Source organism: Lichenostomus cassidix, chromosome Z, assembly GCF_008360975.1.
Source record: "Lichenostomus cassidix isolate B80296 chromosome Z, HeHo_3.0, whole genome shotgun sequence".
Taxonomy (NCBI): domain Eukaryota; kingdom Metazoa; phylum Chordata; class Aves; order Passeriformes; family Meliphagidae; genus Lichenostomus; species Lichenostomus cassidix.
The window spans coordinates 61,710,878-61,855,056 of NC_139511.1; the positions used below are offsets into that span (position 1 = coordinate 61,710,878).

A 144,179-nucleotide genomic window follows, 5' to 3' on the forward strand; every position below is an offset into this window, starting at 1 on the left:
TGCAATACTGTTCCTTTTTCACTGCTCTGTGGTACAGAAAAGCCTGCAAAGGTACTACTTACTGTGTGGATCATTGCTTCTTGGGCAAAAAGAAACTCCCAGGGCTGGAGATTTGCTGTAGGTGGGACAAAATTTTCCAAATAGCCTGGTGGGATTGGTGTGGAAAGCTGGCACTGAGTTAGCTGTCCAGGGTGTGCATAGTAATAAACACCAGACACTAGTAAATCACTTGGTGTTACATAAAAACTACAGATTGATACCTTATGAATTTTACCCTACATTGTTACTGGCTTTCAAACGTACTTTAAGAAAATGATCATAAGATGCTGCTATGAAAATTTGAGGAATTGCAGGACTCACTGTGAGGGTTTAGAGGATTTTCAGATGCCTTGTAGAGACAATACCAAAAACTGAAAAACTTGTGTGGCTTTAAGCTTCTGAGGCTGTTCTTACTGCTTTTTAGTCTTGTCATGAACATCCAGAAGCAGCATATTCGTCACTATTGAATGATCAGCAGTTACTGTATCACCTTTGCAAAATCAAGAAATTTTCAGCTGGGTGTGAAATTGGAGTACCCTTGACTGCATTTTGTTATGCTTTAAATGAATTAGAGCTTTTGGATACTCCAGTGTATCAACTTGGGCTGTTTCTAAACTATAAGAGAAGTTTGCTGCTCTTCTTTAGCAGGTAACAAATTCTCACGCTAGTTTCCACTGGTCCATTTTAGAAAGTCAGAATGTAAGTGGTAGTGATGCTGTTAAAATATATCATGCACATGACCAGCCATGTATTCCCAGGGTTAAGGAGTACTTTAGAAATGTCGTTTTGGTGACTGAGAAATGCTTAGATGTAGGAGGAAGTAATAAATGTGTCATTCTCTAAGAATAAACTCAAGACCATTGTAAAAACAGGTCAGCAGGATTCCAAGAAAGGGTTTTTTGGGCGATGGCACAGTTGGACAGTGGTATGGCAGGTATTCTGACTGGGTGGGAGCGCAAGCCTTTGCCTGCTAAGTCTTAGGTGGTCTTTCTGTAGTGTGGGATTTTGCTCTGAACAGCCTGCTTGACCTGCAAACATAAAACATTGCAAAGGCAAGTGCTTAGCTACTTGCTTCTGTTATCTATTAGGTTCTCATGAATTCTGCTCCTGAAAAATGAACATTTGTTTAACGTGCAACATGCCATGGTAACAATGATTGAAACTTCAGTGACTTGAAGTAACTGAAACCCTTTATTTCACAGGGAATTTTATTTGCAGCAAGAACGAATTTTATGGACAAGAATTTTGACAGATACTGCACTCGCAGATGTTTCAAGGGTCTTTGTGAGGGGCAGGAAATCAGGTTTTTTGGGTTTTTCAGTCCAGAAAAGATTATGTAATTTATGTGTCAGTTACAGTTGTACTGGAAATAGATTTTGATACACTTTATAGATCCATTCTTTGTAGTGTGTTCTTGAATGTTGAAAGCTAGGCTGCCTTGGTGGTTGCTCAGTGTATAATCTTTTGTTGAGATCTTTTACAAGCATTTTAATTCAAGAGTTACCAATTGAACCTCTGCATATAGCTCACTGGCACTTTAGGTCAGCCTCTTTATGTATACAGAGGTATTATCATACACAGTCTGTAATGTGTGATTTTTGCAACCTTCAGACTGATAGATACGTCACAGTTAGATAGTGTAGTCTAAATTACATCAGAAATTACATTTCATACTGTTCAGTGCACAAGTCTAACTTTTTAGCCAGAAGTGTGTCCAATGAAGGTTTCTTAAAGACAGAGAGGTGTTTGAGTGACTACAGTGATGAAAGACCCTTATATGGTGATATATTACCCTGCCAACCACCTCCTCCTGCCCGCTTCTACCCTGAAAGTGCCCTTGAACAGAGACACTGTCCATACCAGGACCTTGGTTGCCTAACCAAGGAGGGTGACAAGAGATAATGAGTAATCCCCTGATAGCCTAGGAATGTTATTTGTCTGAAATAGCCAGAGTGGAGCAATATTATGGTCATAGACTTTAGAAAATTTCCAGTAATTACTGTCTTGGATTGCAGCCAGGATGGAGACAGGCTGACGACTGAAGTCAGTCATCTTGCGACCCTATAAACAGTGGTCCTAAGTGAAGCTCTTGGAGCTCCCCTGCACAACAGCAGGCTGCATCAGCGTCTCCCTGCAGGAGGAACACCTCTCACAGTTCAGCAATTCTCAGGTTGATGGAGCTATTCAATGAGACCCACTGCCCTCAGAGTGGGAGTGGAACAGAGCTGGCAGATCTTAAAGTGTGCATTCCCCAGAGCGCAAGAGCTCTCAATCGCCATCTTTAAGAAACCAGGAAAGGAAAGCCAAAAACATGGCTGAGTCAAGACCTGCTCTCCAAACTGAAGGGCAAGAAGGAAATACACAGGCAGGGAAGCAGGAACAGGTATCCTGGAAAGAGCATGGGGAGATCAGCTGTGATGGGATAGGGCTGGGAAGGCCAAGATGTGGCTAAGGCTGAACCTGGCAAAAGACGCAAAGAAAAAAAAGGCTGGGCTGTGGGCATGTGTCAGAGACTGAAATAGTTCATGCCTCAAACATTGATATAAAGTTTTGCTCATTATAGCAAAAACTGTATAAAGAAGCTACAATCGAAGCCTCCCTGAAGATACCTGACTGACTTTGGACTGTGAGTCAAACTGCTGAGATCAGGTTAAGGGAAACCTGATCAGTCAGGTTGTTCAGTCATCTCAGGCTGAGGGAAAGGAATGCATACACAAAGGCCAAAGCCACCAGCTGCACTGAGAATCATCTCTGGCTGAGTTTGGGGTGAGGGGAGAGCACAGCGTACAGAAGCTAGGTTTACACAAACTGGCCCAGCTGTGGAATCCCCAGCCCCACAAGCCACATCCATGGGACTTTCACATGAGAGGCAGCTGAGGGGGAGTCATAATCCATCAAAGACCCCCCCCAAAGTGCTCCCCAGAGGCCTTGCACTACAGGAGTGCATATGATGCAAGCAGAGTCTGCTGCTGGAGGCTGCCCACTCTCCCAGGGGGACATGCCTGGACATTGCCCCTGGCCTGAGTGTATATTAACCCATAGCATTCTGTGCTTTTGGAGGGACCATCACCACCAAGAAGACCAGCTGGAGAGGATCAACATGACATCGCTGGGATCCACATATGGTTATAATTTCTTTATTCTCCATCTGTCACCCTCCTGTCCCCCCCTCTCTTTTCCTATTTCTCCTTTTCTCTCTTCTCTCTCTCTCATATTTACTATCAAAACACATAGTATTGACTGGCATATGGTCTAGTTTGCACCTTAATTCAGGCAGAAGTATTTCCAAAGAACCATAATATTTGGATCATAACAGCATGTGAGCCATAAAGGGAAGGTCAAAGTCTAACTTTACCACAATGAACAGGACATCAGTGTCATTGTGGGATTGAGTGCACCCTCAGAGAATTTGCAGGTGACACCAACGTGGTATGGTTGACGTCCAAGGGACAGGATGCCATCCAAATGTGTACAAGACCAAGCGGGCTCCTGTGAATTTAAAGATGCTCAGTGACACGAAGTGTAAGGTCCTGCACCTGTGTCAAAGTAAATCTCAACTGAGAGATGAAGGGATTGAGAGATCTATGAAGAAGGACTGAATGTAATGAATGGTACGTGAAAAGCTAGACACAAGCTTGCAGTGTGCACTTGCAGCCCAGAAACCAGAAAGCCAACCACATCCAGGGCTGTGTCCAGAGCAGCGTGTCCAGAGCAGCATGGCCAGCAGGTCAAAGGAGGTGATTCTGCCCCTCTGTTCTTCCCTCTACAGAGAGACTTCACCCAGTGCACTGGATCCAGCTCTAGGGTCCCTAGAAGAGGAAAGACCATGTTGGACCATGTCCTGAGAGGGGCTGAGAAAAAAAATCAGAGTACTACAGCATCTCTTCTGTGAACCCAGAGAGCTGGGATCGTCCAGCCTGGAGAACAGAAGGCTCAAGAGAGCCATTCAATACTTGTAGAAGGCTTGTAAGAAATATAGAGACAGACCTATTAGTAGGGCCCACAGTGATAGGACAAGAAATAATGGTTTTAAACTAGAGAATAGTAGATCCAGGCTACATAAAATTTTTTGAAAGAAATTTTTTTGAAAGAAATTTTTTACTGTGAGGCTGCTGAGATGGTGGAACAGGTTGCCCAGAGAAGCTGTAAGCTGTCAGGTCCCTGGGAGTGTTCCAGGACAGGTTGGACGAGGCTCTGAGCAAACTGGTCTAGTTGAAGATGCCCTGGCTGATTGCAGGGGCTGTTGGATTAGAGGATCTGTACAGGTGCCTTCCAACCCAAACCATTCTGTGATTTCTGCAGAGTCCTCAACTTCAAAGCTAAAAACAGCAGAGATACAAGACAGGAGCTGGGCAAAACATGTGCTTTCAGGGGGAGCAAAGGGAAAGTTGTAATAGTACCTGGTGCTTGCTGAAGAAACATGCTGCATATTCAGCGGTAATGTGGAGTCAGAAGTCACAAGGGCAAGAAGCTGGTGCCTGTTTGCAAATCGCACCAATGATGCCAAGGAAGACCTAAAGCCAGCAAGCAGAAACCACCCACATTAACATTCCCCTTTTAATACTGTTAGTAAAGCCGAGAATGTTTTCCCTTTTGTCTTCAATCTTTTGTTTTGTTGTGCTGCCTAATAATTAGATCAGCTACTACTCCCGGTCTCCTAGCTGGCCCTGAACTGTGCAGCAGCCTGATAGCATTGCAGTGTCTGGGCAGACAGGCAGTGGGAGAGCCTTGCTGTGTCCCTGAACCACAGCGCTGGCTCCCTGTGTGTCACAAGGGCCATGCATACCGGGGCTCTGTGCACACAGGTGGCACTTGTAACACCCCGGGGAACACTGGGCTGGTGGTGTTTCCACAAAAAAGCAGCTCTACTTATACCAGAGTGCCCTGAGTCTTCCCACATACAGGAATAAATTACTGAAAATATAGAAACAATTTACAGTTAAAAGAAATAAACTGTACAAGGGGAATTTGAAAGCAATTTTCTGTCTCAAAATCAGATGACAAGAGATAATTGACAGAAATAATTAAGTCAGTTCTGAGTTAATTTTTTTGTTTTAAAATTCTGTCTTAAAGTAGCGGCATTCCCAGTGTGAATAAACAAACAGAGAAAGTGGCTTTAAAGTAGTGCATGGGCTTTTCAAGGTAAATATTGTAATGGAGAGGTTATCAGAAAGTAAATCAGCTTGAAAGACTCATGGAGTAATTCATCTGGTAGGTTTTATTCCTACAGCTATGCTAAGAGGGCGACCTGCACCCCACCCCCTAACAAGACATTACTCCAAGTTGCACTATGGGCCAAGTTGGGCCAAAAAACCTCAATCTCCTAATATAGCCCTTACATGCAAAAGATGAGGGAGGAGCCAGTACTGCTGATTAGTATTGTAAAGTGTTTATCATTACCTTCCACACTGAGTAAAGTTCAAGTAGCTGTGTAGGATCAGATGTATTGTACATAACCATCAAATATTAAAATATGAACCCACTGTTATCTTACTATAAAGATTGGCCTAGGTTATGCTTGATTTGATTCAGCTTTGGACACTTTACCTATTGTAGGTTTTATGCCTTTTTTTTAAAGCAGCTTAATGCTCAAGGTATGACAAAGAACTTTCAGTAAAACTGAGCGTAGTGATACAAGCACAAAAGTCCCTACACAAATGAACAAACTATTCTGGTAATACTCACTCTGCAAATATAAAGGTAATGAAAGGCTTCTATAATCTAGTTCCCATCTGACTTCAACAGTTCATTTATTTTCATTTTCTAAAATGCTCTGGTATCTAAGTGATTAAGAGATTACTTAGTAATTCATTAAATGACATAATTTTCTAGTGTAAACCTGTACAGCTTTTTGAATTCTCATTATGTTGCCATGATCAGAACAACAGCTTGAATTAAAGCCAAAAATTGCTTTTAATCATTTGGTATCAAGGCACTAATGAGCTCTGCAGACATTCCAAATACAATTTTTCCCTCTTCAGCTACGTATGGCTTAATCCATTCTACTTTTCCCAGTATGGTGTTCAATATGTATTTTTCTTCTCATTGCAGAAAGAATGTTTCCAAGATGTTAAAGTAATGCTTTTTGCATCACAAAAGAGACCTTGCCAATTTTTAATTTCCTGATGTTAGATTACTATCCAATCCCACCCTGAAATTTGATAGCCTGACAGTATTTTTCCCTAAAATTTCAGGTCATGAACTATGCTAGTTTGTGTGTGTTTCCTACTTGTGGTGTCCAAGACTTTTAGAGTCAAAGATCTAGCATCAGGCTGAATAATCTTCATAATTACACTTCAAAACGTGTGCAATTCTATTGTATTGTAGTGTAATGTTACTAATTTAGTGTAGCAGGAGGCTCTGAGTGGGGTAAAACAGCTCGAACTTTGTCCTGTTAACCAAAGTTATCAGAGGTGGATGGAGGAGGCTGCTTTTGGTGTTGAAGAATGCTGAGACCAGTCTGACACAACAATTCCAAGTTAAACATACTGAGGATGTGAAGAACAATGTTTCCTGACAGAAACTGGCACTTTTGAGGATGTAGCTACGTTCCTGAGAAAGAAATGCACAAGTTATAGTACTGATAACTTAAGTAAAGCTGCTGAGCTAAAGGCTGCTGAGCTGACACAGCTCACCTACAAACATCTGCCTGCCAATCACTTTATATGTAAGTGATTGATATATTGTAAGAGCTCAGTACCACTTTTTAACAGATGCACTTCTGACACACCCTTTTCCTTTCCAGAGCGAGTATATAAAGATTTCTGCCTTGAATGGAAACACCCGTCAAGGTTACTGCTTTATGACTTTTTACACCATTAGCATAGATTAATTTCTTAAAACATAACATTTTTCCAAAGACCAGGATTTCTGTTTACCAACTGTTAAATTAGTAACTGTAACATAAGTAAAACTGAAGGCTCTCTAAATTGGATTTAAGGCCATAAGTAGAAAAAAATTATTAATTTCTTGCTGTCTGATGTATTTATCTACATACACACACATCGGGGCTGTGTGCAGCGTAGGCAAAAGAAACCATTTTAGATTGAATAATTCACTTAGTATGGAGTAGTGGGGAAAGGAAGTGAAGGCCTAAGGATTTCCCATAACCTTCCTCTCCATTCGAAAATACCTATCTAATAGTCACTCTTTCTCCGGGTTCATGTGTTTCTTTGAATTCGGGGTTGGAATGTGATTTAAAAAAAAAAAAAAAAGTAATCCAGTTTTAGTTAATAAAACAAGAGTGGTTTTCGTTGTGTGGAAATGCTCCCGACGGACGAAATGGAAAGCAGGTTACCGGGTTAAATACCATGTGAATGGGTGGCGTGAGGGGCTGGCAAGGCAAAACCAGAGAGCAGGTTAGTGTCAATGCAGGGGGAGTTAGGGCAGTCCTACTTCTCTTCCTATTCCCGTGATACGTCTGGATTTGGGAAGACGAGCTGAGGAGAACAAACAGCTTTAATTCACAAGGTTATTGGGAATACAGACTTCGGAGGCCTGTTTTGTGAGGGAGGCCTCACTGCTACAGCTCCTCTCCTGACAAGGAGCCCCGCGCCCCGCCATCTCCCGCGCCCCGCCATCTCCCGCGCTGGGGCCCAGCAGGGCCGCTCCCCCCGGGCACCCGTGGGACAGCCCGACCTCCCCCGAGGAGCGCAATGGTTCGTCCCGGCGCGGGCGGGCGGGCGGTCCGTGCGCGGTTCGCTTCCGGGTTGCGGTGCGGGCGGGCGCTCTGTGTTTGCTCCTCCCCGCCGGCGCTCCGGCCCGGCGCGGGCGGGCGCTATGCGCAGGCTCGGCCCTTGCCTCAAGATGGCGGCGGTGGCGGATAAACAGAAGCACGAGCACGGGCGGGTGAAGATCGGGCACTACATCCTGGGGGACACGCTGGGCGTCGGCACCTTCGGCAAGGTCAAGGGTGAGCGGCGGAGCGGACCGCGGGCCGTCTGGCGGCCGCCGGGAGCGGGCAGTGCGCGGGCTGAGGTGCCGGGTGGGACTGGCGGTCCCGCGGCGGGAAGCACTCTGGGGCACAAACAGCTTCCTCGTCTGTGCTTGCGGAAATAACCGCTGGGAGCTAAATGCTGCGTTTGTTTGGAGCAGCACTGGGCATGTAGCGAATAAATTATCGAGCTGTCGTATATTGCCTTGGGATGCTCAAGTACGAACTCTCGATGCCCTTGTAAGGAAGGCAAGATTTCTTTCTCTGCAAGAGGAGAAATAAGCGTAAAAAGATGGGTCTGGGATTGTTGGGTTAATTGGTAACACAGCTGGTGCGCAGATACGGAAAAGCTTCATGCTTAATCTGCTTGACCAGAGGTTAGCAAAGTATTTTTCAACTCAGATTTTAAAAAACTTTTCACTCTAGGGCTGGGGATGCCATACTGCTTATTTGAAGGCTAGTAGAAATAAAATACAAGTTAAACTTACCCTTGGTGCCATTCACCACAGGGGGAAGAGGCACATTAGTTTACACTGTTCCTGCAGTGTTGTTGGTGAGAACTTTAAATATTCGGGCGAGCGAATCAAAACCATCCTTTCTCAAATAAGTAGAGCTAGGACCAAGCTGTATTCTTCATAGGGTTTTATGTTTGTTTGTTTGTTTCTTTCTTTCTTTTAGGATTTTTTTTTCTTAGTAGTTGCATAAACCCCCCAGCTTTTGTTTTCAGTGTAGATAATCCATTGTATGTGCTCTGCTCGAGCTCTTTCAACTATTGACACGTTCTGAACAAATTACTAATGTATAGGAAATAGGATGGTATTTTGCTCTAGGAAAGCAGTGAAAAATATTTAAAGAGCAGGGCCCTCTGAGTCTCTTTTGTAAGGCAAGCTAGTAAAGGGACAGCCCCGGGCACTTGGGAACAGTGACTCCTCAGCTGGCAGCTTGGGTTCCATTATTTTCTTGGGGAACTTAAAACTTCCTTAAATAGAGAAAAAAAAATATAATGCAGAGGACAAGCATTAGGTTCTCTTTCCTCATGGGGGGACACTGTGGGTGAGGGGAGGGGTCGAAGATGTGTTTGGTTTGTGGTTTTTTACCCAGCACACTGCACAAAACTAAGATTGCCATACCATCAATGTTCTAATATAATCCTAAATGTAGGAAAGCACTGTTGGCACTGCAGCTTTGCTTTTCCCTATACGATGTACTTAGTTACTTTTGCCTTGCTTCAGCTTTGCTTAATAAAGAACATTTTTTCTGTGATGCACTGAGGTGGTTTTCCACTCAACTGGTTTTCCACTTGAGCACACAATTTCTTCATTTAATACCAGATCTGCAGTTGTTTTCCTGTAATCCTCACCATTTCCTTACCTGGTGATACGGTTTCATCAATTGACATAAAGTGAAAAATGGTAATAAGAAAAATGGTGATAAGTGTGTTCACTCCTTAAAATTCAGTTAGGGTTTTCACTGAGTTGACACGATGTAGGAGGTCATGTATATGGCTCCTTGAAAGTGAATGTTTAATTTTAACAGTGGTGGCAGTCTGAAAAAATCAAACTGGAAGATCAGTGCTTCGCTTGGTAATTGTGAAAGGTGTCCTACTGTAGCTGTCAGATGAACTCGCACTGCTGGTAGCTGTCGCTGGAGTGATTCTGTCAAGTGTAACTGTTCTCCGTGTTGTGCCAGTCTGAGTAACTGCTGAGTGACTTGGTTCACCTGACTGTGCCTCAGACGGGCAGTCACAGAGATGGCTGTTCCTAGCCAGCAGCTAGGCGAAGCTTCAATGCCACAGAAGTGAAAAGATGAGGTGGAAGAATATCTAAACCAATTGTGAGACACATTCATGTTCAGACTTTTTTAAGCACTGCTGGTGTTTTCTGCTGAAATGAGATGCAAACTTTTATTGTTGGATAATTTTTTTACGTTATCTTTCATAAAGAGAACAGTACTCAGGCTTCCACCGGTCCATACTGAGAATATGAGGGATATTACTTAAGGCTCTAAATATACAATAGCTGTTCCAGATCTCTAGATCTAGCTTATCAACACTGGTCTGTATAGACTGCAAACCAGGTGATCTAGGTCAAGGCAACAATAAGAGACCTGGAAATGAACAAAGCAGATCAGTATGGCATCTAATGTTGTGCAGTAATATGGCTTTGCACAGCATGAAGTGTTGTTTGGGGTTTTTTTTCCATGTTAGCTCATACTCTTCAAGACTGCTTTCCTCTGAACTTTGGATTGGCTTTTTGGCCTGCTGCAGAATTGTTTCATTAAATACAGCATCGACTTCTTCGGATTTTTTTTTTCCTCCACAAACTTAAAGACTGATACCTGTATTTCGTGAGAATGTTGTATTTGGTCTGCATGGCCTCATAATCAGTTTTTTTCCCAATTGAAGAACTGTTGAACAATGTTACAGACTGTTTCTCCTGCACTTCTGCCGTCAAAAACAAGTCGCTGCTGCTTTAACACTGCCGCTGTCATGAAAATCTTGGTGCTGTGTAAAGCCACAGTGAACCCTGAAGGCAATTGATGTAATCAGAATATAAAGAGATACAGGGATATACTAGGTCTATTAAATGAATTTCCTTTTTTTTTGCAGTGATTATTTTGAAGGACTGATAGCTACTTGAGGAGTAAGGTGCATTCCCCTTTATAGGTAAAACTTCTGTCAGGTGGTAATGCAAAGTAGCTTTCAGAAAGATAACACTGGCTGCTTACGTTTCTACATGATGTTATCGTCTGGGGTGACGCTTTCACTTCTGTCCTAATGTTGAATTCAAAAGTGTCAGCAGTCTGTTACCAGTTAGTATCTGCTGTTTTACTGGTAACAGATACCTTGAACTGTATCCAGGAAAACAGTTGTATTTCACGATGTGGATGGTTATTGGAAACTTGTATCTTAAAAGGCTAGAATTGCTAATTTCAAATTGAATTAAAGGATGGCAAAAATCACCGAAGGAAATACAGATTGAATTTGAAATGTCTTAAACAAGAGAGCAGGCTTTTTGGGAAATTTCTGCACCTGCACTGAAACACAGTATGTTTTCATTACAATAATTTATTCAAAGCTGGTAGAGTTGAAGTAGAAAATTTGTTTTCTCCCAGTCAATGAATAAAATTAAGGTTTGAGGCTCACAGCCTTGCTCACGACCTTAAAGGCTGTGACAACTAGAGTTGGTTTCAGTCAACTGCAAATGTTACTGTTTTTTACTTTGAATTACTTTGAATGAAAAATTTGTTTTGAAAAGCTCTTTTGTTATATGCCTTGCATACTGAACATAGTTAGTAACTAATGAATTACTTTCTAATGTTTTTCTCAGTGCTGATGAAATTTCAGTCTAAGGTAGACTGACAAATCAGAAGTGAAACAAATCGGCTTAAAGAGATTTTTATAACCCAATGCATACCAGAACTGTGTATTTATATGCTACGCTGTAGACGTGGTAAAAGATATGTGCTATTTACTAAATTAAACAGCTTCTTAAATGTACTTTGTACAGAAAAAGAGGTTGCAGATTCATGTGTCTGACCTATTTTTGCTTGGTTTCTAAAAGGCTGTTCCTTGCTAACAAAAACAAACCTTATATTTTAACTTAGTGGTTAAAGTTGTTTGGTTTTTTTTCTTTTCAAATACTTCTGGTATACTTCAGCTCCCACTATTGATGTGCAAAGACTTTACAATTAGTATAGTTACTTTTCTAATTTTTATCATTTTTAGGATGGATCTTTACTCCTGAGGGTTTGAACATAGGTGATATAATTTGTTTGGTTCCTTTAAAACTTCAGTCACATTTGAAGAAAACAAAGGGAAAGTGATTGCTTTAATTGTAGATCTGGTACAAAGCAAATACATCTCTGGGCACTCACCTGTCACTGCTTTGTGGTCTCTCTAGAACTTGCTATGGATGTGAGCTTTGTCCTGCATTCCTGAGTAGCTCAGATGTGCCTGCCCAGCACTTTGTTAATTGTGGCCATTGTTAGGTAATGGTCCCTCTGAATGAGGGGATGTCTTGCCATTCTAGTCAGAGCTCATCTGTATTTTCGGGCACTCGATGTATCTCAGTGCAGCATTGTGATGGTTCAGGGTCTTGGGTAATCCACTGTTCAGTTCTCTACAGGAATGTTTTGGAAGAATAATCACTCAGATGCTTATCATTGTCTTTGCCTCTCTGTTAAGAACTTCTCATTTGCATTGGTTTTTAGCTCCACATAGAGGCAAAAGGCAGCAGGAAGGTCTTTGGTCTTGTGAATGAGATTTACAGATTGATGGGTGTTTATTTATTCTATCCAGATTATCTGTTGAACACAGAAAGATTTTTGTGGATCACTGCTGTTTAATCACAGCTTCCCATGGATATGTTTAAACAAAGCTTGAAGCTTGGGGCTTAATTAAATACTTCAGTGAGGGTAGGCACCCAGATAAGCGTGTATGGTGTACAGCACAGATCTGATACGAATGTCTCTTCATGTGGATGTCCCTAGAATCTGGTCTGTCTTCAGAAGGTAGGAATCAGGGTGGCAAATGAATGGTACTATACCTACTGCATGCAGCAGCCATACAGATAATGAAGCCTACTAGTAAAAGAGATAGTTAGCTTCTCAGTGTTCCATCTGTAATCCTGTTTTGGGTTTAAGAAAAATATTCTGATGAATTTCACTGTGACTGCTCCCAGTAGCACTTGCAAAGTTAAGGGCTTTAAGAGGGCTAACTGACTGTGAAATAGTTTACACTTCTGTGTTCTTCTGTTTAAAGAACAGTGAAACTGTCCTCACAGTATTTTCCTCTTCTAGGAATGGGTTAGGTTGCATATTTGCATTGCTTTTTGTAATTTCTATTCTGTTCTATTTTTGTGCATTTCTAGTAGTATTTGCCACTTTTAAAAATGGAATAAATCTCTGACGTTAACTGCACAGATTGTGGAGCTGTCAGACTGCTCTAAGGAGAGACACATTTTTATAAGTAAACTGATGAGATACTCATACTGGTAATTCAGAGCAGTTGCTGAAACAGGCTTCTTGAGGGAGGAATAGGAGTGATTTTTTTGGGAACAGTGATCCTTGCAGATAAAGTAGTAGAAGAAATACAGGAAAACATGTTTGAGTGGGTTACCAAGTGAGCCAAAAGCTTGGAGTGACTTAGACAGGGAGAAAAAAATACTTTCTAATTATCAAGGATGAGAGGGTTTTGGATATGCTTTGCTTCCGCCCCCCGCCCCAGCCTGCAAAAAATGTTGTGCTTCAAGACTTCTGCAGGTTAGATTTAAGGTGTTTCTTACATAGTTACATCTTCTAATGATAGAATTGTGGGAGAAATTGGAGTAGGATTGAAGAAATTCCATACCATCTGGTTTTCAATATGCCCAAAGATTGCGGTGTGTGGGATGCTAATGTCTTAACTTGGCTACGTTCAAAAACTGGAAATAATGTCTTAAATGAGCAATTGAGAATATTGACTAAATACTTCCTTGTTTCTTGCAGTTGGAAAACATGAGCTAACTGGGCATAAAGTTGCCGTGAAGATCCTGAATCGACAGAAGATTCGCAGCCTTGATGTTGTAGGAAAAATCCGCAGGGAGATTCAGAACCTCAAGCTCTTCAGGCATCCTCATATAATTAAGCTGTAAGTTTTACTGACTGTAATCAAACTTACTTAGGCAGTAATCTCTTTTTGCTTTCACTGATATGAAGTATGTTTAAAGGGCAACACTACAAACAGTATCTTGTCAGAAAAGTAACCAGCTTCAAAGTATGCAGCTGTGCCCTCTGAAATGTGTTCTCACAAAGCTGATCTTTACTGCAGGCTGGATAGCTTTCATTAGATCTTTGCTTAGAAATTCTTTTGACAGGTATGTAAAAAGTAATGTCATGACAGATATTTCTGGTGGCAGTCATCTCCAGGTTTTGTGTCTACTTCATTTTTCTTTTTCTGTTTATATTTGGTCTTTCTTTTCCTGCTCAGAAAATGAGTTACTAAGAACAGGAGTGTAAAGGTCATTTCTATTGTAAGTTTATTGCATTCTCCCAAAATGTTTTTAGTGATGTGCTGGTCAGTGACATACATTTTTTCAGTGTAGGTAGTGCTCTGCATGATTTTTCTGAATTAAGGATGTACAATTTGATAAATGTGATTGCTATTTCAGAAATTTTCAATATAGTGTCTACCCTTTGTCTAAATGTGGTTTATAAAATGTATTTGATTACATCTCTTAGCTGATCAATGGTTCATCAGTGGATTTCAGAGTACAACTACCTGTGTCCCAGACCCCTCATATCTGGTCTGTGGAAATAAATTATAAGTGGTATTGATTTTCTTTTGCCTCTAATTTCCTGTTAAGATAACCTGCACCTCCAGAGTGCAGGTGACTTCCACTGTCTTAGTCATGATGTGGATGTTTTTTTATTTGGTAGAATCTTAAGACCCCATTGCCACTGGCAGATACCATGTCTATGCCCTCCCTTTAATTTTGCAGCAACTGTTACACTGAAGCTAAATTATGTTGTGTGAGATCAACTTGCTTACTTTTTCAGTGGGTTAGTTTTCAGAAGGCTGTTGAGTTGATACGTCAACAAAATTGCTTGTGCTTTCAGTTTGTCTATGAATGAGTCCAAAGGTCATACCTATAGCCAGAAAAGAAAAGTGTTGGTGTACCAAATGACATATCAGGATGAAAGAGGAACGTGTGCTTGTGTTGTTGTTGAACTGAAGACAGTTCAGCAGATTTCGGATGAGAGTTTCTTTCTCAGGGAATTACAGGGAGATTTTTTTCACTTGCATGTGGACTGCTATAAAGGGAACAAATTAAACAATTTTTAGGTAAGGATATGTAGAAAAAGTCAAAATCTCTTAAATTGTAAGTTTGTCCATAAACTAGTTATTTCAAAGCTTCAAAGATAGGGTTTTTAAAATTTAATTGAAGTAGAAAAAAAAAATAACCAGGTACCGATACTCTTAAATACTATTACTCATCATTTTTAGGAGGAATTTTTTTCTTAGTCTGAAAGTACTCTTTATTTATGGCAAGTGATTTTTTTTGTATGTTGAAAAGCGCGTATTTTTGCAATGCTAGCAAAGTCCTTTTGAAGTCCTTTTTCACTGCACCAGGCTGTTGGTGAGGCAGCACTGTAAATAGTCTTTAGAAATCAGTTGTGCCTCTGAAAGAACAAGGACCGATATTCCTGATAGGGATTATAAATTTTCTGCTAGTCTTGGCAATGGTGGCATCACACAGTGAAAGGAGAGGAAATAACTTCTGAAAAATATTTTCATTCCAGTAGCTGTATATTGGTTGGTAACTATTTTAATCTATATCTTTTTTTCTGATTATTTGTATGACTTTAGTTTTAACTAAATGTAACTAGTGTTTTACTGAGTGTGTAGACTAATAGATACTTTTTCTTATCAGGTACCAGGTCATCAGTACACCCACTGACATTTTCATGGTGATGGAATATGTTTCAGGAGGAGAACTGTTTGATTATATCTGTAAAAATGGAAGGGTAAGAAGTAGTCCCAGTGTACATATCAGTGGCTTGCATCTGTTATTGCATTTGCAACATTACTGTGTCACCCCACACTGAGGGGATATACAGGTTCTTTCTGAGTATCCATGTCAGAATGATACAATTAAAGGTTTATTTTTCTGAAAAAAATACTATGATTAGTGTAGCACAGGATTTATGATTAGAGGGTCACAGGTTTTCTATGAGTACAATCAATGTAGTACAATTTATAAGTGGTGTAGTACAGAATTTTTAACACAACCTAACATAGGATATCTATTCACCTAGACCCTCATAAGATCTGGTCATATCTTAATACATATTTTATTGTATCAATATAACAATCACACTGAAAATCATAGAGAAGAATACAAGTCACTCCGTCCTCAGAGGAAGCAGAGCATGGTAGAAGCATATGTGGCCACTGCAAAGTCCCACATTTCGTTTCTATTTAGGACTTGTAACTGTTTGATGTTAAAAACACTGCTCTGGCTGCTCTTTCCGTTCCGTATGCCATTATAGAGTCGTCCGTGGTTGTGTGCCTGGGAACTAAAGGCTGGTAAGGAAGCAGATAATCAGCCTGGCACCCAGGAATCTTGAGGCTGGTAGGGAGGGGAAGAAGAAAACTGGTTTGTCTACTTGTTTCACAGGATCTCCAGGGCCTGATAATGAGGGAGAAGGCATGAACACATAACTTGCATGGTCACAGAATGGCTGATTGTCTCATAAAACTGATTTTATTAAGCTAACCACATTATCAGGGGCTAGGAGCAAAGGGTACTGCCCACTGCTAAATGTAGGTGTGTTTCCTTGTATTTGGTTAATCAATTAAAATATATTTTATGACTGTGCTTTTTTCTGAAAGTACATATGGTTATATGTTAACATGTTTCAAATCTTTATGTATAACTTTGTCATAGCATTTTTCTTCTCTACTAATCTGTTAATTTACAATGGCTGGGGGTAAACCAGATGGATATGTACCCAGTTGGAGTAGCTGAAAACTGTTTTTTCAGTATCAACCATTATGGGAAAGCTGCCCTTATTACTGTCTTCTACTATTAGAACAGCTTCTGTGAAAGATCTGAAGTCCCTTTTTATGGACCATTTAGATATATAGGATGCTTCAGTTAGGACAAACTGATGTGGATTAGGGATGTTTGTAGGAGATGCCCTGCTAAATCTGCTATTTGGGACTAGCTGCTCATAGCATAAATAGCGTCTGAAATTTATAATTTCTCTGCTGCATTTCAGCAGCTTTTGCCAGCTTAAATCTTGCACTGTGCTTAAATGTCAAAGTTCATTGATATTCCAATTAGACAAAGTTAATGTTTGAGTGCTGATGTTTCTAGTTACATAGTTAGTATGTAACATCTGCCAAACCCAGTTTCAAAAGTGTGACTTTCTGAGTGTGTTTAGTCATTTTAGAACTGTGATGTAAACAAAATGATGTAAGATATGAAGCTTCCTGCTAGAAGTTCTGGTAATCTGCTGTATAAAGTATCAAATGATAAGTATAAATGATAAAATCAGCCAATGAGAAAATTTTCTCTAGCTAGTAAAAATGAAAAACAAGTGAACTTCCCCTGTTTCTTAATTATTTAAAATCTTTGTCTGTTTTAGCTTGATGAGAAGGAAAGTAGACGTCTGTTCCAGCAAATCCTTTCTGGTGTGGATTACTGTCACAGGCACATGGTGGTACATAGAGATCTGAAGCCTGAAAATGTGCTGCTTGATGCACACATGAATGCCAAGATAGCTGACTTCGGTAAGTACTGCTTTGTTTTTTTAATATCTGATTGCATTTCTGGTGTTACGTCCTGTTAATTACTGTAGGATATATGAAATAAAATATGTATAGTTGAATATCTGGTGGTGGGATACAAGACAAGAACATGAAGAGTACAAATGTAAAGCAAAATAATGTTCTTGCATATTTATTGAACTTGTTTTCCTCTCAAGCTTGCTTTTGGTATTTTCTGTGACTGGCTGAAACTGTGAACTGATTAGTTTGGTTTTGCTTAACAATATTTTATCTAAAATGCTAAATAGTCTTAGTTTCTGACCTTTCCACTTCAGAACTTACTCCCTCTCTGTTTCACGATCCATAAAATGTAGATGCTTTGCTCTCTTGGAAGGACAGGGCAATTCATCATCTTTAAGAAGCTACAGTGCTGTAGAAAAGTACACTAGTCCTCCTGTTAAATTGCTCTGAATTCACTTTGAAGATGTGAAGAAGATTTGTTTGTGCTAGCTGTTTGTGACACAGCTGCAGAGAAGCCTTGCAGCTAGTTCTTGGAACCGTCTGAGTCAGGAAACCTCACCACATAAACATAGAAAGGTACCCATACTGCTGTGTCATGATAGATCTCTTGCAGACGTAGTGGATAATACCTCCTCTTGCAAATCTACTATTAAAGGTGTTAGGTAATGCTAAGTATTGTAAGTATGTTTTAAAAGTATGGTGTCCAACTGTGTGGGCCCTGGGAATCGTATTGATTTCTCATGTATAGAAAATGCTTTGGGTGAAATGGCTCACATGGTGAAGAAATGAACTACAGTACCTTACAAAAATATCTTCCTGTAACTTCGTGTCAGCAAAACTGTAGCACTCAGTTAATCATGTCTGGTCTGTTAAACACGAGCTTAATAAAAACTTTTGTTTGTTAGAATATGAAAGCTGGCCAGGCTTTACTCTTTATTCTCCCTGCTGACGTGTAAAAGGGCGTAGCTCCCTCTTGGAGACTGAGTTCTTTGGTTTGTGGTAGTCTTGACCATGCAGCCTCCACTGAGGAAACTAGGAGATATTTTCCACAGCTGTTAGACTATACTGAGTGCTGGTAAATGCAGGTGGCCTAGTTTTAAAGCACACTTCTGTTTACAGAGTATCTGAAAAACAAAGTACTGAACTGCAGTGATGCAGGAACCATGTGTATAGTATAGGGTGTAAATTGTGGTAGTTGTGTTTAGTCTTCAGTTTCTTTATTCTGTGTAACCTCTAACAGAATTTTAGGGAATTCTGTGGTAGCTTTTTCCACTTTTGCATTTTAGAAGCAAATGAGGTTTTTAGTACTTTGTTTCTAATGACCAAAATCCTATCTTGCTATACTGCTTCATCTCCCTTAGAGCAGCTTTGTTCTCTGTCATGCCTGTGTCATCCAAATTTAACTGTTTTAGTCTAGGAATGAATATGTTCTCAAATATTTCTAGGCTTTGGATTGATGTTGCTCAGATTTCTGGTAAAATAAATGGAAGATTATGTGACATGCTCATATAAAAATTCTGTAATTCCAAATGTTTTTTCTTAACTGGAATAAATTTGTTAATTTTCTAATTTGAATCACTAGTGGTTTGTTCTAGGTGGCATATGCAGTGTGAAATCATTTTGCTCCGTGAATTTTTAGTAGTTACTCTTATACACTTTCAGGTCTATCAAATATGATGTCAGATGGAGAATTTTTAAGAACAAGCTGTGGTTCCCCTAACTATGCTGCACCAGAAGTAATTTCAGGAAGGTAGTTTCTTTTATATTGGATACATGTGTGCATGTACTTCACTCATTTTGCTGCTTGATTCTAAAGGCTACAAAACTAGTTCAGTTGACAAGCTTGATGCTGAGAAATGGTGGGCTGTTGTATTATAATTTTTCATGAGTGTTTAAAGCTTTTGTGAACTAGCTTTGAATAGTTTCTGTAAGGTCTAATGCCCCAAATCCATTGGGTACACTCTGCCTGCATTGATTTAAAAATTTCATGTACAGCTCAGATCTTGGAAGTAGAGGTGCAGAGTTACAGGCAAAGTCTGCTGTGAAGTTGAGTAGCAGTGAAATATCTGCTGTAGAGTAGATACTCAGGCTGAAGGTAACTTCCCTTATTGTGAACTATGATTGGCAAATCTGCTGTCAGCTACCTACCCTTATAGTGCCTCTTGTTGACAGGAGGTCACATGTCTGTTTTACTCAGGCAGTGGAGCACAATATGTGACATGTTCTGCTATATGGACTTGTCTTAAACTTTCAGCTATGAGGGGATAGCTGACTGCACAGAATCCTCTAAAACATTGATAACAATATATAACGTGGACTTTCTTAGTAGTAGATGCATGTTTCTTTCAGTTTGCCGTTGTGTGAAATTGCATTGTGGATTGTTGTTACACAGTAGAGAGGAAAAACTTTGTACTTGTGCACTGTTACATGCTAGAAAGGGAAGGGCACTGAAGTTCAAGGGAGGCGTGGCACAGAACTGAAATGGTATAGTGCCTGCAAATCAGTTGTCCCAAGTTCATGTGCTTTTAATTACTGTGATGCAATGCAAAAATGAGAGAAAAAAAATTTAAATGTATTAAACACAAATAATTAATAGGTAATTTTTTCACAGGTTATATGCAGGTCCGGAAGTAGATATTTGGAGCAGTGGGGTTATTCTCTATGCTTTGTTATGTGGAACGCTTCCATTTGATGATGATCACGTGCCAACCCTTTTCAAGAAGATATGTGATGGTATCTTTTATACCCCTCAGTACCTGAATCCGTCTGTAATTAGTCTTTTGAAGCACATGCTGCAAGTGGATCCAATGAAGAGAGCAACAATCAGAGACATTAGGTAAAACACTAGCTGATGTCTGATCACAAGATGCTGCAATTACAATAGCATAAATGTGCAGAACAAAGATATTATGCATACAGTTTGTCCATGTTTTTTAAACTGAGATGAAAAATTCAGCTTCTGATGGCTTGGTTTTCGTTCTGATAGTGTTGATCTCCAGTTGACAATGAAATATCTATTGGATACCACAGTAAAACAAATTATATTTAGGTTTAAGACTGCAGTAGCAAAGATGTTGACTTGCATAATGGTTTCCAAAAATTACAGTATATACACTCTGCTAGGGGAAGAAAAATTGTCTTTGCTGTTAGGAACCAGTGCTCTATACTGTAAAGATCTGAGGAAGCTCATTAATGTGATTACTACTTTCATTTGTATTTCTTCAGAAGGCTTTGAAAAGTCATTTGTTAAGATTGTGAATATTCCACATGTAAGATAGCAATTTTTAATTTTAAAACACTGGCATGAATTTGTGTCTGAATGGTTATTACTTCACCAAATACCCATAAGTTAAAGTTTATAGGTAGAGATAGGCATCACAGGCTCCAGATTCCAAGAGAAGATTCTGGAGAAGTTGATTATGTTGACAAATGTGCAATGGGTCAAATAAAAAGAATGGTAGCAAAGAGAACTGGACTTTAGCAGCAGCTTAATTTTCTTTGCAAGAAGCTCTAAGGAAAGAATGTTGCTATACTACCATAGTGAAAGTGCTGCTTCTTTTAGGGTTGGTAGTCAGGAAATAAGCAGTACTGATGTTTTCTCAGTAGAACAAAAAACGTGGCACACCTATCCCTTACTGCTTTATTACAATGGGAAATACTTTCTCTTAGAGATCAAAGCACTGCAAGAACTAAGCCTTGTAAAACTTGAGTGGGTGGGAGCTTACCTTACCTTTGTTATGTTACCTAAGTCTGGAAAAGAAGTAGCGTGAAACAGGTGTTGAAAAATGTTGGTTACATGTTGCGGCCCCTCTGCGATAGTTACAGAACACGGATGGATTTTGAATCCGAAACAGTTCTGTCCTAGTAGCCATATGACATGTCACCTCACAGTCTAAAGGGCAATGTGAGTTTAATTGAATACCCTAATTCTTTTAGGGGTTGCTTGTATGTGCCTGCAAAGGCAAAGGCCTGGTGCCATGAACAGTAAAAAAGTATTCCTCTGGGTTTGGTCATCCCAGCTAGGACTGAGCCTTGCAATGGTATGAGGAAACATTTTTATGCCTCCAAGTTAACTGTTTTTCTGATTAAAATATATTTTGCTTAGCACCTTTTTGCTGAGGCACAGTGTTCCCAAGGTCACACTGAATAGAGATTAGTGCACTGTACTTGTTGGGCTGGAATAGAATTGAATTTTTTCACAGTATCTTGTGTAGGGCTGTGTTTTGGATTTGTACTGAAAACAGTCTTGGTAACAGGTGGATGTTGTAGTTACTGCTGAGCAGGCTTTGCACAGAGCCAAAACTTTTTCTGCTCTGTCCCCTCAGAGCAGGCTGGGGGGGTGCATGAGTAATTGTGAGGGTTCACTGCTGGGGCAGCTGACCCTAACTTACCACAGGCTTATTCCATACATATGGGGTTATACTCTGTAATAAAAATTAAAAATAATAAAAATTGGAGGAAGGCTAATCGGGGTGGTCTGCTGGTCATCAATCAGTTGATGATGGGCAGTTTTTTGTATTTGTATTACTTGTCTTCCTTGGGTTTCATTGTCCCCTCTTTGTGTTTTTGGATTTTTTTTCTCAGAATTTTTTAAAACAAATTTCTAATTATTAAACTGTTCTTATTTCAATCCACAAGTTTGCACTTCTACTCTTCTGAGTCTGCCCCTCATTGCCACTGGAGAGGATTAAGCTAGTGGCTGTGTGGTGCTTAGTTGCTGGCTGGGGTTAAACCATAACAGTCATATATTTGCCACCCAGTGCGGGGCATGAAGGTGTTGAGATAATAATAGATTTAAACAGAGCATATTGGATAGAATTTATAATTATTTTATCTGTATAATGATTGTTGGTCAGAATACTGATTTATCTGTTCTCAAGATTGATTTATCTGATCTCTTCAGGTTCCATTTTTTTGATGTACATGTTAGAGATTTGGGTTGTTTTTTGCAATTTGCTATGCTATGCTTTGTAGTGCTTAGGGTTTTGTTGTTTTTGGTTGGTTTTTTTTTTTTTTTGGGTTGTTCTTTTTTTGTATTAGAACATTGGCCTTGAGCTTAGCCTGCTATTTGGGCTCTGTACTGAAGCTGTTACTCTGCTTTGGGTACCATCCCATGAAGACACTTAAAAACGATACATTTTTGTGCAAGATTTTTTTCAGTGGAGTAAATACAGAACGGCACCTTCATCACACTCTTCTGTGATGTATTCTCCTCATTGCCATAACTTCAGTATCTTGAACAACCCCAGGCAGTTAAAATATTTCCACTGGTATTTCTTAGGAGTATAGTTTATGCTTTTTGTACAAGTTATTTTGGAATATTTCCCAGGCCTCACAGCCAGTGTGGTTACGTGTGGCAAGGCATGTGGGAGAAAATGGGCAGGTAGGACATGATAGAAATGGCATTCTATCCTGAAGCGACAGAATGTTTGAAAGAAAGGTGCCCTTGATATCCCAAAGAGCCCAACTTACTACACTGTGGTGGGGCCTGGCCTGTTCCTGTTGAACACTCAATACTAACCAGCACCCTCAAGGAGATGAGGGGATTTCTGTGTGTGTGAAAACGTACCAATCAACACTTTGGCTAAGCCAGAAACCCAGCTTTCAACTATATAACTTGCTTCTATAACTAAATAACCAAAGTAAGAGTTGTCTTGTTTGGTCAGGAATGAAGCAGCTCCTAGGGGGGAACAGGAGAGGGAATCAGAAGTGTCAGTGCTTTCTGCAGCAGAACAGTCACAAGAACAGGTGGAGGAAGAAATAATAAATGACAAAGTAACCACCTGATTCCTATCGCTAGGTGATTTGTGAGATAGCAAAAAATTTTTTTTTCAGTTTCCTGTAAAATGTGTAGTAAAATCTTGTGCAGGCAGGGTTACTTCATGTACTGTTTTATTGTCTGTGCTAAAAGTTGTCTTGGACTGGCAACCATGATTCTTTCTGCACAGGTTAAAATTAATTTTATATTTTTAAAGAATTTGCTGTTAAAATATTTTCTTTATTTAAATATACTCAGATCTCAGATTTTTTTATTTTATTTTTCAATCTAGGGAGCATGAATGGTTTAAGCAAGACCTTCCAAAATACTTGTTTCCTGAAGACCCATCATACAGCTCTACCATGATTGATGATGAAGCCTTAAAAGAAGTGTGTGAGAAATTTGAATGCACTGAAGAGGAAGTGCTAAGTTGTCTGTACAGCCGAAATCATCAGGACCCCTTAGCTGTTGCTTATCACCTCATTATAGATAACAGAAGAATAATGAATGAGGCCAAAGACTTCTACTTGGCTACAAGTCCACCAGATTCTTTTCTGGATGATCACCACCTGTCTCGACCTCACCCTGAACGAGTGCCATTCTTGGTAGCTGAAGCACCGCGTCCTCGCCATACTCTTGATGAGCTGAACCCACAGAAGTCCAAACACCAAGGTGTGAGAAGGGCTAAATGGCACCTGGGAATACGGAGTCAGAGTCGACCAAATGATATCATGGCTGAAGTTTGTCGAGCAATTAAACAATTGGATTATGAATGGAAGGTAACAAAACAGAGTACCTCTACACTGGACAGCAATGCATTTTTGTTTGAGCTGTGTTGTTACATAGCCCAGAGGTCTGAAACTGCTTTCATGTTCTTAAATTATTCTCCTGTGCCGTCTGTGTTTGCTGTGCCAGAAGGGTTTTGGGGGAGACCGTACATGCTGACAGAAGAAAACGTCCTGCAAAAGTTTTCTATTGGGGCTGTAGGAATATTTTTCTGTTGGCTGAAAAACCCCCTAACAACCCTCAAATTCAACCTATCAGTCTGAAATCACTTTATAAATACTAGTGAGTTGAAATGACAAAAACCATATGCAGTGATTTTCAAGCAGTTCTGGTTAACTAACTGAAATCTCTTTCATACTAGGTTGTAAATCCATATTATCTGCGTGTTCGGAGGAAGAATCCAGTAACAAGTGCATATTCCAAAATGAGTCTGCAGTTGTATCAGGTGGACAGCAGAACATACTTACTGGACTTCCGTAGTATTGATGGTATGTGAAGCATTACTGAAGTTAATTAAATTATATGGGAAATAATTCTAAAAGCAAACATGTCTTTATTTAGTTATTTAGAAGTGAAATAAGTGTTGTCCTTTCTTATTTTAAACCAATCTAATATGTATTAGTGTTTCCTTATTCCTTCCTGGTCTAGTGTACCTGTGATAGATGCTTAGCTGCTGAATCACTTAAATAATTGCTTTTTACCTGTATCAGCTCCTGAAGAGCTCCATTTTGTGTCTGCATTAGAGCTAATAATGGTAGTGCAAAAGGGGACAGGACTGTTGGAGGTGAGATTAGAATCAATTTAAGATGCGTTTGTAGCCTCATCCCAAATTTAAACACTATTTTAGGTCTGAAGTAAGCATGAACAATGTTTTCTAGTGAAGATAAAACTTGACATCTAGGCATTTAAATTTGAGTTGGACTGTACCTTGCTGTATTGGGTCTGTCTGAGATGGGGTTAATTTTCTTCATAGCAGCCTACATAGTGCTGTTTTGAATCTGTGACTAAAGCAGTATTGGTAACACACGAGTGTTGCTGAGCAGCACTGGCATAGTATCTAGCCTTTCTTTTTCCACACTGCTGTGTTGGGAGGGAAGCAACAGCTCTGCAGAGCTGAGCCAGATGGAACAAAGAGACATTCAATGCCATATTATGTTATGCTTAGCAAGGAAAGGGGTTTTGGGGAAGGTAACCTTAAGACTCACTGGGCATCAGTCTGCTCTGGAGATAGTGAGTGGTTGCATTTGCATCACTTTCCCCTCCCTTACTTAAAGTAGTATATTTATTTCTACCCATGAGTTTTCTCACTTTTGCCCTTCCAATTTTCTTCCCCATTGCACTGAGGTAGGTATGAGCTGCAATGCAGAGTCAACCCGCCAGTTCTCGTAGTAGCTAAAATTTGAGGTAGGAATTGTATGCTTGCAGTAACTAAGGTCTTCAAAGCATTTACTTTAAACTGTAGAAAGATATTATAGGTCAGTAACACAGTATACAAAATCTGGTTGGATGAAATGAACAGAGAAGCTAATAGAGATTGACCATGGTGCTTGTTTATGGGCATAGCAGACTAAAGCAAAATTACCTACAGCCAGTGGTGTAGATGACATGTCCAGGAAAACATTGCATGAAAAAAGGACTTTTTTTTTTTTTTTTTGACTGCTTAGAGCCATGCAAATGGGGGAGGGCAGCCTACTACAATCCTGGTTTCAACTTTTGAGGAAATGGAACCCAAGGGCACAGATTTGTCGTATCTCTTCCAACAGTCAAACTGATTTGACACTCCTTCTCTCCACCATGGTTGACAGTTCTCTGTTTCTCTTAACACTTTGTAATTTAAAGTAGCTTTGTGTAAACAGGAGAGATTGCCTTTTCATTCATTTCTCCTGAAATAACTTTTCAGGAGCCAGCTTAGAGCCAAGTTAATGTTCAGTATTTAAAATAAGAACAGAGATGCTTCAGCAGAACACAACTATTAAGATGAAACTATTTTCTCCTTACACTGAAGGTAAACATAAGCTGTTGCCTCCAAGATGTTCAACATTCTATGGTGAAAAGTTTTCAAAAGAGAAGAATAAATTAATGCAGATACTAACAATTATAATGTACTAAAAATTTTTCATAAAAATACAAATAATAACAATGTATAAACACCCAAAACAGAACAAAAAGAGAATAAAAATAAAGTAAATGCAAGAAAAAAATCTACAAACTGCTATTGAACTTAATCTTATGATGCTGACCTGTTTTTGTTTTGAATAATCTAAATTGAACAATTAGCTGCTGAAATCAGTTCATGAAAAAGACAGTGCTGGTCTAAACTACATGTACATAGTTTTGGAGTACAGTTCAAACTACAGAAAGGATTAGCATAAGAACATCTGCTTTTGTGCTACTATGTATACAAGCTTTGGTTTTGTATCAAATACAGTTCGCAAAAGCTATTTATTTATTAATAAATATTTTAAAACACAGGATTTTGAAGTGTGGGAAGGGAGAAAATATTTGCTCTTCCTATAAATGATTTGATACCGATACCCAATTTTCCTCCTCTCTTCCCTTGTCTCCAGATGAAATCACTGAAGCGAAGTCTGGGACTGCAACTCCACAGAGATCAGGTTCTGTGAGCAACTATAGGTCTTGTCAAAAAGATTCAGATGCTGATGCTCAAGGAAAATCTGCAGATACATCCCTTACCTCGTCAGTGAACTCTTCACTTGACTCTTCTACAGCTGATGTAACTCCAAGACCAGGGAGTCATACAATAGAATTTTTTGAGATGTGTGCAAATCTTATTAAAATACTTGCACAATAATTCTGAAAATGGGCTTATTTGTTTTACAGCAATAAGCATGCCTAAATCATAGTCAGATGCTTCCAATTATAATCAAGTTAAATTAACTAAGGCGCTGAAAAGCTAGCCACAGAATGCAATTTTCACGGGGATTAAAATTACTATGGGCAGTTAACATATATTATTTTGAAGCTGGAGTGAATTCTAATTGCCTGCTGTCCAATAGCATAACACAGGTACAGGAAATAATACAGCCTTTTTGGGTAGTGTTTGTAACATTCTACCTTGAGTGCAAAATAGGCTGCCTATAACATTTAAACTAGATGGGCCTCCTTGGTTTTTTTTCTGGTTATACATATATCTGGTGCACTGTAAGTAAACCTACACGTACTAGTTCAGTGATCTCAGTATGACTTGTTGGTCATCCTCTGCAGCTATTACTCAGAACTATCAACATCTCTTAATGGTAATCTGTTAAAACTGCTTTGTTTCTTCCCCCTTTCTTGACAGTAAATAATAACAAATACTTTGATGCGTTACAATATACTACTTTTAACAGAAAACATAATTAAATGCATGCAAATCCAGTCAGTTGGAAATGTGTGTAGGTGCTCTGTAATGCATTGAGGGTGAAAATTCTGTGGGCAGTAAGTAAAACAATTGAGTCCATAACAATGGCAAGAGAGCCTTAAATGCTGAGAAGACTTGGCAATCCCACGGGCTAAACCAAAATGTTGCTTTGTGGAGAAAATGTGAGGAAGTTCCTCTCCTATGCATGCATCTTAGTGTGGTAGCAGCACAGCAGCTCCCCACTGCTACTGTAGGCTGAGAATCCTTTTCCTTAGAAACATGTCCCTGTACTTAAGAGCATAGCCTGAGGGCTGTTTCTTGCTATTCCAGAGTCTGAGATTGACAGGTTTTTAATACACATGTTAATACTTTGATACAGCTGGTTATACTATACAGTATTTGCTATGAAGTGAAAACTACATACATAGGTTTCTAGTTTTTTCCCGGGCCACCTTTATAGAAGACTTTGCTATTTACAGTAACTCGGAATTAAACAGTCTAATTTTTCAGTTAAGCACTGAAATCTGATCATGACAACTTGAGTGCTAATATTCAAACGGTTTTCAGTAGTAGATTGCAATTACTCATAATAAAAATCCTTCTGCATGTATGGTTTTTGCAGCATTTCAGGAAAAAACAACCTTTTATGTTAAAGTCACACGTAGTACTTGCATGAAAATCTTTAGTCTCTTCTAAATTGGACATAATTAGCCATGGTTCCATTTTCAGCTAGCAGTTAGTAGACATAAACAGTCATAAAATATTTAGTTTTCCATTCAAGACTTAGTGTTTGCTTCAGAATGATCTTCATGACCTATATAGTTGCAAAGGTTGCTCCTCCAGGAAAAGGCTGGAAATCCAGGCATCACTACGAACAATGAAACCTGGACTCTTCACATGGATGGAAATTTTTGCCAATGGCTGAGATTTTATCCATGGGAAACTGCTAGCTACAGATACAAGAATAGTTTAAATCCTGGCTAGCTGGCTTCAGTCCAAAAATTCACATGTACAGAATCTGAAGAAACGTACAGCTGCTCTAAAGCCCCAGAAATGCTGTAACTGTGTTCTGAAGTGGGTGATTGTGAGGTCTGTCTAGCGGGTATGTACAAGTTATGACTTCATTTCTTTATCCTCAAGTGGCACAGATGGTCCCTGTAGGGACATTGGCTGTATCACTGTACCTTGAAGTGGAAGATTTTCCAAAGTGGAAGTTAGTATCGGAAGTTTAAACCCCAGACTTCAAGATGCCAACGTGAGGGACCAGCTGCAAATCCTACAACAATGTCCTGTCTTTAGTCTTTTAAGAATTGGTTCTGATGTACTGAATAAATCAATGTGTTCATTTTTGTTACCCTTTATTTTGAAATTATTAAGTATTGCACTTGTATAAACACTACAAACGCACAGGTTTTTAAAATGTAGTAATTCTTCATCTGGAATTGGTTTGGGATCACTTGCATATATTAAACTACTTATAAATGCTGTCTGCTCCTTGCAATGCTGACAATGCGTGCAAGGTGTAAAGATGCAAAATAGTTTTTAATTTTTATATACCTTTTCAGCCCTTTTGTGCATTAAAACAACCCTGGTTTGTCCTTGGTTTTGGTATCAGGAGGTTAAAGCAAGTTTCTGGCAGAAGTGTACAATATGTGTAGTTTTAAATGGAAGTACATTTTTATTGTTACAGTAGCTCTGTTTTGACGGCCAAAGGTTTTCTGATTGAACTGAGATTTTTATAGGGAGTGGGAGGGGTAGAAAGGGGCACTAACAACCTATTTGAACCCTGTTGCCTGTTGTGTGACTTTCCTATGCTTTGTAGATCTTGCTGTTGAAGTTGCTTTCTTCACGTGTTCCTACTGATCTTGCTGACCTTTCCTTCGCATTGCACTAGAAGCTGCCAGTAGGCTGTGAAATGAAGCTTCACTAAGAGCTGCCAGAGTTGTAAGGCAGCTTACGCAGATAGACAAACTGGTAAAGTGTATTACTCTCTATTCCCAAGCTTACTCCTGTTGGAGTCCAATGAGTTTCCATGTCTTTGTATTGTAATTTTTTCAGTAACATGGATGAACCTGGGCTGTCCATGTGCAATATAAGTCATTAGGTAATGGATGAAAATTAATCCTGGTGGTGCAATATGAAAAAAAAAACCAACCCTTTCATGTTTGTCTCTTGATATGATTGTTTAACACAAACTTTGAGCTAAATTTTATTTTACCAGTTGATTATCATTGTAAGATATGAAGTCCTGTTCTTTAACAAAGATGTGCCTACTTCCTGTTAATTTCTTTTGACAAAGCTGAATGGCAAAAGTGCTTGTTTATAACTGTATAACTTTTTAAACTTTCAAAACTAAAAACTGAGTAAACATGAAATAATGAACCATCTTGTTTGAACCTGTGTCTATGCTGTTTTCTAGTGTTAAATATATTAGAAGTGGAAAAGAACTGTTAAACTCGTTTTAAATGCAGCAATTACAATTTCAGAAAACATAGCAACATGACAAATTACAGCACAGTTCCCAGCTCGGCAGGCTGGTGTACCAGCTGTGGTTGCCTGATCTGACTGACCCTTTTCCCTAGATCCTGTAAACCGTTTTGCTGAAGAAAAAAAGACTTCGAGACGGACCAGACAGCGAGCACGCTGTGAAAGCCGTCTTTTGGCCCCTGTGGTGATGATGCGCCTCGTGTCGCATCTTCGCTCAGCCTTGGCCTCGCACCACGAATGGAGCTTTTCTCCTTGTGTTGGGCCCTGTGAGGAGGGAGCAGGTTTAAGCCCTGGAGCCTCTCTTCTCTTTTTGTTGAGGTTTTTTGTGTGGGTGGGTGTTTTGTTTTGTTTTTTTTTTTTTTTTTTAATTTGTTTTTTTGGTGTATGTGTGCGTGTATTTTTTCCCATTTAGAGAAAAACCTCGTCCATGTGACTGGGTCACTTCTGATGGCACTTCCCGCCCGGAGTGCCTCCCCGCGGTGGGGGGCGGCTGTCCCAGGGCGCAGTCGGTCCATGCAGGGGACATTGCTGCCGTCCCGGACCTCTCCCCGGGCGGCACTCGATCCCCACGGCCCCCACAGGTGGCACCCACAGGTACCGGTGTTTAGTCCCCCACGCCCTCGCTCCGCCGCCGCCTCAGCCCTCACGGCGCATCCCGCGGGCAGCGCGGGGCGTGCCGGCCGCCTCACGGCGTTCAGGCAGCACTGCCAACCCGAGCCGGCGAACCACAGCTCCCGGCTGAACTACAGCTCCCGGCTGAACCGCAGCTCCCGGCTGAACTACAGCTCCCGGCTGTCCCTGCCACCGCCCCTCCCGCTCCTCGTTCCTTCCTGCTCTGCCCGGTTGCTGCGGTGCCGCCCCGCCTTTCCGCTTCCTGCGGCGGGCCGGGGCTGGCGGGGCGCTTCCAGCCGGGAGAGGCGGCCGGGACAGCGGCAGGTAGCGCCGCGGGGTGAGGGCTCTGCGTGCCGCGCTGACAGCTCAGAGCAGCCGATGGGCAGGGTTTTCTGTGGGGGAGTGCCCCTCTGTGCTGCTCCTGTAGCTTCGCGATGGGCGAGGTGTGGTTTTCCTGCTGTGTACTTAAATGCCTTATTACCTAACTACTGAAAATGCATTTTCTCCTAGTTCTCCAGATGGCTTCTTTTGGGTGGAAGAGAAAGATTGGTGAGAAGGTCTCAAAAGCTACTTCTCAGCAGTTTGAAGCAGAAGCTGCGGATGACAAGGATCGGGGTGACGATGACGATGCTAACTGGGTGCATGCAGCTAAAAGAAGAAAGGAAATTCTCTTAGAAGATTGTGTAAGGAAAAGTAAGGAGCTCAAGGACGAAGGTGCAAATTTGGCTGAAAACAGAAGGTACTAATGTTGTCTTATTCTCTTTTTATTGACTGAATAGGTGCTGTAGGATATTTTAATCCCTTCTCTAAACACGGGTAATTTGCTAGTATCATATTTGCATTGAAATTTTTCGTAATTTAAAAAGGAATGATTTCCTTCATTCTGCTTTTACTGTCTGGTATTGGGTGTTTGCCTTTGGTGGTGCTGTCAGCTGTGAAACAAAGTCTATATTCCACCTTATTTTTGTGTGTTCTCATAACAACAACAACAACAACAACAAGATGGTAGAAGTCAAGAGATGAAAAACTGGTTGGATATGAAAGCTGAACAGGTAAATAAGATGCAGTGTGATAAGACATACCCTAAGTAATGCTTTAGCTACTCTTGAAAATGTGTCTTTTTTCTCTTGCTGAAAGTAAGCCTGTTTGCCTGCACACAGTGCCCAGGCAAACACCACTAAGCAGCTAATGCGCTGTTCATCTGCCTAATGCTTTGTAAAGTCAGGTCCAGGGAGCTGCTCTGAGTGCAGAAAGGTAGATCCGTTCTGTCCTTTTTGGAGTGCAGAGATTTCTAAATGTTTTCATTCTAATCTTTCATCACTAATAAATACTTTACTTACATGTATTAAACAGAGATTGATTTTCTGTCTTCTGTTATACCTATGCCTTCTTTCTATTTTGCTTTGGATGTTGTATATCTTTATGTTTTGGTGGATTTTTTGTCTATTAATTAAAGTGCAGTAAGTCTCTTGAACAGCAGCCAGTACTAATTTGTTGTAAATGTTGTTTAGGGCAGGGACATAGTGAACAGCAGGTAGTTTTTGGTGCTTTTACTATCTTCGCTCGGTCTTAGAAATTCACTTCTCCATTACCTGTCAGTTAGAAAACAACACGAAAGCTTAACCCATCCATAATTAGCAATATAAGCATTTTTTGTGAATTTAGTGAGAACTGTTTACCATCAGAAGTGCTTGTAAGAGCTACTGAGAAACTCAATGGCTTATAACAGGTATGAGAAAGAAGTTGATGTTCACGTCTGAGGCTCAGCAGTTCTCACGTGAAACAAGTTTCCATCAGTTGCTCCAGCACACTCCATACACTTCAGGCAGTCACGGTGATACGGTGCTGTTGGGGTATATAACTTTCAGACAGATTTTTCTCTTAAAAAAAAAAATCACATAGGTTGGAAGCTAAACTGGCAGTGTGAGGCTTTTCTCACTTAAACAGGTGGAATAGTTGGTGTACCATTGCAGGGAACTTGAGGAAGCAGACTGAAAGGCATGTTTATTCTCTCTGGTGGAAAATGGTTGCTGTAATTGTGTTTGGGCTTACATGGTCTATTTCTTGAATATACATTTGTACAGCATAAGCAGACTCATGTAAAAAAATTAAATATTTAAGGTGGATTGTTCCTGAAATATCAAAAGTGTGGTAACAGTTAAAGAAAGATTTGAGTTGGATTGTGTAGCATTCTAGAAGAAAAGCAAAGACTGAGCATTGGTGAGTAACAAAGGTTGACTCTTAGTTGGTGTTACTTCTGGAGTGAAGGGGATCCTAAAAGAAAACAAACTTGTGAAGAAGCAGTGCGGCTAGATAAGGGAAAGAATGGGAAGTAATAAATTCAACTTCATTTCTTATGGTAGGGAGACTCTGAGGTAATGTCCATGGCAAAAATTAATACGATGAATTTAAGTGGGCCCATTATTACTTAGCTGAAATAGTCATTACTGTGTTTATGCTTTATTTGTCTGCTTAGCTTATTTTTCTGGTAATGGAAGGCAGTGGTGGTGTTACAAGCCCCACCATGGTTTTGTTAGTCTCTATGTAAGTCTGTTTGTGTGGATCAATGAGATATCACTGGTGTTGGTAAGGTGGGTCTTGGTGCTTCTTTGGGGGAAGGAATAATGAATGAGCTTCTTGGACACCAGAATTTATGCAGCCTGCTTTATTTGCGTGTTGGCAAAGTTGGGAGTGGCGTGGGGGGATTATTCTGGAGGTGGTGGCCCACTGTGGCTTTTCAGCTTTCATGGAGCTGCTTGAGGAGTATTTTTATCTGTTGTAATGTGTGTGCATGAAGCTGTTAAGCTGAGACAGACAGACACACAGCAGAACAACAGTGATGAAGATGGCAGTTTCTGATCCATATTTTGTGTTTTTGTGGGATGGGAGGAAAGATTAGGAGTCTACCAGAAAAAGGTGTCAGACTAAGTTTATCATCACAGTGGATGTGTTAGTGTGAAAAACAGTTAAGGAGATCCTGACCTAGAAACCTGGTAAGTAGGCAGTGTTGAAGACAGTTTGTAAATGGGTGGTCTTGTCAGAACAGCAAGAAAAGGCAGACGTGTGGCAGAATTATCACATTTGCTCTTTTGACGTGTGAGAAGGAGCAATGAAACAGCTATGTACAAACACACACAGTCTTTTGGGCACAGGCACATGTTGCTGCTCTGGCTGTCGTGCACAGGGCAAGGAGGTGGCCTTTGATGGTCCCTGTGGATCCCTTCCAACTCAGGGTATTCTGTGATTTCTATAAACAGAATATTGTCTGTTGGTGGAAAGTATGGTGAATATTCTAGAGGAGAGGTTTTTTTCCTTATAAGAAACTTAAAATACTGGTGGAATATCAATCTTGAGACACCAAGTATGTATGTGCCCACATACATTGGAATTAAGAGAAAAAAAACAACTGAAAAGCAAGCCCAAAACCCAGTAATCCCAATCCAGGGTTTTTTTGTGTTGATAGTCCTACACTGTTGTAAATCCATCATAAATTCATGTGCTCTGCCTTAGTATTTTGAACACAGCAATTTGCCGTTACAGTGTTTTTTGACTGGGAGGTAGGTAAGCCTTTGGCTCTGGCCACATGGTTATGAAATGGTTGAGGTGCAGGTAAACAGTGAAGTATAATGTCCTTAAATACATAGCGTGTGAGAGCTAACAGCAGGAAGAAAAACTTGCGTCAGACTTGTGTCCTCAGTATAACCGAGTTGCCTGTCCAGGCAGTAGCTTTGCAATCATCCCTGTGCTGTTTTCAAACCACGAACTTCGGTAGCTGCCAGTAGGTGGTGATAGAGCTCTTCTCAGGATTTCTGCTGCGAGTAGACAGTGCCGAGTTTAGATCCTTGATGATTTGCACTTAATTTTTTCAGTTTTGCTAAAGGAAAGTTAATACTGCTGTCGTTTCTGATGATGTTTATTGCTCATTGCACTGAAAAAGAGTAAAAATTTCCGTTTTGATTTGGAAGGTCACATTTTCATCTGGAACACTCTTATGTTGGAGGTTCCCCTATATTTAAAAAAATTCTTTCACTTTGTCACTTGATGTCTAAATTACAGTGAATAATATTTTAATTTTTATTTCCCTCAGATTTTGTAGCAGCAAATTAAACAAGGACATGTCAAAGTGCAGTGAACAGATCAGATAACAAGCTAATTTTCATGAAACTGTTTACTTTTCTAGAGGGTATAATTTTCTAGAATTGCTTAATTTAATTTTCTAATCTGTTGAAAAAAAAAGAACTTTTCTGAAGGGTCATTTTTCCCACGTTTTCGCACATGAGACTTTTTCCTTTGATGCTAATGTCAGCATGACTCCCAGATGTCTAGTTTGTGATTTTTTAGCTACATACTCTGTAGATCAGTTTGTTTTTCTCACTAGATATTGTAGGATGTCAGATGATGAGGCACACACCTTTAAAAAGTATGCTTAATGTAGTGGTAAGTGAAATGTTACTGAAGTATCCCTAGCAGGTGGTGCAGATTCTACCAGTTGTATTTGTTCCATTTACCCATGTGTTTTAGATTTAGATTATGATAAATACTTCATTAAAAATGAGTTATGAAAGTAATAAAATTGTTTTCAGATTATATTGCTAATTCATTTTGATGCAACTAACATGGCAAAGGGTAGGGATCATTGTGTTGAAATTGCCTTTCAAGTTTCAGTCAATAAAACTAATGTTACTTACATAATACAGTGTTAATAAAGAGGTTTCCCAGAAGATTCCAGCAGCTGCCTTTGGCAAAAACATTTCAGCAGTTGAACAGGCTGTTTTACATTGTAAAGGAGCCTAGAAAAAATGGGATATGTTAAAGAGAAGAGGCATCCAGTAGAGTAGGTGGCATTTGTTTCAAATTTTCTCCCCTCAAGAATGGTTCTTCCTGATGAAGAGGAAATAATGAAAAGGTGAATAAGAGCCCTGTGTGGATATCCAGGAAGCTTCTGACAGAATCCAAACATAAAATGGAAATTTACAAGAGGTGAGAACAGAGTTGGGTGACCCAGGAAGACCATAGAGACTCTGTCTGAGTGTGCAGGGATGAAGTTAGGAAAGCCAAAGCCCATGTGGAGTTGAATGTGGGGAGGGATGTGAAGGGCAACAAGAACGGCTTCTATGGGTGTATCAGCAACAAAAGGAAGACAAAATGTGGGTCTTCTGCTGAATGTCATGGGGAATCTAATAAGAAAGGATGCAGAACAGGCACTTGCTGCCTGCTTTGCCTTAGTCTTTATTGGTAAGTGTTGCCTTCAGGAACCTCAAGTCCAACGGACCAGAGGGAAAGTCTGGTGCAAGGAAGACTTACTCTGGGTGAGTCAGACTGAAATGTTTAAATAAACCTGATGTGTAGAGGTACCTGATGAGGTCCATCCCAGAGTGCTGTGGGAACTGATGGATGTCATCACAAAGATTCTTCAACTGCACTTGAAAGGTCATGACAACAGGTCATGGTTTCTGGGAGCTGACAGATTGATATGGAATGGTGTGGATTTTCCATCCGTGTTGATACTCTTGACAATAACCAGAGCAACCTCCCTCAGCTGACCCTGCTTTGAGCAGATGATTGGACTAGATGATCTCTAGAATTCCCTTCCAATCTTGGCCATTCTGTAAGTATATCCCTTTAAAACTTTGGACACAATTGGAATACAGAAAGTAGTTCCTCTGATTTGAATTTGACTTTTTAAATTTTGATTTACTTAGTGTCTTTGGTGGAATACTTCGGGTGCAGAAAGAAACTAAAAAAACTGCTCTGCCTTCTTACCATCTCCACTAATCTCATTTAAAGCAAAGATGTGTTTTAAAAGTTAAAAAACTTAAAAGGATTGATTCAGTAGATAATCTGGGAGTCTATGAACTTTATTTCTGACTTCATGTATAAAGTCTAAAATTCAGATAGGCTGTCAGTATAGCGTATTGGCAATGTTGAATGTTGCGTAAGAGTAATCTGAAAGCCCTGCACAGTGTGGATTTTTATGATTAAGTATAGGAGAAATCACTGGAAAGTGCTTATAATGAAACTAGGAGTGTATAGTAAGTACTCGTGCCTGCTGTTCCTTTTAGGCTGAAAATAACTGTTTGGTATCAGTTTGGATGTAATTTGCATGCCAGGTATAATCAGCTATTGCATATAATGCTTACATCCTTCAGAGTGAATTACCTATACCAGTGTTCTGCAAACAAAATGAAAAGCTTTAGAATCAGTAATTATTTCATTAGGTTGAGAGTTTTCTAGGGTCAGTCATGCAAAAATGCAGATAACATAAGTAGGTTTCACACTGTAAGTAAAATTATACAGTGCAAAGAGGGGCTTGATTAAAACTGAGTTGTAGTCAAAATACCTCATCACTTTTTAAAAGTTTTTCAGTGTTTGGCATTACTGTCTATTTTGTGTCTATATAAAACTTACTCTCACATCCTTGGGAATGCTGTACACATGATATGCTCACTAAAGAGACAAAGGGTGTGTAAGCTGGAAGTCCTAGGTGCAGAACACATGAACTGAAACAGAAAAGACTGAACAAGTATGGACTTTGTACCTTTGTTTTTTGAAGAAAGCATGTTACAGCTTCTCTCTTATTAGTCAGAACATATGGATTGTTTTTCAGGCATCATAACCTTTCTACAGAACTAAAAAGTGCAGTGTTTTGCAGTATTTAACACCCTCCCATAAACGGTTGTGTGAAGTAACACGTTTTTTTTTCCTCTAAGTTAATTTTTATTGCTAGCTTTGTTTTTTTTGTCACTTACTGATAGAGTTGTTGCTTCCTGGTGATGCATCTAGCTGGCCCCTCTGATTGAGGAGGAAGTTCTTTGCAGACTGTTTAAGTAGTTATTCTCATTTAAGTTGTAATTTTTCTTTAAATTAGCTATTTTCTTTTTGTTCTGGGAAACATTATTTTCCAACAGCTGGTTATTATTTGGCAAAGCAGGAGTTCAGTTATGAAATTGTTACTAATTTAGTGCAGATTTTTCTGAGAGTGCAAGAATTGTAGATTACTTAAGCTGTACCCAGAGTTTGAATAGTTTTGAGAGTATCTTTTTGTTAGAATTGTTGTTCCTTGAGGATATTGAAATGTGACACCATACGAGCCATCTGCATTTGAATGTGTGCATATTTCTGTATGTATATATTTGTAAATAGGAGGAGAAGGAGTATTCATACACCAACAGCAGACTGTGGAATAATATATACATATTTTTAAAAATATATATATATATATTATTCCACAATATAAATATATATATATTTATATTTTCCTGAAGAGAAAGCATAATTTAATTGGTGCCTGTGTATCATGCTGTATAACTAGGCAGTTATTGTTGTCAGCCAAGATACGAATCAGTATTCATTCAAGGTCTCTTGACATTGTGAGGAGAAAGAGGTACAGCCTGTGAGGCTACAGGATGACTGCAGTCCTCCTGTAAACACCTCAGGTTAGGTATCTAAACTTAGGTGAAGGGAATTTGGTCTATCAGCACATTTTTGGTCGTGAAGGAAGGGTAATTTGTGTTACCTGCCTTTGTATTTCTGTGTAGAGGGTTTGTTCTTCTGTGCATGAGATATAATTTACAGAATTTTATAGGTGAAAAGCTGAGTTTTTCACTGGATATGTCCTATGCAATGTTTTTTACAAGTGAACTCTTCAAAGTTGTGTCTGTTACTTAACATCTCCCCTCAGAATTAAATATGTAATGTTACTAGAATTGAAGAAACATAAGGGTTCTTAAGTGTTTCATCAGTATGTATGAATTTTTAATGTATAGGTTAATATCTGTCTGTAGAGGATTTATGCCTGACAGTTCCTCTCTTCTATCCTTTCTATGTATGTGAAATTACTGGAAACTGATGAATACTTGTCTAAGATTTTGATAGGCAGTAATAGTTTCTAAACTATAGTTTCTAAATTTTTACGTTGCTTGCTGTTTCTCTTTTTTTGTCCCATTCCTAACATGCTTTCCAGACAACTTTTGTTTATGACCCAGCAGGACAGTTGCACCTAATCCCAGAATACCTTTGTGGCACTTCTTAACTATATAACATAATCAAATGTAAATAAATAATACAAGAATATGAATATTGTTATCTCATTACTTGTATTTTTGTTATATTGTTACATATTGTATGAAAATATTTTGCATTTAATTTTTATCACTCATTATCATAGCTGTGCTTGAAAAATTAAAATATCTGAAAGCACATGGGCTGGCACATTTCTAGCCTTGTGAAGTGTACAAAAGTGGAGTAAAGTTTGAGATGTTTTCCCACATGAACATTCACAACCTTGTGATGCTCACTATATATAACAGAGCGCTGCTGCTGCATTTTTGTGTCCTCTAAGGGCTGTGTTGAGGTGGAGGGCTTCAGTGTGAGTTTCCCTCACAGCTGGCTTGATTTCTGACACTGTCTTCATTCCTTTTCTCTTCCTGGATGTTATTGTGATAAACTGTCTGAGACTGGGATTGTCATTTAAAAGGTGACATGGTGGCAGTATAGTCAGCACTACTGCCCTCCTGTAAAAACCAGTTCCTGCTAGCAGGTCTGTCCTGGTAGGTGGCAGTTAGAGGTTCATGTGAATACCTGGATGCAGAAGTCTACCTAGCGGTTTAAAGAACATGCTTGAGCTTAGAGATTTTGTCTATAACTTCAGTTAGGCATGCTAAGGGTGCAGCTTTTAAATGTAAGCAATTCTATTATTTATATGCCTAGTATGATACAATTTAGCAACACCTAGCAAATTACATTAATAATATAAGCAGTTTTTGTAGAGAAATACAAACTGAGGCCTTTTCCACATTCTTCATAGGATCCCATGAATTAATGGTATCATATATTAATCCCCTGTATTAATGATAACATGGATACTGTAAAATGTGGTCATATCTCATTTTTTTAAAGTGACAGTTTTGTGGTTTTGCTTTTTGACCAGATCTAGCATTAAATACATCCAGTTGCTTTTACTTGAATAATAAAACCTTTGGATTTAGAAATTATTTTTCATAATATTATTTCCCTTCATAGGGGAAGCAGCAAGGAAAAAAAATTAAGTGGTTTCCTGATTTAATAGCTTTGTTCAGTTACTCTTTAAGTCTAGTTATTGTTGCTGACCAAGATAATATCCCCCTCCATGGCAGCTACTTATCCTGTCTCTGTCATTCATGGAATTTAATTTTTAAATAGTAATTTAGTATTCCTTCCCTGATCCATATTGAACATGATGTGTACCTGTTATCCATATCTTCCAAAATTAAAATGTACCGAATTTAAGGAATTGTAATTGACCATTTGGTCAGGGGTTTTCTACAGAACTAGGATATGGCAGTGTATTTTGTTATAAAATCCTGGTTTCTATATATAATGCCAGCTTGTTTTCTAGCTCCTTAAAAGGTGTCCTCCATATCCTGTGGCATAATGTAAAAGTATCCGTAAATTGAAAAGGAGGCTTGGCAGTAAAGACTCAGAATAAAAACTCTCTTATCAACTACATCTTGTTCAGCCAGGTCTTTTGAAGGATTAATTCAAATGGCAGGTGGTGAAAATTGAGAAGGATGCATGCTCAGATTACACTGTGGAAATATTTGGTGTTGTAGGACTGATGGTGGTTAATGAGTTGACTTCATAGCATAGTGGAAGTGCCACATGAATAACTGCTTGGAAGGGTCCTGTATAAGTAACATGTGGTCATCACATTTATAAACACTTAATTTATTGTGTATCGTGACTTCCTCCATTGTTCTTTGTCCTATTGATTTATTTACATGGCAGTTAGCAATGCAGTAATTTTGTAGACAGTTGTTAAATTACGGCCAGGCTGAGTTAACTGAAAGCATGGGCTGGTGTGTGCATTCTACCTAGCTTTGGTTGTTTGGAAGTACCTGGTCAAAAATTGCACTTCATCCGGGTAAACTGATTAGAGCTGGGGGTCAGTGTGGCCTAATTCTACTGCCCTTTCATTTCCACTGCTTTGCAGTGGTCCCAATTTTTATTTTTACTGTGCGGGAAGCCAGCTTGCAGTGCCAGTTAGTCACAGGCCCAGACAAGAAGCCTGGCTGGAAATTAGTCTCTTTCTGGTTGCTGCTTCTGGTCTGTTTCACAAATGCTTTGACAAAATAGACAGAAAAATGGGAATGATTGGCCAAACAACAGGGGAAGGGGAGAGAAGTTATTTCATTTGTGCTGTATTGTTGTCTAGGTGTTGCCTGTGTTACGTCATTATATTGCCCTTAAAATTTGAAATGGATCTCTGTGATTATATTTGGACTTAAAGGACAGACTTCAGTTTTTACGCCTTTTAAATACTCACCAGTTTTTGAATGAGTCTTCTTGTTTCACTTTTATTGCAAGACTCTGAACAAACCACTTCTAATTAGCTTGTAAGGGACTTTACTTGCAGTTACTTTCTCCAATTATAGCAGTACAAACTAAAGTACACTTTTTTGATGGGGGTAGGTGCAGAGAGAGTCCTAACATGACAAAAATGTTAAAATACATTGTCAGGTGCTTTTGGTACACCATCTGACCCATATGAAATGGGTGATAAACATTGTACATTTCTCTTAGTACAGTCATTTGGGTGACCATAGATTCGTCCTGCTCTCAAAGAGAGGAATCACAGTATTTATGGTATCATCCTCAATTTTATACTATTGTGTTTAAATACTGTAATTCAGAGGTTTTAGACAGGAAGCATGCCTTTCTACGTATGGATGCTGTCCAGTACAGCCGTACCGTACAGTGAAAGAGATAATGCAAGCCTCCTTTCTTTTTGTGCCTTCTGAAAAACAGTCACAGAAATTTTATGAAGAACTGAAGTTTGCTGTTTTGCAGCCAGTTCGAAGTAATTAATATTTTTTACAGGCTGCCTTCTTAGCATGAATTAGATGCATTTTCATGCAAGTTTTTCTGGAGTTTTACTGGCTGTAGCAACTAAAGGGCAAACATTGAAAAACAATGTTTTGTCTTTGACATGTCAGCTGGTAATAGTAATCCAGTGTAGTAGACCATGCACGGCTCAAGTTTTTTGTCTTCTGCAAAAATTAAGAGATGATGGTTAAACAAAATCCATTTCATGGTTGCAGGGATTTTTTCAGCTACGGTCTTTGGATATGAGATCTTGGCAGTGAATAGTGGATTGTATTCAGCTGGCTCCACAGTCCTGTTTTAATGTTAAAAATAGAAGGCACCTGTTAAATATGTTGAATAGCATAAACTTACTGAAAGGAGTCTGCAGCCTAGACTTCTCTGTGGAAAGCTATATTTGTCTGGAAGATTTAATATAAATTTTTCTTTTTCTGGGAGTTGGCTCTTGTGATAACTTCACCTTCAATGGATTTGGATGTTGACATAGATGTTTTAAAATTGTTTTAATTCTAGGCTGTGAGTGAAACTCCTTTGTTTACCAGAAGGCTAACCTTTCCTGGTGTTGCTCACACTGAATTAATTTTCCTGGACATTTTTAAAATACTGCATATTTTCAAATAGATTTATCATTCTGTGAAATGTTTCAGCTTCCAGTCCTCAAAGAGCGTTTCTGATTTGATTAGTGTTTACTGACACCTTGGAAAAGACTTAAATAAGGGCTTAATAAAAAAAAGGTGTGTATTATTTTCCAGTCCAGAAAATAAACTTCATTTTAGTCAGCCCCTGCTAGACCATCTTTCTGTCACTGTCAGTTTAGAAAGTCTTTTTGCAGAGCTCTGAGTTTGAAGGTGATACGATACTATTTGCTAAAATGCCATTTTTTTATAATGCATTCAGTTTCATTACTATCACAACAGCTGTCTTGTTTGGTAAAGTAATTCTCTGGTGTAACACTCTCCAGTGTAATTCTCCAAAGGGGAGAATTCTCCAAAAGGAGAATTACACTGGGGAGCTGCTTGGTATTTTAAAACAAACTGTTTGGACTGGTCATAACCTGGATTAGGCTGTTGACTTGGTTCAAGAAGCAAAAGCCTTTTTATACTGGTGCAAAGCAGGGACAAGAAAATAATCCAAAGTGAGGAGAATGCACAACAACTTTTGAGGATGCTCTTAGCAGGAAGTTGTAGAGTCCTTGAAACATGTTTTCCTTGCAGAAATGTGGCAGAATTCCAATACTTTTGTATTGTGGGTGGAATTGAATGAATGAGGTTTCAGAAATTATTTATTTTAGTAGCTGATTTCTTTTTTGGTGTTCAAAAGTGAGAAAGGAATGCAAGCAATACTGGAAGAGAAATTAGAAGAGTTGTTCATATACAGAATGAAATAAATTAATTTTAAAATTTGAATAATAATTATTAAAATGTCCTAATTAATTTTCAGAATAAATTGCTGTAATAAAACCTGAGGAAGTTTTATGCAAATTACTGGTGTTATGACACTGAGTATTGTATAAATATGAAAAATCTTTAACCTGGCTCTTTTTTTCTGGGCAATTTATTGTTTTTTATTTAGTTTAACTGATTGTGAGGGTGTCCAGGTTACTTAGTTTTGGTCATTATATTCTGACAATAAATTGAGATTGAGAGAGAAAAATCACATATATTGAGTAAAACTGGAAAAAAAAGTCAAGGTGAGTATGTGCCTCCGTCCAAAGAAAATTTGTTGATGCTGTTAGAGTTTGTAGATGGTAGCTTTCCTTAAATTTGGGTAAAGGAATTGTAGAGAGATAGGCTTTTGTAAATCAGAGTTAATTATGTACATTTAATCAGTGTAGTCAGCGTAACGTGTAAAGAGAGAAGGTAGTAAAGAATATATGTTAAAGGGCATGTTTTTATAACTGAGACACAGATCCATTCTCCAGAATGCAGCCCTGAAGCTACCAAGCTTTGCTTCATTTTTGTTTTTCCCCCAGAAAGGATCTTCCAGTTTATAGATGCTTTACACCCTGTGATTTATTACGACAAACTAGGGTTGGTTGTCTTGTTTGGTTTTTTGAAAGTGAATCTATTGATGGTACTACCTTTCAAAACTCAAAATATTCTTTGTAGATATTTCCTGCTTGGTGGAGCATAGGATTTTAGTCATAAAGTAAGACTTAGAGGAAGAATTAATTTTACAAGTTACAATTCAGAAGCATGGGATAATTTGAACAAATGGCTGAAGTATTCCTATCCAGTAGTCAGTGCAGATAAAAACATCTGATATGTTAATCTTCTGTTGAATCTTTGATGTTTTATTTTACGTTTCGTGCTGTGCTGTGGGGAAAAATATTGAAGTAGATGGTTGTAACAGTTCTTGCTGTTCCTCTCTTTTGACAGGCATTGCTTTATGTGTGCAAAATGACAGTGCCAGCCAAAACCATCAGTCTGAACAGTTCCTGTACGGTTGCATTTCAGTAGGGACAGCATTGTAGGTGATTTAGCAGCTCTGTCATGGAATTTGAAGCACAAATTTAACCCATCTGACCCTGTGCAGAACATTTTTGTCTAGTGATGCTGAAGGTCACCACCCCTGGTTGCTGTAGTGCTGATAGCGATGAGTTTGACTCTTCTTGCCACTTTCATGTGGATGAGTTCTTAGTTGTCTTGAGATTTGGAAGTATGATAGTTTCCTTAATTCTAGGTAGTGATACCCAGTCTCCATACAATCTGTATATGTGTATATTATGTCCTAGTAGATAGACTATTGTGTTTATTACACATCTATATTTCACTTGTTTCAGGAGACTTCATGGCTTTTGCTGACTAGTTATTTGCATTAATACTTCATAGTAATTTGAAATCAATGCTTTCTAATAGTTTCAGCTATGTGGGAGCTTTATAGAGTACGTGCATATTTAATTTATTGGAACTTCAATGAAAAAATAAAATTGCCTTTTAAGTATGAAAATAGAATGAAGAAGTATACATTTCCTCTGTCTTTGTCTTTCTCTCTGTTGTCTGTGATGTTTGTCATTACTATTCTGTAATTTTGACATCAGCAAACATTGTAAAGAGGCCATAAATAATAGAGAGAAAGAAAATGAAGCAAAATTACATTATTTAACACAGATAACGAAAGCATGTCAACTACATGAAATGGCACTGATTGGAATTCAGTGAGAGCAGACTGTTGCTTTTTTTGTGTCACCTCTCTGAAAATGTTTCATCATGTTAATAGCTTACAGTTGAGTATCGTAGTTTGGCAATAAGTAATTTTCAGAAAGATAGAGGAATGCTCGTATTTAAAGCCCGGATTTTTTTTTTTTTTTTGGTGCTGTTGACTTAGGGCCTTAATTTCTCTGTCTGATTTCTGAGAACCGTTAGGATCATAATGTGAATTAAGAGAGAGCTGTCTGCTGTCTGTTGGCAAATATTTAAAAGGTTAAAAGGAATAAATGCCTTCACAGCTAAGAACAAACCAGCTGACACCTATCATTCTGGCCTCCACTACTATGTGTCTAAAGGATATCTGAACAAGTAATTCTCAAGACCAGAGTATTGCTTCAAATGCAGCCTAACAGTTTTTTCCTTCCTGTTTGTTCCTTTCAGAGGAACTGCTGTTGAAAAGTTTTGAGGAACTAAAGCTTTCTATTTAAAATTTCATTTCAGCAATAAGTGTGCATTACTTCTCTGTGAATACTTAAAATACTACAGCTATTGCAATGTCTGATACTTGATTTATATTAATTTGCAAGTTCTTTATAGAGCAGTAAACGAGTGAATTGATTTTACTGAAGTGATACAAGTAATTCTCTTTTGAAGCTTGCAGGATAGTCAATTCATACTGCTTAAATAATGAAAATAGCAGCTTGAGTTGCAATAAAACTTGATTTGTTTTTTGTATTTCCATGCTGGTCTTATTTGTCCCTGTTTATTTGGGCTTCCTACAGAGCTCTCACCTCTAAAATGACAATAAATACCCAATTCTAATTATGTTAAATTACAGGTCTGGTATTTAACAAAGCGCCCCACATGTTTACAGATGATTGGAAAGCAGCTTTTACACCCTGTAGAGGGATTCTTAGGTGTTGCCTTTTTTACCAGTTGTGGTCTAATCTGATACTGATGGTGAACATAAAAACATTTGAAACTGAATTTTAACCACATGAATGTAATCTATGTTTATTCCTTCCAATGTTCTTAAATGAACACTAGTTACGCAACATACTAAATGTTCTTCTGTGTGAGAATATTTCTTAGTGGTGTGGAATATCTTGACAATTTCTGTTCCTAAGCACTCTAGTATGAGTTGCAGTATGTGAATATAGCTGTTATTTCCTCTGTATCAACAAGTCTGTTGTTAACATTCCTTTCTAAACAGAAAACAGGTATGTTACATAACTTGCAGCTATAGAGAAACTATTGTAGAAATACAGGTAAAAGATTTGCCTGTCTGTAAAAAAGTTCTCAAATGTTGCATGCTCTCTAATGAATTAAGGTATTTCGTTGTACATTTTTACACATATCTGTGTTCTGTTTTGCGATTACCTGACAATTTGGTGTTAATAGAGTACAGTAGAAGTAGCTTATTTATTTTGTCTCTTCCTGAAGGGCAGACGTTTATCCATAGTGCAGTTTCTAGTTTTTACATGGTAAAAATCTAAATACTTTGCAGTTTATATGTTAATTTTTCTGTGGTTAATCAGGTATGCAGTCAGTGACAGTAGTCACTTGTGATTGAAAACTTGTGGTTTTCATGACAAAACAAAACCAGCAAAGCCACCCCTTAATTGAAAGAAGTGTAATTTCTTGGAATTACTTTCCTCCACTCCAAATAACACTCCGGTGTCTGAATTAACAGTTCGTATAGAGAACTTGAGATATTAGCAATTCTCACTTAAAAATCGCAGTACCAAGTTCTTAGGACTACTGCAGATGATTAGCAGCATATTTCTTAGCACTTCTGACAGTCAGGATGGTGTAATCTTATTGCAGGTAAGTAAATTCCTCTGTGTTATATAAGTTTTCTATTAAATCCTTATTTTGAGAGGAGAATATGAAGTAGCAGTGCCAAGTCCAGGTAGAATCTACAGCAAGGCCAGAAATAAAGCTGTAGAATATCTGGTATCTAGAATTTTGCATGTGATTGGTAGGTTTAACTAAGAGTTTCTTTAGTAATATGCAACTTTCTTGTTTTGTTTCACTGAACATAAAGGGTGTTTTAAAAGAAAAATATGTGCTTTGAACTTGCTTGTTAACCAACTATATAATTCTCTTCTGTCAGAGCTTAAGTAACGATGGTATTTTTGAAGACTAAGCACAAGTATAGGCATATACATACATGCTTCCCAAAGCAAAACACAAAAAAGCCATGTTATGTTCATTGTCCCTTATTCTTCTTAGTTTCCTCATTCACCTGTTTGACTCTTTTCTACCACCAATCTAGCCCTGCATCATCTCCCAGCTTAAAAAGGGAAGTTTATTCCTGTAATCAACTTCTGCTTTAATTTTCATTTCTCTTTTTATGTTCTCTCTATAATTACTGACTGGTGTTCTTTTTCTCTGGTTTCCAATGACCTCAGAATTTGACCCTGCACTAGGTTAAAATTGTTCTGGATAGTGTTGCTGGTGGCCACAGACAATTTGTGTTCCTCCTCTGCCATAGGAATCTTTGACAATTAAGCATATTCTTTTTGAAATTTGCTTTCCCTTTCTCAGCTCTGTATTTTTCTTCATTCTCCTGTAACATCTGATTGTAGGAGTATCCGTCCAAGTCTAAAAGAAATCCCAGGTGTCAGGTTTCCTCATGCCTTCACCTGACACTGTGCTCCTGTACTCTGCCTCTCTCTTGCAAATGTGTCTCATTTTGTCTGAATTTAATAGCATTTCCTCTTTATAGTATATATACAGATTTTTTCAGTGTCGCTCTGATTATGTCCTGTCTCACTCTGTTCCTGAAGAATCAGCCTGTAGCAAGCCTGAGAGTAAAAATATAGGACTCTAAATCCTACATGAGCTGTAGAGATGTTTTTTAGCATTATTTGTATGTGATTCAAAAATTGATTTCTGTGTTAATTTGAATGTTGCTGGTTTTTTACCAAGAAGTCTGAAACATTTTTTTTAAAACTTGTTTTAATGATTTTGTTTAAGAGTTCAAGAGATCCTGTTTTCCCAGAAGTGGTGTTGAAAAAGTGAAGTGTAAGCATGAGATGTTTGTTTCAAAAGTCTAGCAAGCTGCAGAGAAACGTGCCAAGTTTCTATAGCTCCCAGATGGTCAGTAGCATGTCTGAAGAGAGCAGTTTTAGTACTTTAGGGGAGCTATGGGATTTCATGTGCTGCTAAATAAAAAATGTCTAAATCCATCACGCCTTGTACACTGAAGCCATTCCGGATGTATCCAGTTGTCAATAATTTATTCCTTTCTACAGCTTTGCAATAAAGAAGAGAAAATACTAACTGAATTTTGATTATAACTGTATAAATTTTTTTGTAATGAAGTATGTTACTTGACTGAGATCACTGTGGGTAGATAAGTATACTGTGTGTGTGTACTCACATAAATAGAATTCTGTATTTCAAAATGTGATAGTCTTTTCTTAAAAATGCTTTGCATTAATGTTTAGGTGCTTAGCTACAATGTATAAATGCATAAGGGTTTTAGTTTTTTCTGGAAATACTGTTTTATAATCTGTAAAAACAGGATATGTTCATTATTAATATTCAGTGACTTTACTATTACATTAGATAAATTTTTATAGCCATCCCAGAGATCTAACAGTTAATGGATCTATTTTTTGTCATTTTATATTTTGTTTAAAATTTGTTTTCATTTGGCCAACATGTAATAATATCTTAAATCATGTATCACTGATTTTGCTGATATCTTAGTATCATATAATCCTAGTGAACTCCAGGAGATTTTTCCTCCAGCTCCTGCTTAAAGCAAAGTCAGCTACAATAGGTTGCTCAGGACATTTTTGAGTTGCATTTTGGGTATCTGCAGTGATGAAGGTATGGTTAAACAGAATTTTCTGTGCTTCATTTTGTGCCTACTGCTTCTTGTCTTGTCACTGGTCATGACTGAGAAGAGTCTGATTCCATCTTCTGAACTCCCTGCCCCACTTCCAGATTGGGTAGTTCTACACCTTGGAAAGATTCCTCTTGAGCCTCCCCTTCTCCAGGCTGCACAGTCTTCTTTCTCTTAGCCTCCCCTTATATGAGAGATGCTCCAAGCCCTAAATCATCTTTGTGGCCCATTGCTGGACTCACTCCAGTATGTCCATGTCTCTGCCACACTGGTCAGCCCAGAACTAGACTCCAGATGTGGTGTTGGAATTCAAGTAGGTCACCTCGCTGCTGCTGATGCTCTCAGGCACATGTGTTACTCTTGGGGTGTTGTGTGCAGGGCCAGGAGTTGGACTGGATGGTTGCAACGAGTCACTTCCATCTCAGAACATTCTGTGAAACATCAGCTGTGCCATGGCATGTGTTTGGAAGATGTGTACTCTCTCTCCATGTCAGACATATGGAGAGAAGTTCTGGCAGACCTCAGTGGAACAACTTTAAGCAAAAATTCATTACTTCAATTTTTTCAGCCATGACATGGCAATTTTTGGAGCTCAGCTGATGCATACAGGCTTGTGACCTGCTAATCATGCAACTGAATGTGAGCTTGTTTTTAATTTCTAAGAAGTGGGAATAGCAAATTGTATGCTCATTGAATATGTGTTAATTAGACCCAAAGTAGATGTCATATTTATATTGAAGCTTTCTTTCTCAAACCTAATTCTCCTCACATTAGTACAGTGGTAGAGATGTACAGTTCAGCTCAGAAAATGATCCTGAGAAACAGCAAAATTATCTATTTTTAAAATTATTTGCTTTGCAGCACTACACCTGTGTTAATGCCCTTCTTCAGCCAAGGTTTGTGGTTTTCATAAAGCATTTACTGGATTGTTGACTTTACAACTGTGCCATATATCCCTAGGAATCTTTTTCAGTATGACATATTTAATACAGTATTTTATATAGTGTTTTCCTTCAGAAGAATGAGGTAGAACATTCTTTGATTAATGGGCTATCTTTTTTTCCTAAATTTGCATTACTAGAGCAAGCAACAAAAGATTTTTCCTAAATTTGCATTACTAGAGCAAGCAACATAGGTAATTTTCTCTTAGTAAGGACAGTGTCCTTAGTTTCTTCTGGAGCAGCAATAGACATACCTGTTTTTCTAAGTATTTAAAAGAATAGAGCAGACGTGTTTTATCAGACCTTCCTCTCAAGGAACTACATGCACTGCAAAGACAACCATTTTATAGGCCTGTGGGTATCTCCATGCTGTAAACTGGAAGTCAGCAGTTAGTCTCTTTAGTAGGTGGTTCAATGTGTACCTGCAGAAAACCTTTCCTTCACCAGCCCTCTGCTGTTGTGTTCTTAGTCTGGGAAGTAATTCTGGTATTCCGTTGTCCTTTCTCTTGGGTCATGCTTTCTGAGGCTCACAGGCAGAGTTATGTAATTTACTGTTCACACACAGAGCCCATGTGGCATAGTGTTTCCGTGAATGTACAACTTCCTCTTGCTTTGTATCTTCACTATCTTGGCAGACTGTTGACAAATTGGTAGCAAAACCCAGCAGGATTTGGGGGAATATTAGCTTATATTTTACCTTCCTTCTGAGGTAGCATGTTCTTGCTATGAGTTTTTATCCCATTCAGGTTGGTGCATTAAGCAATGATGTTCCTTCACAGAAGTAAAAATGAAGGTTCCTGAAATGCAACTCTTGTCTTACATCTTTTTACTTGCAAAATGCCAATGCTGTTCCTTCCTTTCTGGTTACTGATGTAATTAGTGTATTCGCTCTGTTTTCCAAAAATTTTTTTACTAAACTTTTTTGCTGTATTCACAATATTGCACCTTTCTGCATGCCCAGGACACCACCTACTGTGTGGTGGTGTATGCGACTACGTAAATCCTTATTCATGTAGGCTTTATTTGCAAGGTCCATGCTAGGTCTTGAACTAAACCATAATTTTCTACTTCAAAAGTAGTCCCCACTAAGTAAAATAACAGCATAAACCTTCAACTGATGCATGTAGAAAATGTCATGATGTTTTCTTTACGGTGAACACCTGCCCATGGCGAATGAACTGAGATGCAAAATGCACAGCTGGTGGCTAAACTTTGAGGAAATGTGAAAATTTATTGAAACATCCTTTCCCTTAGCACTCAAACATCATACTTATTAGTATAATTTGCAAACTAATAATACCTGAATCAAAGTGAGAGTTTAACTTCAGTTGCATTGCTTTTCCAGCCTGTTTTTCTATTCCGAGTTGGCTTAGAATTTTCTGAAGTCTTCATGCGACTGCTCTGGAAAACCTGGAGGTGTAATGCAACCCAGAGGATTGAAAAATGGGGAAAGGAATGGGAAAGAAGAATGGGGAGTAGGGGAAGATAATTGTTTCATATGAAGTGTATGGGAAAAGTACTGTAGTTCTATCTATACTGTATTAAAATTGAAGTATGTGTGTCTACCAAGAGTAACTTGGTGGATACATTAATTACCTTTCTAGTGTAGGTAATATAATTGCAGGCATTCCCACACAGTTCCATAACAAATCTGGATTTTGAAACAGTTTCAGAAAACGTGTGATAACCCCACAGACTCATTAATGTTGATGACAGCCCTCCTTTGGGGCTGAAAGAGTGCACATCTGTAACTGCATATCACTATTCTTTACAGTTCTTCATTGTGGTTCAAGTTTTACCTCATTGTTCAAGACAAAAAGCTACTTTTCATTGGCTTTGGCCAACTCTTCTGTTTTGTTCTTTTTCGTAGGAAAGAGCAACATAGTGTATGCTTTCCCAAAGTTGAATGATTTTAGTATAGCTGTTTACTTTCAACTTCTTATAATTATATACCAAAGTTATTTAGGATGTCTTTAGATTCTTACATTATTTTACAGAAATGCAGACTTTTTAGAATGAAAAGGAATTTTAAATTATGACTGTATCATGACTTGTTGAGTTCAGAGTATATTTATTTATGCCTGAGGTTGATTTTGACACTGAGGAGCATTGGACTAATTTCAAGATTTCCAGTTTTAAGTCAGTAAGCTTTGCCACAGTTTTCCAGTGTTGCCTTGTAAAGTCACTTGAGGTCAGTTGTAGTACTTAGTATCCCTTTGATCAGAACAGCAAATACCCAGTTCCAGAATACAGTTCAGTATGTCTTATGAGGAAGTAATTAGAAAAATAATTAATGCTAATCATATGCCATGGCACCTTATTTAGGACAATGTCAGGATATAAATAGAAATATCCAGTCTCTTTAAATATATTGACACTGTAATGTTGTTTTAACTACAGGTACAGAGAGGCTCTTGTCAAATGGGATGAAGCACTTCAGTTAACTCCAGAGGATGCTACTCTTTATGAGATGAAATCACAGGTAAAACCTGACAATTCTTTGCCAGTTTAGAAATTAGAAAATAAAATGTTGTGTTTGTGAACAGATACTGGGCAAAATCATTTAGTTGTTGTGCGCAAGAACTACAGCACAATTTAGGTATTTCTTCTTGCCCAGCTAGTGGGGCGTCTTTTAACAGGAATTCAAATAATGCTGTCATCTCAGCCAGTCACAATAAACATATTTGTTAGGTCATGAATTAGGATGCTACAATGCGGGAATAAAATGGAAATACTTAAAATTGTGTTGGAAGGATCAAGGAGAGCCTTAGTGTGAGAGATTAGTAAATTTGAGTATTAAAAATCTGCCTGCTCTTTCTACAGATTTGGCTTAGTACTATTACTACTTAACACCTGCTATCAATATTAAACAGGGATACTGTATGCAAAATATGTGCTTCAATCTGGTTTCATATTAAGCGTTACATGGATAAATCAGTCTTGTAAAAGCCTGCCTAATATCTAATATAACCTGCCCTCTTTCAGTTTGAAGCTACTCCCCCTTGTCCTGTCCCTATATGCCCTTGTAAAAAGTCCCTCCCCAGCTTTCTTGTGGCCCCCAGAGGAACTGAAGGGTCCCGTGAGATTTCTTCTGAGTCTTCTCTAGGCTGAACAACCCCAGCTCTCTCAGCCTTTCATCATAACAGAGGTGCTCCAGCTCTCTTGAGTATCTTGGTTGCCTCCTGTTGTCTTGCATGGGAGACAGGAGTTTGCCAGGCTTTAAAATAGCTAGTTCCCCAAGACTTAGTCCCGTTTGCAAGATCCTTTGATATTTGGCCAATTTGTCTAAAAATACCATTTATTAGACACAGAACATAACAAACATACAAACATAGAACAGATTGACACACATAAACACACGATGAATACGTAATTGGAACACTATAATAGTTAAAAATGCAATTATGGGGTAAAACCTTGCTTGAACTATAAAAATAGTTAAAATTGCGAGTTAAGAAATGCTTGTTTAATGCAAGTTAAGAAATGCTTGCTTGAGCTAGCTGAAATGCAAGTTAAAAAAGGTACCTATAAGTTAGCCAGAATAATACAATCTAGGAACTCAATGATCTTACCAAATCCAATTTTGGAGCTGGAATACATTAGACTTCCTCACTCAATCCCAGGGAAGTAACCACAGGGCTGCCTCCAGACCCTGGGGAGAAGACTTTACTTCACGCTCCAATGTCCGTGTAGAAAGCTTCTACCTTTTCTGAGATTTCGTGAGCTTTTTATAGAATAAAAGTGTGTATTTATAGTCACTAAAAATTTCTCACATTCTCTCTACATTCCACAGGGGAGTGTCTTTTCAGACTTTCAGTCGCCAGCACCAGGTAGCTGCCGACTAGGCTATCAACCTAAATCTGAGCCATCCATTTCCTGGGACCAATCAGAGAGAGAGAGAAGGGGGAGGGGGGTGTCCTGCCACACCTGTGAACCTGCTCCAACAGATCTGTGTCTTTTCTTGTGCTGTGGACCCCAGAACTGTGGGGTCTCACAAAAGCAGAGTGGAGGGGCAGAATGCCCTCACTTGACCTGCAGCTCACACTCCTTTGGAAGCAGCCCAGGATGAGGTTGCCTCATATCTGGTCTTCATCCACAAGAACCCTAAAGTCCTTTGCAGAGCTGCTCTCAAGGAGTTCTTCTCTCAGTCTGTGCTCAGGCCTGGTATTGCCTAACCCAGATGCAGCACCTTGCACTTGGACTTGTTGAATTTCATGAGGTTCCCAGGAGCCCGCTTCTCAAGTTTTCCAGGTTGCTTGGGAGGTCATCCTTCCTTCTGCTGTGTCAGCAGCACCAGTCAGTTTCATGTCATCTGGAAACTTTCTGAGGGTACACCTGATTGCACTCTCTGTCACCGATGAAGATGCTGAAGAGCATCAGTCCCAAAACAGAGCCCTGAGGGACACCACCTGCCACTGGCCTCCACCCGGACATAGAGGTATTGACCACAGCCCTCTGGCTGTGTCCATCCAGCCAGTTCCTTAAACACTGATCAGTCCACCCTTCAAATTCATGTCTCTCCAATGTGGAGATAAGGATGTTGTGTGAGACCATGTTGAAGGCCTTACAGAAGTCCAGGTAGACTACATCGGTCATTTTTCCCCTGTTCACTGTTGAAGTTACTCCATCAGAGAAGATGAGTAACTCTCATCTTCTTGGTTGGTCAGGCATGATCTGCCCTTTAGTAAAGCTGTGCTGTTTAGGATCATGTCCTTGTCTCGCATGTGCCTTAACATTGCTTTCATGAGATTCTGCTCCATAATTTTCCCAGGTACAGAGGTCACCAGTCTGCAGTTCCCTTTGTCTTCCTTTCTCCCCTTTTTAAAAATGGGAGTGTTGTTTCTCTTTTCCAGCCACTGTGTCTTCACCTCATTGCCATGAACTTTCAAATATACTGGAGGTAACAGCCAGTTCCCTCAGGATTCTGGGGTGCAGCTCAACAGGCCCTGTAGACCTGTGGCTATTCAGTTACATCAAGTAGTCTGGAAAAAATGCGTTGTTTGAAGAGAGGCAAAGAGAAAAAAACATTCAGTGAATGTATAGTGTCACTTCTAGGAAGTTGTGGTTTGACCCTGGCCAAATGCCAGGCACTTACGATATCTCCTCTCTGCTCTCCCCTGCCACACCTGGACAGAGGAGAGGAAAAATTTAGCACACATAGGGCTCATGAGTTGAGATAAGGAGCCGGGAGAAGATGCACTGAGGGCAAAGTAGGCTGAAACTTAAAGCTGCAAAATGACTTACTGCTAACAGAGTCAGAGGAGGCTAATGAGAAGTAAAAATAAGCTCTTAAGGCATGTTTCTCCACTCATCCCTCTCCTCCCTCCTTCCCACCATCGGTGCAGGGGGCAGGGCATGGGCGTTTGGTCAGTCCATCACCGAGATCATCTTCTGCTGCTCAGGGAGAGGAGTCAGCCCTCCCACAGGAGGCAGCTCTCTGCAAACTTCTCCAGTGTGAGTCCACATTTCGCGAGCAGCAGTCCACCCAAATCTGCTGCAACATGAGCCCCTCGTCCATGGGGTTGCAGACTTGAGGCCAGGCTGTTCCATCTTGGGAGCAAGGCCTCTCTCTCCACTGGGACTCCCACTGGATCACAGCTTCCTCCAGGCATCCACCCACTCTGGCGTGGGCTGTGGGTGGATCTTTGCACCCCTGTGGACCCCGTGGGCTGCAGGGGCACAGCTGCTCTCCCATGGTCTTCACCGTGGTTGGCAGAGGGTTTTCACCTCTGGTGCCTGGAGCACCTCCTCCCACACCTTCTCCACTGACCTTGGTGTCTGCATGTTGTTTTCCCTCACATGTTCTCACCTTCTCCTTCTCTGGCTAAAAAGAAGTATGTGCTCACATTGTTTTGATTTCTTCTTAAATATGTTCTCACAGAGACATAACCAACATCACTAATTGGCCCAGGCTTGGCCAGCAGCATGTCCATCACTTTCAGAGCCATCAGAGATTGGCTCTGCCAGACATGGTGAAAACTTTCAGAACCTTCACACAGAACACGCAGGAACCATCTTTGTGGGCTCCCCCACCACTACCAAAAACTGGACCAAGCAAAACCAACACAGCTATACTGTTTAGTTTTTAAATATTTGTTGTTACTCTAGTTCTTTTACTGTGTGAAAACCTCAGTCAAAATGGTAACACTCCCACTTCCCCAAAAAAGAAGCCAAAAAAGCCCAAACACCAACAAACCCCAAGTACCAATGCAGGTTCTTTTCCAGGGTGTGATGGCTGCCTTTTTTAATGGACATTACCACTTTTCCTCCTCACAGTCATGTTGTCTTGTGAAGAAAGTTTGATTCTGAAAAAGAATTAGTTGAATAATCATAACTTCAATACAGTAATACTGAAGGATGTTTTTGTTTCACATAGCTACGTAAGGCTTAGATCTTACTGAGTTATGCATTTGGTTTGAGAGAAATTCTAAGGCTTAAAGATTTTTCTTTAAACTGTTTTGGGAAAATTGTATTGTTGGCTTCCTGAAAGTGTTAGTGTAAATGAAAGATCTGTCTAGCCTAGTGGGATGGCTTGGAAAGAGCTGTACAAATGGCATGAAGATGTAGCAATACTTCTTTACTGATAATTTTACCATCCTCCAGCAAGCTTTGGCTCTGGGACTTCTCTGTGTTTAGAAGTGTTGAAAGATTTTTCTTCAACAAATTTGTCTCAATACTTTCTGTTCTATTGCAAACTTCTAGCACCTGCAGAGCTATGTACTAAGGAATTTCAAATCCTGATTATGCATTATTGGAAGAGACAGTATAATATAATTCTGCTTTAATTCGCAGCATTCCAGATTGCTGTAAAGGGTGTTAACTTATGTAGCAGTTCATTTGTACATTTAATTTTTGACTCCACTAATAAAGCAAATCTATTTAGATTTGGTATTGGTAAATTTTATTGTCATAGTTTAAAGATTTAACTCTTGTTTTTAATAAAACAGAGAAAGCTGTTGACAATTTCAAGACAGCTCTGCTCAGTGGGACAAATTAGCGAACAGCTCCCTTGTAACTTACATGAATGTAAGAATTAAGATAGGTCCTCAAAAGCACTCTATTTAATTGAAATTATACCAAAATCAAGTATTTTCACACTGACAATAGAAGGAGAACTGGGAAATGTGTAACGTTACCTGGATCTGAGCTATGATACAGTGAATTGTCCAAAGAGGTGCTTACTACAATGTGCTTCAGTCTGTGCTCCAGATACAATACCTGATACTGAGGGGTTGTTGCTTACTTGGCATTCAGCAAAATGGCAGAGATGAGTTGGAGGCACACAGTTTTTCTGCTCACCAGGAGGAGCTGAGAAACAGCTGCATGACTCTGATTCATCTTGTAAAATATCTTTCCTTGCCTAATGAAACCATTGGAGAGTAATGAAAGCTGCAAAAATAGAGGAACTGAGGCCTCTGCTTCCACCTTGCCTTTGCTTTCTTTCCTGAGACAGAGAGCAGTTCTGGGCAGTTGCACCATTTTTTTTTTTATTTCACTTTCTTGTATTGCATAACACTTGTTACACTGTGAAGGAGAACACAAGAAAAGCTTGTGTACAACACATACATTTATAAAGCTATTTCTTGAATCTTTTTCATAAAACATCTAATGTTTCAGTTGGTAACCTCTCTTCTGTACATGCAAATAATTACTGCAGATGTTTTTTTACAGCATGACTTACGCTTACTGGAAGCTGTTTCGTATAATGTGTAATTTGATGCCTTTGTACTTCTAATGGCACTGATGTGAGCTGTAGAAATCCACTTTTGCCAAAATAGAGATACGTAATTCATTCAAAAAATATTGCGGCCAATATTTAAAGGACACTGTCTTTGAGCTGACTGTGTTATTCCAATCCAGCATACCAGCACAAATACTGCAGCTATTACAGTGAAAATGTTTTGGAAGAGCTGTACACCAGCTTCAGCAAGGCCTTGACCAGCACTGGGTTTAAAAAATTGCCATCATGATAATGTGGGTCACATACTTGAGGAAGAGATTCATGTTAGAAATTATTTTTTGCAACATGCAAAGATTCTATATGGTCTGTATTAATTTTCATTCAGTGTGAAAATGTTCATAGTAACTTCTTTTGAGAACTAACACTGAAGGATGAAGGGGGTTTGTTTTTTGCACAGGCTTGAGTATCTGTCTCATAACCTTACATTTATTAGGATAACCTTATGCTGGGTGTCATAGCAGCCTCTCTGTTCATTAGTATTTCCTTTCTCAGTGGCAAACTTAACATTTTCAATACTGCGCTGTTTAATATTCGGCTCAGATAAATATGCTAGTGGCACTGTAGGAATCTGTAAATATTTGTGGTAAGTTTTTTAAGATCTGTTTTTTAACAGATGTAGGACAAATGTATTTCAGCATTTCTGAAGAGCGGAAATAGTGTTTAAAGTTCCTAGTTGTTAAAAGATGCTTGGAATAAGTGTGTTTCCAGAAAATCACATGGGAGTAGTGGGATTGCTCAATTGCTTAAAAAAACCCATAGAAATTGGTGAGATTTTTTTTTCCCATTGCTCTCAGCTAGTCTTTGATCCATTTAAAAACAAATTTTTATGGTTTTTGAGAGGTTAGGGGTACACTTTCCTTTGCATGCATGATCTGTCAGTATATATACTTGATATTCCATTACTAGGCTAAGCTGTTGCCCCATTGCAAGAACAGTGTAAATGTTTACGGAAGTTCATTTCTGCATTTTGTTGAAAACCAAAAATCTTTAAAAAGGGCCCAACAACAGCAGCCTAATGTCAATTCTAATGTTAGTTACATAGTATTGCAAGTATATTCAAAGGAATGTATAAAGACTGCCTATATTAATGCAGTCACTAAGTGAGTGGTAAATCAAAATTAATTGTGGGCTGAATTTCTTAAACATTGACTGGATTATTTTATTACTGCTTTTAATTACAAAGATGGAGGAGCAGACTTTGACATATTCTTTGATTTTGTGTCTGAGCATTTGGTGACTGGACCACGTGGGACATTCTTGGGTGAAGAGAGATATCAAAGGACTTGATACATTCTGATGCATATAACAAACTCTCCTGGCAACCAGACATTCTGCTGAGCTGTACCGCTCAGGAGACTTCATAGGTTCCTGTTGCTTATCTCGTGATACTTACATCTCAGATCTCAAATAACTGTACAACCATGACAGAATTTTTAAAGTACACAATACAATTGTTTATAAATATATTTAGAAACAAGGAAATTCAAATTTGAATCCTCAGGTCAAGTCCTTTTAGTATTTTTTTTAATGTTTTGTCATCAGCTGTGTGAGAATCTAGTTTTCTACAATGCTGCATCCTCAGTTTGCATTCATTGAACAGGACAAGGGCTTCAAATATATGTCACTTCTTTGTTTTTATATATGAAATGCATCATATTCAAATCATTCCACTTCCCCTCTTACAAAAGTTTTCTTAATCTTGAACTCAGAGAAGAAATAATATCAACTGCTACCCTTTCCTCTTCCTACTTAAAAAATGACAAGGTTTCTAAGACATGAGCAGACTTACAATCCCAAGTTTAGGTTATAACAAATCAATTAAATAAGTGTGATTGTTTTTATTTGTTTTTCTTAAATTGGGATGTATAGTGAGAAGAGTTAACTGTCAAAACATTAGTGTGAACTCCAGGAATCTAAATTGCAAAACAGTGTTTCTGTGTGGTGCAATGGTAATTGCTTTTGAGCATGGGTAAATTGCTTTAGAGCATGGTAGGATGAGTTTTATTCATCTTTATTTTGAAATGGGATTCTAGATGGAAAAAAGAATTGGGTCAGTGTTTCTGAATGTGGAATGTATCTATATATAGTGATTCAGCCTCAATGCAGTGAGCTCATTTAAAACCAGAACTTACTCAGATTCATAAAACTTCCAAAATACTGTGGGAGGAACAGGATGGGTCACTCTGCTGCATGGTTTTCTAATAGTTGGTCAGTCTGCTGATGGCAGTTGCTATGTTTAATTGGCTTTTTGCTTCTAATCTCTCATGTATGACTTTTTGTAAAGCTGGATCTGTTAAGCCAAGTCAGTATAGGACATGGATGTTACTTGTTTTAAAGCATGTAATAATGGTAAATTTCTCGCAGTAAAGTAAGATCTGAAAACCCACTTACAGAACATCTTTATAAGACATTTCCCTCTAGTCACTTTTAACACATATATGTGTGTGTGTGCATTGAGAGTCTTGAGATGTTTTTTCTGCTTTGTCAATTTTCTAATTTTTAGATAAGTTTTAGGAATGTTTTCTGATAGAGTATTGTCACTATACGTATATATCACTGTATATACACATCACTGTATATACTCTGAATGTGTGTATGTGTATCAATATATATGTATATACACATGCTTGATATGGCTGCACATTGAGTGTGTGGCAGGCACTTTGTGTGACAGGGATGGCGACAGCACGTGTGGTTCTTCTTTGGCTTTGTCTTGTCCATGTGGCCTCTGCCATTAAAAGGACTGAGCACCACTTGTCAAATACGTGCACAGAAATCTTCATGCTAGCAGTGGTTTTTATTCCTTGTTCAGCGGGATTTTTTCAGGTGTAGAATAGTTGGTTTGCTGGTTTAGTTTCCAAGTAGCATGCAGAAGTGTTTTATTAAAGTGATAATAACATAAAGGTAGAACAACCCAGGACAAGGCTGCACACATTCAGGTCTGCCATTGTATGTTCATTTTGATGATCTCTTCACCTGAAAATAAAAGTGTGGGAAAACAGTGTGCATTAATAAGTGTATTCTTTTGCGATGACTGACAAGTGTAGCTTAATCATTTTATTAATAACTGAAAAAACTACCTTTGCTGGATAAAATTCAAATGTGTGTTTGTTTGAATGTACTTTGAAAATCTAATGCCAAAGGTACTAGGAGCAAAGTAATTACTACATGATGTGGAAGAGCATTTCTTAAAGCAATTGTTTATGCTAGTACACACAATAGGCATAAATAGATGAAAGTGGGATAATTTGCTTTATTAGTGAGGCAATAATTCAGTAAACAAACCAGTAAAGTTCATTAAACACTACAAAAGATTCCCTAAGTACTTCCACAGATGTTTTGGAAATAGTTTGCAGTACAAAGAGCTGATAGAAAATGCTGAATACTTGGGATGCATAAAAATGTTCCTGTGAGTGTATACTTGGATTTGTTTTCCGTTATGAAAATAAGTAGACTTAAGAGAATAAAGACACTGATGTAAAAAGTAGCTGATAGATGCAGAATCCCTTCATCTTGGTAGGATGTACACTTATCCACTCATAACAGTTTGATTTACTTCACACATCTACTGCAGATAAGAGAAACTGCCCACACCAATGTAATTGATCTTAAAGTTTTGAAAAAATACATAACATTCATTACAGACTTTGATACAAAACACAGTCATTGAGAACTGTTAAGCAGAAAAAAAAGGGAAGATGCTATGCAACTGTACGTTGCTTTTTAAAAATTTTTTTTAGATACTTTGCAATTCTAAGGTACAGTCCATTGAAAGAAGTTAAAGTGAAGACATAAGCCTTTAGCCTTTAGAAAAATCCAGTCCTACTAGAACAGCAGAAGTATCAATCCTGAGGGTTTATCAGAAGCTATGGTTATGATGTTTCTTGGTTTCTTCAGTACAGTATTTCTGTAGTAAATCTTTGCCTCCCCCTTTCCCTCCCTGCTTTTTTAGTGTACTGTGCTGTCCATGTACTAGATGTTAATTAGAGTAGATATTCAAGATCATCACATTTGAATCCTCCCCTACTCCACACTAAGATTTATCTGTTTAATATATCATAGAACAGTAAGGTTAAATAAATTTGTTTTGCACTTCAGCAACAGTCCTGATATGTTCTAATATTGTTCATCATAGTTGTGGTCAGTTGGGATGAAAGTGGTTTCCCACATATGAATCTTACCCTTGTGGTTGACATTCTCATCATACTGCAGGAATGCAGTTGTCATTTGTTTCTTAAACTGGTATCTATCACCATAGCATGTGGGTGTCTCAAATCATGATCTCAGAGTGATGCAGGTTGTCAGGTGATGTGCCAATCTCATGGTGGTATTAGAAACATAAGGCAAGCTTTGAGCCATGTTATGGATTGCTAACTGTGATTTATAGGCTTAATTATGAAGATTCAATGCAAGAAGAATAATACTGTGGTAACTGCTGAGCAACAGAGATTTTCACATTCAGAAACCACTTTTTTCCTTACTTAATGTAGGTGACTTCACGTCTAAGTTAGGCTTTGCAAAATGCTTGTTCCCTAAATACAACAGGCATTGTTAAGGTCTGTTTCCATGCTGAGTTACAGGGATTGTTTCTATAATTATATCATGTGCATTGCAACTGTCTTTGGTAGATTCCAGTTCTCTATTAAAATGAAAAAATACAACCCAGGAGTTTTTCAACAATACTTGCACATTTATTGTGTTTAATTCTCCATGACTTTGTCCTCTTGAGTATTCTGTTACGCTTTTACACAGTGTAAGTTTTGTTGATAAGGAGAGACACCTTCAGAAGCAATTAGTCTACTTCTAATGGAGTTGCTTAAATAGTTTGGGTGAATCATCTTCTAGCTTGCCTGTTTCTCTCTGTGGGGATTGAAATGAGTCTGGGTGATTATTTAAGATCAGACAACTAACTTTTAAACCAAAGAAACCTAGGTAAGATGAATCCGGTCCTTAGGTGTTGAAACGGTGGCTGTTGCCTGTGTAGTCCCAGAAAACTTTAATTTCTTTTCAGTTTTGCTTATTTTTCTTCTTCTTTTTCTATTTCTGTTACAGGTCCTGATGTCTTTACATGAAATGTTCCCAGCAGTGCACGCAGCAGAAATGGCTGTCCAGAGAAACCCACGTTCCTGGGATGCCTGGCAGACTTTGGGACGTGCCCAGCTTGGATTAGGAGAGATAGCACTGGTAGGATAACAAAATTAATTGTGTGTGAGAAGGAAAGTACAGAAATATCAAGGTTGCTGGGTATTCTTAAGGTAGCTTGAGTAAGGGAAAAGATTGTTATTATTAATCTCCAGTGTTCCCTCTACTTTATTGTGTTTCACAAATGCTTCCTGTGTGGTTTCATTGCTGGACTTGCGGAAGGCCTGTCTAGCTCCAAGACTTTAGTGTTGTATACTATATTTATGTGGTGGCTTTTTGCAATAGAACAATTACGTTGACATAACTGCACATACTACATTCTGTGTGTGTTGTATTGCTATGGTGCAGCTCACCATAATTTGAAGATGAAGATTATGTGAAATCCCAGGCTCAGCTGCTAATTCAGGCTCAGTTTTGTGTATGCCTGCTGATAAAATTCTACTGTCTTGTTTTCCTCGTGTCCTGCTGTCCTGCTTCACATGCAGCAAATCATGTGTGCCCATTTCTGCTTTCTTCTGGCTCTCTGATCTCAAAAGGTGGCTGAAGTTGCTTCTTCACTTAATAAAACAGCAAAAAGCCGGGGATGCTCTGCATTAGCTGAAATGCATCTTTTTTCCAGCTGCAACTGTACGCCATGGTGCTGTTGTGGTTACATGATATGGTGCAAAGGAAGACTCTTCCTCCATGTCATGCCAGCCTCTGTCTGTAAATAGTGTAACATGAAGAGTATAATAATTTTCTGCTAGCTTCTGTGGAAACAGAGCAAGTGAACTTCTAAATTCTCACACATTCATAAAGGTCCTTTAGAAGAACAATGCATCAGGACCTCTCAGATGAAAAAGATAACTGATTGTATTTTGAATAGAAGTAGCTGTGTGCTGCGTTGATGCAAATAATGTTGTTAATTTAGAGTGTGTTTGCAAAGTTACAATGTTTGGTCTGAAAAATATCAAGAATTAAAACAAAATAGTTTTTTTTTTTTAATGGAGGTTAACAATTCTTGCAAAACTAATTTTTAAAATGTAGTAAGGATCAGTATTAAAAACCCAAACAAACCAAAGTAAACCCAAACAGTGTGAATCACCTAGAGTCATAGAATGGTTTGGGTTGGAGGGAACCTTAAAGATCATCTAGTTCCAACCTGCTGGTGCTGTGGGCAGGAACACCTTCTACTACTCGAGGTTGCTCAAAGCCACATCCAGCCTGGGTTTGAACACTCCCAGAGATGGGACATCCATAACTTCTCTGGGCAACCTGTGCCAAAGTCTCAGCACTTTCACAGTAAAGAATATCTTCCTGATACCTAAATTTCCCCTCTTTCAGTTTGTACCCATTATTCCTTGTCCTATCACTAGTTCCTGACAAAGAGTCCCTCTCATGCTTTCCTGTAGGCACGTTCAGATACTGGCAGGTTGCCATGAGTTCTCCACGCAACCTTCTCTTCTCCAGGCTGAACAGCCCCAACTCTTCTAGCTATTCTTCATCGGGAAGGTGCTTTAGTCCTGTTAGACAAATGCTGAGACAAAAGCTGTGTCTTGCAGATGTGCAATGTGCTCCCTTTGTTGGTGCAGTATCATAATATGAAATATCTCATATAAGCCCATGCATATTGGCATTCCAACACTGATGACATTCCATGGCTTTTTGTGGTGTAGAAGGTAAGAGTAGATGGTCTGTTCTGTCTGAATCTTTTCCTTTTAAGTGTATGAAACTGTCACTGTAAATTATGTCTTGAGATTTTTAAAAGCACTAGTCTCAGGAAGATCAAAGTTTTATTTCCTTCAAGGATCCTAAGTAACTGATGCTGTTTAATTTGTAAAAAATGCTACAGTTGCTGTAATACCAGTTATAAATAATGATATACTAATACTAGTTATACCCACCAGCTCGATGCATCAGATCCTATGAGCTTTGTCTGTGTAGCTTTCATGATTCTACAAATTGTGAAACACCAGTAGCAGTGGATATCTTGAGTGCTGGCGACCTAGTGTTCACCTTATATTAATTTTGTTTTATTCCAGAGGAGCACTTCAGGTTGTCTCTCAGAGTGCATTACTGAGCTTAATCAGAAAGGGATCTAAGTTATGTATATGAGACTATTCTGTGATGCAAAGCAAAGCATTTTAAGTGGGAACAATCAGAGATTTGCCTCAAAGCATTTCATTCATCTGCAACACTGCCCCAGGTGCTCCTGTAATTGTTATATTGACCTCACTGTCTGTGAAGAGGGAGGGAGGAGGGGTTATCATGAGGCAGTTTGCCCTCTTAATGTCTCTGATTGTTTCTGAGTAGGGAGCCCGAGGTGTGCAAGTTCCTGTTGGTGTCTCCAGTGCTTTGGTACTGTGTGTTTACACTTTGCCTTTCTGTCTTTCGGTTGAACTGCCTTCTGATGAGTATGTTCTCACTTACAGAGAGCTTGGGGAGTTGTTCTAAAATGCAAGCAATGTTCACTGTTTGTTTTTGAACCAAGCAATTTTTAAAGACTCTTAAGAGGTTAAGACTGAAGGAGTTTTAAAATATGAAATAAGTTCATAATTATTGACCTACTGGGGGTTTTTTTACCAAGTGGTTTAAGTAATAATTACTCTTTTTTTTCATTAGGTTATTATTGCCATGATTTTCAATTTTTTCCTTGTATCATATTTTTTACCAAAAAAAAAAACGTTAATAAAGTATAAATATCAAGGCTTTGTAGTAATTTTTTTTTATGATTTGGGAATTACTGCCCTTCTCAGAAGCTGCTTCTTCTGTTTCTTTGTTTCATTTCTCCCCCACCAACATCTGTCTTCATTACCCACATCCTGCCAAATGCTCTGTTGTGAATATTTTTATTACTTCACAAAGAGTGATGCATTTTTTCTTAGGAAAAAACCCCAATTTACTGTATTTTAATTTGAAGTTTCCCAGGTCTAAAATTCAGCTTCCAAACAAATCTAATTTATATTATGAGCTGTATAATATGAAAAAAAAGAGAAAAAGATTTTCCTGGATTTAGTTTTTGTCAAACTTGTGACAGAAAGAGTGAGGTAAATTAGTCCCTTTTAGCATTTATAAACTTGTTTGCTCTTTTTTTTCTGATTTTACTAAATAGGGTAATTTAACAGTAATACTTAAATGTGAGCAAGGAGAACTTTATTTCTGTAAAGGCAGAAATTCCATAAATTCTGTAAGTCAATGTGCTGAGCTCATCTGAGTAGATCTTCAATGTGAATGTAGAAACTGTAGAATTACAGTCAGGCTTGCAGTATTTTTCTTATTTCATTGTAAATATTTGGTTTTACAAATTACTATACTGTTGATGACATCTTAACTAGTTAACAGTTTCACACTAGTAGCTCCATTAGAGCAGTTCCTCCCATGAGACAGTGCTTTGATTAATCAAGGAAAAAAACCAAAACCAAACAAAAGCAGCATTAAAAAGAGAAGCCAAAACCAAACCCACAAAGAAAATCAAAGGACCAAATGAAAGCCCTGAGTCTGCCACCATGGAGAAATTCATCAGTGGTGTGACATGGTCATGGGCAGTCAGCTCCAGGTGGCCCTGCCTGAGCAGGGGCTTGGCCCAGGCCACCTCAGGAGGTCCTGGCCAACCCCAGCCATTCTGTGGTTCTGTGACTTCAGCCTTACCTAATTTTGGGTCCCTATCAAAGCTGGAGTGCTGAGAATCACAAAGTTGAGAGGGTAGATGTGTAAATATGCACCAGTTGTGCCCGGGTTTTGTTTGATGGTTTGAAGGATGTGGTTTCTTGTATTCCTGCTAAGTTGCTAGTGCTTTAGCCATCTTTAAGTGTGACACAATATTTTGTCAAAAGAATCAAGCCTTGACAATATGAGGCCTTAGATCAGCCCTTTCCTTTTATCTCTCTTGAAAGAAATAGTTTTAGGTCTTTTAGATAACGATGGAAGTTATGTACTCCCAAAGAGGGAAAATGACTGTGTTTTATTGGAATACAGCTAATTAACGGAACTAATTCTGAATTTGAGACAATTTTTCAACGTGCTACTAATGTTAGCATTTAGAAACAGAGTATTTTGGTAATAAAAATGAAACTGGTGGTTAGCCTTCCACTGAAAAGTCAAAGTATTTGGGAAATAGTTAGAGGGAAAGTACCATGCTTTTTCAGTTAAAGTGGGGTTCTGTTAAATTATTTTCAACAGCTTTAAACAGTCCTGCTGAGCTACTGAGGTAATAGCCAGTAAAATTAGCTTTCCCAGAAAGGTCCTGTTAGTCCTGCCCTCTCCATCTACAACAGAGCATGTATTTATTCTTTTCTAACCACTGTTGGAAATCATAAATATGTTTTGTGATAGTAATTGTTAATGCACAGAAAGATCTTGGAGGCGGTTTTCATTTTCCATTAAGAAAGCAGAAGGGCAGGCGAGTCTCCAAAAGTTTAAATGCCCTTTTCAGCTACATTTCTGCCAGGGGTACTCAATTCTTGAAAGTGACTGGGACTGATTTAGCTGGTGCCTCCTGTTAGTTACCTTTGCCAGGTGCTCAGGACTTTAGAGGAGTGCATTTCTCAGAATCTAGACCTTTTAATTGAAAGTGTTCGCTAAAACAATGCACAGGATAAGACAAACAGGGATGTTGAAGAAAGTTTATTTGATCACTGTTTTAAAATTCCTGTAGTAATTTTGGCAGTATTATTTGGTAATAAGGGAATAAATGTTTTCTTGGATTTTCCTGACTTACAAGGTAAGAGTTCTCATAACACTTAAGCTTTTTCTTAGGCTGTGTCAATTTTGTAGTATGGGATTGATTTTTGTGGTGTTTTTTTTCCAGGGCATCTTGGATTATATCCATGTCTCTGGTGGAGCACGCTCTAGAGGTCTGTGGTAGAGGCAGCCTGAAGCAGTGACTTCAGCAGAACGTGCTGCAGCCGTGCAGGGATGTGCACTGAGGTGTAAAGGCAGAAAGGCAGTAAATGGAAGGAATGAGGGCTGTGAAGAAATGAGGTAGTGCAAAATGACATCTGAGAAATCTGTCACTGAAGCAAAAGGAAGTACAAGGGGAGGATACAAGCTTCTTCAAAAGGAGAAGAAGGAAGGAAGGTGTGGAAGTTAGGATATCTCACACACATCTACCAGATGGGAACAAAGACTTGTATGCATTTGTAACTTAACCAATCCCAATAAGCATAAGGCAAAAATAGTATTTTGCATCTGGAAAATAACTATATTTTTAGTATTTTCTCCAGAACATGGCAGCGAGTACCAGAACCTTTAAATAAAATGGTTTTGTAAATATAAGAAGTGCAAAATACTAAGTGTTCACTTCATTTTGTAAGACACCAGAATTACTTTTAATGAAATCTCCAGAGAGGAAATTTTTGTTGAAAAGGAGAAATAATCTGAGCAGAAAATCACACAGAAAAGTTCAAGCTGGCAGTTTAAAGTAAAAAATAGATAATACATTTCCAATTGAGATCAAACCCTGGTGAAAAGTACCTGAAAGGTTTTGATTTTTTTCTTGTTTGAAAAAGAATGTCGAGAGGAGTCTTTAAATATACTAAAATTTTTGTTTCTCTGTTTTCTAGATTACTATGCTTAATGCTTCTGTAAAAAATATTTATTTTTGTTCATGGTGAATAATACAAAAAAATAAGACTTAAATACCAGTAATATATTGTCATAGAATCATAGAAAGCTTTGGTTTGGAAGGGACCTGTGAAGGTCCTCTAGTCAAACTTTCCTGCAAGCACCTGGGACATGTTCAAGTAGACCAGATTGCTCAGACCCCTGTTGAGCCTGACATGTTTCCAGGGGTGAAGCATCTACCACCTCTCTGGGAAACCTGCTCCAGTGTCTCATCAACCTAATTGTAAACAATGTTACATCTAGCCTAAATCTACCCTTTTTCAGTTTAAAGTCATTACTCCTTGTCCTATCACTACATATCCTTGTAAAAAGTCCCTCTCCAGCTCTCGCATGGGCCTGTTTTAGGTACCAGGATGCTGCTGTAAGGTGTCATTGAAGCCTTCTCTCCCCAGGCTGAACAGCCCCCATGCTCTCAACCTGTCCTCCTGGCAGAGGTGCTCCAGCCCCTCATCCTCTGTTGCCTCCTCTGGACTCACTCCAGCAGGTCCATGTCCCTCCTGTGCAGGGACCCCAGAGCTGATGCAGTGCTCCAGGTGGGTCTCACCAGAGCAGAGCAGAGGGGCAGAATCCCTTCCCTCCCCTGCTGCCCACAGGGCTCTGGATGCAGCCCAGGACACGTTTGGCTCTCTGGGCTGTGAGTGCCATGGCCAGGGCATGTCCAGCTTTTCATGTACCAGCACCTGCAAGGACTGGGTTGAGTGCTGTAAAACCACAGAAACAAAATTTCCATATAAAGATCACCAAACACAGAAGATTACTTACAGATGCATACATGTCTTCACTGATAGACCGTCCTTTGAAACAGGTCAGAAAGTATCTGCAAGTGTAACATAAAGGCCTATGACATATCTTGGCAGCAGATACAACCTCTTAAAATTCTCCCTTTGCCTTTTTAGCGGTTTCTGTATAGTAACAGTTACTAAGGCCTTGTGTTGCAGAAACTTGTAAAAAACCCGCAGCCTGATAAGGACTCCCCTTCACATTTGAAGACTGTGCTAACCAGCAGAAGAGACTGCTCATGGGACAAATGAAAGATTGTTTGCTATAGAATACTACTTAGTGAGGTGATATGTAAAATACTTAAAAAATACAGATTTTTCAAATACTGTAATTCCACAAGCAAGACTGTCTTGCAGTAGGTTTTGCATTGCACTTCCCTACAGAAGGAAAAGCAGATACGTGGCTACGTACTGATGTAAAGTCCTGTAGTCCTTATGTGCAGGGTCTCTAAAATCACAGCTGCTCTTTAAAATGACACCAGATATACCAATTTTATGTAGTGTCACGATGTTTTCTTATAATGTGACGGGCAATTGGAGATTTACGTCTCCATTAGGGGAAGAATTAAAAGTAGCACTGTTCTTTTCTTCTGTCTTAATAGAAATTAGTGGCTTTGGGCACCATTGCAGTGGCAACATAATATTTTAAATGGATGACAAGTGTGTATTTTTCAATTTTACATTGCTGCTTTTTAAAATTAATCCCTCCAGTTTTTTGCAGCACTTAAAAATTTACTTTAGTATTTAGTAATTTCTTTATCAAAATGTCAAGCACAAAAACTCTTTTCTAATTGATTTACTAAGGCGATCTTTTTATGCTGTATTGTATGAATCGTCAAAGCAGCTTTGAATCTTACCAAATGTTATTTATTGTGCATGAACATGACTATATAGACAGGTTTTAATTAAGGGACCTCTTTCAAGGAAAGCTTAAAAGCAGATGGTGTTTGTTTATATCAGAAATACAGAAAAGAGCATTTAGTGTTTACTTGTCGTTCGTCTATCCCTGAAAATTAAAAGCCAGCAAAGTTGAATAAAGTGACACTGTTTTACAAGAATTATACTTCACTCCTCCTTCTGTTTAAAGTTCAGCATGCTCCTACACTTCAGAGCTGGCTCTGGACCAATAATCAAGCTTCTTTTTTCCATCTGGAGCTGAAAGGCTGCTTATTATAACAGCAGCAATACTCACAGCATAATCAGCATTTCTTAAATCTGATTTTGTATCTTTCGTCTGAGTTCCTATCATGTGGAGTCCATATATTCACCTGTGCCACCAGAAGGATGAACTATCAGTTTCTGTAAGTGCAGATGAAAAGTTCTGATTTTACAAATTAATTGGTGTGCTTTAATTATTTATAAATTAAAACTGAATACAGAATCTGATAGTTTACCATATGTCTTTAAAGTTCTGATGTGCAAGTTACTAGAACTCTTTCCAAATATCATCCCAATCCATATCATCACAGTTTTCCCACCTTACAGGAAGGCTTTGGTACATGTCATACAAGAGCTCTGTCATTAAGGTGACCCATTTTCATAACTGACTTTATTAATGTGAAACTAACTGACATTACATGTGAAATGTCATGTCATAATGTCATATGTAACCGACATTAATGTGAAATACACACATGCTTTTGTGTACATGCACCTAAGTTTGACTACGTAGGTTCAGCCTTGACCACTGTTAATATAACTAAAAGACAATACAGTTTGTTTCTAGTATTGTAGCAACCTCATCTTACTTTTAGATGGTCACACTTTTTTTTTGGTATTTCACAGCTTCTTTGTTGAGGATTTATATTTGTGAGTCTTTTCCCAGCTGAACTGAAAGAAAGGAGCAGCACTACCAATACTTGTACTATTATTACATGGTTTGTAAGATCGTAGAGGTTCGTTCTTAGAGCAGCTCTGCAAATTTGGAGTTTATTTGGCTCCCTGTGCCCATTTATTGTTTTTATAACCACATAGCTGTTACAGAAACTGCTTATGACCATGTGGCTAGTGTTAGTGTATTAGGTCTGGATGTGAAATGACTGCATGCTAATTTAAAGGCAGCAATATTTGTGATACTTCAAATTCTAGTAATCCGTTTTCTGTATTTCTTTAAACCATATCTGTCTGCTTATACCTTTATGTGCATCTGATGACAAGAGAGAAGTGGAATAGAAAACCATCCAGAAATTTGTTTTGCTCTTATCTTTTTCATTACAATTTTTTTTAATATATGAACTCTTTATTTGTGCTCTTGTTACCAGGTACCTAGTTTGTTCACGCATTTTTGTTCTCTCAGACACAGTTGTTTGGGGTGAAGCTGCTATTGAACTTAAACTGAGGGAGGATTGCTCCAATAAATACAGGAGCAAAACAGCTTTTGGCTGTGCTCTAATGATGTATGTAGGTTTTTTTTGTTGTCAATTTTTATGAAATACGTAGGCTCTAAAGTGTCCAATCTTCGTTTCTTCCCTATTCTGCTATAGGCAATCCGAAGCTTCCAGGTATCCTTACACATCTTTCCAATGAACCCTGAAGTATGGAATGAAGACCTTTCCTGGGCAAGAAAACTACAGGAACAGCAGAAGGCAACAAAGACTGAGTCAGTGCAAGCACTGGCAGAAGAGAAAGAGCTTGCACAAGAGTCAATCCCAGACTATGACTTTGAAAGTGATGAAATTGTGGCAGTCTGTGCTGCCATTGCAGAGAAGGAGAAAGCTCTTTCAGCAGCTAAAACGATGGTGATTGTGTCTGCTTCAGGCACAGTAGAGACTATTACTGAGCAGGACAATTGTCCTGCAACTCCTGATGAGACCCTTTTCATCAGGGCCCGGTAGGGCAGCCTCAGGGGTTGTCATACCCATAGTTTTAAGAACTACGGTTATTTATTGTATCTTGCTTGCTTTGTGTTTGGGGATTTTGTATTAAATGGTAGGATAATCTACGAAAGTTAGTGAATTGAAGTTATTTTATTAACTAAAAAAGCAATGACCTGAGTTGTTGTTCCATCCATATTTTTCAAAAAAAAAGGCAAGTGTTGATTCTGAAAATTCCAAATTCTTATGAATAAATGTAATGTTGAAATGCTTAACTGCATTCTAACAGCTGCTTTTCATCCTTGTGTATTTCATAATTTTACAAGTTAATGTGTACATTTTCCCAGTAATAAGGAAACTTTTATTTGAACTGTAGAAGTGCTGTGGTTTATCCCCAGCTGACAACTCAGTCCCACACAGCTGACTCCCTCCCGGTGGAATGGGGGAGAGAATTGGAAGAGTAAAAGTGAGAGAACTGATGGGCTGAGATACAGACAAAGCAAAACCTGCACATTCAAGCAAAGCAGAACAAGGGATTCACCTACAATTCCTGTGGGCAGGCAGGTGCTTGGCCATCCCAGGAAAGCAGGGCAACATCACATGTGACTTGGGAAGACACTCTGAATGTCCTCCCTTCCCCTACCTCCTTCTTTCCCCAGTTGTGTTTGTTGAGCATGATAGCTGTGGGATGGAATAGCCCTGTGGTCAGCTGGGGTCACCTGTTCTGGATTACTTTCTCCCATCTTCTTGTGCACTCCCAACCTCCTCCCTGGTGGGGTGGGATGAGGAGCAGGGAAAGGTCTTGGCCCTGTGCAAGCACTGCTCAGCAATAATGAAAACAACTGGGTGTTATCAATACTGTTTCCAGCACAAAATCAAAACCTAGCCCCATACTTGCAACTGAAGAAAATTAACTAGATCCCAGCCAAAACCACCACAAAAAGAAAAAGGAATTGTAAAAAATTATTTCAGTCACTATTAATTAACATTATTTTCTTCCAGTAAAAGTGTGACCTTGTTTTCAGTTAACAGTCTTTGTTGTCATTAAGTACGTATTCTATGAGAAAGTTTCCTATGAAGCAGAGATGGATTATTACTTTGTATGTGTATGTGTTATAGATCTGACTTCCTGATGAGTAGTCAAGTAGAAACCTTTAATGTTGCTTTCCTCAGTGAATGGGTTAAACACTTTCTGATTAGATGAAAGAAAATTCTTAACCAAACAACGCCCTGAATGCTTAGTTACAACTAATGTTTCACCAGAAGAAAGAACATTCAGTTTGTGACTGAAACTGGCTTTTCCATATTGTGTGTGGTGTGCTACAGACATCCCTAAAAGTAGAATGGTGGGAGTAGGAAATACATGTGGCTGAGCTGTATTGCATTTGGGGCTCTTCTTTCCTAATGAGGCTAATCTGATAAAGGGAATCAACTTGCTTTTCTTAATTCTTACGACCTGCCATTAAACGTATGTTCTTGGAGAACCAAGTTTCCAGGACATCATTGCTGGAGTCTCCCTTTTTATCATTTTTGGATTTTGGATGCTGTGGTGGGTATTCACATTGTGTTAACTTAGAGGCATACCCTAGGAGATTTTTTTAATGTTCATTTTTCTTCAGGGTAAGGTGGCACTTGGTTCCTCACGCAGGCAGTTCAGAGAAAGGAAGTCAGGCTGTTTCTTGTGCTCTGTGCAGAGACTGTTCTTGTTTCATTGTCTTGGAGACATGGTAGGGATGATCACTTCTTAACTGTACTGGAAAAAATGGTCAGCTGAGGAATTCTTGAAGAATTCAGTTTGAGAACGTGTAATTTTTACTTGATTTTGATAATATTTTGTATTATAATGTAGTTTTGTAGACAAGTGAAACTTCTGAAATCAGTCATCTTTGCATTTTTCAATGATTTCTAGTTTAAAAATAACACATTTTAAAAGAAAATAATGTTGCTTAAGATGTATAGTGTTTCTTGCAGTGGAAAGTGTATTGCCGAAAAACTCTCTCAAATCATACCTTCTTTATATCTGATATCAGGGTATCTTTATTTAAGAGGATACATACAGTTGTAAAGCTAAAATTAATTATCCCTTTAAAAGACTTAATTGTCCTGCTGTACTAAGTTTTCATTAATTTTTGAAAGATTCTCCCTGAATGTTTTTTTGTGTGATTTTTTTTAGATCTGCTTGCATGAGCACACATACACAAAAAATCACACCTTTTAATATCTTTTGAGTATTCAAAATAATTATAACTACAGTGACCTAAATATACTGAGAAATGTAAAACATCAGCATGCTACTTTTTTATTTGTTCATTAAGTTCAGAAAGATTTCAAGTGCTTACTGAATAGGCAATTGATTAATATATGGTTTGATAGTTTAAATTGTTAGAGTTGAAGGATTTATTAATCTTAATTTCTCCTATCAACTTAATACAATCAGCCAGACATAGGAAGAGTTAACATGAGAGGAGTTTGGACAGATTTCTTCAAAGAAGAGATGTTCTCTGTCTAGAAAAGGAAATGTGTGAGATGTTGTAGGGTATGTTTTCATTTTGAAGGTTGTATCCACATCATCTTTTCTTTCTTTACGCTTTATACTTGCGTCAGTGTTCTGTCTTTACCCATGCAGGAAGGACTGCTGCCCTCCTCTCAGAGGCCCATGTTATCATAGAATCTGTTTCCACTGGAATGATTCACAAAGTTCCTACTGACTTCAGCACTGCAGGGCCAAACTGCTGGAGGGATGTACATCTGCACCATCAGGCTCTGCCAGGCTTGAACGGTGGTGGTTTCCATCCCAAGTACTAAATGTGTTTTCCTTCTGGTAAGATCAGGTTTGAATTCTAGGTATTGTCAGAACTGTAGTGTTTTGTAGAGCAGTTAAGTTCTTGTGACACTGTTCTCAAACTGGGAAGAAGTTCAAATTTTGGTGATTTCAACGTTGTTTTTTGTACAGCATGCCATGTTTTGCATGTATGTAATTTTCTGGATCAGTTTGAATAAAATATTGAATTCTCTGCTGCCTGGTGATGCCCATTTATTCTTTTGGTTATGACAAAAATAAGTAGAATTTTGTATTTTGGGATGTTCCTAATTTAGTAATTAGCTTTTGTCTCTGGTGAACATTAATGTGTTATGGTGAAAAAGAAAAGAGGACATCTTGGGGAAAAATATTTAATAAAAGATGATGTGCAGTGCTTTTAAACCTTGCAGGGGTATCCACATGAAATGGAGCAAAAGGAGATGTTATCCAAAATAGGGTATTAGTGAAGTACACTCCCCTTTTGACATTAAGAAATTATTTTTATTGTTCTTCATTGTCATTAGTGGCAGTGGCTGCAGTAGCTTTCATGTGTTTGCCTTCCATATGAATCACATATTAAAATGCTCAAGTGTTGCAATGCCATTCAAGAGGAAAGCTAAAGAACAACAGTGGGATAGGTGGAATAATTTTGGTTGATTTAAAAGTCTACAGTTAAACATTTAAATACATTTCTTCCCTTTGACTCCGTTTATATCCTGTGGAAAGAAATACACAGCCTCACAGGGCCATTCATATGCCCTGTGTTAGATAAGTATCTTAGAATGAGTTGAATCAGCCTCCCAAGGTGCCTAATTATTTCCCTTGACTACAAAAGAAGCTCAAGGTGACTGACTGGCAGTTAACCTCAAATGTTGAAACCAGGCATGTGACTTCCACTCATAGATGGAGATAAATATCTTTAAAAAGCATAAGTGTACTGAGGGAGAATAAATAAATCATTTCTGACAATACTAGAGGGGAAAAAAAAAAGGAATATCTGATAACACAACAGTGACCCTAATTTGATAATACCATAAGATATGGGATTTTTTAAAGTAGTCACAGAGAGGGATAAAAAGCAAATGGAGCAGGTTAGTCTTCTATTTCCTGAAAGTTGTCTGAAGTTGTCTGAGTATCTGTTGGTTTTACAGATCAAGATCAGAGGGGTAGCATTGGAAACTTCCTTGCCCACACAAGTTCCCTCCCAATCCTAAAACCAAGGGAAAGGAGGTAAAATACTAGTGTTGAGGTGCTATTTTAACTGATTTTGAGTTCATACAATGGCTATAAAACTATGACTGCAGTTAGGACTGGGGCACAGGACAGCAGAAGCATGTGGGCTTGGTTTGTTGGCAGGTTGCAGGCATGGTGTGTTTATGGTAGGTCACTGACATGTTAACGTGGTGTTCCCAGACGTGCTGGAGTGCTTGGGCTGTGCTATCTCCAGAGGGAGGGTTCAGGAACAGGAGGAGCTGATGGGCACAGATGACTGCTGAATCCTGCCAGATGTGCTGCCTGGCTCTGAGGGCTGATTTCCTAAGAGCCACAAGGCTAGGATCTGTAAGGCTTGTACAGGATAAGTGATCAAAGGGAAAGATTAGATGTGGGGATTGACCTGACTTTAGTTTCACAAAGCAGGAGACTGAGACTTTAGTGGGTTTCTAGGTCTGTAAAGCTGTCAGTCTAGAGCAGGGCCTGGGAGTGCAAAGGCCTGGTGGTATCTGGTAGCCCGAATAGTAAATCTGCCTTAAGTGGAACAAATTTGCCATTGTGTCCAGCAGCAGAACTAAAAACTCAAAAGCTTTCTGGCTTAGGATGCTGGGTGGTGGCATTTGAAGATAGCAGATTAGACTGATCCTGTGACTGCGTTGGCACTGGGCCTGCAGCGCCAGTTCAGCTCAGGCAGCATGGCTGTTCGTGGCAGCAGGAATGTGTGAGCCTGGTTTAAAACAGCCCAAGTCGTCTGACAGCATATTCTACACCCTGAGCCGTTCATAAGGCTAATTTACTGTGGATCAGAGATTCAATCTACAGATCTTCACAGAAACCACAGTCTTGTGCAGATACTGGCTCTCCTCTGCCTGTGGTGGGTGGATCCCCCAAGGACTGCCACAGGGACAGGGCTGAAGCTGAATTAGGGTTGGGGTTTGGGGTGTGGTAGCAGGGCTGGAGGTCTAGCAGTGCCTCTGGATGGAAAGGGTTCAGCAGAGTGGTGATCTGAGATGTGGGCAGGACAGACAACTGGAAGTGAGGGGGGATTGTCAGTCTCAGGGCCAGCAGGGTGGAGTCAGATTTGACTGTTTCAAAACAGTCAAATTTCTCACAAGTTTGGGGTGAGAAATTTTTGTATCATTTCCTGTAGACACAAAGGACTGGGGAAGGTGGATGCAGATGTAAAGGCCGTTCTGAGGGGATATGGATCTCTGGGGGTTGGGCATATAGTGGAGATACTAATGTGAGGGAAAGGAAGCCATTTTGTATATATGGCAACTACTCATACTACCTCACAAGAATATAACCTTTTAACCTCCATGTGGCAAACTGGACTCTTCAACCTTGTAGCTTTATTTTAGGAGACTTTTTATGCTCTGGGAGGCCGAGGAATGTAGTTCAGTAATGTGTTTGTGGTCAGCATTGGAGGAAGGTGCTAAACCTGAGCAGGACTGTGGGGCAGGTGAGGCAGATGTAATATTGCTGTCACCCTAAAACAAAGCGCACTTGCCCAGTCCTTTATCCAGACTGCTCCTGAAAACTCCTGTGTTTGCAACTAGACAGCAGAGGTGCTCCCATTTTGCCTTTATAGGCTGCCATGGAGCTGTGGCAGGCAATTCCAGTACTGCTTAGAAGACTTTTGGGCTGTTTGGGAATCATGGAGTTCATTACTGAGGAAGTTCATGTTGGTGATGTGTGCTGTGAGTCCCATCCACTACTGACACATTGTGAATGCTGGGGGCAGGAGAAACACCTCAGGCTTTATTGTATGTATTTGCTAAAGAAAGCTAGAAGGTCAGCTTCTTAGGATGCTCTATTGTTTAAAGCTCTTTCAGACCACATGTATTTCTCATCAGTAATGATGATAAGGAGTAATAAAAGCATATTAATGAAATAATTGAACAAACAGTAAGCCCTTATTTAAACACTTATACACTGTAGATATTTAATTCTGTCACTGCAGACAGTACCAATAATATTGGTGTGCTGCTTTGGGCCAGCTGCAAAGGTGTGGTCCCATATTGGTACATGTGGTGTTATCTGCTGGTGGCAGTCCCACCTTCCTGCTTTGCCACGTGCTATTTCCTGTTGTGGGAAGCATGATGAGTCTGTTCTATTGGTCACTAGTAAGCTACAGACCATAGTTAGGTGATTTAATTGCAAGGAATTCGGGCAAATCTTTAGCTGCAGCTGCAGCAGGAGCTTGAGCTGTTCTCCAGCTTAACTGGTGGAAAACTGGCTGCTGCTGCTGCTGCAAATATCTGTGTAGAGATTTAACTTCACTTTCTGTATGTATCAAGGCAAAGAAGCTCAACTGCTCCTCTGTTAAGGGAAAACATCTTTGTTCACATAAAGAATTTTTGTGGCTCTATGTCAGTGCTCTTGGGGACAGTTTTGAAGACAGCTGCTTCTTGCTGATGGTGATCATGCTGTGGTGTTTTGGAAACTTACAGGACAAAGTATGTTTTGGCAGTAGCTGAGCGCAAAACATTCCAAGATGGGAGGCTTGTTAAGGTGAGGAGTTGGCACTGGAAGGCAGACTCTTGTAAACATCTGAGATCAAGCAGAACATTTGCATTTAATTGTGATCCCCAAAATTACTTTGGTCAGTACAACTGCTTAAACATATCAACATAAGGCTCAAGATTTTCATTACAATGTAGCATTCACATGAAAACACTTTAAGCAGCATAATATAGTATTTGACAAAACATCCCCCAAATATCTGTACAGAATTATTTTGATACACAGTATTTCTGGAACAAGATCTAACCCTTACAACATAAAACACAAAACTCCTTTTTGTCAGTGGTTAACAGCTGGTTTTGGTGATGTATTTGTCATTAAAACTCTAGCAACAAATGCTTTTCAAGGTGTTCAAGACTGAGATATAACTCTATATAATCTATACTTTAAATGAAGATTCTGCTTCCATGATTTCATACATTTATTTGATGGAGTATCAGATTACACAGTCATAAAGTTCTATTTACTATTTAAAGTAAAATGATAAATGTTATGAAAAAATACCTTTATTACATCGGTGATGCTTTAACTAAAGTAAATATTAAGACTATTAACCAGGAGTTAAAAGTTTTAGGCCCTGATATTGAAAGCACTTCTACAGATCCTTAACTTTGCAGGTGAGGAGTCTCCCTGGCAGCAGAGGGACCACTCTGATGGGCAATGTTAAGTGTGTGCCTACGGTGTGCGGACTGTGGGCCGAAGCACTCAGAGAGGCGCGCATGTGTTACACAGAAAAACATTGTCAGAACATAAATAAAATCTGGGGTTTTAGTATATACATATACTGAAAAACTACTATTCTTAACTGAAAGGATGTGTTTTCTTTTTCTCTCTTAAAAAGGCATATATTCCCATTTCACTCAGAAAGTGCTTATGTATTCTCAGCTTGAGAATTACCTCATCAGCTGTGAATCTAGCATGGACAACAAATCTAAGCCAAGAATGCCTTATCAGCAGGAAATACTGAGGGAAGAGAAGGCTGGCAATCATTTCTATATACCTTGTATTAATAACAAACCTTCTCATAGAGAAGAATATAATTTTAAATATTTTCAATCCTGATATATACAATGATAAAAATTCACATTTTCATGCTTTAGTGAGACACTTTAAAATCCTACTGCAGGCAGCTCTCAGAGTAGCTGTGTCCAGTTCCTAGCAGCTGCCTCATATTCAGCTCTACAGAAGCTAAAACTTGCTAGCAGAGCAGCCACAGCGAGGGAGCAAAAACAATTCTACCGGACTTGGAAAGAAAAAATGAAAAAAGCAAGTGATGGGATCTTTCTATTTCCAGAGGCACAGTAGCTCTCCTGTGTCCCACAAGACAGGGCACTTTATGTTTCCAGTCCCATCAGACCTGCTTCGTACCATTTCTGATGGCAGGGCCCAAGTGCATTGTCTGTATCACACAGTCCTCAGTAGTCTAAAGGAAATGTACCCATCACACAGCAAGAGAAAAATAGCCCTTTGAAGCACAGCAGAACCCCTCTTCCCATGAATAGAAGAACACCTATCTATTGCACTGGTTTTTCCAATGTACCAGGAAGTATCCCCAGGGTTGATGCCTTTCGTGGCTGTCTATATGCACTTCTCTGACAAATTCAATGTCTCTGTGGGGAAAGTGACCTGGAGAGGGCCACTCTTGGATGCAGAGCTGGCCCTGCCACCAGACCTGATTTCATTCACCAGGGAGACGCTCTCGGAGTCCTGTCCCTGTGAGGAGTCCGAGGTGTCAGAGCTCCGCAGTGTCCTTACTGAGGTGGTGTCGGACTGAGCCGAGCTGGCGCTAGGGCCCGGGAGCAGCACACGGCCCCCGACGCTGCTCTCGCTCAGCTCCGGAGGGTACAGCAGCGTCTGGGAGGTGCTGCTGATCTCCCTCAGCTCGCGGGAGATGAAGGAGGGTGACTGACTGGACATGGCAGAGGAGGTCCTGCGCCCATCCACGCAGTTGAAGTTGCCCCCCGAGTGCTGCCTCCGAGCCCCTCCAATGCGGCAGAAGAGGCATTTGATCTTCTCGATGGCTTTGCTGAGCACAGTCTTGCGGAGCAGGATGTAGATCCACGGGTCCAAGATGGGATTCACTGAGGCAATGCGGATGGCTTGCAAGTCGGGGTTTTGCCTGATATCCTTCACTGATTCTGCTTGGTACAGCTGGTTCACGAAGACACGCACCTACCCAAGGAGAAGGGGAAGAAAGAAGACACAATTACATAATTGCAACAGGAGAGAAAAGCTTACACTTCAAAGCAGAGATCTAGATTTGCAGCTGCAAGCTGTGACAGAAGAAGAGGTTGGCAAAGTTAGGCATCTCAGGTTGGCAGCTGTGAATTCCTTTCAGAAATAGCAAAAAAAAATCAGATGAAAATGTTAACAGCTTTGTTACACGTAGGAAAGGACTGGCTTTTTCTCTATTTTCCCCTCATAAGTAATCCCTGAACCTCCAGATGTTGCCTGATGTTTTTAAAAATTCCCAGGAACAAAGATGTAGACCTGTATCCTGCTTCCTTGGTATACCTCAAGTCTCATGCAACTTGCAAATATGTAACTGACTGGGTAAACCTGATCAATTCCTCTAGCACAGGTCTAATAATCTTTTAGCAATGAACTAAACACACATGATAATCCAAGTACACAATTGACACTCTCTAGGCAAGTCCAGAGCTGTTGATTCCCAAGTTTAGAAATATATTTTCCTGGCACCTGTCCTTACTGGAACTGTTTATATAACTACAAGTGTTTGCTTGCAGCAGCATGGTTTAGAAAAACAGAAATGTAAAAAAAGAAAAAAAAAAAAAAGAGGAAAATGAAAACCCCCGAAAAGACAGGTCATCCAGCTAGGAGATTTTTAACAGGCCAAGATAATGAGATTATATCAGCACTGGACCAGAGTACACTGTTCTCCTCTATGAGCTAGCATTATGGATTTATTTACAAAAATACTAATAAAGTGGTCAAGAGTTTAAGATGTTGAAGGTGTGTATGAAGTGACTGTTTAATTGGCAATTCTAGTTTATCATGCACAAATTTTAAAAGCAAAGGACTCTGTCTTCTACACAGAAACGTGTTCTTCAGCTTATTCTTCTAGTTTCTTCTTCAGCTGGTCTCCCTCCTTGTTTAAAAGCCATTTTTGTAAATGCCACTGTGAGTGACACACAGTTCAATTCTTGGATATCATCTTCCCAGTGCCACAATGGCATCACAGGAGTTTGTTGTGTTGATTAGTCTCAAAGAGCTTGTTCTCCATTTTAGCAAGACCTAAGCAGCACCCAGTTAGAGAAAGGCCTTGGAAAGCCATGGAAAAGTAGATAACGGAAGGTTCTATTCAGATTAAGTCAAAATAGATCCGAATTATATTTTTATCTGATACAGTAAAACTTAGCAGCAAAATTACGAGGTTTGTGGAATCTCATCCTTGGCTCCTGAAATGAAATCAGGAACTAGGAGGTTACAGACATGGAGGCAGGCAAGCATTGAAATAAATGAGCCAAATTAGGACAGCCCTCTAAAGTAGTTTTTTTAGAAGTCCTGCATGTGAAGTGATCCAAATCTGGTGAAAAATTTCCCAATTCTTAAGAAATTTTATTGCAGAAGGACAATGTGGTGACATTCAGCCTTGTCAGTATTCAGAGATGGAGTGTTCTCCAAAGCTATCAGTGGTATGTTTAGAATAATAGAGTCCCTCTCTGGAAGCCCTGTGCACACAGTCTCTCTCAAATGGTCTGTCAAACTGATGATTGACTGCATTTTCTTTCTCAGTACTTTTTCTAGGTTTATGGGTGACCTAGTAAACTCAAGATATGGAAAAATCTTGAATTCATAAAGCAACAATAGATTTATGCTAATAGCAACAAAAAAGCCAGTTTTATCCTCAGTTACTTTCCTAATGATTTATAACACTGCAGATGTCTTTCTGACAACTAATTTCCTAACCTTATTTATCTATTATGCCAAACATGGCATTCAGGTACTTCAAAGAGTATTCCTATGCATGACGAACTTATTTTAACGGATTAAAAAAAAATAGATTGTTAAGACTCTTTCTTTCATTTTTACTATTTTATTTGTAACAATTTTAGAAATAATTCTATTAATTAATTAGAAATAGAATTCATTATTAATTTTATTCATAAATAATGTAATTATAATTTTTTAAAAAGGTCGTTATTTTATTATTTTATTTATAATTTTAACTGTTTGTTCTGTAAGCAGCTTTCGCTATTTATGTTGTAAATAAAGGATTCGTAAAGAAATGATTGATAAATAAATTGTTGCTCCCGGGCGCACCGCTAGATGGCGCGGCTGCCCCGCGGCGGGTGTGGATCTATGTGTAATAACGTATATATATAATATGTATGTATAATGTGTATGTATAACAGGTGTAATATATATGTGTGCACATGTATAATGTGTATATGTGTATATTTATTATGTGTATATACCACCCTCCCTCATCCCAAATGTTTCCCCAAACGCCCCTTCCCGTCCCCACGCCGCGGACCCCCCGCGTAGGTGGTCAAACCCCGCATGCTGTCGGCGCAGAGGTCTGCGTGGATTTTAGGAGCTGAGCCCAGAGCAGCTGCCCAAAGCTCAAACTGCCCCGCGCAGCCTCCGCTGGGGACGCAGGGAGTGGGCAGGGAGTGGTGCCCGCTGACAAATCCACCCGTACCGCACGACCAGGAGGCACACTTTGAAGGCAGCAGAAGAAATACACAGTTCAACTCGGATACCTGGCTCGCTGTGGGTTTGGTTTTTTTTTTTTTTTTAAACTCAGAGCTATAGTTACACGTCAGTGATTTAATAGTCGGATTGTTCTTTTGATAAGCAGCACGTGAAATTGAGGTACCTATTCCACCTCTTTCTGTTACCTGGCAGACTTTATGAAAAGATAAAAACGTCTCCAAGTGTTCACTCTGTGGCTGAAAAGAGTATCTGAAAAGGACTAATGGTACAGCACAGCTTGTTTTATGCTATCTCTGCGTGCTTTATTTCCTCTTGACAGGTCTACAGCATGTAGAGGTTAACGATTCACAGAATGGACCCAGTCAGTGAAAACTCTGTAGCAAACTGTTTCTGCTTCCCAGAAAAGTCCCATAGAAAAGCTCCCCAGAATGTCATACATGCATTTATCAATTCAGACCTATTGCTAGGTTATATTAATCACAATAGGGTAAAAAAACCTATCCATATAGGAATATAAGTTCTATCCTTCTTTACTTAATGGTGAAACAACATTTAGTAAGGTATCACTTCAAAGAACAGCAAGAGATGTATCCTGTTTCAGCTACAAGTATTCTGCTGCGGCATAAAAGATATTGTCTGGCTTCTTCTAAGCAAGTGCCAAGTAAGTGGAATCCACTTCTAAATTAGTTATCTAATCTGATGCTTGAATTTGTGCAATTTGAAATCATAATTATAGAAGGAAGCAAACTAAAACAATTCAGATCTCTAAAAAATAGGTTTTGTGTGTTAGCTTTGTAGCTGTAGAATCCAGACAACATATCTTAAAAGTCCTAGCAATTTATTTCCCATTAAGAAATACATAGCTCTAAGGTATGCCAAGTCTACGCTCAAGATAGGCATTTGTAGGATCAGAGTCCTTGTGCTTTTCCTTTTTACTAACTACAGATCCAAGTTATGATTTCTAATCCTATGAAGCATTATAAAGTCACTTTTATAGTTATAGTCACACTAGTAATTACTTCCACAGCCTCTACCTGCCCTCAAAATCTCCCCACATGCTGATATGATAAATTTCAAAAACATACGGTAGTAAGCAGGAACAAGTTTTTCAGCTCCACAAGCCAATAACCTTTGCCCTTCAAGGTCTTACTGTCTGCATGGTGACTACTCCACTGCCAAAAAATGTCTGACACCTTGCAATTGGCTATGGACAGTCCCTGATATTAAAAAGCTGAAACCAGCCAAGCCAAAAGAAAATCCAAGTTTAGATCAATTAAACATTAAGTTAGAAACTTCTGCTTATTTCGTGCAATCAACAACATGTACACCCTGAAACATTACATTTTATTTTTTGTATCACCTTAATTTAACAGCAATGTTCCGTGGTTAGAATGTGAAAAAGATCACACACTTAAAAATTTTAAGAGTATCTGACAGACTGCTGCAGTGAATTACAGCCTTGTCAGATTAATGTCTTTCACACCATTTTCTGCACATTGAGAACACACAAGGTTATATAAAAAGTTTCCTTTCACAATTTTTTTGTTCTTCTTTTCTGTTCTTGATACGTTTGATCAGCCTTCAGTTCTGTCAAGCTCATTCAGCATTTTGCATAACCTCCCATAATTTTTGTTACAGCATTGTTACTTCAAAATTTTGCTGATTTTATGAATAACCACTAAAACTCTAAACAACTCCTCTAGTAAAGTATGTGCTGAAGCATCTCATTATTAAAAACTGCTGTTATCTGTCACTCAGTAATTTAAGGGCTGCTTAATATTTCAAGACTTGAAATTTTTTCTATCAAACCATAATAAGTGGACCCTGGTGGATTGACCCCATCTGCTATCTCTTTATCTTGTGAAAGTATTTGTTCTAAAATGCTAGAGGCTTATGTGTCTCTTTCAGAAGTTGCTTTGCTTTGACTTAAGTGATGGTTTATTCAGCTGAAATCATCAGTGGGAAGTCAGCTCATCAAAAGAAAACTTCAGTCACAAAGCACCTTCTGAGCCTGCTTTGTGTATCTGAATCATGCTGGCACCACCACCTCACCACTTTTATGGTTCTTGATGACTGCCAGGCTGACCTGTTATAGGTGAGCCTCTCACTTGGTGAGGACTCCCTAAAACTCCTCCGAGTCATGAAAATGTAAGTCTGTATATTAGCAATCTACCTACTTCTGCTGGTGGCTCTTTCTAGGGATTTATAGCATAGAGGTGTCACTTCTCTGAGTTTCCCCATTAACCTCAGTGTCCATGCATCCAGAGTGTTACACAGCAGCATACAAAGCAGTTCATTGTGACACAAAGCAGCAAATGTGGCTGTGGGTTATTCCCGCAGAGGGAGGCAAAAGACTTAAAAAAGCTACTTAACAATGAAGAAATTTAACCACATTGGACACTGTGATGATGCATATATATGTGGTTATTTGGTTTTGTTTTTTTTAGAAAAAGGTTCCTTTTATTTTTAGTCATCCATCTCAATGAAATGAGAGTCTCTCACGTCATTTTAGATACAGAAAATACATACTGCTTCAGCAGGTAAAAGCTAACTTACGTTAACATTCCCAAGGTAACACTCTGCCTTTGTACAAAGTGAAATCAAGGTCTGGGAGAGCTATACAACTTTATCACCTGCACCTTCACATACTTCTGCTATATGCAAGTTTTTCACTAGCTACTGTTTAAATAATAAACCTTTTGCCCCACCCAAGTTCATTAATTTTAACTCTTAGCAATCCAGTTCCCTTTCTGGTAATCCCTCCCTCTTGATTTTTCCCTTTTTTAAGGGAAAAGAGTGCCTAGGTTCAAATGGATTTAAACTATTTCATTCTGCATTTCACAGTCAGACTCCTCAGCCTTCCACTAGCTGCTTCATCACAGGATAAGGCTTGGCTTGTTTTCTGAAACTGCTGAAGTCCATCACATTATGACACTGTATTTAACTCACAGAATCCGTTCTCTGCATTTACCAGCACCTCTTTAGAAAAAAAGCAATACTGTTCTTTTGGGAAGTAGCTGTTTTGATACTCGATTAATCAAATTAAGTCCTGTCACCCCTCGGTACCGTGGGGGTTTTGGCCACCTGATGCATCCCGGTGCAACAAGTCGGCTTACCCCTGTCGCTCCTGGAGCTGGACTGCAGGGCAGGCTGGCACAGCTCCTCTGTCTAAGGCATGTGCCCCTCCCGGGGACACGCTGTGTGCAGCTCCGACAGCACCTCTCGACCTCCTTCAGATGTCAGGCAATGAACGCCCAACACCATGCTCGGTCGTGCCTCTGCACCACACAAAGTGACAACACCGAAGGACGGGAGATGGCTTTCGGTAACAGCCGGGACCCTGGTGTTCCAGCGCAGCCACACTTCACTAGCTCCTGTTTATGTCAGAAATGCGGCAGCACTGGCTCAGCCCTTGTGATCACAGCTCCTCTGAGCAGGGGAACGGACAGGCTCGCTGACAGCTGCGTCCTGTTCACAGGCACTTCTCTAAACTGCCTTACAGTGACATATACTGTTCTGCATCTCCAGCTGGCCAGCTCTATTTGACATATATTGCACCCCCTCTCTATGACAGAGGGATTACCCTACTGACAATAAACCTCCTTAAAAAACTCCTTGTAGAAACACCTTCTGTCTGACAACTGCTGCTTGAGCCCTATGCCGCATTTTGGAAGGTGGCAAATAAGGCAAGCCAACTATTTGTTTAAAGTTTCGGAGCCAAAGTAGGACAGGATTTTGACAAGCTTTATTACGGCGGGTGGTAAGCAAGAACTGAGCCTCTAGCTTGTAGAATTGGTGTTTTTTGTCTTCCCTGAAGATAAGGTGGAGGAATAGAAAAAAGTGGATCCTGTGTGTTCAGCTTAATGACACTAATTGTATCAGCCTTTTCAGAAAATTAGCAAACAGTTAGTGGTAATGTTGTTTGACATTTCGGTATGATCTCAAGGTTTATGTGGGCCAGATTCCTCCAACACTCATTTCACTGAGCAATACCGACAGGTGGTTCCACTGAGTTCACTCCTCCCACCGTGTGGGGAGCTCCTGGAAGGATGTCTGTGTGGGATCTACCCCAGAGATGGTGCACGAACCCCTGAGGAGTTGGAGCTTAGCTTAGGTTGTGGTTGTGAAGCACTCTGCATGTCGCTAGTGCCAAGTGAACACAACTGCGTCCTCCTTTTGCACATCAAGGACTGCTGCACCCTTCAGCAACAGCATGCACATTTTTAAAACAAACTAAACAGCCCGAAATTCAGGCCAGACCCAAACCTCGCTCATCACAAATTAATTTTGCAGGTGAACTTTAAAGTGCTTTTAGCTCTCAGTAGGATTTTTACTGCATGGATTCCAACTGACAGTGGAACAATTACTTAGAATTTTTGGTTCTCTAATTTTACCAATCAAAGGAGTCCAGGACTTGGGACAAGCATATTTCTTTTTGTCTAAAAGTAAATCTACTCAACTGTCTCTTACTATGCATGTATTCTAACAGCCTTTGAGTTATTATAACAGCTCGTGACACCAAGTACAGGTGCCACAAATAAGCACCTATTCCAACAGGAATCTGTTCAACAGAGTAGGAGAAAAAGGCTCTGCAGGGAGGGTGATGGAACAGAAGAAGGGTTGCATGCTGTTACTCACCACCAGAGGAATGGAGCAGATGACCACCACCAGGGAAGTGGCAATGAGGAGAATAACCATCTGGATTTCTGCCCCAGCCATCCGACGGAAGCTCCGGCGTCTGCGAAAGTCAGATAAACGGCTGGAGGTGGTGTCTGTCCCCAAGGACGTGCGTCGCATGAACTGGCGGTGCATGCGAATGAGGGCCACGCACACCAGGATATTGCAGATCACAGTCACCAGGATCAGGAAGGAGCTGAAGCCTGCATACATGTAGGAATATGCTGCATCGGTGGTGATGTTTGATCGCCAGTCTATGAAACACCAAGTGTTAGGGTACTGCATGGTAGATTTGCCGAGCCCCATGCTGGGGAGGGCACAGAACAGCACGTTGGAAGCGTAGATGGCAAAGAGCGTGAGCCCTGCCAGCTTCTTGTCTACATAATGGTTGTAGAAATAGGCATGGTTGATGGCCAGGTACCTCTCTATAGACATGGCACAGATAATGCTGAGGCCAGAGAGCCCGAAGAAGAGGAGGATGAAGGAGCTGTACTCACACAGTGCAGCTCCTCCTGGCCATTGGTTCTGCAGGTAAGTGGCAATTGTGACCGGACTCACCAGGCAGGTCCCCAAGAGATCTGTGACTGCCAGTCCACACACCAGCGTGTAGAAAGTGGTCTCCTTCTGCTCCTTCCTGGACTTGCAGAGCACCACGATGGCTATGAGGTTGCCCACCACGCCGAAGATGAACATGACAGTGGGGATGGTAGGGGGCTTCCCGCCGGCGGCCCCGCTGGCGGTCCCGTTGGTGGAGCCGTCGAATGTCATGATGCCCACGCTGCAGTAGGCGAGTTGAGACGGCAAGATCGGGTCCGAAAAGGAAAAGCCGAATAAGGGAGGGAAGAGGATTGTATAGTGCGAAAGTAAAAATTCAAATATGCGAGAAGTTATTAAAAAAAAAAAAGAAAAAAAGAAAAAAAAGAAAAAAAGGGGTGTGTTTCAGTTAAAGAAAGGAAAAAAAAGTCCTAAAAAGGGGCCGAACCGGGGTGCCGTCCGTCAGCCACCGACCGCAGCCGGGGGAACCGGGGCTGCCTCTTCCTGCCGCAGCGCTCCGCGCCCAGCCCGGAGGGGGATCGGGGCGGCCCGAGCCGAGCGGAGCCGAGCGGAGCCGCCTCACCGCCTCTCGCACCGACGCCGGGGAGGGCTCAGCGCGGCACTGGGGCGGCGGCTCCAGGTGTCCCCGGGGGCGGTGTGAGAAGGTGCCGGAGCGCGGTGGCCGCGGCTCATCCCCTGCCGCCGGCCGGCGGAGCGCAGCGCAGCGCAGCGGAGCGGTGCGGAGCGGTGCGGAGCGGTGCGGGTCGCGGGCGCCGTCTCAGTCGCCGCGGCGCTCCCGCCGAGTTTCGCCGCGGAGGGCGGGGGCGGCCCGGGCCGCTCCGCCGCTGCTCCCCGCCCTCTCGCCCCATTGGCCGCGCCGGGCAGGGCAGGTTGCGCGGGGCGGGAGCCGGGCGGGGGCCGGGCGGCCCGGGGGCGCCGGGGGCACCTGTGCGAGCGGCGCACGGCGGCCGAGCCCTGATGCCCCTCGGGGCTGGCAAGCGGCAGCGCCGGCTGCTCGCACCGAGAGGACTGCGGGGCCGAACGGCTTGTGGCTGCCCGGCCCGCCGTGCTCCGGCGCAGGACCCGCGAGGGGTGCCGCAGTCCGTGTGCCGGGCCGAGCCCGGGTCAGCCCCGCGCCGCTCGTCGCAGGGATGGGCGCGGGTGCCACGGGGTGACGCCGCTCAGAACGGCCGGCAGCCGATGCTCCGGCATCAGGGCGGCGTGACCGGGGTGTCCCGCTGCCAAAGGGAAGATCTGTTGTACTGCCTGTTTCTGGCCTCTGTTGGTGTGGGTACCGAGCACAGGAAGGGTGTGTGTGCGTTCAAGGGATGCATTTGTACGTTTGTTCCAAGAACTTGTTCGGTCTTGACTGTGAGACGATCACGTGTGAATTGGAAATAGGGTTACACTTGTTGGCAAAGCCCTACGATTATAGTTCACTCTTATCTGAGCTGATGGAAGGACAGCAGTCGCTTTATGCAGTGCCTGCGTGCAGCTTTCACCCAAGCGGTGATGGTGGTGATGTAGTCCCTAGTCCAGAAATGTCCACACAAGACCTATGACCACAAGTATGTCCACAGGTGTCACTGTGCCGGTGACCTGTGCTATCTCTTCTGGCTCAGGGATGAAGCGTCGCAGTGTCATGCTGGATTTCACACTCAGCATGGTCTAACGCCCTTTCTTGTACACTTGGTGACATTAGTTGCTGCAAAGGATGCAAAACCTCTGTCCCAAAGCATAACATTTATATCCTTATAAGAACCTCTTCTCTGACATAAGGGCAAAATGCATTATGAAATTATATAAAAATGCATTATAAAAGTCTTATTGTCCTCCTCCCTCTCTTTCCTTTTTAAGCCTATGAAAATGATGCCTGTGGACTTGATATCAGTAAAGTCATGATAAGATCATGATATACTGATGACAAAAGTACTGACAGAAAAAAATATATGAGGACAAGTTTGTACTGTGGGAAAGGGAACAGAGAGTTTCAGTTTTCAAAACTGTATGGGCAGACATGGAATAAAAAAGATGGTCTTTAATTGATCAACTTTTTAGTGTTGTTATCGAAGTGCTTTGAAAATTAGAATTCAGTTTTAGAAAAAACCTTGATTTTAGCATAACACATACAGAGATAAATAACTGTAGCAGTGGTGGTGATGTGGCCTGCTCAGAGAAAACAAACAGCATTTTCCCTTACATTTTGCTGGTATTGGTGGCTCTTTATTTTTTACAAAATTAGAAAGTCATTCTGTCACAGTCACAGAGGTACACTTGGGAGTAGAGGTTGTTCAGTTATATTTGCATGATTATCAGAAGCAAATTAGAAGCACTTCAAAATAATTTCCAAAGTAAGTGAAGCACAAAGGTTGTTTTCTCTTATCTTTTAAACAGTTTTCTGACTTTTCCAGGAAAGCTGACCCAGGTGCAGAGCAAACTCTGAATTCAGGAGGTGTAATTGAACATGCTTTCTCAACAGTCCTTCCTTCCAACACCGAGACTTTGGAGTTCTGGCATTAAAGACCATTATATGGGATTAACTTAACACGGGTGCAGCAATATTTACCAGTGTGGAAAAAGAATTGCCTTGCTTCCCCACAGTGGTACAAAGGTTTTTGACGACTAAAGGCAGAGGAAATTATTTGTGTTTCTTTGTAGCTGCCTTTTTTTCACTTCTTTCCTTATCTGCACATCATGTCTCATCAGACATTTTGCCCATCTCAGAACAGACTGTGTGCCTTAAGAAGGCTCAGTCTATAGCAGAGGGTGCTCAGGCCCGTCTGTGGGTGTGTAGACATGAGTGCCTGAAAGAGTGAATGCCATCTTTCGTTCTATAAAGTCTGTGTTATAAGGAAGAACTTGAACCTGAAGAACTAATTAAAAAGTGTAGGAAAGTCAGGAAAATCAATGAAAAAACAACATTTAAAAAAAAAAAAGAAAGAACTATACAAAAAGTATAGTTTTGGCTGCAAGGATAGCAAGATGAGTTTTGTGAAATAGTGTTCGTTCTTTAATCAGAGAATAGGAGAGAAATCAGTCACACAATTGTGGGATGAGTTTCATGTGAGCTTGCTGTGTCTACCCATTGTCTAGCTTTCAGAGTAACTAGAAAAATACAGTAACTTGTGGGAGTTTCCCGTTGAACTAATGGTTTTAATATACAGAACTCCTAGTCAAGATGAAAAGCATAATCACGTGAAATCCTTAGTCTTCAGAGCAAGGCAGACACTCAAAGTGGAACTGAAAAAATGAAGAAATTCCACTTGCAACACGAGTTCTCATCCTCTCATAGCAGAAATGTCACACATTGTAGCATTGAGTAACCACTAAAGAACTTCTGTTTGTGAGGAAACCACTTATGTGAGAAGTTAAAATATCACAAATTAAAAATAAAAGCTTTGAAGTGGTAATCATGTATGGACAACCCCCCCAGTTAATTAAAAAAAATCTAGATTAGAAAATATTAGGAGAGTCAAAATAGTTAGGATTTGCTCTTAATTGCCTCAGAGTAAAGTTTTTCTGATTATAATGTTAAAAATTTTAGTAGGTTAATTGTGACATACATGAGTCAACAACTATATCTTTATCAGCTGAGATGTATAACTAACTGGTCATATTTCTAGCTTGATGAAAGATTTTAATTAAAATATTTGACTTCTTTTTTTGTTTTCTTTTTTTCTTTTTTTTTTTTTTTGTTTTTCCATGGCACATTTATTCAGTATATCCCAGCTGCCACATGATATCCCTTATATCTCCTTTAGCTGATGGTTTCAAAACCTTACCTGTATTGCTCAGGGGCAGCTGGAACACAGCCAAATAAACTATGCAAAGGCCTTTCTGCTGTTTGTAACTGTGATTTTAATACCAAGATGCCCATGGAGATGTTTGAATTGACAGGTATTTTCTGGCAGTGCTTCTGTGAGCTCCAATTCCTGAGGAGTGATGTCTTGAGCAGGCAGTGGAAGTGAGTATACAGACAATTTAGGAAACTTTGGACTGCTCTTAGCATGAAAAACATTTTGCTTGTTAAACTCCCATTATATATTTGGAGTTCAGTAACATTCTTGAGAGTTTGTCAGCCTTTCTTCTTTCACGGAAAATTTGGCTATGGAAAAACTTTATTGCTGCTTTTTTGCTTAATTTTTGCTGTCATACTTTTGACACATAAAGTTTCTCAGGAAAAAACTCAACTGTTAAACTCTGTACACCAAAATAAAATCATTAGTAATAGACAATGGAGATAGACTGAACCAAATGTTACATAACACTCTAATTAATAATTGGAAAAGAAAAATTATGCAAAGAGTAAGATAAAAAACTGTTTCAAAAGAATTGAGGTATTCTGGAATTCTGTAACGTCACTTGAACAGAAGTAGCATTGTAAGTAGATAAAAATTTTATATTTTAAAGCATAGAATATTTTCCTGCCTTCATACTTTTGCATAAATTCATCACAGATGGTAACTGTTTTTTGGTTTTTTATTGAATTCTATTGATTACTAATATTACTAGCATTATTACTGGCACCTCTGGCATATTTCCTTTGTTCTTGAGAAAACTTCTTGATGGGTGGGGGCTTTCCCAGGGTGGCATAATTTTTTTGTGGAGTGACAGTAGTCCTGTCCTGTGCCTGCTCCTCTTGTTGCATGCCTGTCTAGGAGAGAACTGCAAACTCTCACAGCCAGGGCACCCAGTGGTGCACTGCCTGCAGGGCACCTCTGCACTCCCATAGGACACTATGGTGCCAAAAAACACAGCTCTACCATTTACTCCACAGTCATGTGTTCTGTATTAGTCAACCATGCTACTGAAATTTGGGGTTTTTTTGACTGTTTAAACAATGCTGTTAATCTTTGTAGTACACTGGGTTTTTCCTCTGTAATAACATTTGTCACTGTGGTAGTACACAATTGTTTTTTACCAGTTATGAAGTCTGCATTAGTTGTTAAAATACTTAAAATACTTCTAATTTAGTTTTTCAGTCTTTGAAGTCTTCAGTTTTTGCAGCAGTGTAAGTTAAAATAGCTTATCCTTCAACTGTTGCTTATACCAGTTTTATTTATTTATTAATTTATTTAATTTTGGCAGTTTTTACTTGCCTTTCAGCAGCCAACAGAAGAAATGGGAAGTTCACAGAAGAGCACTGATAAATAGCTGACAACATTTTTTTTTTTTTTTTTTAGGGCCCTTAAAATAACTTTTGTCTATTTCAGGCATTACCTGATGCGTTACATGTAGCCAGTTAAGCCAGACCCTCTGCAGAAAAAAATTTTATGAGTTAAATTCCACTTGGGCACAAACTGTTACCTTCACTGAAGTAAACTGGTATTTTAGAATATATGCTAGATTAGTTGTTCAGAGTCCTTAGAATATACTTTGTAAATGCTGGTAATTGGAATTTGTTGTATTTTCTAAACTTTCTGTGGCTGGTGTTGTGTGCTGTTTCCTTTGTTGTAAGGAGGTGCAGTGATTGACAGCTGTGGTGGAAGCAGAAACAGCCCAGCACTGCACAGGAAGCTGTTCTGTGGCAGGTCCTGTTCCAGTCTAGCTCTTCTGCAGATTTTCCACAAGAGATCATAAGAGTGAAGACCCTTTCCAAGGATCCTGACTGTAATTCTGTGACAGTATCTGTGTGCCAGAAATTTCAGCAGAGTAGCAGGCTTTCTCATGGCTGTTATTTTGGTATTTTTGGGGTGGTGTGATAGTGGTATGTCAGGGTGTGACATACACCCATGTTCTGTGGCTTTGAAGAAGGAATCAGAGCTGTGCTTTTCTGTTTGAAAGTTAAAACTTTTTTCAAGTGTTAAAAGCCATGCACCAAAGACACCTGTGATTAAATCAGTGGACCTGTGATTTTTGCAGCTGGTTTAACAGTCATGGAACTGGCTTAACTCATGATATGGTTTTGTAGCATTCCTTTCTCTGTTGTCATACTTGGCTTCGTTTTTGTTCAACACCTCCATGTAAAATAAAGTGAAGTTTCTCTGGAAAATATACTGCCTATCTACAGATTATGTTCTGTTTCTGTCCTGGTGAAGTGGTCTGAGAAGATGGTCAGTAATTTTGCAGTGAAATTTCTTTTCTTCCATGAAGGTACCTGGACCATTTTGGAAAGAGGACAGAATCCTTTACAGAATATGCTAAGTCTCTGTGCTACCTTTGCAGCTTGAGGGCTGGCTTGGGCATGTGATTTGAAGATAGATGTGAGTTAGAATCAACTGAAAATTTAATAGAAGTTTCTTCTTGTACCATCCTGCCCACTGTGGGGCTGGACTTGAAAGTGTTTCCAGCTGTCAGGATGAACTAACAACTCGTAGTGAAGTGCAATGTTACCTTTTGTTACCTGGTGGAAGAATTATCTGAATAAATGCTAAGGCTGGGCTCTTTGGGAAAGATTTCTTCCATTTTATAAATTTCTTCTTTTTTCTATTCCAATTATTCAGAAAGGGTTTGTACACTATGTAACTACTGTATGTGGTCAGCTCTTGCATTGGGTGAATTATGTCACATTGGGATTATGGAATTCGGAGATTCCAGGACCAAGAAAAATAATACAAACCAACAAGTTACTGGATATTATCTGTTAATCAGCAGCCTTGGTTCTTAGAAAAAACTACTAAAGCTCCTTGAAAAAAGGGCTAATTTTGTGGGAATGATTCATGTATTAGGTGAGTCAGTTATCTTCCACTAAGAGGACTCTGGCTGCAAAATCACTAGAATAAGCTCCAACTTTAGTAAGTCTGCAAGAAATGACGAACAATATTTGCAGCAGAATGCTTTTGAGAAGTCTGCAAGAAGTTTTCAAGGAAATGTTTTCTTGCCTGTAAATTCTCTGTTATTCCAGCAGAGGGTAGTTTATCCTCTAGGAAGCTAGGTGTGTTGAAGGAATGATTGGGAAAGGTAACTTAATGGTTCCTATTTCCTCTTGCTTTAGATAGGGCAATAAAAATTAACTTCAACAGACTGACCTCATCAGATTAACAAATACTAAAGCATGCTGTTAGGCTACAGTATGTTCTTAGGCTGGGACTGAAAAGGCAGCCAAATTCAACAGTAGTCCCATTTCTGTCCTGCTACCAAGGGCTTCATTTGCCCTTCAAGAATTACTGCAGTTTGCTTGTGCTGAAACAGTTGCATTATCAGCTTCAGAGCTCTGTCACTTTCATTTGTCAGCTAGTAATGTGCATACAACATGAAACATTTTTTATTTAAAATCACTCTAGTTGAAGAGCATTTGGCTGGTTTGCAGTTGCTTAAAAGCCCTTTTTTCTGCTACTGTACCTACTGCTAAAGCAGCTGATGTGGAGAATATGTTTGCAGGTTGTCATGGCAGTACCCACCTGCAGCTGCTCTCTGCTCTGCTCACTGGCTGTGGGTGTTGACTAGGAGAATGCTCTTTCTGTGGCCTCCTCTTCTGTGATGTTTTATTTTAAATCAATCATCAGGAAGCAGTCCTGGAGTAAGCTTCTGTGGCTGCCAGTCCTGAGGTGCAGCAGAAACTCTTCCGACCTGAGAGCATTGAGTGAGGGCAGTGATGACTGAGTATTTGAAGGGGTGGCAGAGGAATGTGAGGATCCACACTTGTTCTGTTGTCACATTTCAATGAAGCCCTATTACTCAGAATTTGTTTCCATTCAAAGCAGTGTTTTGGCTCCCTATGGATATTGGCCTTTTTGCCTGATTTCTGAAAGGAATATACTAATATCTTTTTGTTTATCTTAGTGAGAGGTGTAATATGATTAATACTATACTTCATATTTTAATCTTGAATTTCTGTATAATTTGCTCAAAAAAAAAAAAGATCAAACAAGGAGCATTCCTGTAAGAAACATGTGAATGTGGTCAGTGTCAATCAGGTCCATGCTTCCATGGCTAGCTTGCTCTTGATGTTACTGTCACTTGGAGCTTTCCCTGTGGTGCACAGGACTTCTATTTTTTTCTTTTCTTTCTTCCTTGCTTGCTCACTTGCTTGCCTGCTTTCTTCCTTTCTTGCTTTTGTTCTTTCTTTCTTTCTTTCTTTCTTTCTTTCTTTCTTTCTTTCTTTCTTTCTTTCTATGTGTGTTTGAGTGAGATATGCTGGTAATTCAAATCTAGCTGTATTCCTCTGTATTACAGACTTTGTCCCCCTTTTCTCATTTTGAGTTTGGTTTCAGAAATGACACATTATTGTTTTCTATTTATAATTTTCTATTTATTGGCTAAAAAAGCCCTGACTATATCAGGGATGAATAATGTGTCTAAATTATTTACTTTAGAGCAATAAAGGTATAACCAGTTAACTTGATTCTATTTTTTACACCAATATTCTACATGAGCAAAGGAATATAGAAAAACTTTTGCGTGGGTCAGTAGAAGACATATGTTATGCTCTCTACCAATTATACAAGAAGCCTAGGCAATTAATCTCTCAGTGCAGGCACTTTGGTAAGCTGTTTTACTAACATGGGATGATTCCAGACCTGAATACCAATCTAAGATCACTTTTGTCTAAACACCAGACAGGCAAAAGAAGGAGGGGGAACCCAGGACAGCTTTTCCAAAGTCAAAGGGTTAGTGCCATATTTGCTACTTGCCAGTCCCTTGCAATATCGTGGACTCTTGCCTTTCAAAGTGGAAATAACTTCGGAGGAGACAGACCCATTTATAGTTGATTTAAAGTATTTAGTTTAAACTTTATGTTGTTTCACTGGAAAGCAGTTTGCAAAGGGCTAATGCCTGGTTAATTGAGTCTGTAAGCTTGTCACACAGATGAGGAATGTCTGTGTTAGCAATTAATATATTTTAAATAGGCATAAGTAAACTTTGAACCACTGCACTCCATAACAACAGTTCACCATTTATTAAAGATATGCATTAGCTTAGTAATATTTTTGAGATGTTTGTAACTGAATATTCATATGTGCTTCTTAAATTTATCTATCTTATCCATTATTCTGGCATCTGGGTATGATAGTTACAGATTGGAACAAAAATGGACTCCATTCTCTTTAGAAAAGTACATAGATAATAGTTTTAAATAATATACACATTGAATTCCTGATGCTGTTTTCTTCACCAGCTGGAAAGCCTCTCGCTGTCGGAAAGGCATTCAGTATGTTTGACATTAAGGGTGGGGGAATGTTTGTGTAATTATAAATGTTAGACTTGCAAATACGCCTTTTGATTGCAACAGCCTGAACTTCCACATGTCAACAGGAATTTTAACTTCACAAGATAAACCTTGGTTTATGTACCTTGGCACCTTGCTCTTTTCTATATAATTTCAGTGTGTATAGCACTAAGATGTAGCTGAATTTTACATGTGTGCACATGAGACTTTTGGATAATGTAAGTGTTCTTGACTAAACGGAGGGTTGCCACAGCTACTGTGTGCCGCTGTAACAGTTTTGGTATTACGATGAAAGCTGAAATCACACTGCGTATGAGTAATTAATTACCTGTGATCTAACAGGCTTGTGATATCTTGTGCAGTGCTGCTGAGCCTAGTATTAATTCTAGAAAGGCTGTTGGTTGCTGAGCATTTTCAAGGAACTCTACATGATTCTTTCCTAGTTATGTAGCACGAAAACTTCAGTGCTTTACAATATCTCCACGATGGTTCACAGGTGGGTTATTTTTAATGTGGAGGTATTCTCATTTTTTTCTTTCAGCTGAAAGAATTATTTAAGAACCTGATTATGGATGCAGAAAGCAGAGTGGCTGCAGTTTTCTTTTGATCTGGAGGGAAGGAAGGAAGGAAGGAAGGAAGGAAGGAAGGAAGGAAGGAAGGAAGGAAGGAAGGAAGGAAGGAAGGAAGGAAGGAAGGAAAAAAGGAAGGAAGGAAGGGAGGAGGGAGGGAGGAGGAAGGAAGAAAGAAAAAAAAAGAAAAAGAAAAAGAAAAAGAAAAAGAAAGAAAGAAAGAAAGAAAGAAAGAAAGAAAGAAAGAAAGAAAGAAAGAAAGAAAGAAAGAAGAAAGAAAAAAAGAAAGAAGAAAGAAAGAAAGAAAGAAAGAAAGAAAGAAAGAAAGAAAGAAAGAAAGAAAGAAAGAAAGAAAGAAAGAAAGAAAAAGAAAGAAAGAAAGATTGAAGCTGCAGCCATGTCATGTGAAGGATTGAACTTTAAGACTATTGGCTTCGCTATGGTAAAGGAAGTGCCTGTGTGCTTCCCATTCTTTCGTAGATAAACTGACTTTCACATGCATGATATGTGTGTTGAATCCTGGGAATGATCTCAGAAAAATGATCACACAAGATGTCTTCAATTGTTTAACAAGTATTTCTATGGTATGAGAGACCCCTTGAGACATGCTGACAAGGAACAAAAAGGAAAACAATGCAAAGGAGCAATGCTTCTTGTTGGATGATAAGGGCCTATGGAGATCTCAAAGGTTTATGCCATCTCTTTTGAAATTTCTTCCTGCATGTGTATCTGTGATGTGCTTACTGCAGTAATGCTTCAGCCTCACCCACCTGAGCAGGTGTGAATAGAGCAGTGTTGTGGGACTCCCTCTCTGACATGGCAGATCTCAAAGGAATGTGTGTGATGTATCACTCAGTTCATGGGCATGTGTGCCATGTGGAGAGCATTCCTGCATAATGTCCTGATGCATATTAATTAGAAGAGCAAGATACTCATGTGATGTAAATCAGATCCTTTCTTGGAAATGTACTGATTCATATCATAAGTCAGAATCTAACTCACTATGCCCAGTATGTCAGAAATTGCTATGTGTTTTAGAAATGATCTAAATCAATTTTTGATATGTTCAAGGAGAGAGATTTTTAACAATTAATGGTTAATCATGTTAATTTTATTAGTGTGATGGGAGAAGGAATATTATCTGCTAAGGCTGTGGAAAGATGGTAGCTTTCAAGAGAGCTGGTGTGGCATGCAAATTGTAGGAGGTTTGGTGATAAAACTGTAAATGTTGGAAGAGAGGAACACAACAGGAGCACGTGGAAAGCAGAGCTGGGGAAAACTTGTTTTGTAGGTGCACTTCTTGTTTTTGGGACTTCATTATTTGAGTATCCTGAAGGTTTTCTTAATTTCCTCATGACTTTCTGTTGGATGACAGTAAATGCTTTCAGTCTGGGATGCTCACTCTCTCTCTTGTGTGCACCCAGAATTGTGCTAACCCAACTGATCGAGGTATTTCCCCTCTCTGGCAGGGATCAAGAAGCACTCAGTGTTCTGGATCTCTCCTCTAAGTTGCTGGACGCTACACTCACAAAGAAAAGCACAAAAGCTTGCTGCAGCTTCAAGCTTTGCTGTACCTAGGTGCTTGGTGTTTGTGAATTCACATCATTAAGGTTAGATTATTAGGAAGCCTACAGGAAAAGATGAGTTACATGGCAAATCCCAACAAGCTGAATGGAGAGCTGCTTGGGAGGGATCTTGAAAAGGGGGAGTGCCTTAAGCAGTGTCATTGTCTGGGCCCAGTCTCCTTCCAGGCAGGCTCCCTTCCCTGAGATTAGCCATATAGCCTTTTTTGTTCAATAACTCTTACTGTTCTGCTGCTTGCCTGCCACTCCCAACGCGTGCTATGCACTACCTCAGCAGTTAAAAGGCAGCAGGCTTGCATTCGGTTCCTTCCTCTGCCTGAGGGAGCTCTAATCACCATCTCCTATCTTCCAGGAAAGTATCCTGGCTATAAAATACTGAGGTGGGATGGTTGCAGTGTCTCCTCTTGAAGGTGTTTTGCTGTGCGCGGAATAATTAAATATTAATTGGGAGTGCGAAAGAAGATCAGTTTACAGATTAGCTCACACATCTGGGAGTAGAGAGACAAGAGTTTTAAGCCCTAGCTCCAGGGAGGGCTTGTCATAAATCCTGCAGTCTGTCTTCAGCCTGGTTTTCTAGTCCTTGATTAGGCTGCCACAGTTAAGGGAAAGAGCAGAATCTGGAACTATCCATAGATACGAGCAGAAATGAAACTGATTAAAATTAAAATAGTACTAGAGATGTCAGCTATCTTGAGCAATAGCAGCTGAGTGTGCTGATATGCAGGTTTAATAAACAGTGATGATGCTGAGTATCTAATTTTGGAATTTAAGCAGCAAATGAAGCATTGAAATCCTACCTCTAGTACAATTATACAGTTCTAACCATAAATGTCAATGCATGTTGAAAAGTAAGCTATTTTTACAGTCCCATGCAACCTCTTATGCTGTGATCACTGCTTTGCTCCTTTTTGTGTTGTATTTGTCTCTCAAACCTGCTCCTTGTGTCTCTTGCTTTCACAGCTTTTCATTTCCACGTATGCTTCCATTTACTCTTTTCAAAATCCTTCAGTTTCTTTTTGCTAGATTCCATGTCTAAAATTTCTTTTCCAAATACACTGTACCATGTATAACAGCTGATTGTCTTACCAGTGGTTTCTGGAGGTTGTTTTTAGCTTTCGTCATTTTGCTATTGGAGTGCTTTTGATACCATATTTGCCAACTTGACTAATGTATAGCAATGACAATATCAATGTTCTTTCTGCTCACTTTTTTTCTTACAGGAACTAATCAATGTATTTTATCTGATTTACTACCCTAGTTTTTGATGATTATTTTGCTGGATAGTCATTGGTAATCACCTTTCAAGAGACTAATGGCTTGCCCAGCATCTTATGAAAATATATAAAGATATAAATAGTAGAAATTGTCCATACTAAAAACATTTTTATCAGTGATTTAATCTCTTCCAGTGTTTGGGGACTATGCAGCTTATAGGACTTTGTTCTATTTCTTTAAGAAGTATGGCCATCAAGAAAATAAGTCTATTTTTTCCCCCAGTTTCATTACTGGTTCAGAAGGAACTGGAATGATAATTATATTTTCAAGAGGTAATTGATAATTTCTGATTTGCTTTTAGTTGTCAAGTACTAAGCATAGAGTAGTGCCTTCAGTCTTCAAAGTTGTGGTGGGTGTTAAAGACAGCACTTTACTGCAAACTAAATTTTTTTAGCAGAATCCAGTCAAGAAAGCTAAATTGGTGGTGGTAGTTTGCTTTCACTTTCACACTAGGCTTTGCTAATACCTAGTGTGCTTGTAAGACTTTTCCAGCTGCTAAAAGAGTCCCACATAACAGAATATTACAGAAATTTTTGTAATAAAATATGTGACACCTGTAAACTCTACAGTTTTGAAATTGTTAATACAAAAGATGATGTTGTAGACATCAATTTCTGGAGCAGTTCCTATTCAGGAAGTTTAAATGCCAGAGGCAGCTGTAGTGGACATTTTGAAAAATTTGAGTATTTTGAAAAAGTGTGTCTGTTCTTGTAGGACCTTACTGGAAGTGCTAAGCATTGTGTTTTGTCTGGGAATGAGAAGAGAATGTGTTAGAGCAATACCTAAGCTTTTACAAACTAAAAAAGCTGATATCAAGAGCTTGTTAATAGTAACCAGAAACCTGTTTAGATGTCTGAAGTATCTAACAGGGTGGCAGATTAATGAGCATTTTAATTACACAGATAGCTGCAGTATCCATTTTAGTAGATCAGTGTGAACTTTTAAAAATACAATTTGTTTTATCTGAAGGACACACAGATATTAGTATCATTCCATTTTAAAGAAAATGGATCATCATGACATTTTTAGAGTGCCAGTAGAGGTAGTTTTGACTAAATGCTTATCCACTGACTGAAAAGAACAATGCATTTTCATTCAGCGCCAACATAAAGTATCTATGTCTTTTATCTGTGCAGAGACAGACTAAGAAGTACTTATTCTTTTAATACTTTTATTAAATGTTTGCCTTCTAATTTAATTTTTTTTTCTCTGCCCTGCATTAAGCCAACAACAGTAAGTGCCACGTATGGTTTTCATTCTGACTGATGAACTCAATTAATGTACTCAAGGTGTTTAGTGTTGCAATAATTTCTGGCATCGTAATTCAAATCTGAATTACCTGCTTCTACATATTTTTATTCTTCATCTCCCAAATAGTGTAGTATTGATGATAAAACTTGATTGTCCTTGTGAAATTACCAATAAAGCAGTTATGATGCTGGTCTTAGGGGAAAAAGTAGGCAGATATGGTTGAAATTGCCCAATTAGTAATTTCTTTCTAATTTCCCCATAATGGGGAAGTAGTGAAAAGAGCTTTTGATATCCAGCCAAGAAAGTTGCATCATAAAGGTTTTAAAATGGCAAATTAAATTCCATTAATTGTGACCTGTTTCTATGAAACTGTAGTGATGTACCTAAGTCAAAACAGATTGAAATCATGCTGTGCTGTTCCTGGCTTGTGCTTTCAGGATATTTATGTTATCAGAATATTTGCTAACTCAGTGAACTGAAGCTATGTTGAAAATTTTATCAACCATTGTCATGATGAGATGTGCAAATGGGCTAAAAGTTCAATTTTTTTTGTCAGCTATTTTTCACTCACATTTTTGTTCTTTTTTTGATCCTGAGACTCTTTGTGTCTTTTTTATTTCATTCTTCACATCTATTATTTTTTCAAGCAGCCTCATTTGTTTTGAACTTTCTGATTTGTTCATTGTCTCAGAGAGACATGAACGGTGTGCAGATCTGATAGAAAGTAGGATTAGATAACAACTAGCATAAAGTAACACTGTAGGACAACTACAAGCCTTCACTCAGAGGTATTTTTTTCATTTTAAAAACTGATTTTGGTTTTTTACCCCTTTTTATTATGTTGTGTGCTTGTTTATAACCCCTGAAACTGTCACTTTGGGTTATTCCTGGAAATGGTGAAGTATTATGTGGAGCAGAGGGGTTAAAATTAATCTGGATCATGTCTCCTGTCTTCAGATCACTAGCCTTAAAGCCATTTCTGAACTCCTGCAGGCCATATGGTTTTGAGGAAGTTTGCAGAGAGGCATAAAAGAAGAACTGCATTCTAAATTTACATTTAATTTCCTCCATGCACTTTAATTTGGCCTCCAGAAGTTTGTTTAGCAGAATCCTTAAGAGTCAACAGAACTCTTGAGCGCTAATGAGATACAGAAAGATAAATACACTTCATAATAAATTCATGTTACTATCCACTCAGAACAAATTTTAAGGAGGCAAATGAAAATTAAATATTTATAAATAAAATGAACTGAATTGCAAAACAAATTTCAGTCTTTAAGAGGAAGGGGAAGCCTTCTGAAAGCTGAAATTGCTGTTACAGTAACTGGAAGGCTTAAATATTGCTCAAGAGATTTAGCCTGACAGCAGATGAACAGTTTAGGGAAATGAACGACTGAGCAGCTCTGTTTCCAGTAGAAGTAATAGACTCAGCAGATTACTTGTGGAGATTATAACCTGAGGAATGGGGGGATACTAAGGTGTTTGATTTTTTTGCTTGATTTAGGCCTTAATGATCTACATCTAAAAAGCACACTGAGAGATGCTGCTGAAGGTTTTTAAAAAGGAGTTCAGACCTTAGTAAAACTTGTCTTCTCAGTAGGGGTTCATACTCTTGCAATTTCACTCTGCTTTTCAGATTGCTATTTAATCTTCAGATTCTTCCTGAGCCTTTGCCCTGGTGGATGAATTCTCTCTTTTTGCTAAAAATAACTTGCAGTTTAAGAAGCATTAACAAAGAATTTGCTTGATGTCCTGCTGAAACCTGCATTCCACTGATAAGCTTTTCAGCTTTAGATGATTGAAAGGCAGATCTCTGTCTTTGAAGAGATTAGATTGCAAGTAAATGACCAATATGGAGATTTTCACCAAAATAATGACCCTGTGCAAGTCTTTACAGATCTATACTTGTTGATGATCTATACTGTAGGGGTCAATAAATACTATACTTTTTATAATATTTACCTCAGGATGAGACACAGAGGAATATCTGAGAGAAAATTCATTGCTTGGTTTCAGTACAGCCTTTCAATGATGCAATGAAAGGACACATTTTGAAACATCTCCTCTGTTAGGTAGCCTCAGTTTTGCTTTTCAAGAATGTTTCCCTGGCAAGTCCAGCATTTCCCTCTTTCTCTCTTGAGTCAAAGGACTACCCATGCCACCATTTCCTTGGTAGTTATAAGGTTCTCCCATGAATTTCTCCGTACTTTTTCTTCTGAGTAATGATTTTTCTCCTGCTCTTTTTAATTTTCTTCTTTTTTTTTTTTTTCCTTCTGTCACCATACCTGCATTTGTCAGTGACTTCTATGAACACTGATTCTTGGTTTCGCCCCACATCTCTTGTATCCCTGATGATGTGTGTCTGCATTCTCTGTACACCAGGAAAGATGTCTAATGATTTTGTTTGTTTTATCCATTTCCAGGTTTGCAAATACAGATGTGCTCCTATTACAATAATTCTTTGTAATGTAAATATTTTTATGTATATATTGCATATAGTAGCTTTTGTATGAAAAAACAGAGCTGCTGTTGGTTTTTACACAGTTAATCCTTCCTAAATGAGACTTGAACAGATGAAAAACAAAAAAGAATTTATTAGATATTTCTTTGCTATGAATTTTTTTCTGGCATTAGAATAAGGACACATATTTTGCCAGAAGAGCTGGAGAACATACAGTTCTAAATAGTCAGTAGTTTCTTGGTTGAAGTATTTCTTTTAAAATCCAATGTAGTTAACAAAATTGAATATGCCACCTGTCTGTAATCAGGAATGGACAACATCCTGGAACACAAGTGAAAGTGAACAAACTGACCGAGGTTGGTATTGTCGTTGTGATTGCATAATAGTGAATGTGTATCAGCAGGAGGGACAGAGAGGAGAGGGAGATCAGAGATCCTGCGAGGATGTCACTGTAAGTGTGCTGGCAGTTTCAGAGACTATTGTTTTGAGTGTGTGGATTTGGGCTAGTTCAGGTGCTAAAGAGCACAGCTGTCTAAAGCAGCAATAGTGAGACACAGGGATAAAAGTAGGTTTCAGATACATTTTTAAGAGGTATTACCAATACCTTATTTGCTGGTAGATAGAGACTTCTTGGGCTGGAGAACAGACAGGGCTGAAGTCTTCCTATTCAGGGTGTCAAGAATGTTGTGCCAGCATCAGGCTTGAGACACTTATGGTCTCATGGTCATCACTTTGTTAGCTCTAGGCCAGAGAAGTCAATTGGTCTTTGTGTTGTTGCTAGATGGGCTGGTGGGAATAGGTTTCAAAATATGACTTGCACCAAGTGAAAGTGATGATTTATGGGAAGTCTGAAAGGTCTGGTGCTGTCTTCTCAGGCCTTATAAGTAGCCTGGGAAGTTTTACCAAAATCATAAGAGATACAGAAAATGGAAATTGAAAACCCCAACCTAAAGTTTTATTCTATGTATATTTATGTGTTCTGAGACTTAAATAGCAGTCTCCTCTTTAACCTGAAATGTAAAATATCCAATCTCAAAAGATCTGAAATATCAAATCTCAAAAGTTTTAGCACAGGAATTGCAAATATATATATATCAGATTATTTCCTATGCTTTCTGATATATAATATTTTTGTTTATTCTAAAGATATGGAGTTGTTTCCTAAAAATAGTTAATATGGACTATCTCATTGTGCTTAGAAACCCTGTAGAAGCAGCTTTCAAGGTTCTTAACTTTATGAACTAACAATAGTACAAGTCTTAACAAAAAGAAAAATCATGGAAGAACTCAGCAGAGATTTAGAAATTCTATGCCATGTTCATTAAGTGCTTTTTGTCTGCAGCTCTCAGGTTCCATAACTGTCAATTCTGCAGAAGCAATCTAAAGTCTTAAATTTTCACCCAGAGCTTTTCTAAGGTGAAGCTCATGGACACATGAAGAAGTTTATGACTTCAGTTTTGTGAAATTTTAAAGATGGACCTAGCTGGCTGCACTAATGCAATAAAGGCCAGGACAAAATCATACATTTGGAGGCTTGCTTTGTTGTTTGCATCTTCATTGGAAGGAATTTTTGTGCGAACAATTGAATGGTGTGTAGGAAAGAACTTGCTCCACAACCACCATGGAAAAAAATGTCATAACCCTGCCCCATGTACTATAGGGAAATTTGAGATTTTTAAGCAGATTTCTTCAGCCTTACAGTGTTATCTAGGTTTCTTCTGTAAGGGAAAGTGTGGCTAGCACAGTTTTTCCCATGAGAGGTTTTCTTGTGTTTTGTAAATAAAGATAAAGTTTGGATGTTTTGGAACAGTGTCCCAGAACTTGGGCAGTGCAGGCCTGGCCAATCAGGCCTGGGGGAAGGCTTCTGACTGACCAATCTGGGTGACTTTTGAGAACTCTATAAATGTGATGAAATTAAAACAATAAAGGTCATTCCTTCTTGCCACTGAGAACCGATGCATTCATTACTCTGCTAGCTGCTCAACAGCGACAGGAAAGTGTGGAAGTTCCTCTTATTTTAAGCTGCAGTTTTGTCACCTTTTTAGATTAAACTGAGTGCAGGCTGCTATTCTGTACTTACAGGTTTTTTCCCCCTGTGGGTGTTTGTTGACTCATATTGGGGTTTTATGTTTCTGAAAGGTTGTTGCCTGGAGTGCTTTCACCTGAATTTGGAGGTTAATTTTCGCCTTAATCTGTATCTTGATCTCCCTGAATATAAGCATACAAAGGCCTGTAGGAATGTGCAGCTGAGGGAGGATGGGGTGGTTCCTCTCAGCAGAAGCCTGGCTTCAGAAGTGTTTCAGGTGCCACAGAGACTTCCCCTGTGACCATGTAGAATTGTCCTCTCAGAGTGGCAGTCCATCTTGTCTGACCACAGAAGGAATCTTCTTGGCTTACTGAAACAGTGTTAAAACACCTTAAATGGTTAAGATTTAACATCTTAAATGGTTAAAGCAAGTGTGATCAATCCTGCTCCTGAAGTCTGCGTTTTAGAGTGTGGTACTACTTAGAGGACTTGTGCTGGGATATGGGCAGATACCTTTAAGAAAACAGCATTAATTTAAACATCAATTTCCATGACATTTTCTAAACCTGCTGTTATTGCATGAGTGAGGTAATGATCTGCTTTCACTGTCCTGTCTACTGATGAGTATCACTTGTTGCTCACAACTTTGTTTTATAAACTAACCCTACAGATTTCCCTTAGTTGCAACAATAAACACAATTGAATAAACTGAAAACACTGTATTTATAGAAACATATTAAATTAATTTTTTATATTATTTAATTTGATTTATCTTTTTCTAAAAAAAACATGTTACACCCAAAAAAAAATTATTGTCATTTAAGTTTCCTTCAAGTGAAAATGTAGAGGATGGGTTTGATTCTGGAAACTGCTGCCCATGTGAATAACACCATGAAATGAACAACTAGAAAATTGATGTCAAAATTTATAGTGAGCACATAGTCCACATCTTTAAATTATTAACATTGAATCTGGTCTGTTCAGTGTTAATATCTTTGGCTTTAATTAGGAAATAGTTCAGAAAGTTGTCTCCTGTTTTTCCCCTAGTCTCTTTGTGTTTCTTATTGTTGTTTGCCCACTGAATTTGGTTTAATTTTCCAGGTAAATACTTTTTCTTCAAACCTTTCCCTAACAAATTTCAGAAGTCTACAAGATATGTGGAGAAACTAGAAGGAACACTTGTGGGTTTGTTAACTGCAGTGTGTTTTTCCAAAAGTGCTTTGTGAGCATTAATCTTTCTTTTCAATGGAAAAAATACTTTCTTAATCATTGTACAAAGGTGACAGTCCTTCAGTCACTGCAAATAAAACAGCATGATGCTCTTGCCATATTCTCTTTCAATAAACCCCAGGGTTTTCTTGTACTGTAAGCATTCTAAAGATATTAATCACTAATAAGCTGCAACTGAATTTTAACTTTAGTTTTCAAACCTGTTCCAAGGAATAGAAAAGGAAAACACTAGGGAATTTTTTGTATGGACATGTCTTCTGGCCGGATGTTTTTTTTTACCATGGAGGTAAACTTTCTTTGTGTGCTTTGGCTCTTATTTTGAGCTGCTCATTCTGGAGAAACAAAATCAAGGAAAAAAAAGAAGCTTACAGCAGCGTGCTTTTGACCTGGACACAGCTACTACAGAGCTTCCAGTTTTCATGGTATTAAAGAACAAAGAGACTTCACTGAGGCACTGGGTAATAAAATGAAATAATGGAAAATGTGTCTATGAGGTTAAAATAATTGTAGTGATACAATACTGTGAGGACTATGCCAAAGCACAAAGGGATGATTTGTTCTTCATTTTTGTTTCCAGTGTCCTCCATTGTTAAATACAACTTAACAAAACATTATCTCAAAATCAAAAAAGGGCATTCTTAATATCTGTCTTGCATGTAACAATGCTGATCCAAACTTTTTTTCCAAATAATCTGCAAACTTACACTGGCCCAGTGAAAATCACATTTGGCAACCTGCTTACAAGAGCTGAATTCTGTTCATCTTGTTCAATATCAACTGGTGTAAATTCTTTGAATCAATTTGCCATTGTCATTTAGTCTGAATTACTTCATGCATGTGAAAGGGCATTGATTCAAATTAAAAGTATGTACCTGTTCTGTGGAAGAAAGAGGAATTTTCTTAGCCTTTTCTTTGAAATGAGAAGATCTGTCTGCTTTTTTCTATACTTTTCAAGAAGGCAAGTTCATCACATTCCAGAGCTTATCACCATTTGTGCTTTTCGTTTGTGTGGTCACTGCAAGGTAAGATAGTTGTTGCACAACTAACATTTTCATCTCAAGGTCCAGTAACATAGGTGATGTTTTCTGGCTGTATGTCTATGAAGCTAAAACTCCATTTAAAAAATCTTAGCTTTTGAAACTTTTATCTTTTTATCTGTGATGTGTTAGCAGCCACTTCCTGTGTTATTTTTCTATTTCTGATGACAGGTAGAAGTACCTTTACAAAAAGTTGTTTAAAAGCCTGGTTTTACTGAAATCAACAGCAGCTGCAGCAGTTAACTGCAGCAGGACTAAGAGTTTGACATTAGCAGCCTCTTGAAAGAGAAATCCCACTTAGAACAAAACCATCTAAATGTTCTTCTTCAGGATGAATTTTACTAAGGATTGGCACCAAGGCTTAAGTGCAACATAAAGATAACAGCTGAGTTTGGCTCTGGACCTGGACATTCCAGAGATATATTTCATCCTCTTGGAGTTGCATGGCCACAGTCTTGATATGTACTTCTGTTATTTATAAACCATTCTAGCATATGATATATATGGAAAATACTGCATAGGAGAAACTATTTTTGTTGTTGCTTTAGATATAAATTACCATCATTCACCTTTGGCTTAAATTGTGTGAATAATTTTCTTGCCTTTTATGGGCTCAGTTAGGATTAGGGTATTTCTCATTGATCTCCTACACTGAGAAAATGCCATTTGTCACTGCTTACATTACTAATGATCTCAGAGGTACAAAAGTGTAAAAATCATTGAACTTATTTGTATCTAGGAGACCTAATTTTTCATTTTTAATGTGGTATTTTGAAACAATGTGGTGTTATTTGATAATTGTTTCACTTGACAGCTGTGTTGCTTTAGTTTTTTCCTCTTTTAATGGCTTGGACTGCAGATAAGTGTTACTCAAAAAATTAGATGAATGCAATAAAGGAGGAATTAGTTTCAGTCAAATAATGTGAACATGTTTTGATGGTCTCACTTATTTGGACAACTGCTTTTTGTTAGCATTGTTTCATTGGTGTTTCATTTTGGATAACGCCAATGAAAGGAAGGTTGACAAACAAGCCTGTACAATCATCAGATATACAAACTTGGCACTTGACTCAAGCTTGCTTTTTGTTCCATTTCCCTTTTATAGCAAATTTTTCCTGTGAAAAAAACAAATGATGTCTACGTTTGATTCAACAAACACAGCTGGTGCTTGCATCCTTGAAGTCACTTGAGTTTCCTATTGTCTTGACATTAGTACATATGGGTTCTACTAGGTTGAAGCACTAGAAATACATCTGACTTTTCTTTGCACCCCTTCTCCACCTCTGTTTATACACTGAAACATTAGATCATACAATTTCTATAATTCTACATTTTAGGAACTGCACTATAGCCTTGGATCTTCCTTCTGGACCCCTCACTCCCAGCACAAGGCCTTTGCATCAGTCTTCCTGCCTATGTAGCTGAATTTGGTCATTCACTGAGGGAATTGTGATCATGGAAATAGACAATAAGGTAGAGAGACACTAGACTAACTAATTTCTAGAATATGATTTTTTTGTATCCTCAGTTGGAAAGAATTAAACAACATCAGAAGGTTTTTGTTTTTTAATTAATGACTGGCAGAAGGATGGAACAGGTATTTTTATGTCTGTGCAAATCTGTGTTATGATGTCAGAAGAAAATTCCCTGCTGCTTAGAGAACATACCTAAGACCTATAAATGTTAAAGAGCCATGGATTTTTCATACAGAAGGGGGACTGCTTTTAAATATCAGGAACTAATTTATCACAATTAGCAGAATCTCACGCAGGAAATTAATTAAAAAAGCTCTCTTACAATATGAAGATGTGTAGTCATCTTGTAGTGGGTAGATTTCCTGTGGCCTTTCAGACAGTAACTACAATAAAATAAGCACTTGTATTTTCTGTTTATGAAATTAAAGCTCATGCAGTTGTATTTCCATGAGTAAGATTTATGGTTAAATGTAATAAAGAGTGCAGGCCAACCTGAGTTACAGCATTATTCCCTGTAGTGAACCACTGCAATAGGTGGACAGCACTGTCGTCAGTGGGGCTGCTGAGTCCCTGGAAGGGTTGTGCAGATGGACTTTGCAGATAGGCTGGAGTTTGTTCAGAGGGAGCAAATTTAATTTCTAGCAAAATTAAACTGTCCCACACTGAGGGTTATGCGAAAGTGAAGTTAAAATTTATTCAGTGAGGCTTGGTGTTGTGCTCACCTGTCCATGTCAGGAATGCTGTGTGTGTCTCATCGGTTTCGTCAGAGTCCATTCAGGCCTGTATGTTTACGCAGAGACCTTACGTGCATTGCACAGTATTCATTCCAACAGCCTCAAAACTGCAACAGGTTTCTGCATGATCTTTTCCCTTTTTTCCTGGTTCAGCTCAGACCTCCTTACCTGTGCAATGGATCATAGTGATCTGTTGCTGCATTGGAATATTTCAAATGGTGTCGGTACCTCCCGGCTATCAATATTTATCATCCACCGACATGAATCCATACCATCTGTGTACAGAAGAGAAAAATAAACAATCTGGTATGTGATATTATAATTTTCATATAGTTATGGAATGGACTGTTTAAATCCTTTAGGCTACCACTGTTGTCACTTGAGAATTAACAATATTTGCTATTTTCTTTTCAGGAGGGCACTGGAACATCACTTGTTGAAGTGTTGAATCTCCTTAAAACAAAAGTACATGGTTTGCACTGATGTTTGTGGATCAGGATTATGCCCTGAACCATCAGAATGTGGTTGCCATTGCACTGGACAAATGTAAAGTGGTGTAAATGTTGAACTCATTCTACATAGACCTCCAGGATCTGAGCTGGCTGATGTTGCTAATGCCTCACTGTGTCCCCTTTTACAAGGGACCCACTCATACAAAGCTCAGAGGAGGACTGGAACTAGAAATGAGGACGTACAGGAGCTCTGCCTCTTAAAAAGCTAACCATCTTTTTGAATATAGTAGTAATCTGGGAAGTTTAATGTTTTTCAGCCTTTGCTACATTAAATATTACAAAAACTGAGGAAAGTAACATGGAAGAGTATTAAAATATGTAATAAGTATGTGAATTTGAATTACAAGAATATAAACACTTGCACAATCCTGAACAAATAAATATTGTTTCTGCTAACCTTTATAGCAAATTTGCTGTTGATTCATTTGGGTCAGGAATTTACCTCAAAACATAAATTGAGGTGGAGAGAGAAGATAATTGTCAGTAGCTGTACTTGTCATCAGTGAAAGTGTAGATGGATTCTCTAATGCATGCTATTATCTTGAATATATGGTATGCTGTGGTAGCACACTGTGTGCCATATGCCTCACCCTTTCATGTTACTCCCCCTCGTTTTTAATGACTCGTTCCTTATATTAAGTGTGGAAACTGTTCCAAGAGTGAGACTGGCACATTCTTTACACAGCTGAATTGACACGTCTGAAGCTGCCTCTGGCTACTGCTTATAGACTGCCTTGCCTTTCTTTCATGGAGAAAAAGTTTTGCCTAATTTTAGTCATGCAAACCCTTCAGCATGATGTTGTCATAAGTCCTTGCGCAGCAGAAGGCAGCAGTCTGCCTCCTTGGCCATATATGGCTTTTATGTTGTTGCCATATGCCTGCTCTGACATTACCTGAGTATCACATGCATTTCATTTTGTGTGAACTAAGCATATTAGAGGGGAAAGAGAAGGTTTTCTGCAAGAGAGAAAACTATTTATCTACTTGGGTCTTACATAATGAGAGTAATGAAAAATAACAGTAAGGCAAGGAAAAATAATTATAATTAATTCTATTTTATTTGATGTAAAGAAAAAAACCCACCATAATTTAAAAACAACATAGCTCAGATGTTGGTGGTCAGGAGCAGGGGTCCAGGAGCTGCTTTGTACCAGAAAGCAGTACTAGAACAGGGTCTTCTCTGCTGCTGTGTCACCAGAGCAGCCACCACTGTGCCCTGGCCCAGGCCACCTGCCCTGTCCCAGGCAGTTCCTGGGCAGGATTGGGGATTCAGCTTTGCCTAACATCTAATCCTAGGCTGTGCCCTCCCTGTTTCTCAGGCACAGGCACTTCAGTTGTAGAGACTTGATGAGTTCATTGCCAAGTGGATCCGTGTCAGAAAATGGTTCTGGCCACTTTTACTTTGCTTATATATATATATATATATATATATATATATATGAAAATATGCATATATAAACAAGCAAAAAATACCTATGTATATAAAAAAACCCTTATTTCTGTGAAGAGATTTGCAAAGCATGTGCAATTAGCAATTTATTTTAAATATCAGTGGGCCCTGAAAGTATAACTCTTGTTAGTGTCCCTGAAAGTTGTGCCGAAATTTTTAGTCACTCAGGCACACACTTTGAAATTCAAGTTAGTTTACTAAGTGATTTTGTGGAGCCTCAAACTACAGTCTCTCTTTGAGTCACTATTTTGGACTGAGTTCTCATTTTCCCATCTGTTTTTATAATGTTAACTCAGCTTTAAAACTTATAAGTGTGCCTTTTCTGAGGCCTATGCCAGCACACCTATGCTTTCATGCAGGTATGCTCCATTTTAAAGAAAGCATAATTTATTATGTTTTCACCTTTAAACAGGTTAATTAACACTACAGAGACCTACAATTTATCTTCTTTACCTAAGCTTGACCTGCCTTTGTAAAGCTACTTTTTTTTCTGTATGTATAGATTTTATAGTTGTGTTCAGAGTATCCTTGTAACTTAATTTAGTTTAGCATTAATTCTTGTCATTCTCAAATTCAGTTTTGATGGTGCATATTGACAACCTCTTATAAATTGCTTTTCACTGTTTATTTCCATTTCCTAACATGTTCTGTCTTAGCCATCTCCATGGCTGATGTACAGTGCCCATCACTCCCTTTTCTCTCACAGATGCAGGGAAAGGACGAGAGTAAGAACAGTTTTGTTGTTCGTCTATTTCAGGAAGTTGCAGTCAACTCTGTCCATTACCAGTTAGCTGAGGAAGTATAAGAAATTGCTTCAAAAACAAAGAGTAATCTGCTTCCTAGGTTTGGCTTACACCTTAGTCCTAATTGATTTACTGTTCCAGCCAATTTTTTTAGCACTCTATAGTTCTTAATTCTTTTTGTTTAATTGCTTCATAATGTATAGGAAAAAAAGGCAGAGTATAAGTACTTGGTGTTACATTGATGCTTTACACAGATTAATTATGTGTTAGATGTGAAGTATCTCCTGGTTTTGTTTAAATTTAAAATGTTTTCATGCCAATTAATGACCTTGCTCTTGTTTCATGAGACAGGGACAAGGAGAACGTTTATTTGCTTTCTCCATACTACATCACAGTGCACATTTGTCATTGTTGGCCTGCCCCTTTCAGAAGCTAATATTTCTTTATCGTTTCTGATTATTGTATGTGAGGTGTCCAGCCCTTTGATCCTTTGCATTGCTTTTCTCTGAACCTTGCCAAGTTCTGCAGTATCCTTTTTGAGACTGGGTAATCAGAAGCATGTACAGCATTCCAGGTGAGACTCCACCACTGATTTATATCATGGCATTACAATACTTTCTGCATTATTCACCATCCTAAGTCTTATCCTTCAAAACATCATGTCTGCTTTTTTTTACCACTGCTCAGCATTGAGCTGAAGTCTTTAATGAGTTTTCTACAATGATACCAGACTATTTTCAAAAGTTCATACAGGTAATTTAGGATGATGAAAGTACACTCTTCCTTTCTTCTTCTGTCCAATGTGGGTTATTTTTTATGTACTAACATGGAGTTTCATTTGCCACTTTGGTGATTACTTTGGTTTCTCTTGTAAACTTCTCACAGTCCTGTCTGGACTTGACCACCCTAAATAACTTTGAAGCACCTGCAGTTTTCCTTGCTTACTACTCAGCCTTTGTGCCAGTTTTGTTTCAGTTATACTTGAAAAGAAACAAACACCTTGACTTTATACTGGTCAACTTACTTTTTCAGTAAAGAAAACTGAGCATTCACTACTGCTCTTTTATTCTGTGTTAGACAATTTTGATTATGACAATACTTCACAGCTCACATATTTTAATAGACTCTACTGGCATTTTGAATGAAACTTTTTTGAAATCTAATTTTTAAATTTTTTTAAATGTTTTAAGCACCAACTCTTATTCTGTGCATAGTGATTTATAACACGTGAATTCCTAGCTTCTCAGAGTATTACTGCATAATCTATTCTCTAATTGTCACTCCTCTGTCATATTTTTCAATGGTGAAAAGGAAAGAGGTCTTGTGTTCTTGCAGTTTAGTAGCAGGGTGACAGTCACAGGAGACAGAGCAAAACATGGCTCAAAATGTGTCATTCATATTGTTTAACCTATTTCTTAAGGTCTCTGATGATGCCTCTCAAGCCATTTGTCTCAGATCTCAACCCTTAAGTAAGGTAACCCTTAGTAAGGTAAGTCCTTACCTTACTACATTTTCCTGAATATTTGTAGATTTTCTGGTTGCTTACCTAAACACTGTGCCAGAAATTTAAAATAATGGCTTCTTTGCCTTTCCATCCAAGACACAAAGGACAGATTAAACCCCATTTTTTTGTGTTATCACAGTATCTGGAGTCTAATATTAGATTTCACCCTCACTCTTTTCTTCCTTAGGGTAACCATTCTCATGATTTCTGTCAGAGACCATGAGCTCCAGGTTTCTAATTATTATTGTTTTATGCTGTATCATTATCAGATCATGTACAACTTCGGTGCAGTGCAGTTCTACAGACTGGGCACAGCTGACACATTTCCAGAGCTGAGCAGAGCCAAAAGAAGGTAGTCATGTAAAGCTTATCTCAGGAAGGGTGTTTCAAGCATTGGAAAGCAAAAACAATTGAGAGTGTCAAAGAGAAGGAAAGCCCCAAATATTCAGTTTGTTCCACTGATGCTTCCAGTGGGTGGTTCCATTGATGTTCCCAGGGACCTGTCATCAGCTGACATCTCTGAATCTCAGTTTGTCACCTGAGACTTTGCTCTCAGGACTGAAAAATGTGTTTGCTGGCAGAGATAGCATGAATAGCCTCAGCAAGTCTGGCTTTGTTTACTTTTATTCTTTTATTTGGCATTTTATATTATGGTTTGGTTGAACATCCCAGCTGATATTTTCACTGTAGAGGTATTACTGCAGTAACTCCACACAACGTTAAAAAGTCTGTGAGATACCTTTGCTAAATATCTTGGGTTTTCTTTTTTAAGAGCTTTCAAGGATGGAATTATGAAAAAGTAAGAGACTGCTTTTATTTTCTTGGTGGGTTGATTCTTTGTGTTCCTTGATTGGGAGGGTTGAGAAGGCCCATGTGTTCTCTGGTGTAAATTATTTGCTCAAAATTTTTTCTACTTTTTTATAAATAACTAGATAACAGTTTTGACACAGCTGTTATACTTTTGTATAGTAATGAAGGAAATATGTAGAAAACATAATTACTTTACTGATCCCACATAATTCAGTTTGCTTTTGAAGAGTGGTTGGTGAATTGTGGTGAAGAAAGCTATTTTTATGTAGTACAGATCAGAAAGAAGAGGATTAGGGTGTAATGTATTTTAGGCTTTGTAGCTTTAAATAAATGTCAGAATTTGAGGAATCCTTGGAAATTCACTGTATTTATGTGAATCAAACAAGGTAGAATATATCCTATAATTCAGGTGGGTGCTCTGCAAATGTGAATATTCTGCTGCCTCTGGAGTACCCTGTGTTTTGACAATACAGGAAAGAGGCAAGGCAAAAGGCAGAGTTTATAGAATGGTATTTGGTAGAATGGAGCCCACAGGAAAAAAATGAAACAAAGGACAAACACTGCTCTGATCCTGAATGATGGGTCACTGTGTACATTGTTTAGCTGACTAAAGGTGTTCCTAGTTCTGCAGATGAAAACCAGCTGTTGCCCAGCCCAAGCTCTCAGTTGGCTCAAGCAGTGTATGAAACCTTTGCTGAAGGTTTTCTTTTTCCCACAGCTTATTTTTTAAAAAATTGTTTGTTTGTTTGTTTGTTTTTCTTGGAAATAAGGTAAATCGAACTGAACAGTGTCTTGCAGGTGCATGTGCAATGGATTTTATATTTCTTTGAACATTCTTGCTGAATATTTGCCTTTGAGGACCTAATTATGTGCTGGCTAGCATTTTTAGCTAGCAATTCCTCATCAGTGATTGACAGTTAATTGAGAAATAAAAAATGTTCAGATTAGGCCATCTTTGCTTTTGGTGACACAGTCCTGACTTTCATTTGTTGCTCTCCATTTGCCTAGCTTTGTAAATAATTTCTGGTAATCTCACAGTATTTAATCTTGATTATCTACCACAGGCTTGTGTCACCTTCAGATTTTATTATTGCATTGCTTGTTACTTTTCTCATATGGCTCATTTCAGTATGGAAGATTGGATGTCCCATCTTCAATTTACTAAGGTATTGTTCTTTTCTATGTACTTTCCTTTCAGATTTCAGTCTCTACCATGCCACTGTTTTATCACATCTCAACCTGTGTGAAAGCTTTTTCTGATGACTCATATAAAGTTTTTCCTAAATATTTACTTACAGAATTAGTATTTTGCTGCCATTCAGATATTGACAAGGATTTTAGGGTGACCAGGGGTTAATTAGCCTGGGCCCTAAAGTTTCACCAGCTGATTTTCAGGCTTTCTTGTGGGGACGGAGAGGAAGAAGTGTCTGTGTTGAAGTCTTAGGTATGAGAGCAATTCACACCAACATGCCCAACCAGAATTAAATAGTTCTACTGCTGATAACCACATATCTGTGGTAGTGTGGGGCTGATCCTGCAATGCAATGAATGTTTGGAAAACTGTATAAACCTCAAATGACCAGCTAGCACATTGCAGTTTCTTACCCCAGGCAGTGTTCCATCTGTTCCCAAGACAGCTAGGTTTTGTACATAAGGTGTAATCAGTCTTTTAAATGCAGTCTGAATCTTCAAGATTTTTGATACTACCACTGGAGGATTTCCATTAGAGCAACACGAACAAATTTATCTTTTTATTTTTAAATTATGTAGACATTGTTGGGGAGTCTGTACTGTGGTTCTGCCTTCTGTTCCATGGGCTTGTAGAATATGCATAAACTTGAATAGGTAGCCTCTGATTTCCTTCATTTCAGCTGAAACTGACATGCACATATCTCTGCTCACACAACTTGGATGTGAAATGTCTAGGAACAGTGTTACATCCAGAGTATTCCTACTATAGGTAGGACAATATAGTCTGGATGTCCTTTGCACATGCTGCACAGTACATATTTGCTCATTATGATAAGCTGTTTATGAACGCATCTGTATTAACATTTACCATCTGTTTTCCTGCTTGCATAGTCAGGTGATGTGGCTGTCTGAGAATCAATGAATTATCCTGCTTGGCAGTTTTATCATCCTTGGTTTTGTTTGCATAAGTCTTCCCTCCTATTTCTAAACATATCCTGCTAGTCTTGTTAACTGTATAATTGATTTTTATCACCTATCAGCTCTTATTAAATATGCATAGACATATTTTCAAAGATACAACTCTTCCACTTTTCACCAGTCTGAACACTTGTGAATTTTGGCTGTCTACATTTATTTCTAGCCCTTGGGACAATATTTTCTGAGAGGGGACATTAATGCCTAAAGAACACACGTATACAGCACAGCTTGGCAGGTACACTGGTGATTACTGTAATTAGGAAAGGGGAGCCCAGTGCACAATGAACAAGTAAACACATTCAGAAGTAACTGCTCAGCACTGGATTTAATTGTGTGACCATGTCCCAACCACAGGCATTTTGCAGAGCTCTGAGATTTCGGTGGTTCTGTGCCAGCTTACACTTGCTGAAGACACCTCCCAGGGTATTCAACACCTAGTTTTTGGTAGGTAACTCTCACTTGTGGAGTCTGCTGCTCTCCCTCTTTTTCCCTTTCCTACAACTAACTTCCAGCAACTAGCCTTGTCAGACGGTTGGCTCCAAACTCTCCCTGTGTAGTAAGAGCCCTCTGTAATTATGGCACAAGACAGTGCCGGGCAGAGGTGGTTTAAGCTGCCCCTAAGGATGGTACCTGGGATGTGGTTAGTGTAGCTATGCCCATGATTACCAGCTCAGTGTGAGTTAGGCTGCTGCTTGAAGAGCTCTGTGCCAGCACCACATTGCTCTCAGCTCTGCAGGTAGCTCCTGTGGAAGTGTTTAAGCTCTCCCTGCAAGGCACTGCTTTGTCTATATTAACACACTTTTTAACCTCTCTGCTAACTTTTCTTTTAATCCCTGGCTCAGTTTAACCATTCCAGCCTTAATTGCTATCTGTTTCACTTCCCCTCTTGGGAAAGATTGTTGTTTTGAATCTGTGAATGTGTGGAAAAGGGTTTATGATGTTGTCTGTAAGAGCTATTTCATTCTGTTTGGGCAAAATCAGTTCAGCTGTTAGCATTTTGTAACCAGTGTATAGCAAGATAGATCTTACTGCAACTGCATAAGACAAGTATGCTATAAATCTGAGATGTAAGGCACAAGAGCAAACTCACATAAAAAATCTATGTTGTTGCAAAAGTACTCAATGATAGAAAATGTCCTGAAATGCAAAAATATTTGTTTGAGCAATTACTGTTTCAGCTGCATGTCGTTTGCCATGATGTATTCCATCATGACTCCAAATGTAAATACCCTTGCTTTTTTAGGTTTACGATGAGTATAACTCACACAGCAATTCTACCCTTGGGTCTATTCATTTTCTATTGCACTATTATACTCATGTGTCATCAGTCTGACTGGATGCTTTTTCTTTTGTTTTACTCTCATTAACCCAGATGTCCACGTTTGTGGACTAATTTGGAAATGTGAGGCAGAATTTCTCCCTTAGACAAATGACACCATCTGCTCCGTAGTGGAATGGCAAGTTCTGGGACTGAGGATGAGCCTGCAGTTCAGAAAAAAATAAAAAGAAAAAGTTTGTTCTCAGGCAGGAAGATTAAACCTTTTTCCTCGGGGAAAAAAAAATCCCAGTCTACTCATTGATATCTGTGCTAGCATCTGCTGTGATGCTTTACTGCTGGTCATGATATGGTGACCAATAAATCCTGGTGACTGAAACTGCCAGGTTCATATCCCTTGTTCCTGAGAGGCAAGCTAGACATGTGGCTATTATAACCTGAGCACTCAGTAATAAATCTTCTGTAAAACTGATTGTAAAGGAAAGGGAGAAAAATGACTGGAGCTTGCTGTCACAGGTTTCATGCAAATGATGTTTCTCCTGGAATGTTGATAGGCTTCTGATACATCCATTAGCTCTTCCTGTGCTCCACAGTGTTTTTCTTCTGCATGGCAAATGACAACAAGCCTACTGAGGAATTTAACTTCTCAGCTCATTCCTTAAGCAGGCCTCACTCATATTTAAATACATGTATAATTAGCATCTCTCTGGATTCTGGAGTTAGGTTTTATCTTGCCAATGTCATTCCTGTTTGGTTCTAGCTGTACTGACACAAGGAAAACCAGTGAGCTGATGATGTTAAATTGGGTCAAGCCTAGTGTACAGTTTAGCTGTACAAGTAGGTCTGATTTCCTGGACATTTAATTTGGGGAAATATAAATATTTTGATCACATGCCAAAAATATGAGATAAACTTGTCTAACTAATAAAAAGATTAGAAGACAAATAATGAGGCATAAAGCTCATAAGTACATACACCCCCATAGCCCCAGCATCCACCTACACTGGAGTGTGTAAGAGGCCTCACAGGTGTTTATTCTCTTTATCAGGGTCAGAGAGTTGTTTTCCACACTGAAAGCACACTCAGATCTGAAGACAGTGTAGGTGTCTGAAGTCTGAAGAAATACAGTGAATCTCCTTTTATATCTACCAACCCCTATAAGAATTTAATTTTAATCATTTCAGTAATTGTGCTTCTGCAGAGGCAAGACTAAATATTAAAATTAAAAAAAAAAAATTATAGTAGTGTGAAGTTCCACTTGAGCTCAGCAATGAAGGTAACTGGTTTGAACAGTACTTGGAAATAACAGCTTCCTGGATAAAGCAAACAAGAAATATTAATTTGGAATCATCAGTCCTTCAGATTTCCAGCCTCCTAGTATTGCATGGCACAATAGTGAGAAATTATTCAATTTTCACTCATGATATTTTCTCTGAATTTTCTTAAGGATTCTTTTCTTCTGTCATGTTTAAAATTATGCTTTATTTATTTTCAGAAGTAAATGGAAATTCTCTGCTTGTAGTCTCCTAATTAGGGCTATCAGTACTCTAAATGCTACAAGTTGTCCATAGAGATAAGCATAGAAATATATTCTAATTACTTTTCTAAAATACAGTGAATCGGTCCTTTTATATACTATCATTTGCTATGAGCAGAAATTAATTTTAATATTTTTCTCACAGCTGACTACTAACAGAGCAAAACTGTTCTTTTCATAGCAAGTAGGAGTACTCTTCTGTCTCACTGTGACATTGACAGTACAGCATATGGCAAAGACTCATCATTCAGGCTAAGCCTACTTGTTAAACAAGTGAAAAGTTGAATACATACGTAAACTTTGCTCTGATTCTGCAAACATGCATTGCTGGAGTGCAGCTTACACTGAGTCTTGATTACTGAGGTCAATATAGAAGGATGTGGATTCCTGGATTAAGTAGGAGAGATTTCCAGTGTTGCATCAGGAAGCACACAGGCCAGGTTGCTTGCTCCGAGGAAATGCTGCTGATATCAAAGGGTTTTGAAACCTGCATGCATTGAATCCCACAGGTGATCAATACAGGAGCTCTTTGTTTAGTCATCTGTTTTCCCAGAGGTTTATAATACCACTGTTTCTATTTTGGGTTAAAATCTGGACAAGCAGGATCATAAAATCAGAACAGATCTCCTTAATAAACAGCTGATGATAAACTAGGCAAGAAAGTTTTTGTTGTTGTTGTTGGGGTTTTTTTTTTTATTTTTTAAATTTTATTTTTCATTTTGGATAATACCTATCCTTATTTTTAGGAATAAGGAATATTCCAGTTCCAGTGAAGTCAGCAGAAGACCTCCCTCTGACTTTAACAGAGGAAATGTTCTGTTTTTATTAAGTTTATTTTATGTAAAATCCTTGAGAAGTCTAAAGGAGACATCTGAGTTTTTCTTTGAAGTTTTGAAAACCAGCTGGAGTTAAAATATAACTGTTAACAGCTCCAGCAATTGAGACACTTCCTGCAGCATAAATTCATGGCTATCCTGGGTTCTGTCACCAGAGTTTGCAAAAGTATTAACCTGACAGGAAAAAGTCCTACAGTGGTGTTCGTGAATGCTGCTTCTTGGGTGGGAAGGAGATCAGAACCAAGTATTTCTATTAAGAGTGCCAAACTATATTTAACTGTGTAAGAAAAGGTGTGGAGTTTTAAAAATAGTTTTTGTGTCTTTTAAAAACATTTTCTGTTATTAATTTTGGCCTGATTTTTTTTGTGGTGCGTCACAGTGGGGCCAATGTAATTGTGGCTTCTCTTCCATTAATGTGTTGGAATATGCAGTTCCTAGGTGGTGTTGCTGCAGAGACACAGAGGGCTAAGGGAATACTTAGTCCATCTGCATGTGTGATCAAATTACTCTGTATTTGCACAAGACCATTCTGTCAAAAAGTACTGATTAGAGCTCAGTCTTATTAGACATACTTTGGTTATTAACCTGTGGGAGGTAGGGAAGACTGCAGTGGAATGTGCAGTTAAATTAATCACAAATCTGGAGAAAATGGAAATATATGAATTATACTACTCAAAAGACTACTAGTGCATTCATATTTCAGTGTTTGCAACCTTCTTTACTTCTACTGCAGTTTTTTAGTAGGACAGGAGTGTTGTTTTTTCTTAACAGGCAGTTGTTACTATAGTTATCACAAAAATGATCATAAGAACTGTTAGAATCACAGAATCACTGAATGTTTTGGATTGGAAGAGACCTTAAAGATCATTTAGTTCTAAACCCCCTGACAGTGAACCACTGGCACTGCCACTGACAGGGAACCTTCCACTGGACCAGGTTACTCAAAGCCCCATCCAAATAGGCCTAGCTATGTAATAAGGACTTCTTGAAGTGTTTTGCTTTTTTCTGTGAAATACCAACTGGTCCTATTGGTTTTTTTTTCTGCTGCTCCAAATACTTGGTTTCTTTTGTCGTCAAAATATGTCTCTCATATATAATGTCACTTTATAGCATTTTACAACAGATTTCAGTATATATTTTGCTGCTTAGCAGTTTATGTGCATAAAAATGTAAATCCATTTAGTCAAAATAAGAGTGATGATACAGGTACTAACTTGGAGCTGCTGGGAATTGGTATTGTCTTAATCAACTGACTTGTATGATTTATTTTTTAAAAGGTGACATAAGCATTCTAATCATAGAGAAGATAAAAACCAAAATCAGCTGAAATAATATCGGCTCCTGTAATGTGGCAGCTCTTTTTTCTCAACAGCAGATTTTGATAAGGAAATAATTGTTCTGAAACATTAATCAAGAATATTATTCTAGTGTTTGTGAAGAACTGTTCTAAATCTTTTTGACAGTGTTCTGTGAAATGTGCTATGGAAATTTTCTGCACGTGACATCAACAAATGGTACAGTGGGTACAGCCCACTAGTTTATTTTGATAGAACAGGTGCACCAGGTGGCTAAAATATGTGAGGTAAATATATTTTCAGAGCTGTGCAGCCAGAGAGTAAAAGCGGAGAGATGTGTAATTCAAATATGTTAAGCAACTGCACAGATAAACACCTTGTTTTAAGCAAATGCAGTGTCAGTAAACTTGCTTAGCATACTGTGAAAAAACAGCAGAAATAGAAAATGCTTAGAATAAACTTTGCTAGATATTATTCAACAAAGCTCTTAAAAGATGGGGTGTAGTGATATTTTGAAAGCTGTTAAGGAGTACTGTTAAGGGAAGGGTCCTATTTCAATACTTACTCAGAGTTTCGCTTGTTAGCTCTTGTGTGAGTCAGTCCAAGCAGATGTCTGAGTGCCTGGAGTGCTTGCATGGACCTCACTGGGACTGCTCAGGTGCTTTAAGCTATTCCTGTGTTATTAAAACGATCTAGATGAAAATCTAAGCCCTGAGCTCTAAGCTGTTAGCTGAAGCCTTAGGGCTCTAAGGCTAAGATGAGGCTTGGAAGCTCATGTTTGTTAATGAACATCATTCCATTAGCCTTTTTGGGAGTGCATTATAACCTTGCCGCCTGGGCAAAGCTTGTGCATTGGCCAAACAATCAATTGCTAGTGTCTAGATGCACAGGATTCCATGCAGCCTGGAAAAGAGACCCCTTCAGGAAATCACCTGGACATTAACAGCACTTCAGTAACCCTCACTTTCGTATCTCATGACTATAATCTTCACTTTAATTTTAAATTATGAATAATCTAATACTTTCTCAATTACAGAGTGAAAAGATGTCTACTACAGTGGCATATTCTGTAAGTATCAGTAATACCTTACAGCAGGTCTGCCTTCATGAATCCTGTTCTATCAATTACCCATTCTTTTTGTCTTTGTGTATCTCTCTTACTTCCCAGCACATGTTTTGAGGTTTATATGGAGTTAGACTGCCTCCTGCACATCCATGCACCCAGTGCTCCTTATGCAGCTGGGTAATCATTTCCCCACAGAAGTTATATTCTGCAAGCCTCTTGCAATGATGTGTGTGGTGTCCTTTTTCCTAAAGCCAACTTTTAGGGATGGGCTTCCACAAGAAGGAGCCATCCCAATAACCAGATATTTAGGACAGTTAAAATCAAGTTATTGATAACATAAGGCCAAGTAGGTTTCCAGTTTTCTGCCCTCCAGCCCTTCAAGTGTGAGAAAAAGACAATGTAATTTGAAGTAATTTCAGTTTTGCATGGTTACTCTCATAGAGGGCTTTCCCTTTTGCTGTCTACTAAGTGTTTTGACAACCTGCACTGAAAGGATAAACTAGACTTGAGAGCTAATGCCAGGACTCTCTGTCTGCACAGACAGGGAGAGAATTTAATTGAGTGCTTACCAGGTTTGTTTCAGTACCTCAGATCACAGGTCATGGAAACGTGGTTGAAACTCTGTAAGTTTCTAGTCACACTTTGTGCTCCAAGGAAGACTATCATTAACATTAGGTCAGCCAAGGCTTTGTCTAGCCAAGTCTGAAAAACCTGCAAGGATGTAGATTCCACAACTTTGGTTGCCTGTCCCAGTGCTGCTCTGCTGTCATGTATGTAGAGCCTTTTTAGAGCCAGTGAAATTCACAGCTGTAATTAAATGAGTTCCAAGTCCAAAAATATTTCTCAAACTAGAAAACAGGTACTATGAATTCATAAACATTTTAGTCTGGCATAAGCCAGTGATAATACTTAGGGAAGTGACGTACAGTGAGAGTGATACCACATGGCAGTGGGAAAGGTTTCTGGATAATGATTAAGGCCTGCCCATTATCAGTTGCAGTTCTACATTTTGACAAATTGTTTGGAAACTTTAAATCCCAAGAAATATTCTTTGCTTCACAACTGGCAATATCAAACTGCCATTTCTTAAATAAATTGAGTGGTGGTGGGATAGGTGCATTTCAAAGGTATAAAAGATCTTGGGTACTGGAAGGAAAGGTTTTTTATTCTCCTGTTCTGACATCAGCACATATTGCAAGTATGAGAAAGTCCAAATAGTAATACAAAATGCCAGGTTCTCCCTGCCTTTTAAAAAAAGCAATGTCACAGCAGAAATCATTGACTCCAAAGCCTTTTGTGCAACCAATGCAATTTTCTGAAAAGACACATGAGTTTTTCCATGTAGGTCCCTGGAAAATTTTTATGTCCTGTAGAAAAGTTTACCTTAGGAAGATTTTTGTAACCTGTAGGAAAGTATATCTTCCTCTGACCTTGAAAACTTGATTATAAACAAGGAATACAACATGAAAAATGTTTTTCCTTTTTGCATATTCATTTATAATGGGTAACTATCTTCTTATCTTTGGTTCTTAAATGTCTTATAATTCACAGTTTATCTGAATTAAGGAAAAAATCTTTGGGCTGAAAAAATAATCAACCTTTTCTAGGCACCGTTTAGTGCTTCAGAGACAAAATGGGTTAAAGCACTTTAAAGAGCATTTTAAGGACTACAAGCTTTGGAGCCAAAAACTAGAAGGTTTGGTGATGAGATAATCACTATTTTCATATTTTCTTGTGGTGTAGCAGTCACTGTGCCCTCGCATTTTGTTCCTGTACAAAATGTCAACAATGTCCCACAATTCATTAAGGAGATGTCCATGTGCTTTTCCTCATTGTGAAGGCACAGGGTCTTTCTGACTGGCTGAGTAGCTACATCTGTAGGGCTATCACTGCTGAACTCTTTCATATTGTTATTATTCAAGATTATAGGCTACAGTTTCTGTAACTGATTATCTTTAAGGATGTGATCCAGCCTTCATTGAAGCCAAGGGAGAAACATGACTGGCTGAAAGGGGTTTATTGCTGTAAATGAACTGTAGGGAGTGCATGTGCTTCCAAGGGTAAAGCCCACCTGAGAGTCCACTTGGAGGGTGGCATTCTAAAGGCTTTAGTTTAAATTCCTTATTGTGCATCTGAGCAGACTGTGTGCTTCAGATAAATGTGGAGAACATTTGTGTTGTTAAAACAGGACTATAATCCACCATAAAATGCACAGCTTTCAATATTTCAAAATAAAAAACTCAGCGTTTCAATCCCTCACCATGAAGTATTGTGGCTGTGTTGCCATATTAGACTGTGTTAATTGTTGAGGAAATTAAAATTACATCAGGATGCTAGAAAAACTCATTGAGTTTTCAGTTGTATGCCAGCGCAATGTAGGCTTTCAAGCTGTATAAAAGCAATTCCACATTCAGTTATTTATCATCAGATGGAGAACTGTTTGACATATGCTTTGTATTACAGGAGTTAGTGTTTCCTTTTGCCTTCCATGGGCTTGATGTTCACCTAATGCTGTTTCCTCATAAACATTTTTAATCAGACTGAAAATTTGCCAAAACATCTGAGGCTGAATCCGTTCTTGCAGTATCATCTCCAGGAACAGTATGAACTTTCATGTCAACTTTTCAGAAGCATTATGGTTAGTTTTCTATTAAAGGGGTATCACTATATTTAAAAATTAAAATATATCCCTGTGTTAAGTAAAAGACATGCATGATATTTTCATTATCTTCATTATCTTTATGGAAGATATTCCATCGTAAGGAAGATTTGATCTTAATCCAGGATAGGTGGGTAATTAGTATCCCTGACATAGTGATTGCCTCTGCCTTAGTATTTGGTCTTTTTATAAGTTCTTGTTAAAATGCTGAAATATGAAAGTATAATCCAAGTATAATAACAATGGTATGTAAAGACTGATATATTTTTAAAAACCTCCATGCTTAAATTTACCTCCCTAGTAGCTTTTTTCATGGGGAATTTCCCGTACAGATGATGTGGTTTGCAGAAGTCTGAATTCAGTGGGTAAAACAAATGTCACTAACTAAAGCTTTATGCATTAGCAGCTGTAAGGCAGAAGCTGGACCAAGGCAGAAAGGGCCACGTCCCTTTGATTCTTCTGTGTGTCCATACAGATTATAAAGGCAATTAGTACACAGTGACATCTCTCTAACTGCCAGATGGTACCATGACACATCAATTACGATGGTTTTAAATGAGAACAGAAAGCAATAGAAAGAATTTTTTTTTCTTGGCTCTACGACTTGAGAGAACTAACTACCTTAGAAGCTTGAACTGGTGGGAGAGCAGCATTGTAAGACGAGAGAAATAGAGAGTGAAAGCCAAGCCACAAATAACTGCAATATTGTGATCCCTTAAGCCCCACAGTTAAGAAAGGAAAAAAATCTCGTTGCGAATCCAGGGCGGGCAGGGGAAATAAAATGGGTGAACCGCAAGATGGAAAACCGGTTCCAGACAATGATGTTCTAGTGACGCAAGCTGAGAAAGGTGCTGCGGCACAACTGCGCTCTCCTGAGACCCAGCAAGAGTCATTCCTATAGGAGAGAAACCACATGAAGACAGTGAGTAAGGGAAATTTTAATAGTAAAGTAGACTGGAAGAGACTGCAAATCCAAAGTGTTTTCGTAAAGCAGTTCCGTGTCTGAGTGTAAAACAATGAGCCCTTATCCACAAGTGAGATGACGATAGAGCACGTACTGGGCGTTCTGCTCAACTGCTGACAAAGTAAAGGAAAAGAAGTGGAGGGGAAAAGATAAGTAATCCTGTAAAAAATGCTGCTTGGGTGAAAGCAGAATGCTGGTAGGGAAAATTTAGTGAATATGTTTACAGTGGACATGGATAAATGGAAGACAGGAGTGTTTCTTGTAATGAAGAATGAATCAATTCCTGGATCAGATTCTGTCTTGGTTTAACTACTGATCTGTGAAAAGTGGTCTGAAACCAGAGGTACCAGATCCTCTGTCACTCATTCTGAAGGGTTAATTTCTACTAAGTGATTTGTAATTAATCCAAAGAAGTTAAGTTTTTGCTTTCCTAATTTAAGTGAGACAGTCTGAATCATGGTGACTGATAAGAGATGTGGGAGCCATCTTTCTCCCTTTTGTCTTTATAGAAGATGTTTCCCATAAATGTTGAATGTGATTCTTGAACAGGGTGACTGTAGAAGGTTAGATGATAAATCATCCTGTCTGCAGATGCCAACATTAGCTCAGTTGGCATTAGCATTGTGCTGATAATGCTGCAGGCTATGGTTTTGATCCCCATAGAATTGATGATCCCTGTGGGTCCTTTCCAATTCAGAATATTCTGTGATTCCATTATAAGGAATTTACCATGTGGCTACTTTGAATGAGGTGGGAAATTGGAAAGTCTCCCCAGGTGTCTGCTCTGAGGTTGTAACCTCAAATCTATGTAACTGAAGCATTTGTTAAAACCTATATGTCTCCCTTGTCTGAAAAGCACCACCTTTAAACTTTTCTCTTTTTTCTCCTTTCTTGGTTACATGAGACTTCCTTTTTGGTTCTGAAGACTGGAACCCATGACAAAAGGTTAAATTGTTACATTCTTGGTGCAGATTTGCCTCCTTGCTTGAGATGGAAAATTTACACAGACTACATATGACTGAATTGAATACTTTCATACTTATATCCTATAATGTTTGAGCACTTCTGTGAGTATTCACTCATGGCACCTTGGAATACTTTGTGCTTAATACTAAACATTTGCATAAGATCTTGGAACTGGGTTAGGATCCATATGAGGAACAAACTGAATCTGAAGTGAAAAATAGTGTTAAGAAGACTGAGCTCTAAAATTTGCCACGCTGCTAATGGAATGTGAATTTTAACAAACATAGTTGATATTGTTGATATATTTTTCGAAAAAAAAGCAAAAAATTCCTGTAAAAAGCATTTATTCCCAGAAATTTTCCATGTTTAGGCATGGAAAAACAGACAGGTACTTTTGCCTCAATTGGTAAACAGTTCTTCACTGACCACTCTCTTTGCAAATGCATGAAGGACATAGTACTTCCAGTTTCAGATTGCTCCTAATTCAGCGATATATTTCAAATTTTTTATCTATACAATTCTTTCATGTGAGCAAGTGATTTCCTTTTACTCTCCCAAATGACCTTGGAATATTGTAACAAACAGTAGGTGGTAGGTGTCTCCCTGATTCTGCAATTTTCTATGCCCTTCAGCACATTGCTGCAGTGGAGGGGCTGTGGGCTCTGTGCCCTGATCAGGAAACAAACAATGAAGACTGCATAGACTGGAGGCTGGGAATTGGTATCTGAGGATCACTGGATCTTGATCATAAAAACACCTCACCTGATGATTCTTTCTTGATTGATGAACTAACCTTAAACAGGGTGAACAGAATTGCAGCCTCTTTCTGTATCTGACTATGGAAATAAAACAACAATTTCTGCTGTTATCTTCACATAAGAAAGGCCTTAGCCTTATGGCTACATCAACATACATCTTTATGGCTATATTAACATATACCTAAGTGTCACTTAGGTCTCCTTAGTGCCAGACAGACCAAGGTCCAAATCTTGGGCCTCTGTCAAAGCAATGGCCTTATATTTGCCATCTCTGGACAAAAACATAAATCTCTGCAGAGGAACTCTTAAACTTCCTTCTCCCTTTTTGACAATTTCATAGCCTTTACCGTTTCTCCATGTAATTCCAGTCTCTGCATGGAAAAGATTGGAATCTCCTGTTGGGAAGTTCACAGATTTCAAAAACAGAAAAGCTGATCATGCCAAGTGAAAGAGGAATATTGGTATCTTACCAAGAGGACTTCACATAGCAAGACATGGTAAACAAATCGGAATGACAAGCTGGAGTCCATTCCCCCATCATTCATGATCTTTTAAAGCAGATACATTGCCTACAGGTTCGATCCTAAAATTTGATCCTCTGGTGAGTGGACACAGTTCATTAGTGGGCGTAAGTGCATGCTCAACTGGAAGACTGAAACTTTAATTGAAATTATTTTGTGTGATATGTCCCAATAGGTGATACTGGGCCTAATGGGAAGATCAAACCTGTTTATGTGTGTAACTGCTTTGCTAGATTTTAATGCTCTAGACTTTCAAGAGTTAAACTTCAAAATGTTTAACTAATGAGACTGAAAGCCAAAGTTGAGGTTGCAAGTACAGAAGGATCAAGTCAATCTATTTCAATGAATAGCAATAAAGATATGAGTTCTTTATGGGGGAATTATTGGGAAATGTATGTGTATATATATCTCATTTTCACACAGTCCTAGTGAGAAAGCATCTGGAGTGCTGTGTCCAGTTCTGGGCTCCTCAGTACAAGAGAGACAAGGTGCTCCTGGAGCTGATCCAGCAGAGAGCTAAGAAGTTGATCAAGGAACAGGAGCATCTCTCTTACACGGAAAGGCTGAGGGAGCTGGGCCTGTTCAGCCTCAGGAAGAGACAACTGAGAGAGAACCTCACCAGTGTCTGTCAGTGTGTGCAGGGAGAGGTCAGAGGATAGAGCAGGCTCTGCTCGGTGGTGCTGAGCAATAGGACAAGAGGCAATGGGAGAAACTGATGCATAGGAAATTTCACCTGAACATGGGAAAGAACTTCTTTACTGTGCAGTGACCAAACACTGAAACAGATTGCCCAGAGAGCCTGTGGAGTCTCCCTCATTGGAGATATCCAAGCACCATCTGGACACAATCCTGTGCCAAGTGCTCTGGGATGGCTCTGCTTGAGCACAGAGGTGGGACAAGCTGTGGACTGTGGACCCTTCCAGCCTGACCCACTCTGTGATTCTGTGACTTGTTTCTTGTAAGGTCACCAGTTACGTTTCACAGTTAGTAAGTTATTGCTGGCTTTACCAACAGTGGGTTTTGTGTTATGGACACATGTCCCCAAGAATGAAACAGAGTACATGTGAGAGATTATTGATGTAATGCCAAGTAAAATAATTTTTCCCCTGTAAAATATATGAATTATTCATAATACAATTAAAGTGCTTAATGCTAAATGAAGTTCATCTCACACTTATTCAATGTGTAATATGAAAATGTTTTGTTTTTCTCCACTGTTAGTAAACTAATGTATTTAAATCAATAATTGGCACACTATACAAAGAAATAGAATCAATATTTTCATCATTTTTATGGTAATTAAACTTTTCAGGTCAATGTTTTTACTCTGACTTATTTAATCTCAGTAAAGATAATAAGAGCCCTTTTTTTAACCATTAATTAACATTTTACTCAGTTGAAATGAATGGAAAAGAAAATAATTGGCAGAAATCAATATCAGGGAGAATTATGGGAAATTTAAATCACTTGACATTGTATTTGTTTATTATTCTGTACCCTGTCAGCCAAAGACACTTTACTTATGAGAAACTCAAAAAGAGATGATATATGCTAGAATAGAATCATTACTTACATTCATCACCCTTGAAGCAGAGGCTGCAGAGAGTGAGAAATAATAACCAGTAATTAGTTTGAAAACCTAACAGACCAAATGGGTCTAGACAGTAAATTTGAGAGGTAGCTATTAAAACTGTTCTTGGAGAATAGGAAGGAAATCCTTTCATTCCTAGTTCACGAGGAATCCAAATTCTTTGGGGTTTACAATGAAGGGCAGCCAAAGTTTTTCTGTTAAAAGGAAGAAAGACCTGTATTAAATAAGTGCTTTCTCTATGAGAATAAAATTTGTAGAACTGCATATAAAGAATGATGTATCATTTTCAACTGTGCTAAGATGCTGCAAAAGTAGAAAAACACTTGAGTGCTTTTAATTTAATTTAATTTAATTCAATTCAATTTAATTTAATTTATGTTTCAGTTTTATGTATTCAATTTTAACTTATTTGAGTACAACTGAAAGACTCCTGATGACCTCTCAATGCTTTGTATTAAATATAACATTCAAAAGAGAAATTTCCATTAGATGGTGGTTCACTGACTTTTTCATAGCATCAGATAGCATGACTCACTATCGGCATAATATAAATAAAGATTGGGGATCAGAGATTTCTAATTTATTAAATGATAAAATTAGTTTAATAAATATTATAGTTAACCAACAAAGTTTCATTTTAGTAGTTAAGAACCTAAAAAGTGTTTAATTATGAGTAGTCATTTGCAATTGTGTTAAGTATTTTAATGACACGTAAAACTTGTCAGCACATGCTAAATAGCCAACAGTTTATTTTAAATCTTGCCTCATGGTTTTCAGGATGAAGTCACATATATGGATATTGTTACACTGTAGAAATGGTCTGTGTCTTTTGATTGCTAGGATTTACATTTCTGAAGGTGTCTTGCAACAACCTGTGGTAGAAACTGCACACACACATTTATTATATAAAACAGCCTGTTGGTATTAAACAGACACATCTCTTTATGTTGTAGGGTTCAGAGATAATATGAGAATAGGAGACTTTCATATAGGATGGACTTCAACATGGAGGAGTCAATGCTGGTGCCACAACTTGACTGAAAACACTTCTCTGGTTATAGGACAGATCAAACTTGCCCTGTAGGTGTTACTTTATGTTACTCACATAAAATTCCAGACAGAAATATACAATTTTCTATCCATCCATCCATTCATCCATCCATCCATCTACATGTATAGATCTTTATATAAGAAGTGTTGAAAATTTTCAGAAACATAAAGGTGAAATATTAGAAGAGATTCTAACAATCAGGCTGCAAGTTATAAAGGCAAATAAAGGGCTTAAAACTCCAGTGTGATTGAAAGGACATGAACAACCACATCTAGCTGAAGATGTCACTGCAAGGGAATTGAATGAGATGGTCTTTAAAGGTGCCTTCCAACTCAATTAATCTATGATTCTACAATTCTATGATTTTTATGACTGTATGATTCTAATGAAAATAATTTCAATTCTTCAGCCAGTTCTTTAAGTAGATTGAAAGAATATATAGAATTTAGACCATCGTTTGATTTCTCACTACTCAGACAAGCTTCAGGCACTGCCAATTATCTTTATGTCAGTCTTTGTTTTCTAAGTAAATAATCTTTTTTACACAAGGTAAGAGAAAAGTTAATGAGAAAAGCAAACCCTCATTCTTCCAGAATTCTATGTTTAGCATTCCTGCTACTCCCTCATTTCTCCTCTTTCTGCACACCTAGAGAAAACTTATCATTACCTTGGACATTTCTTTCCATCAATGAGATCTCCTCAGAAATTAGCCTTGCTCCTGTGTTACTTAGGCTTGGATTTTATTTAGGACCATCTCATTTTTTCCTCTACATTGTATTCCAAAATAAGCCAGCTGTGGGTTTCCGTGGCTGAAGTTTAATTCTATATATTCTGTCTGTCAACTTCTAGGTTCTTAGTACCAATTCCCAAGAATTATTCCTCAAGTATTTTAAGTTGTTTTTTCACAAGTGTAGTTTCTATTAAGGAGTTAATTTTTAAAATCACATTATAACTGCTGTTGCATAAAAAAATCTTTAAATAGCCAGTCTTAAACTGGTGCCTGTTTCACATGGATGTGCAAATAAATATTATGCTTTGTGTGTTCTGATTTCTCAGACTCCTCTGGTAATTAAACATTTTTTAAAAAGTGTTTCTTTTTTTCAATATCATACTTGTCAGAAACCAGGTTAGAAAATCAAGTGCTGTTGTTTCTATATCCTCCATCCTTGAGCACTGCCTGTCTCTATTTCGGCATGGCAGCCTTGTTGTGTCACAGCTCCACTTATGGTGTTTCATTGGCTGAGAATGCAGAACATGTGGTTTTGGCTGGAATCATTCCTGAACTAGCTGAGACACTGTTGCATAAAACGCCAGAGGTATTTTTCTGCTGTATCATCCACTGACCTCAGAGACAGGAGTCCTGAACCAGTTCTCCTGTACAAGTGGTAATGCTTGTGTTATGGTTTTGCTTGGCTGGAAAACTCCTTGGGCACATCACAGTTTTGTCCTGGCAGAACAAACCATGAAATGTAATAAGAGACTTGGATAACCTCTAGTCTTCTGGTGTGTGTGCTTTTTCCCCCTAAAGAAACAAATGGAATGCTGCTTTACACATCATTACAACTGCTCCTTAGCTGAGGCTGATTCACAATCCACTGTAGTCAGCTTTAGAACTCTGCTTTACTGTTGGGTCAAGCATGAGACCATCCTCAGTGTGAACTGGAAGGGCTAACAGTGCTCTGGTTCCTGATCTTCAGGCATGAGAGGGGCAGAATTTAAATCTGTATTGTTGTACATGTATTGTTGTACTGCCCGTTTTATTTGTCCTCTCCTACCTACTTAATTTTTTATTCATTTTCCTAATACAGGAAAAGAACTGGCATAAATATTATTAAGTACTATTTTTCATATTATTTCTTACAGTGGGTTGTTTCAATCTACATCTGCTTCCTTTATTTGTCATGTTATTGATTTATGAATTGAAAATTCAATCACAGTATTTTTCAATGACCACTGAAATTCTTCTGTAGTCTCCAGCGCACTCTGAAATATTTCTGAATGCTGCATAACTCCTTGTAATTTATCATGTGGTAGAAGGGCATTAAGTAATTTTACTGTCTGCTTGAATGACTTAAAAATAACAGTCTAATTTGTTGCTTAATAAATCATGATAATGTACATCTTGCACAGGTAATAATAATGAAATAATTTATTAATTTATTACCATCATGGTCTGTCCTATCAGCAAATAAAATTGTAGATAATACATCTGTATAATGTTTAATATTTATGTGTCCAAGTTTACATGAAGTTCACTTGCAAGTTTAATCCCTGCTTTTAGGCTAAAAATGTGGAGTGTAACATCAATGTGTGGCTGAAATGTGTATGTTAGTGGTTGCATAGATGTGTGTGACAACACTGAAGTGTTAGCATTGTCTAGCAATAACCTGCATGAAACAACCTAGACAGCAACAGCACAGGAAAGTGAATCCTTTTGGGGTTGTTCACTGGGGCTGTTTAATTTATGGGCATACATGTGGACCATATGACCATGTACTTGTTTAACACCTGAATTCCACTCTGAGCTATTTAAAAATTGTTCCATTAGCAACGGATTCTGGCATTTGACCTAGTCCTATCAGCACTGGAGACTTACCAGAAAAGTAATTATTAACTTAATGTTAAACAGAATACAGACAAACTGAGTCTCCCTCAATGGCAACACAGAAGAGAAAGCAGTTTAAACTGCAGAAGATACCTTTGGGTAAACTCAGAAAAGGCAAGAAACAGGGAATCTATCCCTGTTGGGAAATCATTTGAAGAAGAAAATATTTCAAGGAGTAATGATTTTCCCAGCCAAAGTCTGGGCCACACAGTCAGCCAAAGAACAATGAATCAATACAATATATCAAGTTCTGGACAACATAAGTAAAGGAAATCTCACAAATTACGTCAGTCAGGATTTTGACATTGGAGCGATTGAAATCCCAACTCGGCACATGCTTAACTTTGAGTCTGTGAGTCAGTCAAATGAATAATATTAAAATTAGGCACATTTTGCAGAGAACTGGTCAAAACCATTAATTTTCCTATAAATTAATCCTATTTTACAACACCTCACCCTTATTTAAAATACAAAAACTTTCTGACTGATTGTGGCTAAGAGATATGCATTTTTTTCATTATACAATCTGTGTCTTCCTGCAGTCTCATATAATATGTAAACCCTTATTTTTATATAACATATACAGAAGATATATATCATATATGCATCAAGGGTGTATGTTTACACTGATTTTTTTATCCTTGATAATTAAATACAAGGTCTTTATGTTTTCAAGCTGTGTCAAACAAAAATTTGTCATGCCAGCTCTGTTCTCTGTAAGTGCTGCTTGTGCTTCAGAATCCTTTGTGGAGTGCTTTTGCCTGCAAAGATTGTACTTGTGTGTGGTTCAGAAGCCATAACTTTGTCACTCTAGCAAATCAGCTCTAGGTAAAAGTGAGCTTAGGAAGCTCATTTCTAACTGCAACATATTAGTGAGCTGCTAGTGCAGCTCTCATAATCCATTAGGAATTATTTTTATTTTTACTTTTGTTATGGATCCTGTTGAACCTGTTGTATCAGACAGAGCTATTCTGCCTTATGCAGCAGGTACTGCTGAGAGCAGTATTTGAGTCACTGCTTCTTTGCTTGTCTCAGCTGGAAGATGTTCCTTGTGTATCTCATCATGACCTGCCCTGCTGACTCATTTGATTCAATCTTTTGAAAAGGACAGTGTTGCTCCCTTGAGTTTGTAAATCAGACCATGTTGGGCTGAGGGCTGTACTTACTAGCTTTGTAAACAAATGCTGTTGGGCTTAGACTTTTATCTGCTTTTAAAGCCAGCTCTGTATCTTTAAATATGGGATGCACTGATCATTGTCTATTAGCTGTTATCTGCAAATAACTTTGGTGTGACTGTGTCTAAAGCTGATCTTTCTGGTCATTGCTGGAACAATGCCCAAGAAACAGGATAGAGGACAAGCAAAATCTCTTTGCTTTGAGGAAAATACTGTGAAATACAGCAAGATCCACAAAGCGACTTAGCTGCAGTAGGTGCCTCAAAACTCATGACTGCTCAGCACTTGAGATCCACTCCTGCTGGAAGTGTACAACTTACTGAATTCTCTCAGAGAGAGCCCAGTAACTGTGCTACAGAAAATTCCCAAGAATACAGGGTGATATAGCTGCACAGAGCAGTACTGAATAAACTTTTGAATGGGCTTATGATGGGGTGCCACCTGAGAAGCAGCAAAGCTCTCTACAGAGGCATTCTTTAAGTGTACCTGACCCCTTTATCTCCAATTTTGAAAATAATGCCTTCCTGTGAAAGAAGTTAAAGCTAAAACTTGAGGGGACTCCAGCTTCCTTTATTATCCCTGAAATTGTCACTGATTCAAAGAAAAACTCAAAGTATTCTGTAATGTTTTCTTCTCCATGGTTTTGGCAGCATAACACTGTTGCTGAAGATCTCCGTCTGTTAAACGTCTGGAAGGCCATGTAGATATTACACATAACTAGGGCAGCCACTTCCCTTTGTGTCTGATCCAGCAACCCAGTATGATTTGTGCAATCTAGTATGGCAAGAATTAACATGACACATCTGAGGAAACGTGAGACCAACCTCACTGCTAATAAAACAGAAGACAGTTGATCAAATAAAAACATCTGCAAATTTTATTTTTCTTGTCTTTGGTTAAGCATGACACAGACTAAGAATGAGAGGCTTGTAAAGTCTAGACAGTGCCAGATGCTCAGTATGGGTACCAGGATGCAATTAGCTCCTTTCTGCCACTCATTTTTACCTGTGGAAGGACCAGGCTAATTAGAGCTTGTGCTGCTTGCTTCCTCTCATACAGCAATGGATGATAGGATGAGGGTTCTGTGGGTGAAGGCCATGCACTACAGCACCAAAGCTGCACCTTTTCCACTGAAAGAAGCATTTATGGCTGCCCTTTACTCACTGGAAAGCTCAGGGGGCCACTGTTTCCTCACCCACTCTTACTCCTGTAATGAGTAATTTACTGTAATGTAAATCAACACTAATCAGACTCCGAGATACTAGAATAATAGGGATCTCCTTGTCATTAACATTTTGTTTTCCTTGATAGGAACAGGAAGTATTTGATATCTGCTCTGTGCATGACAGAGATGATCTCTGCTGCACACTGGCTGTTGAGTGGCTTTGAGAGAAAGAGGTAGACATTGTGCTTGGCTTCAAGGGACTGTGCTACATTTGGCTTCACACTGGTGCTTTAGGATAATGGCTTTTGTGAAAAACTGCTAAAGCTTTTTGTATCCAGCTGCTAGCAGTGCTTCTACATAGTGTGGGAGATGCCATAACATTCTCTTCTGCTGAAAAAGACTTAAACCCCTGGTTCTTACCCTCAGCAGGGTGTAATAGCCTTCCAGCTTACCCAGAGCTGCTTTGTAACCCATCAAGCTGCAAGCAGCAAAAATGTCTATCTAACCTTGTGGAAATTATTCCAATACTTCATTTATCCCAGTGTTAAAAAGATTTTCCAGTATTTAACAAGAATCCTTCTCTCAAAAAATTATTTCTTCTGTTATCTATTGTGATCACTGAAACAAGCCCTTTCTTTTTGCAGCAAATTGGTATGTCTTTAAAGATTATTCTTACTTATAGGCTAAACTGTCCTGTCCTTTCTCATATTTATCCTTTCTATAGGCATGATAATATTGTTTCCTTTCTTGTGGATACTGTGCAGTTAGCAGTTAGCTCAGAGTTTTTGAAGTGCAGTTCAGAGAACTGAATGCACCATTGCATCAAAGGCCTGACTAGAGATCAGTAAAGCAGAAAGCAATACTTGTGGATAATCATCTGAGTATGGCTTTGTTTTTTTGCAAGAGCATTAGTTTGTTGACTCACATTCAGCTAGTGATTCATTATTATCTGTTCTTGGACAAAACACATAAACAAGGTTTATCCCTAAGGATAATCTTATATGAGACAGTCCTATATATTGAGTTTTTCCCTTTGAGCCTTAGAAAACTTCCAATTTATGGGAATTCTTGATGGTGCTTAGTTTTGGACTAAATGAAAACAAAAATATTCTCCTCTCAGTTCAGGTACACGAATCACATGTCTGCAGCATCACTTAGTCCTTGTATGCTGCATCACAACAAGCATTATTTTTTCTTATGGAAGAGTGATAATTTATCAAACTGGATGCCACCCTTACTGCTAAAAACACCATGCTAGTGAGTGGGCTGAGTTTGGAAGCTGATCAGCTTTTTTCAGCCCTTCCTTTTCCTGTAAGCCTGGGAAGGCAATGTGCTCTGGAAAACATGCACATGTTTGTAGTCTAAACTTGACACTCAGAGTTTCTCCAGTGCAGAAACTGTAGACAAAGCTGAGCCAGTTTTGAATATGTGCCCCTTTTTAATTTCCGCTTTTTTTACATGTTTTCCATCAGAAAATCTAGACTTCACAGAATCACAGAACACCCTGAGTTGGAAGAGACCCACAAGGAATATCAAGACCATCTCCTGGCCATTTACAGGACACTCCAAGAATCCCTCCATGTGCCTAAGAAACAGCTGTCCAAACACTTCTTGAGCTCTCTCAGGCTGCTGCTGTGATCCCTTCCCTGGGCAGCCTGTTCCAGTGCCTGACCACCCTCTGGGTGAAGAACCTTTTCCTGATACCCAACCTAAACCTCCCTGACACAACTTCAGGTTATTCCCTCAGGTCCTGTCACTGTCACCCCAGAGAAGAGATCAATGCCTGCCCCTGGATTTCCCCTTGTGAGGAGGTTGTAACTGCAATGAGGTCTCCCCTCAGTTTCCTCCAGGCTGAACAGAGCAAGTGACCTCAGCCACTCCTCACACAGCTTCCCCTCAAGGCCCTTCACCATCCTCATGGCCCTCATTTGGACTCTCTGTAATAATTTAATGCCTTTCTTATATTGTGGCACCAAAAACTGCCCCCAGCACTCAAGGTGAGGCTGCCCCAGGGCAGAGCAGAGCAGAGCAGAGCAGAGCAGAGCAGAGCAGAGCAGAGCAGAGCAGAGCAGACGTGAGGCTGCCCAATCCCAGGTGCAGAATCCAGAACTTTCTTTTACTGAATTTCATATGGTTGGTGGTTGCCCATGTCTCGCTTGTGAAGGTCTCCCTGCAGGGCCTCCCTGCCCCCGAGGGAGACAACAGCTCCTCCCAGTTTTGTATCTTTTGTGAACTTGCTCAGTATTCCTTCCAATCCTGTGTCCAAGACATTTACAAAGATGTTGAAGAGCACAGGGCTGAGGATGGAGCCCTGTGGAGCCCCACTAGTGACAGACCCCCAGTCTGATGTCACCCCAGTCACTGTAACCCTTTGTGCCCCGCTCATGAGCCACTTCTTACCCATTACAAGATGTGTTTATCCAGCTGTGAGCTGGACATTTTGTCTGGAAGGACTCTGTGAGAGACACTATTGAAAGCTTTGCTGAAATGCAAAAAGATTACACCCACTGGCTTCTCTTGGTCAGCTAGCTGGGTTACCTTGTCATGAAAGGAAATCAGGTTTGATAAGCAGGACTTTCCCCCTCATGAAGCTGTGCTAGCTGTGACCAATGACTGTGCTGTCCTTCAGTTGTTTTTCAGTTTATCACAGAATAATCATCTCCATAACTTTACTAAGCACTGATATGAGAGTGACAATTTTGTCGTTTCCAGGGTCCTCCTTCTTGATCTTCTTGAAAACAGGGGCAATGTTTGCTAGCTTCCAGTCATCCAGGACCTCTTCAGATTCCCAAGATTGCTTAAAAATTGAGAGATTTGTGATGACATCAGGCAGGAATTTGAGGATTTTTGGATGAATCCCATCAGGCCCCATAGATTTGTAGAGCTCCAGCTGGAGCAGCAGATCCTAAACAGTTTCATGATTAAATGTGGGTTGATAATTCTCACAGTCATGGTCCTCCAGATCAGGGCACTGAGACCCTCTTGGTCCATCACTTATGTAAGATCACAGTATTTGGAACCTTAGCAACATATTATTATCTTTTGTACTTTATATAAAGTATATATTATTTATTTTATTCTATTAGAATAAGATCTTAGTCTTTAGTGATGGTGTCTGCAAAAATGTGTCCAAACTACCTGATTCTTCATGTAGTACCCTGAGACAATCTGAGCAGTTAAGAGGCCTCCTTTCTTTCTTTCTTTCCTCATTTTTAAAGAGATCATAGTAGATCTAATTAGAGCATTATCTGCAGGTCTAATGCTATGAAAACTACACATCTAGAACCCTAATCTTCAGAGCTGGTGAAGGTTTGGAGCTTTGTCAATTCTATGAGGAGTGCAAGCTGAGCTCTGTCCTCATGGTGGCTGTGTACTTCAGTTCTCAAGCTCTATGAAGTGTCTCAGAATTCAGGTTTCCCATTTCAGTCTCTCCAGAATTACATGACTGAAGGAACTTTTAACATACCTTTTTTAAACACATTCAGGTTTTTCCAGATTCATGTTCACTTTACATTGAATGCTAGCAAGAAGAGGAAAAAACCAAAGAAAATGTTTTATTTTATGACCTCCAGGTGCTGTTATTTTCAGTTCATATGGACAGAATCATTGGGAACCATGCCAGGACTGTTAACAGGAAAATTCTTTTTGTGTTTACTTGATCATGAATTGCCAGATACAGTTGGAATTTTAGAACAGTGAGTACTCAGAGTATCATGCAGACATAGTTTTCTGCTTCAAGACCTTAATCTTGAATAAAATTCCTAAAATTGGGAATTGTTCTGGAGTGTTTGAAGCCACTGTATATTTCTAATTTGGCTGTGTTAAGCTCGCCTTGTCCACTCATTCAATGGCAGTTCAGACTGGTAATTAGCTACTAAATATAATTTCTTTAAATCTGGGCTCTAACATTCTGCTTTTTTCAAGAATTACCAGGTAAGTTCATGGGTCTTAATGATTTACTCAACCATATCCAAAATAACAGTAGATTTGAGCTGCTAGTGTACTTTAGTCACTACTGATATAAAATTGTTGACTCAAAAAATGATAGTAAACCTGAAAAATAGTCCAGAATTTCTGCTTGAATATACTGAATTTATTTCAATAACTTCAAGTATATAGAAAATCCAGAAAGTGCAGAAACATTCAGTTATGACTGCTTAAGATAGCAAAATGCTTTTTGTTCTGTTAACTTTTCCAGGCCTTCCTGACTTGCAGGTGGCATAAGCTATAAGCACTGTATTGATTATTTGCATTTTTATAAAGTTAAATGGATATCCAGAAAATAGAGAATTTGATAATGCTATTATCAGATACTAGTAATACCAATGAGAAAGTAAAATTACACCTTCATCTCTTGAATGAGGAATGTAGATTTCTAAAGTAACTTATTTATGAAGGAAACTTATCTGTGATCATGTTTGTCCCAAGAAATTGTGGGTTTTTTCATAACATAGGAGAGGAAGTTTGTCTAGTCAAACTCTTGGTTGACAAATGCACAATGAAAATGAGCAAAAAAAGTGCACCAAATCCTTCAAAAAGGTTTGTTCTGCTTTAAATGGAAAATCCCAGAAAATGTCATAGCTTGGTGAATCTTAGACAAAAGTACATCTTTTTAGGTCTCTCCATCATTTAAATTGTTTAGTCTCTTTCTCCTTATTATGCTTATTTTCCTGGCATAGCATGACTAGGAAACAATACACTCTTTGGCAACTGAAATATAAAGAAATAATCCAGGAAGCAATAGTAGGGAATAGTAGGATGTGGTGTAACAAGTTGTAGTGTTAGCTATGGATTCTAATTAATTTTTAATAGGAAGTGTAAAACTTGTCCATTCTTGCAAACTTTCTTCTTGATAAGAATGTGCCTTATGTTTTGTTTCTGTTCTATAAATATTGATAATTGTATGTTTATATTAAAATAGTATAGAGGGATAAATTCTGCATTCAATTACTATAGTGTGAACCTCAACAAACTTTAATACATTCCCTGGAATACTCTTCTGTTTTTACAGACATTAGAATTTTGTGCCCAAATTAAAATTCTAACTGAATGTATGAAAGAAGAAATAATTGCTAAAGCACAGGAAAATTGTCACCCATCATGACAAGATTTTTATTAAATATTTTCCTGGCATGCAGACTTTACTGCTGGGACACAGCTGGGAAGATTTCCCTCACAGGTTTGGTGCCTCAGGTAGGTCTGAGGAGGTGTGTGAATTTGAGGTAAGTGTAAAGGAAGCATTGGGCAAAGCAGATACACCTTGGGCCAGGTGTCATTCTCCTGACAGCACTGAATCAACTCTGAAGATGCAGGAGAGCTGGCCAAGGCTGCTGCCAACAGCTGCAGCTCCAGAGCAGGGCTTGTGCAATCCCATCTGCAAAAAGGGTGTGGAGGCTTCTGGGGAACCACAGAACAGACCAGTGGGGGCTATTCCCACAACTGATTAAATGCTGAAGTGCACGACAGAGAATGTGATCAGTGTGTGCATGAATGAACACAGCCTGCTGGGAAGGAGTTAGCACGGCTTCTGCTGAGAGAATTCTTGTCCCAATGCCCTGCTGGAGCTCTCTGAGGGCATCTGTAAAGCACTGAGATGAAAGAGAGCCAGAGATGCACTTTGGTTTCTGCCATAGATTATTAAAGAAATTATTAAAGAAGTCAAGTTGCCGAATGGTTTGATGAGATCTTTTCCCATGGTCTGAAGGTTGGTTAAAGACAAGAAAGCAAATAGTAGTTTATACTTAAACTCTGTTTAGGTCATTCAGCCTTTATTTTGTCATGTATTTTATACATTATGGACAATCAGTTCTTTGTGTATACAGAGACTCTACAAAATTGACTATGAGACTGGTTTCTAATTGTTCATCAGTCTTACATATCTGTGCCCTTTGAAAATGTCTTGAAAATATTTGCTAATGTCAGAAGATGCCCATGATTGGTAGCTAACAACTTAGTCACAAATGCTCTTACAACTAGCTTGGTGAAACTGTTAAAGCATATAAATGGTCCAAGAGTTAATACAGCTGTTCAGCTCTTCAATGTGTAGTTGAAGAGGAGTTGTATAAATAAGTTTTTAAAATAAAATATTTTCTGTGGAACTTACAGTATAAAATGTTTTACAGCTTTTCCACTAGGTCTTTTATACTGCAAAGTATGGGGCATGATCATGTGAATTAATACTTTTATGAAGTCCAGCTAAGTTTTCCCAGGGTTTTCAATAACTTCATCATTCAATTCCAGTGTAATTTGGATGAGTTCACATAAGGGTAGCAGAGAAGAAATAATATTCCATATTATCTATAAGAAGTTGTGTGTCACGTATGCAGATTAGAGAGCAACACATACAAAAGTACTGCTTAGAAAAGCCATAATAAAAGTATTCCAGTACTGGGCTCATTTTCTGCTAAAATGGATACATAACTAATCTTCAAGTATTGTTAATTGTAATTTATACATGAATTTTCCTATACAAACTCACTTGGGGCCCTTTGGCAGGACCAATGAGATCTTTTTTCTATACATGCATGATAAAACCAATTTATGTGAAAATATTCAAGGCAAATAAATTAAGGCAGTGTTGTAGCAATACAAAACTTTTATGTCATACACAGACTTGAAGTCACCAGCTGACACAGTTTCAAGCCACCATAACTGTTTTCTCTCACCTGGTAACATTTTTCAGTAAAAATAATAAAGCAATGATATGTCCTTGTGCCTGTCAGGAGCTGAAAACAACCAGCTGTGTTTTCTGCTCTGTAGCAGTGCCTGGGCAAGGATTTTAAAAGGGTTGGAGTAACAGGACTTCCAGCTTATTTTGGTTTCTGATGCAGCAGCTGGTTCTAATAATCAGGCTGTGCCTAGGAGAAACAGCAGAATTTTGGGCAAAAGTTCTCTCCCTTGATAAAAGTGTCATACATATAGCAAGCAATGTAAAGTTTTGAGCTTTTTTAGTGTCTACCTCCACTCCCCTCCTCAGCAATTTAGTTCAATTTGAGAATCCTTTGAGGCTTCATTATAATCATTCAGACACTGGATTTTACCCATTCCAGAAACAGATAAGTGTTTAAAACATATTTAAATCTGAAGTTAAGAGGGTCAAGAATTGGAAGATTTTTTTTCTCAAGAGAAAGAGTAGGAAAGTAATGAAAGCTTTATATTCTGCTTCTAGTCTTTCCCTGTTTGTGAACCGACTGGACCCTGTACCCATTGAAC

The 144,179-nt window shown here is 38.9% G+C and overlaps 3 protein-coding genes across 4 annotated transcripts; 2 read left to right on the top strand and 1 right to left on the bottom strand.

The window, feature by feature from the left end:
- Positions 1–7,771: 7,771 nt before the first annotated feature.
- On the top strand, positions 7,772–29,536 carry PRKAA1 (protein kinase AMP-activated catalytic subunit alpha 1). Its single transcript, XM_085041800.1, has 9 exons — positions 7,772–7,951; positions 13,460–13,601; positions 15,385–15,478; positions 17,105–17,249; positions 18,909–18,996; positions 19,858–20,082; positions 23,297–23,783; positions 24,152–24,278; positions 26,358–29,536. Exons 1-9 carry the CDS (start codon positions 7,819–7,821, stop codon positions 26,600–26,602), a joined length of 1,686 nt encoding a protein of 561 aa, XP_084897926.1. The 5' UTR covers positions 7,772–7,818; the 3' UTR covers positions 26,603–29,536.
- Positions 29,537–30,490: 954 nt separating this feature from the next.
- TTC33 (tetratricopeptide repeat domain 33) lies at positions 30,491–74,149 on the top strand. Of its 2 annotated transcripts, none has more exons than XM_085043555.1 (5): positions 30,491–30,574; positions 30,761–30,989; positions 51,460–51,541; positions 61,853–61,984; positions 70,806–74,149. In XM_085043555.1, the coding sequence occupies exons 2-5, from the start codon at positions 30,769–30,771 to the stop codon at positions 71,154–71,156; spliced, it is 786 nt and encodes a 261-aa protein (XP_084899681.1). In that variant the 5' UTR covers positions 30,491–30,574; positions 30,761–30,768; the 3' UTR covers positions 71,157–74,149. The 2 variants fall into 2 exon arrangements, with proteins under 2 accessions (XP_084899681.1, XP_084899680.1); XM_085043554.1 differs by having other exon boundaries at positions 30,492–30,587.
- A 3,557-nt stretch (positions 74,150–77,706) lies between these two features.
- PTGER4 (prostaglandin E receptor 4) lies at positions 77,707–88,373 on the bottom strand. The gene is made up of 2 exons (XM_085042156.1): positions 86,992–88,373; positions 77,707–79,845 (listed from the first exon to the last, which is right to left on the bottom strand). Exons 1-2 carry the CDS (start codon positions 87,796–87,798, stop codon positions 79,252–79,254), a joined length of 1,401 nt encoding a protein of 466 aa, XP_084898282.1. The 5' UTR covers positions 87,799–88,373; the 3' UTR covers positions 77,707–79,251.
- Between the last annotated feature and the right edge of the window lie 55,806 nt (positions 88,374–144,179).

Coding starts and splice junctions, on each gene's coding strand:
- PRKAA1 (XM_085041800.1), top strand. CDS start 7,819: ATGCGCAGGCTCGGCCCTTGCCTCAAGATGGCGGCGGTGGCGGATAAA. Junction 7,952..13,459: donor CACCTTCGGCAAGGTCAAGG/GTGAGCGGCGGA, acceptor TGTTTCTTGCAG/TTGGAAAACATGAGCTAACT. Junction 17,250..18,908: donor TGCCAAGATAGCTGACTTCG/GTAAGTACTGCT, acceptor ATACACTTTCAG/GTCTATCAAATATGATGTCA.
- TTC33 (XM_085043555.1), top strand. CDS start 30,769: ATGGCTTCTTTTGGGTGGAAGAGAAAGATTGGTGAGAAGGTCTCAAAA. Junction 51,542..61,852: donor TTTATGAGATGAAATCACAG/GTAAAACCTGAC, acceptor TTTCTGTTACAG/GTCCTGATGTCTTTACATGA. Junction 61,985..70,805: donor GATTAGGAGAGATAGCACTG/GTAGGATAACAA, acceptor ATTCTGCTATAG/GCAATCCGAAGCTTCCAGGT.
- PTGER4 (XM_085042156.1), bottom strand. CDS start 87,798: ATGACATTCGACGGCTCCACCAACGGGACCGCCAGCGGGGCCGCCGGC. Junction 79,846..86,991: donor TCTGCTCCATTCCTCTGGTG/GTGAGTAACAGC, acceptor CTCCTTGGGTAG/GTGCGTGTCTTCGTGAACCA.